Genomic DNA, 133,077 nt, shown 5'->3' with positions numbered 1-133,077 from the left:
TCAGAGAGATGCTAGAAAATGAACATGTAAAAATGGATTGAGAGTGTTTTTGGTACATGACACCACACAAACGGCTTTTAATAGACCTCAAGACATAAAATAAAACACTGGAAAGTGTAGAATATGGGACCTTTAAGGCAGTGAGCACAAGAAAACCATCTCACATTACTACTTTACTAATTGAATTCTCTCTGCTGACTACACCGGATTAATATTTAGGTCATGATATTCATCTATATCATGATGGCAGGAAGCTGACATTTTTTCACTAGGCGCAGTGGCTGATGGATTCAAAAAGTAATCAACCACTTGTAACATTTCCCCAGCAAAATATGATTTTTAGAATAGAAGACCTCTGAATGATGGTTGGTCACCTTTAAGAGGGTGGCTGGTACAGTGAATAGATTTATCAGCTACAGACAAAATTTATCAGCATTTGACTTTTATCTTCCACCTTATTAATAGACCTAAAAATACTGTTGACTAAGTTTTATCTATTAGAATTACTCACTTTGGTCTCAGTGGTTTCTTAAGTATTCTAAAAGGTAAATCCTAGCTTGAAATCTTTACTGCTATTACAACATTCGCAAGTAAAGTAATGCTTTGTGGTTACAGGCTCTTAAATTGATCTATCTATTGTTCCATAAGGGAATATGTACATAATAAAAGCATTCATCCATCTTTTATTATGGACAAATGAAAATAATTTTGCAATTGAGCATTTTTGTACAGCATTTCAGCAGAAGCATGCCTTAACTGAAAAAGTTTCTCATCTATTAACTGTGGACAATGGTATACTGGGATAAAAAAAAACAACGGCTCTGGAAATTAGACCCAAACTGGCCCACCATACTGAACTGACCCACAGATCCTCGACCCATTGCCCTGCTTCTCACAAAAGTGACACATGTAAAATAAAGTATCATTAGAGAAGAGAAACATCCCTTTTACATCCCTTCTGTTGTTCACAAGGTTTCCATGGTCTCTGCCTATAAACATCACATCTCAGCAACTTGTGGATCATAGAAAATCCCGACTTTCCCTGTCATATTTACCCTTTGTTTATATTTTTCATGTGCACTCCACAAAGTGAGCATAATGTTCATTTGTTAGGTCAGCAGCAAATTTATACACAGCACAGTCTGTCACTGTCAGCTCAGCCTATGAAAGGTAGAATGTACCAAAGTAAAGTTGGAGGGGAGAGAATGATGGACGATGAACTTAAGATCCCCCCCACACACACATCCCTATGGAGCCAGCGGGCCAGTCTCCAGCAAGACTACCAAACAGCATTGGACTTCTTTTATTTTTTCGTATCAGTGTTGCTGGACTCATTCCTGACCCAGAGGTTGGCCGACCCACCAGGAAAACCCCGGACTACTACTCCAGATGCCCAGATTGTTCTTTACAAAGAGATCCAGGAGGCATCACTTATTAATAATAGTGTTGCTGCTGAAGTGATGATCATTGTGGTTCCAGGCTCTTAAATGGATCTGTCTGTTGTCCCATAATGTAATAAGACCACAATGTACATAATAAAAGCATTCATCCATCTTTTATTATGAACGTGAAAATAATTTTACAACTGAGTATTTTTGTACATGTTATTTCAGCAGAAGCATGCCTTAACTGCGAAAAGCTTCTCGCCTATTATCTGTGGCTTAAAATCAATCTATTCGTTAGAAAGAGATCCAGGAAGCATCACTTATAAATAACAGTGTTGGTTTGGAAATGATCGTCCGATGCTGCAAATGTCTTACTAAAAAGAATAATAAATTACACTAAATTGTATTTGTCAATCAAATACAGTCACTATTATTAAACGGGAGAAAAATAATTGTTTATAGTTAAGTCCATCGTCTTACAAATTGTCAGGAAACTGGAGTTTACATTAGACCTAGGCAAAATGGTAGCTGAATGTGTAAAAAATAAATAAATAAATAACAGTGCCGAGTGCTTGGTTTAGCTTAAGTATTAAAATAATTTTCTACTTTTTCCCAGAATTGCTCATAAATATAATACATAATACGCCAAAAGTATTTTTGGCATATTGCAACAATAATGCAGCATTGCCAGATGCTTTTGTAACTAATAACAACAATACATAGATATGTTTGTGAAAATAGTTGACTTGAGGCAACCATATTATGTTACAATATATAGGAATAATGAATAGAGACAGACACTCGGTGTCCTTGTCTGTCCAGCCGCTGGTCATATGCCATTTGGTGGACACTTTATCCAATGTGCCTTACAGTACCATGGGTGGCCTCAGAAGGAAGAGTCCCTAACCTTGGCAGAGTTAGTGCAAAACTCTACTGATTGAGCTATGCAGCATTACATGCTGGAGTAATACTGCCAAATTCACTTTGTTGTCATTGTCCTTCTCCACATCAGAGATCATCCACTCTAAGGGTTCGGACCTGGTTCTCCATATTGGAGAGCCGTTGCTTGAGCTTCCGTTGGTAGGATTCATACTGTTCTGTCAGCTTATGAAATTTGACCGTCATGACTTCCAAGCTACCGTCCAACTGACTGACTTTGTTCTCCAAGTCTTTGGCGTCAGCACCAGCTTTGGCAGCTGACTCGTCTATTAGGTTGTCTTTCATCAGGATGGCCCTCCCCTTCTCTTCTAGGGCATTTTTTGCATCAGGGTACTCAATGAGTGCATCCATTAGATCATCCTTGGACAGGGCAAAGAGATCAGAGTAGCCAACACTTCGGATGTTGGCCGTTCTTCGGTTGCCCGCCTTACTGCCCTTGATACCGAGGATGCTGATTTCCCCAAAGTATGCTCCATCACTTAGGACCACGAACTGGGTGACTCCATCATCTGCTACCACAGCCAGCTTGCCTTCTTTGATTATGTACATTTCCCTGCCAATATCGCCCTTCTTACAGATGTAGTCGCCAGGACTGAAGACTTGCGGCTGAAGCTTGAGGACCAACTCCACAAGCAAACCTGCTTCACAGTCCTGAAAGATGCGCACTTTCCTCAGTGTCTCCAAATGTACATTGATGGCAATCTCAGCCTTCAGCTTGTCTGGAAGGTTCCTCAGCACCTGTTTCTCATCACAGGTTTTCTGCTCTGTCCAGAGGTAGTCAAACCACTTCACCACCCTTGTCTCCAGGTCTTTGGTGACTTTACGAAACTGCATGTACTGCTTGATGGAGTCAATCTTAGCCTGGAACTCTGCACGCGCAGCATTCATGTTGGAGATCATGGCACCAACATTACCTACAATTGTAGCAAAGATCAGGACACCAGTGAGGAAGTCAGCAACCACAAATAGGTACTCAATATCTTGAACAGGGGGCGGCGTCTCTCCAATAGTGGTCAGGGTGAGCGTGGACCAGTAAAGGCAATAGACATACTGCCTGGCCAGGCGTGCATTGTTAGGGTTGTTAATGTCTGGATACACCCAGGTGTCTGAGCCAAAGCCGAGGGTTTTGGAGATGGCAAAGAAGAGGCAAGCATTCCAGTGGATAATGATGATGATGTAAAGCACAAGGTTTCCAATTCGGAAGATGTTGGGGAAGTTGGTCCGAGTTTCAGTCCGGTCAAAGAACTCGAAGAGGCGACCTAGCCTGAAGAGACGGTTGAACCTCCATTCCGGGTTGTCGATGCCAATTTTGAGGAATACAAAATCAGTGGGAATCAATGATATTATGTCCAATTTGAACTGTAGTGTCTTTGTGTAGTTTTCTTTCAGTATCTTTGCATCTTTAACAAGCAGTCCCTGCTCCAGAAAACCTGTTGACACATTATATGATTTGCATTATCATTTTTACAAGAGATCTGTGGTCCAAAATCATTAGTTTTCTGTAATTTCACAAAATTATTTTAACTGACCTGTCCTGGCTCTCACAAAGGTGTCTATATAATAGAGGGCATCTGAGGTGTAGTCTAAAACCATCCATAGTGTTGTGTTTGTGTACTGCAGTTCATTGAAACAAGCCCTAGGGGAAAGCAGAAACATGAGAAGATTGATCATCAAAAACCTCTCAAGTCATAAAGGAAACATAAAATCACAGGTATTAAGACCTTGCCACCAGAAGCATCAGGTTGTAGAACACCGGGATGGAAATTGTGCACAGCCAATTGTAGTACAGGTCTGTGGCAGGGTCCATGATCCACACCTCCTTTCTGAATGAGAAATGGAAGAATTTATTCCAAAATGAGATGCCCACCATTTGAGAAAAAAACAAAAACAAAACACCATTACTATTGCTAGTGGTACTGGTAACTACTAAAACATTTACTGGATTGTCTATATATTATAGAAATATTGAATGATTAACTTAAGGGTTAGTCAAGTGTTTTTCCAAATTGCTGGCATTAAAAAAAGCGATGGTTATGGGTTACTCTTATAGAGTTGAGATGTCTTGAGAGATTTGCTCCCAAAACTGTTATATTTTTGCATATGGAATCATCTTTGTGTTTGAAATATACACTAATGAACTTCAGGTAGCAAGATTTGTCCAAAATGTATATATGATGGAATCAGATGCATTTATTCTATTGGCTGTTCATAATGAAAGATCAACATCAGTGACCAACATGTTTTTGCCCCATGGCTTTTATTGGGGTAAGAAGCACAACCCATAGAATAAAGGCTTTTAACTGAAAACTGTTAGCCTTCTCCCATCCATATTCGCATATACTATATTTTCTCATGTCTGATATATAGGAAGCTCTTGACATGGTTTCAGCTTAAAAAACTAGATGACACTCCTCTGTAGAGAGCATACCTCTGCCAACACTATGCAATTGTCAAGATATGCCTGTTCCACGTCAGATTTTCACCAAAAGTAAATTTCATGTCCTTTACTACCTGGTTTCACATCAGGAGATGCACACATTTTTTAAGTTTGTGTAAAGAGTTTGGGCAGACTTCTTTATAGGTAGAGGTAGAGAAATACATCAGCAAACCAGGATAAACTGACGTAACATCACTGAAAATAACTGTTTAATTTGCCCAGGAAATTTCATTCAAAATTAAAAAGAAAGTATTCCTGTGAGCCATAAATGACCATTTCCAGGTGAAAAAGAAATATTCAAGGTTGTTCATGGTTTCCAGGATTATTTTGTGGTCCAGAAATATAAAATTGAATGAATATTGAATAAGTCCTATTCCCATGCTTAAAGCACTTCGTATGTGTTATCATACTCACGGAGGCTCTTGCTTTTTGTCGTCCTTTTTGTCATCCTTCTTGTCGTCCTTCTTCTCAGTTTTCTTCTCATCTTTCTTCTCATCCTTTTTCTCATCTTTCTTGTCCTTCTCATCCTTCTTCTCATCCTTTTTCTCGTCTTTCTTCTCATCTTTCTTTATTTCTCCCTTCTTGTCATCTTTTTTGCTGTAAAATAAATAAATCTGTCTGATTGGTTGGAAATTCATGAACTTGGTGTCATGCAGCAGACCCAGGAAGCCAGAGGGGGGCAGCATGATACAGTTAAATCAGTGTTGTGCTACAGTCTTGCCACTATTCCTACATGATGAAAAAAGTATTCCACCTGTTCTACCTTCATATCTATTTTTCCTTACAGCAATAATAAATGAGATAGGGGATGCAATGGCTTGGAAATAAATCTCACAGAGCGGACGTTCCATTATTCCTATTCCAGTTGTATCAGATTGCATGACAAAAGGTGTTAGAAATGTTAGAAAATTCAAATATGTAAACCTATGTAACACACATAATGTACTGCACTTACTCATCAGTGTTGTTGCAATTGTTCATATTTAGTGCAGCCAAGGGCCATTGAGGATCACTAGAAGAGGAAAAAGACTTGTAAATAAGGTCAGTAGCAACTCTCACATCAGCATCAAGCTTTACATTCTGGAGAACTGGAATTAGCATACCAACTGCATACACTATGACTATGTATGTGTGCGTGCGTGCATGTATGTATGACCAGATCTATCTGAATTATATGGCGCTACTGGCGAATATGTTACCAAATGTTTGTGAATTTACACATAATATTTCCAAATAATTTTCAGGATTTGTTTTAATGTGCTTCATGCACAAGGTGAGAGGGTTTTTTATTCCATCAGGAAAATTCAGTTAATGTCAGTTAAGTTGTACGTCACAGAAAAATAGACTAAATTGACTTTCAAATACTTCCCTGAGTGGTGAGTATCCCTACTCACCACACTGACACAGTTAGCAAAACCAGGACTTGTAGTGTTTCAGATTAATGCTGTCAGTTTTGACCACAAAACTGTAAGGGCTCCATCTCTGTACATCGCGTGCTGCCAATAGTAATAATGTAATTTATATTCCTTGTTTATCAGCACGTCAAACTGCTACCCTTAATAGTCCTGTCAGCTTTGGATTACTGAACACAAGGTGTCTGAGGGAAGTCTTTTATCTGCCATGACTTCATCACATCCAATTCAATATACTTTTTTTTAACTGAAACCTGGGAGTGAGGGAGACTTCCCCAAATTTCCCCAACGTTATCTGCTAGCAATTATCCACAGGACTAATTTTCAATATTTGCATATTTCCTTTGATAGCTTCTTCTCTTTTGAGTCATAGGAGCTGGTTCCCAGGTCTAGAGCTGACCTCCTCGTGCAGTTCTGGTTGTTCCTAGGGGGGGCGCTGCTCTCGGCCCTCCAGGCTCGTCTGAACTCGGCGTGGCTGCTGAGACTGGAGTCCGTGGGGCCAACGCTTCCATCCCTCCCCAAGTGCATGAAGCGGGACAGCCTTGGAGAAGACGTCAGATAGACCACATTAGTTTATCCACAGCAAAACGTGCTTATGGACATCTTAACACCTCTAAATCGTGCACTAAGGATTTTTTGACTGCATATGAATCTCATTTTGCAGAAGGTAGGCTATACCAGGGTTGGGCTCAATTTAACTTCCTGAAGATGTAAAAACTTGAAATCTTTTGCAATGAAAAGATTCTCATATTTAAACTATAATAGAAATGATGGAGAATAAAGACTTTATTGTTTCATGTGAATTGCTGTTTCATGTACAACAGTATGGCATGACAGAAAGGTCTGTATTCTATGGAAGCCCATTCCCGCCACTGAATAAAATAAAAAACGACTCAATTCTGACTTTATATCTCACAATTCTGACTTTTTATCTCACAATTCTGACTTTATTTCTCACAATTCTGACTTTATTTCTCACAATTCTGACTTTATATCTCACAATTCTGACTTTTTATCTCACAATTCTGACTTTATATCTCACAATTCTGACTTTTTTTTTGCGCGAGAAAAAACAAAAGTTAGAATTCCGAGATATAAACTCAGAATCATGAAAAAAAAAGACAGAATTCTGAGAAATAAAGTCAGAATTGTGAGGAAAAAAAGTCAGAATACTGAGAAATAAAGACACAATTGCGAGAAAAAAACTCACAGTTGAGTCATTTTTTTATTTTATTGAGTGGCACGAATGGGCTTCCATAGGTTCCTCCTGTGTCCAGTAGAGCTAGTGGTATAGGGAGTGACACTCACCTGGACAGCAGTCCTGTCCCTGTTAATGACGCCTGATCCTCAGTATCCATTGGCCTGGAAACACAATGGAGGACAGTTGGACAAACTCAGCAAATGATAACTAAATAAATTTGCTCTAACATTATTCAAAAACTCTTTCTCCACACTGTGGTGAATATATTGTTCCATGTGTAAATGTTGCAGAAAGAGTTGATATTACAACTGCAAACTGAGATGGTGTAACTAATGAAAACTTTTCCATCATAGACAAGGCTCCTTGAATCCAGGATACCGTTTACTTGAGCAGTGAAGCTGTTTTCCCCGCTCTGAACTGACCTACTGTCTCTGCTCGTCTGGTCGTGGCGGGCGGTGTGTTTGGTTGGCTGGCGCGGCGTGGCGTACGATGACTCCACACACACCTCAGCACAACATCAGGATGATGATACACTGCTGTGAGAGGAGAGACCAACGGAACGATACACACTGAGCGCATCCCAGATTCAACAGCCACACACACACACACACACACAGTTTTTATTTTTTGTCTCATATATGTTTAAAAATTTGTTATGATGAGCATGAAGCCTCACATTAGATAACATTAGAGCTCTAATTGTTGATTTGGGTTTGCCGCAGCAGAACCTGCAAAACAGTTTTATTTGTTTAGTTTTGTTGTGGTTCACTGTTACTGTTCACTGTTAAATGTATCATTTATTTGTCTCGCTTAATTATGACCCAGCATATATAAATGTGTTGAGGTAAAATAGAAAGTGCTATAGAAAATGCTAAAAATGAGGTGTCATGGATGACATGAAAGGTCAGATTTCACCAAGAAGTTGTTTAAAATAACTTGTTTCCTTCCAGTAAAAGAACAATATCTTGCTGAATTTAGATTAAAGGTCCCATATTGTGAAAAACACATTTTGATAAAATAAATGGTGTTTGTAGTTTGTGAATTGAAAGGGGTTTTAGAGGTTTTTTTAGTTTTTTTTTTACATGTTCTGAGGGTGTATTTAGCCCCTCTTGATATTATATTTTATCTATATGATAATATAGTTTATCTGTGCATGAATAAGGGCTGTGAGGAGGGAACATTGTAGCTGCTGTTACTCTGCTGTAAATGAGTGAAGCTCTGAAAGCTCTTTGATGAATACTGATTGTCATCTGCACTCTCTTTATTGCTTTATTCTCAACGCTTTCTCCATTTCAAATATGTACTTTACAGATAAATGTCTCTGAGAAATGAAATGAAATTAAAATTGTAAGTTTAACATGTATGTTTGCCATACAAGTTATATCTATGTTTTACGAGTGTTGATATAATTAATCAGTAAGCATTATTATTAGGATTCTTATAGCATGGTCAAAAGGCATTATGAGTTTATTATATAAGTGCTGCAGAGACATGATAGCCTTAGAATGTGTCACCATGATGAGTATTCCCATATTTCAATAAATCATCAATAAATTGATGCACCCAAGATTGCTTTATTGTCTTAAAAGCAGGATCTGTTGTTGAATCTGTTCACAAACGTGTTAAATGTCAGTTTTCAGGCTATTTTCGTGGCCTCATTCAAATGAATACAGTATCATTAATGTATATATTTCTCCTGTGGGTTTGACCCCCAGTGATATTAGTGCCTTGCTCCATCAAGCTACACAGGTCCTACAATGACATGGCGAGCCCTTCTGGTTCTATCCAGAACCTTCTTCTGCGTCCTCATATGGCACTGTACAGCACAGTCCCAACTAAAGGATTCTTTAATCCTGTTCACTGAAAGACACTCAGATACCCTGGCTAGCCTTGTTGTAAAGACAAATTCTAATGAACACTGTTTTTACAGTTTGTTAAGAACTATCACAGTGAAACAGAGAGTTAGCAATGGTTCTATGTATAACTACAGAGCCATGTAATCATACAGTTCAAGCAGGTTCAAGCAGTATGATAGATAGATAGATAGATAGATAGATAGATAGATAGATAGACACATTCCAGAAATCAAAAATAAGATGCAATAGTACTGATTTTATGCAGACCATGATCGAGTGACAGCTAAGTGACAACAGTGAATTCATCAGTGGCAAAACAGTTCAAAACTGTTCAAATAATTTTAGTCCCATTAGCTCGGCCTTCTGCTTCTTCAACGCTATTAACTCAAATCCTTCTCTCTCAGATTACGTTGGCTAAAATTAGACTTTCAAGTCGGTGTGACTTGTTGAGCTCTAGGCTTACAGAAGTTTTGCTTCTCGCCGTCACACTGAAACACAATAAACAAGCACTATCTACTGTTTAATTAGGTTTACCTGAATGTGGGTGATGAGACCATGCAGTCCAGACAACTAGAAGAAGTTACGGTGAGCTCTGAGTTAATCCCATACTGCTTATTCCCTCCTGTTCCTCTTTCACATCAAAGAAAATCCTCACAGGAGAAAAGAACACTCATGCTTGTGTGTGTGGACAAGACCTTCTCCTGCTGTGGAGGAGTTAATATCTGTGTTTCAGCAGCCGGTCTGCTCTACCGCTCTGCACTGCTTCCCAACACATAATGAAGGAGGAGGAGAGGAAGAGAGGGAGAGGAGGAGGGAGGAAGGGAGGGAGGGAGGGAAGAGGAGGAGGAGGGTGTTGTGAGGTGAGTGGAGGGAGCAAAGAGGAAAGAGTTTACTGTGGTTTAAACTGAACCATAAGTCATGGTCTACATGCTTTCCAGATGGCAGATCAGTGTGAGAGTAACTACAAATGTCTACAAAATGTTTGGGGAGACGATATGATAACAATGGCTTTGTGATTATGTTAGTTAGCCATTTCGTTTGTTATAACATTTTCTTAAATGCTACAATACGTAATGGTTAATGATTAACAATTGATTTTAAAAACATTTTTGGGGTTGCTGTTATAAAGTTGCAATGATGTTTACTGTAAGTAAATGCTTAATAAGTGGCTTGTAAAGCATCAATAAACATCTATTTTATTTCTATTATAAAGTTGAAACTGATGCTAGTAGTAGTAGTAGTAGTAGTAGTAGCAGTAGTAGTAGTAGTAGCAGTAGTAGTAGCAGTAGTAGTAGTAGTACTAGTAGTAGCAGTAGCAGTAGTAGCAGTAGTAGTAGTAGTAGCAGTAGTAGTAGCAGTAGTAGTAGTAGTACTAGTAGTAGCAGTAGCAGTAGTAGCAGTAGTAGTAGTAGTAGTAGCAGTAGAAGTATCAGTATCAGTAGTAGTAGTAGTAGTAGTAGTAGTAGTAACAGTAATAGTAGTACCATATTCAGACTTTATCAAGGCCCCTGTATCCTGCTGTCGGGGCCCTGAGGGACTCTGGCCCCACATTACAACAAGGATTTTGCAGGGGAAAGATGTTAATGCAGTCAAACTTCATTTTTCTGAACTTTAGAAATCTGAACACATTGTTCTTCTGAACAGATATAATAAAAAAAAACATATATTTTATTAATTGTGGACCATCCTTTGATGCACTTAATTATTTATCAGATAAAAAATATGTGGTGCACCCAGTGTAGACCAAGGCTATTTTACCATAGTAGATTACCAATCTGTTCAACACTGTTACACATGGAGGATGGCCAATGTGAATTCCCACAAACTTTATGGCCTTTTTAAATGTCCTGGGACTAACGTACGGTACGGCTGAACCTATGAGTCAGTGTGCCAACAAGGTCCTGTTGGTTTTTGGCAACCACAAGAGACACAAAAATAGTCTTCATATGAAAGCAGGTGATTCTGCTCCTACTAATTCTTTAAGAGAGAGGACAGTCTGCCCTCTGTGTTTTTTGTCCCCGTTTAGACCGTCCTAAGAGAAACATGGAGGGATTGCAGCCTGTAGAGGTGTCATATGCACACTCACTTCATGTGATGAAAGCAGAGACTTCTCCAAAACTGACTGAATTCAGTTTACAGTTTTAGACTGTAAAACTCAACTACATTAGAAGAATTTGGCAAAATATTTCTTTTTGGCAAAACAGCAGACAAAGATTTCCAAGATTTCAAGAATAGTTTACTAGCTCTTAAGATAGAGGAAAATGCAATTCTTTTACATGACTGACTTGGTTGAAGGATCATTTTATGGACAGTCTTATTCCTATACTTATATTAACCATCTATATATGTTTCATAATTCCATCTGGTTCCAGAGGCAGAGTATCCCTCCCAGCCTCACCAAAGCCTCTTAGCTGGTGGATGGCTAAAGTGAGACATCAGACTCCACCTCCATGACCAGAAAAGAGCAGGGAAATCCTCCCAGCAGCCTGCAGCACAATCAACTAATCTTAGCTAAGGTTCCAGTGTTTCCCTGAGCTCCTAATGCTGCTGCCGGACCAAAAGTGAAATGTTTGCCAGTGTAGGAGCTCAGGCGATCTCAGATGCTGTGAAAGTGACAGGCAATCAATCAATGGTTTACGACAACTATAGTCGATGCCAGAGGCAATTTAAATCTGGTTTTAAAGTCTTGTTTATTTTATTTATTGATTTTTCATGTAGTCTTCCATTTTTATTTCAAATTCAGTTTATTTTCAGTTACATTTCAGTGTGGGTTTGGAAGTTTTAGTTTAGTTTAGTTTAATTTTTTTTTTCCACATTTTATTTTTTTTAATTTTATTTTATTTAAGTATATTGGTTAACTAAAAATCTATGCGTTTGTGTGTTTAACAAACAAATTAGGTTTATTTTCAGTTACATTTCAGTGTGGGTTTGGAAGTTTTAGTTTAGTTAATTTTTTGTTTTTGTTTTTTTTGTTTTTTGTTAGTTTTAGTTAAAAAAAATTTCCACATTTTATTTTTTATTTTTTTATTTTATTTAAGTATATCGGTTAACTAAAAATCTATGCGTTTGTGTGTTTAACAAACAACTTGACTCCACCTTTAGTGAGTGCTGCTAAGGCCATCCTGCAGCCAGACAGCATGGGGAGATTAGTCGCTACAAATGAGATTATAGTTAATCTGCTGATGCTGTTTGGTGAGCGGACAGAACAGCCATGACGGATCATAATACACTCTCCAGCTGGAGAGAAATACACAGATTTGAATACTTCTTGATCTGGTGGGTTTGGAGGGACAACTTTTACAGCCCAGACAGTAAATAGACTTATTTATTTCAAATGAAACTTCAAGTGTGTGTGAAAAATCTAGGTGTGAAGTGGATTTGGGGCTGATTTACCTTTAACACTGGCCATAAAACTGACAGCCACTTCTGAATAATTAAAAAGAAATCCCATCTACTGAGGTTATAACATCACAGGAAACATTTCTCTCCTGTCTAAATAGTCAGGAATAAGATTCATATTTCCAGTATTTATAGTTGATTTCAAGTAATGCCAGTTTGGGCGAGTCTGGTGTCAATAGTGGCCCTGAACAGAGAGTAGAATGATAGGAAAACATTTAGGATTATAGATTATGTCACACTTTTTAACTTTTTCTAATAGTATCATTATGCCTTTTGCAACCTCATCCCGTCATAACTCAAAGTGCAGTGTTTTTGTCAAGTTTTTTTGTTAGTTTTAGTTTCTTTTTATCTAGTTTCAGTTCAGTTCTAGTTTTAGTATTTGCAACAGGTATTGTGCAATACAAACATTACATCTAAATTCCTTTTAACATACTTAAATAAATTATTCCTTGCCAATAAACAAAAAGACTAAAACTAAAAACATTTGATGTATGTTTTTTATTCTATTTTAGTTTCAGATGTAGACAAGATAGCTTTAGTTCAGTTTTTCTCACAGCTTTTCTCGTCCTGATTTTTTATTTCAGTTTACCACCGTGTTTTTTAACACCTGGTTTTCATCTTAGCATCTTTAGTTTACAATAAGAACTTTGTTGTGAGCTAATGTTTAGAACCTCAAATGATTTTCCAACTTGTGTTTAGCTGTTACACATAATGTGAATTTGTGAAAATCTCTCTGCCGATGGTCAGGCCTGATCATCTCCAGCCTCTGTGTGAGTCACTCCTGGTGGGAACAGACCTGCTGGTCCCAGGCTGGAACACATAGGTAAGCCTTGGCAAATTGTTGGCCCCATGTGCATTTATAATTGGTAACCTCCTCTGGATTCAAGCTGTTGACACCAGTGGCTGCCAGGCTGCGTACTGTACTGCTCAGCCTATGAATCACACAGCAGCCAGGCAGAGGAAATACTATTATCAGTGGGCAAATTCATTTCAGCCAAATGGCTCCTTAATTAATGTGACCCAGATATGTTCTTATCACCAGACATGGGTCAAATGGTTTCTCCAAAAATCTCTTAGTGTTTGATTTAACCTGCAGATGCATTGGCTTTACCACAATAGGACAATTTAGATTACAGTCGATTACGGCAAACTATTCTCAGTTGACTTGTTAATATGAACCAGGGTTATTATAGTTTTTGATTTTTCATCATTTTTGTTTTCATGTAGTCTTCCATTTTTATTTCAAATTCAGTTTATTTTCAGTTACATTTCAGTGTGGGTTTGGAAGTTTTAGTTTAGTTAATCCTTTTTTTTTTTTTTAGTTTTTTGTTAGTTTTAGTTGATTTTTTTTTTTGTAGTGTTTTTGTTAGTTTTAGTTTAGTTTAGTTTTTATCTAGTTTGAGTTCTAGTTTTAACTTTCAAATAATGTCTACATTTTTTACACTCATTGTATTTTCCTATATGTGGCAAACCGTACCCAATAAAATAAATGTTATGGACTATTTGTAAATACTATTTAACCCAGTGTTGTGGTTGATATATTTTTTAATTCATGTGTACATTAAACCAACAAGTTCCAAAACATTTGAATGATAAACTGTGCACAGTTCTTTGCCTATAATAATTTGTGTTCATGGTAGTTATAACACATTTGAATCCCAAAAAAATAAAGAAGCATTGCCAGTCTGATCTGAATGTGACTAGACTCTGTCCTGAGCACAAGCCCCTACTGATTACAAGCATCACAACATGTTCCGCTAGTCTGGCTTCATTCTGCTGACTGAAGCCTAAACTGAAGACCTTGTACCAGCTCTGGCTTTTCTCACGTGGAATAGCAGGAAAATGACAGTCATACAAAGGTGAATCCTGGCTTTAAGTTTGAAAGAGAACAACTTTATTGTTAGACCAACGCGGCCACAAGCCGAAACGCGTTGGTCTAACAATAAAGTTGTTCTTTATACTACAAGTGTTGCTGGAGGTTTGACCTTTTTAGACCTTTTTCCCTTCTCCATGCACCTTGGAAGTAGGTGAAGTTGTGCCAGAAACCCCCTACTCTGATTTTAAGTTTGAAAGACACAGCAACTCCATGAATCATGCAATGGCTTGGAATCAACGTTAATAAGGTTCGCTGGCACTGACACTGAAACTGAAACTGCTCAAAAAAATACATCTTAGTAAACTGGAATGAAAAGTTAAAATAAAGTGTGTGGAAAAAAATTGAAACTAAACCGAATCTAAATCGAATAATATTTGCCTCCAAAAACAACTGAAATAAAATCAAAATTAATTATTTTCAGTTTTAAACATTGCTATAGTGTGAGTGGATAGAGAATACTGCAGTGATAAATGTACCTAGATAATCTATGAATGTCTCATCTAAAGGCAAGTTTCTGTCAATTTTCTCTAGAAAACACATTAGGAACCAATAACACTTTGCTCACTAGCTGAACTGTTGAAATACTAAAAATAAAACTGAATCAAAACTACAACTAAACATTTCTGGAAACGGACACTAAACTAAAACTGGGAAACTAAGTGAAACTAAACTGAAATGCTTGGGAATCAAAGGAGGTAGCAGGATGTGTGAGGCTCAGTCTCAGTAGATTTGACATCACTGTTGTCAATTCCCAGTGCTGCTGATGCGTTAACAAGCTGCTGTCACCCAGCAGTGATCTGGCACGCCAATTAAATTCATTACAGCCTTTGTACTGGACGTGCCTGGGCTTCGGTCCCCATAGGAACATTGTCAATGTCCTCTTACCTGTTCTGTTTCACCAGTATTGACTGCCTGACTTTTCATCTAAACATCTTTGATTCCACTGGTTCAAACAGACTTTTCTACAGGGCAAAGACCCGGAGTAAAGTCAAATAGTATGTGCGAATACTTCTTAGTGTTTGCCTTAAGTTTCTGATGGGTGAGGTTTATTGCAGCGGGGCTGTTGGTGGATGCAAATGAGGTGACTGTCTGAATTTTGAGGACTTCATTACAGGACTTCATTACCTAGAAATCCCGTAAGGTGACGTCAGTAAACGGCACACAGCCCCAGCTGGTCTGTGATGCTTTATGCCAAAGACTATCAAGACAAGAGGGACAAGAGAGGCAAAAGGTCTAACGTTGGTGAGTCCAGCTTGCTCACTCCTGTTTAGGAGACACTTTTGGATTTCACTCTTAAGTTTGGATTTATCACTTCCTGTGCTGAGAAGATTTCCTACCAGTGACCATGCCGACACCAGAATTTCATTTGGACAAATGTGTCTCAATTAGTGGGGATGGGGCGGTCTCCACTTTGTGATTTAGGTGATAAGACTGGATTTCTACATGAAAATCTTGCATAGTGCAGTTTTAAACTAGTGATCATTATATTGTCCTGTTTAGAGAACCCCAATCACCTGACATCTCAGTAGGGTAAAACATCCCACAAAAGTATTAGTAAATCCTATATGACTGATGTCTGGTAATGCCACCGCTCACTGTCTCACTGTTATCTGGTTATATCTGCGGAAAAAACATTTTAACATTACATTAGATTGGATGAAACTTTATTGATGCCTGTGGGGAAACTGGGTCGTTGCAGCATCAAGTCATAATGGGATACACCACAAGAAAATAGATTCGAAATATAGCAAATAGTCATAATAAACATAACACAAACAACAATTACAACACTAGTTAAGTAGAAATGTAGGAATGAAACTGAATGAAAAAATGTATTACAGCATTATCAGTATGTGCAACAGTAGCACTATCGAGATAAAAGGAAAATGAATACAAAATATAGGAAAATATACCAAAAATATGAAATGTATGCATTATAAAAAAACAAAATCAAGACAAATGCAATAGCCTATATAACAAATTAGAATATGAAAAAAAACAATGTGTGAACTAGATATGTACTTTACTAGCCATCACCCTATCAAATACTCCAGATAGATCCATATGTACAGAAAAGTTGATAATGTGCAAGGACACGTGGATTTTTGTCTATTCTCATGATCACTATCATTATTAGAACATATTTATAGAGATGGAGGTAGAATAGAACTTGATCAAGAGGCTAACATGAAGGATGTTGAGTATTCTCAGCATATTCAGACAGGGGGCCCAGACTGGATCATTACATCTTAAGATGGTGCACTGCTGCCCTCTGGAGTTCACTACTACTAGATCAGAATGATTCCACATTACCTGTACTTATGCACAAGACTGATCTGTCCAAAATCTTGCTAAGTGTGGTTGCATGCCAAATCTGTTAAAACTCCATCCCAGAACCCCTGGACGCCACACCATTAAGATAACATGTTTTTTAGGGTGAGTTAGGACACACTATTTTGACAAAGGAGAGAACAGCTATCAATGTATGATGCGCAGTATTCCGGACGATAGATTGTTTGGTTAAGGTCTGATTTGATTTGCAATTATACCCCATTCACCAACAGCCGTACACCAACTCAATCAACAATATATTCTTAAAAAAAAGTCTGTAAAATATGTAGCCTTTGTTTAATACCAAACAGTTAGGCAAGATGACAAAAACAAATCAAGTGGAAGTCACATAATCATATAAACCACCACAGCAAAAGCATTAAGTAGAACGCTGGCAGCTGATGGTCTGAGAAAGGACACCGAATGCACGGCCGTGTGTGAGCCGACACCTCATCTGCTGATGTTTACGCGACTTCTGGCTGTGGGCTCGTCCATAGCAATGCGCTGTCAGGGTGGTTCAGTTGTTCCGCTACAGCTGCCCGTCACTGTTCTGTCATGTTGAACACGCCGCTCCGCACAGTGAGATGAAGAATGGCGCAGCCACACACATTACCGAGTTTCCCAAAGTTTGCAAGAGCGAAATGGAGATGTTTCCTATTGTCTCGGATTTTTTGTGTTGCACTATTTCAAGCGGCTCAGGCAAACAAACAAGGTTTGTGTTTACACAGCGCTGATTTCAACCACAGTATGTGCCGCACAACTTCAGTTGTGTGTTGTGTAGCTGGCTGTTAGCGCTTGCTTGGAAGTTAGCCTAGCTTGATAGTGCTTAGTTTGGAAATTGATAGCTAGCTTCTACTTTAGGGACGAAGACAGTTAACGTTACTTCAGAGCGATTTGATAATGGTTCTCCTATTGTCGAACATGGCTGTGGTCAAGTGGTGAGCTTTGCATGTTGGTATTCTCTTATTTACTCGGGCTGTTAGCTTAGTAGTCACTCTTGTTGTGAGTGGCTAGCTAGTGAGCAAGAATTAGTTGAGTTGAAGTCCAACCAGGACAGTTAGCTTAGCTACCTAGCTCCTCCACTTATACTGCTGCTTGTAAAACATGTTCAGCTGTCAAGTCCACCTGTTAAACGAGGATTTGGCTAGCTAGTATTGCTAGCTATTTGGTTTGTTTGGTAAATGACAAAATTGCACGTTTTTATGGTGACTAACGTTAATGTTATGATAACTGCAATCAATTCAGGTAACGTTAGCTGACTTGGGACACTAGCAATACATTGACTTGTCGTCATGTGCTTACAGAGAAGGTTGTAGTATTTGTAATGACAAGTCTAAGTCTACTGTGATTGTGAGACAAATTATTTCTGGGAACGTAGTGAAGTACAGCAGTGGAATGAGGAGCAACAGTTCCTTTTGTGAACAGCGCAGTTTGCATTGGCATCACGTTCATCGAAGCCTGTTAGTCATTCTTCCTGTTAGTAGTGCAGGAAATACGACTTTGACCCGACTTTGCCTCTCCAAGCTATGTTGTTGGACAAGTCTAATGTTAAAATATGCAATAATGAATGTTCATTATGAATATATTGGTTTACACTTATGTGGTCAGATCAAGGGGGTGTTTTCTGTTACAAGGGCTGAAGCAGTTGTAATGTATGTAGCCTATGCCATCCATGTTTTTTTTCACTGGACTTGACTGTTGATAACCCTTTGTCCACAGCTTTCATTCAGACAGACACAATTTTAGAGGTGTTTCACTTTGGCGATGAAGGCCTCCTCCAGGTAAGATGAGACCTCTGCCTTCTTGTTTATCTTCAATAAACCACACATGAATGATAATCTATCAGGTCTGTGTCAGTGGGAGTGAAGTTCAGATCAACATCCTCTGTACATCTACCTCTCTTTTCCTCTGCTAGACTCTTATCATTAGCTGGTTGTTGACAGCAAGACTATTGCGTGCCAAGGGCATTCCAGTGGCATTAAAACCTCTGTATCCACTGTCACACTGGCCATGGTGTTAAGCCCGTTTTCAACAGTGCCCTCTATTTCTTTTGAAATTCTGGTGGTAACCTGTAGCTAGAGGGATTGTGTACATGTTGTACATTTTACTTGTAATTTCTAAATTTTGAAAGAAGCTTTTATTACCATTAGGTCTGCTTTATTTGTGTGTCTTTATGTTGAATAAAACTTGCTTTCTTAGCATCTTACTGTGCTCCATTTCATAGGAACTACTTTCAGGCAGAAAAATTCTTTCTTAGCTGAGAGGCTTGAAATGAGGAGAGATGTAACCACAGGCGACTGTAGTGATTGGTGAGAAGTGCTGTCTAAGGCAGGACTTACGGTATAAACAAAAAAAGTCTAAGCAAAGTTTGTGGTGAGAGTTTTGGGTAAAACTGGCCCAGCTAGTCACATTAGCATTTGGAGAGGTATTTTTGCAATCACTTTGATTCAGCTGTGCTGCTATGGTGTTTTGCCTCCTTGTTCCATTGTTTTCTTCTTTGCCTAATGTCACAGATATTCTTGCCTCGTTTGTCCAAGAGGACAGAGACCCACATGGTCAGGTGTCTCAGTGCAATTATTTGGTGCCACCAAATAATTTCAAATAATTTCAAGTGGCATTGTTATCACAGTGAGCTAAAAGAGTAAACGCTCCAGAGTTTGAATTAACCGGAGCGGTTAATCTTGCATGCTTGGTGTGAACTCAACGCATCCTAAAACATGCTCCAGGCCTCTTTTAGCTTAACAGAGGAGGAGTAAAACGAAGTGAGAAGCCTGAAGTGTGAACACTACAAAAGCGCAAAGTAAAGCTGGGTGAAGTTTGGTGCATGGACAACCAGTAATTACTGGCTTGCCTCTTGTCAGAAAAGCTGTCAGGAAGCACATATTGATTTCAAATAATCATCAGCCTGGCACACTTGACATCTGAGATGAGCCTTTTTAGCATAGCGACAGTAGGCGGTCATACAATACTGTTGCTAGTGGTGCTGAAAGTCAGTCTTCCCCCTCCTCAGTTCTTGTTGAACCTGAGTCTATAGTGTGAATTGACTTCAGCTGACCTGCTGAAGGCATCATTCAACAGACCCTGTCTTTCCATTATTAACGGATGGCTCTCAAATCCTAAACCAGCTCCTGACAAGCTGTGGATCCTTGTATGAGTGGGGAGATAGCTGTGCACTAAATGAAAGGAATATGGATGTTCCCCCCGACCGGCTTGGTTGCTTTACACTGTGTATCGACACTAGTAACCTCAGTTACAGGCCCAAGTGGATACATATGCATGTACACCTCCATAACAGCATCAGTGAGACAGTTTACACGTGCATTTACTTTACATGCCTTTAATTCTTGTTGTCACTATTCATTGTTTGTGTCTCATGATGTCTCTTATTTGTTTTACAGACAGAGGCTGACATAAATTCATATCACCACAAAAGGTAAGACTTTAGAATATTCCCTTTTGGATGTAGGTGTTAGATCTTGATCAAATAGAATTTACAAATCATTCTTACCTTTTTTTTAACCCTCCTGGCAATTGATGGAGTTTAATTCATTCTTTTGCTGCAACTTCAGCTGAATCTGAGTCTCTGTGTTGCTCTAGTTTCACCCTCTGCTCAGAAAAAGATATGCTTTTTTCCGCCAAACAGCCAAGCGGCGCAGTGTTCAGGCGTTTCCCATAATGGACACATATATATTCGCCACCATGAATGGTGCGCAGCCTTGGTTATGTGTGGAATAAAAGTGGATGAAACCAACTCCTCTTATGTGATTGACACTTTACCAAACTGTAAAATCTCACAGGAGTGGCAGTAAAAATCTTGTAGCTGCTGAATTGAATGCTACTGAATGAATGTAGCAGGAACACTGGAAAAGTACACCAGATTTTTGAAAATGTTTCCTATGATTATTATGCTGTCTGATGTATTGTAATGTGTGCATTGTCCTGTCCTGAACAACAGTAGCCTGTCCAGGCTAATGTTATTCCTGAAAATTATGTTGAATTCCCACCATCACCTGCCACTGTTTAGGCCAGCTGTGATTTGCTTTGTAAAGGCTTTATGCCAGTGGAATATGCCCTAATAGTGCCACACCTTGTCTTATTTCCAACGTGGCCATGGCTGACTGGATGCCTTTTTTCCTTGAAGAGGGAAGAACACTAGAATTTCTTTGAGCCGTGTTGTGATTGGTTCATTGAATTAAAAGTGCATCTGTGTCAAGACCGTTTCAGAGGGGGAATGAGTTCTGTTGAAAAAGTAATTTCTGCAAAAAAAACAAAAACAAAATTAAGGTAGCATGAGGACACTTGAAGTGACTGACACGACCTCTCCTGGTGTTAACCTAGCCATTATTGCAAATAGTAAGTTGTTGACATGGAGGTGTGTGAGGGTGTCAGTGTAAGTAAGCATTTGCTTCCTCGTGCTTTAGATTCCTAGAGCCAGTTAGTCTGCCTGCTGTGCTCTGGGTTTCATCCAGTCAGTCTTCCAGATTATAGTCTGTGCTATCCTATTGCAAACAGCATGGCTAAGGGATCAAATCACCGTGGCCGTGGCCTGAAAGAAAGCTTGGGGACTCCCATCGTAAAACAAGTTAAAGTACGCAAGCCTAGTTTAGCCAGACTGCGAATGCAGCCTGTGGGGAACATTGTCTGTCAGGAACTGAAACATTTGACCCATGACTTTCTGTCCATAAATGAGACTGAGACGTAGGGCAACAATTTCAGGCTCTTGGGCAATGCCCTGTGCCCTATTGGAGTGCTCTGAATCTACACATATAGTAGACTCAGTGCATTTCATTTCAATAGGATTAATTACTTGTCTTTAACTACCGTGACAGCTGTGTGTCAAGTAGAATCCAAAACATTTTTTAATTTAGACAAATTGTGCTCTAAAATGCAAATAATTATTTATAGAAGTAATGTTTTTTTTTTATATCATAAAATATTTAGAAATCCAACCTGCATTACATACATAACCGTGACTGAAACAGGGATGATTTAATAACCAAAAGTACCTGCACCACTGCTACTTCACATTTCAGAGAAAATAAAAGCTGTGTTTTGTGAGTACTGGCAAAACTTTGCGACTGAAACGATGAGTATAACACAAGGTTTAACTCAGCATCAGTATGTTTTAGGTTTCTCTGCTTTCTATACCAGCAGTTGAGTGTCAACAATGACATAAAATTCACATATGATACCATTCATGTTATTGGTTGTTTTCAGAATGAATTAGGCTACCTCATATTCCTCATTTCTTTTCACTGGAAAATTCAATGCAGTTACTTCACTCAGTAAATGCCTGATGTATTTAGATGTATTTTTAGTAAAGCTATCTAGCAACACTGTTAGCTGTTATGTGATAATAAGGGTTAATGTCCAGTGACTGGCCTGCAGATGATTATTAGTTGCTCTGGTAAGCATATTACTGCTTTAGTTTTGTGGGCTAATAGATTCCCCTCCGCCACCTGAATAGCCTAATTTGCATAGGGTGTGTCTCTTGTTATCAACTAAATGGTGGACAGTCTATTTTTCCGTGTTTGCCTGAAGCTTTTGTTATCATTGGTAAATTTCATGTCAGTCATAATTCAAAGATGATTAACAAAGCCTCCAAGATGTCATTCACACAATCTCAACTCACTTTACCTCCAACACAAAATGGTACTACTACTTTCATTCTACGATAAGATAATCATATTAGGCACTTAACTAATAGATGTAGTCTTAAACCAAGATATATTCTTGGAATATTACGGACTGCACATTGTGGGATTAGGATTTCCAGATGTGTTTTGAAGTTGAAATTTTTTTTTTTTTTCCTCTGTTTGACCAGAAATGTTTGGCTGTATGCCACATTTTTTTTTGTAGGTTTGTCTTCATGTTAATTCATTCATTACTTCATAATTTGTAGTTTTGTCTTCATGTTAATTCATTCATTACTTCATAATTTGTAGTTTTGTCTTCATGTTAATTGTGTCTCCATGTGTTGGCACTGGTCAACAGAAATTCTCCCTCAGGGACAATAAAGATCAATTTGACTTTGACTTAATTGACTTGTTTGTTTAATAGTTAACACATCCCACTAACGGCTTGAAGTGCAGCAGATATCTATTAACCCCAGATTTGATCTTCGATGGTAGAAGTCCCCTGGCTACCATTGCTCCGTATGCAGAACTGAGTGTTTTTGTGCGTCTAGAACAGGAAATGGCTTGTGGTTGGTTGTTGCTTGGTTGCAACACTGATCAAGCCCTCATTTCCTCCAGATAGAAGGTTAGGCTACTTCACACCTCCCCGCCCTCTGCTACAACCTCCAGACTGTCTTCACAAAATACTGTGACTTGGCTTTAGCTGATGCCTAATAATAGTATAATGCATAATAATATGCCTAATGAATGTGTCTTCTTGTAGTCTGATCAGAAAAGTAAGGTCTACCTTTGAAGAAATTTCTGTGACTTCCAGTCAACCTGCATTTTCTGAGGAACTGCTCTAGAAATGGATTCACTTCATACAATTGAATGAGGTGTCCCATATATATTCCAATAAAGTCCTGTCATTTGAACCCCCTTGACTTTTTCCACATTTTGTGGTGTTACAGACTGAATACCTAACGGATTCAAATGACATTTTTTGTCAACAATCTACACAAAATATCTCTGAAGTGATGACATTTTTAAAAACAAGCTTATAAGGACGAGGTCAAACATCTCTTGACAAAGCATCGTCTGATCACACCACTTGCCTAAAGAGCAAACGACATGGTATGTCCGTCCACTAAATCAATCCGGGAGACAAGACGCAGAGTTGACCACAAGATGTTAGAAAATGTAAACAAGGCCAGTGAACCGGGAGAGGAAGGAGAAGCTTTTCCACAAGGCAACACAAGCAAGCATGTGATATTTTAGATCTGTCACAGACGCTCATGCAGTGGGGGCTGGTGTGTGAAGAATGTGACCATTCAGGCCAACAAGCCCGTTCATGCTGCGGAGTTGGTCCGTGGCGCTCAGTTTGATTGGACTACAAGCTCTAGGAAGAACCTGGCTAGTTCCAAATGTTTTTTTTGCATTTCTTAATTATGGAGCCTACTGTGCTCTTTAGAAATTGAATTCTATGGACTGTTCCTTAGACTTTATGGTGGAGTTTCTGCTCTGAGATGCATCTGGAACCTTATATAGACATATGCGTTAACTTTTAAATCATTTCCGGTCAATTAATTTAGCCACAGGTGGACTCTAACAAGTTGTTGAGACATCTCGAGGACATTCAGAGCAGTTAAGATGTACTCAATTCTAGTCACTGCAAAGGGGTCAAATATTTATTGACTCTGATTTTTAATTAATTTGTAAAAAGTTGTCAAATTAAAAATCTACTCTGACAATATGGGTTATTTTGTATAGGACGGTAATGAAAAATCCTAATTGAATCTGTTTTGAATGCAGACTGCCAGAAAATGTGTAAAAATATCAAGGGTGTTCAACACTTTCTGAAGGCATTATCTAATTATAAAGCAAGGAATCTCTGTCTGTGAGTGAGTGTGTGTGTCCTTTGCATATCTCGAGAACCGTTCGTCCGATCGACTTCACACTTGGCAGGTGTATTGCTGGGGACCCAAGGACGTGCAGTGTCGGATTTGGTGCAATTTGGACACGCGACACATTCAAATTTTACTAAACTTTGAATAAACAAGCAGACAGCACTCTGTGCAGCAGCGGGGCTCAAGTGGTACGGGCACACGCGGTTCTCAAGAAAGCTGCACTACGGGCACGAGCGGTACGGGCACGCGCGGTTCTTGAGAAAGCTGCACTACGGGCACGAGCGGTACGGGCACGCGCGGTTCTTGAGAAAGCTGCACTACGGGCACGCGCGGTTCTTGAGAAAGCTTCAAGCAGCAATTGGCCCATTCCGGACAGGCACGTTTTGAACGGGCACTGCACTAGTATTGTATTGATTGTGCATAATTGTTTAAATTGCAGGTAAAACAATCAAAGGTTCAATTGATTGATTACATAGTATTTCAGAATGCATTTGCATGCGCCTTTCATGTTGTAAATCCATGACTTGCAGTGATGCCAGTGTTTTGTAGACGCTGCCATATTGACTCCCAAATTTACTCCAAAACGGCATTCCTTCATAAACACAGACTATACAGCAAGTGACCATGAACAAGTAAACGTCTCACATGACTTAGGAAGAAAAGGATGGAGGAAGATGGAGGAGATTTAATGAAGTCCTTGGAGGATATGACCCTTCCTTACTACCACCAACATTGCTGACACCACTAAAACCTGCAGATACACTCCCCAATCTGTCATTTGCTCATGTATACATAGCCCACTACATCTTATTCACACCCCGTCTCAGTATTTGGTGAAACTCTTAAGGTGTACAAAACTGCTGATGGATTTTGGTATTTCTCTTCACAATGGAAAAATTATCCAAAAGTAAGAGAAAATGCTATTCCTGATTACTGGGCATATAAGATAACCTTGCATTTATAAATTGTTGCTACTATGTCACATCTGTCTTTATTAGTGGGCAAACGATAATATTTCTCCCCTTCCATCCTAACGCGATTATTCCAACCGGCAGCACAACATGACAGGCATTTTAATTGGTACTCGGTGAGGAAAGTGCGTTATTAATAAAATTCTATTACTGTGAATGTTTGTTTAGGGAATCAATTTTGGAGTCAATATACAGAGTAGTGATGCCACTACAAATCATGGATAAGCTTTGGTGTGAACTCTGAAGCCGTTTCAGTGTTGAGAAGCGCAGGGATCATGACACATCTCATATTTGTCAAGATCCTTTGTCCCAAATGTTCTCCATTCCGCCTAACGGCACTCTTATGTTCACCCAGTCTTGTTTTAAGTGGTTTTATGCTTTTTCCAATAATCTCCATTCCACATAAACATTTTAAATAAAAAATTGTATCCGTGGTGGTGCAGCTGATTCTGTCTCTAATGAAAAATCTCTTACCCGTCCGTGGGTGTGTGAAACTGTTTCCCCCTATAATGTTCTTGCAATGGGTGCAATTCTGGCACCTATAGCAGCCTGTCTTAGGTTGAAAATAAGGCTTAGGACGGACGTAGACCTCTTATAGGAGAAAAGAGGAGGATCTTGCAAGACTGGGTATAATTTCGGGTCTAGTACAAAAGAACAACTTGCAGGACAATTCCAGCTCCTTTTTTCCATAGTTTTTAATGTTAATTCTGAACCTGTATAGAAGATAAAAGATCTGATGTTTATGGGATGCAGACTTTGAGAAGTCATTGCATAAAATTCTTTGACCGCATGAGGAAAAATTACCTTTTTCTCAATGTATCAAATATTTTGTGTCATTGTACACAGCAAATAAAGAGCAAATTGTTATTACAGATATAGGCTATAGCTATAGCTGTCATTGCTACTCACTACAGTGTACTGCTATGCTTAACCTTGAAAGCAGTTCTGCAGACTAGTTGTTTGGTCCAGTTGGACTGTTCCACCAAATAAATGGATACTGTTGTCAGAACTGATCAGATAATGAAAATAATTTATAGAACATAACGTTTTATTAAATATAGTTAAAATGTAGATACTCATTTCATCATGAAAAGGGAGAAGAGAGTGAAAAGTATTGGGGAAAAGAGCACCAAATAAAGTTTACAGCCACTGAAAGATGATTTGTTCCCGTTTTGTGTCTTGGGGACACTGTTTGGATACTGTCAGGATGCTGTCGGATATTTATCAAAGCTGTACACTGTAATTTACATATTTATGAAGTTGTTAATTCGACTAAAAATAAAGAAATCAGATATGTATTTGAGGTCAGTTGTCTTATTGCCCTTGAAACAGTTGTGCACAATTTTGAGGCTTTCTAGTGATAGACTGATCATGATTATCAATGTGTTTGTTCAATACCAGCCTTAGTTTTTATAATCTATTAGAATGATAGCTTACAGACTTTCTGTCTACCTAAACTGGGATTTTCATTTTGTTTCTCAGTCATGGTTCATGGAGGTCCAACAGTGTGCAGGATTTCATTTAAACCAAACACTGCTGCAGCTCATAACAAATCTTAAGTAGTCCACCGCACTCAAGGAGAAGCCAGGCCAGAAATAATCAGAGAAATGAGCTGCTGTAGTGACTGGTTGGAATTAAAACCTGCAGACTTGTGGTTCGAAACCTCTGGTCTATAACACACTCTTTAATGTGACTGATTAGGCAATAGTAAAAGTGCACATTAAAGATATGAATGCAATGTATGCAATGGACGCTTTACCTGTTGTTGCCCAGAGCAGGTTTAACAGGTTTCCTGTTGCTGTGGCATGCACCTACAGTACACACGCACACACACCCACCCCCACCCACACCCACACCTACACACACTCACTCCTATGTTCCAAGCTTTTCTGAGTGATGTGTATTGTGACAGTGTGAGTGCTGTAGCAGTAACATGGACTGTAGTCAGTCCTCTGTTGTGTTGCTGACGTTACTCTGTCTGTCGCCCTCTAGTTTGCCTCTCCAGCGGGGGAACAGCAGGCCCATCCGCTTCGAGCCACCAATGCTCGACTTCCATGAACAGTGAGTAAACGTCTGTCAATTTGCATACCGCTTGCATGGACTTGGATTTCCCCATGATCATATTTCACCACTGGTGCTGCTCCATGCAGTAACCAATGTTACTGCAGATATTCATTATTCACCCTATGCTTTTATCTTATTTGTAAGTGACTTGAAGCCACCATGTGCATTTCAGAGATGTTTACTTGGAACTGATCTCTGGGTTGAGATTGGTCAACTGTACTGACCTATGCGGCGTGCCTCATGTACTTGACATGCAAACTTCTGCATCTAATACTCAGCCATACTTACATTTGCATCATGGCAGCAGTCAGCATGTGATACATGAGTGATTGTTCCCTTTCTCATGAGGCGACGAACCCAGCAAAGATCAGTGTGCAGCATTTGCAGAGGGTGTGCGTCGCTATAGGCATTATCAGTCTAGCATAGATTATATTTATCTGCTGGGTTTTTCCCATCGTAAAAAAAACCCTGTAAAAGAGCTTTGCCTTTATCAAGATTTTACAATCTCAGACCTACTAAGTAAGTAGGAAAAGCAAAGAAACATTATATATACAGTATATATTGGGATTTTTGCCTTTGTTATGACAGTTTTACAGTAGAGATAGACAGGAAAGATTAGGAGAGGGAGAGAGAGAGAGAGAGAGAGAGAGGGATGACATGTGACAAAGGTCCCGGGCCGGAATTCGAAGTTTGCATTAAATGCAAAGCACCGTTTTCCAGTAGCTCAAATCCATTTCAGAAAGATCAGGCAGAAAATGTTCTTGGTAGCCTGTAGAGTTCCACATTAAATAAAATCAGCAATTGCACATAAGAAAACATCAGTGCATTTATCTGAATTATAATGCTGTAGTTTATTCGATTGCATAAAATGTGATATTGGTATGAATTTGTGTTGATAAATTTCAGTCATCAATAGTGTCTGAGATTGTGGTTAAATGTTGGACTTGTTGGCACTGTCCTGGGGCAGATATGATTGCAATTCCTAATCAATAACGTCATCCTCAATTCCCTCTCTTCATCATTATACTTCTAGGAAACCGAAAATGTCATATGTCCCTAGTCTGTTAGTCTATGTTTCAGTGGTCCTGTGAACTTTTGGTTGTGATTCAGCGCTGTGTTCTAGCCTACTGTGGCCTTATCTACTATTATATACTGTTGTTTCTGGCATCAGTGTTTGTCTCTCTCTCTCTGTCCCCAGGCCTGTTGGCATGCCAAAAATGGAAAAAGTTTATTTGCACAACCCCAGCTCAGAAGAAATAAGCTTAATATCCATATCAGCCACAACTGCACATTTCCATGCATCTTTCTTTCAAAACAGGGTAGGTATTTTTTGCTCTATTCTTCCCCTCCCATACATTTAGCCCCCTGCCTGCTCTGACTGTTGTTAAATGTTAAAAACATTCGTCATCATGTTTAAGGTCAATTCACTTAAGCTGAATTAAAAATGTGGGTTTTATTCAGCATTAGAGAACTAAATCTTTTGCCATAAATATATAGATGTAGCCTCTATATATATATATATTTTTTTTTTTAACGTTTCTCTTATAATGCATTTTTGCGTGTAAGGATGTCCTAGTGTTTGGTGACGTCATCAAGCAACTGGAGGGCCTGGGTTCAATCCCACATGTGGCCATACATGCCGAAGTGTTAAGCAAGATAGCAAGTCTCAAGCAGAATACTACCTGCTCCATAGCTGGCTGACCCTGCACCCAACCAGAGGAAAGACAGCTATACCCTTCGGGGATTAATAAAGTAAAAATCAAACCAAAATGATTGAGAATGAAGGCTGTATGCAAAATGAATTCCATTGAATGAAGCATTGTATATTAGGGTTGTCGTGGTGGGCGGTGTTACCGGTGGCATACGGTCTTGGAGTCCACATCGGTGTTATTAGCCCCACACCGGGAATACCGTTATTTTGTATTTTGTAAAATAAAAGCACATATTCAGAGCTTCCATGTTCAAGTTAGGCTACTAAATGATAAATGGACATACTAACAACATACTGATAACTAATATCAGATCACTAATATGACAGATTGGGATGAATAGGATTAATTATTTGTCCTTACCTAGTGACAGTAATGTGTCCAGTACAATCCAATGGGAGCCTAAAGAAGGGCAATATGCCAGAATCTGCACTGCACTCACATTAACTCTCTGAGTGTTGAGCAGTGTTATAAACCTCTGATTAAAAAGTGTTACCGTTTACAAATGCTGTTAACACACGTGAGTTTGGAGAGGAATTTGAAGTTTCACTGTCATTGTAGTGAAGCTGACTTTGATAGCGCTTAGACCCTCTAGTGGCGACAGGCGGTATAACCGGTGTTGAGGAGGGAAACAACGCCGGTGTCAAAATGGCACCACCGTGACAACTCTGTTGTATATGAGGTTCTGTGTGTCAAACCATACAGGTGATCTACAAGTTGTCAATATGTTTTGCATGAATGTCACCAAGACAGTACCTGTAGATTTGTTTTCCTTGGTGATTAAAGTAACTGGACTAGTGGTGATGTTTTTAATCTTACCAACTGCTGCTTTGCTGTCTGGACACGTGACCTGACCTCCCAGTTAAGTGCTAGTTTGGCTTTGTCGGACAGAAGCCACAAGACCAAAAATTGCCAGGATGCCACTGTCTGGAGGAAACTGTCTTTTCACAGGACAGTGAAACTATTTGCCGTGCTGAACCCAGCACACTTAGTAGAGTTATCTTGTCGTATAGCCCTCCACTTGTCGGAACAGTGTTGGAGTCTTTTAGATGAAGTAAGGCTGTAAACTTAATTTTGAATCATTCAAAAGTATCTTATGACATGATTAAATGTGCACTCAAATTCGAACGAGCAGATTCAGGCTCAGTGGTGATTTCATCACTTTACATGGGATCCTCATTTTCAAATTATGGAAAAGCGTCTCAAATCCACCCATGATTTGACGAAATCCTGAAATAATTTCAGATTTATTCAGTTTTGTCTCCAAGAGCTGTATTGTCATAATGATACTCAGCATCTTCAGATACCTTTTTGTGCTTGTTCACTGATAATTGTTCTTTGTTCTTCCTCACAGATAATCCAGCCAGGAGGGAATACGTCATTTGATGTGGTCTTCTTGGCACGAGTAGTAGGGAACGTAGAGAATACTTTATTTATTAATACCTCACATCATGGAGTGTTTACATATCAGGTTGGTCTGAACATATTTTACATATTTGAACATATTTTTCCATGAATGTTAAATTTGAGCACTGTATAGCATATTAAGCTTAGAGTGAAGCGTAGAGTGATCAGTCAGTGCTGTTTTCCATTTGCGTTACTGGATGCAGGTTTTTGGCGTTGGCATCCCCAACCCATACAGACTACGGCCCTTCATTGGCGCCCGGGTGCCGGTTAACAGCAGCTTCTCACCGCTCATCAACATCCACAACCCACACAGTGAACCACTGCAGGTAACACTGCCACAGAACAAGCTGCTCATACACAAGACTTGGCTGGCCAAAGTTGGGATTTGTCAAAAATCCCAATGCCAAAGTCAGCCAATTAGAGTCTGTGGTTACAATCTTTTGACTTTCTACTATTGATTGCTTGTAATATTTCTCTTCTGGATACTTAAGCTTATTTCACTGTTGCACTCATTGTTAGGGATGCACCGATGCCACTTTTTCAATGCCGATACCGATTACGAGTATGAAAGTTTAAGTATCGGCCGATACTGAGTACTGATCCGATCCATTACTTTTACTGAACAGTGCAGGCTTACTTCCTTAGTTTGGGGTCAATGGACAAAATTATTGAGATAAAATCCTTGTTTTTCCCTCTGTTTGAGAAATACAGGCTTCTATGTGCCACAAATGCATAAAATCAAGACAGTTTGCTTTTATTTCTTACATGCTACTCATGGCTTTCAGTATCAGATTTTAGTCTTGGGTAAAATCTCCGATACCGATATTCCATTTTAGCCTGGTATCGGCACCGATACCGATTCTGGTATCGGTATCGGTGCATCCCTACTCATTGTAAGTTATTCCGGATAAGAATGACAGTCAAATTACAAGAATGTAAAGTATAATGTATGAATGCCATAGATATGATTTTTGTTTTTTTCTTTTCACATTGTTTGAAATGTTATGATGGATCATTTTAATAGTTTATGCCCCTGCCATCATCCCTTGATATCCATCTAATTCCTCCTATCATATGTGTTTTCCCATTCTTGAAAGGTTTCTTTCAGTGGCGAAACTTAATTGCACAAATGTTCTTTTATGAATTGGCAATATAATCCCATGTATCAAACCACTGAAATCAGTCATTATAAAAGAGTTAATGACTTGACTTTTTTTTTTACGTCATCCTTGACTCCACTGTATGATCACTTCAAAGAATAGGATAAAAAAAAAACGAAAAATGTTGTGTATGGCATTCACGTCATAATTAATGGTAGAAATTTGTTTTGGCTTTTGATATAAACAGAATATTTGAGAGAATCTTTGTAGTGCACTGATTTTTGGCATCAATATCAACTTTTCATAAATCACATTTGGCTTGGATTTGCTTATAAGCATATGATTAGTGTGTAAGGAGCTTGTTCTAAGTAAATAGTGTTTTGAGATGCTGTGTGCTGTCTGATGCTCTCCCAGGTAGTGGAAATGTACTCAAGTGGAGGCGACCTGCATCTGGAGCTGCCTACAGGACAGCAGGGAGGAACCCGCCAGCTATGGGTCTGTACAATCACAGTAGGACTTCTCATGGTATTTCACAATCATAGTACAGCTTGGAATCTGACGTGGGGATGGCCATTTTCTATTTCACAAATAGAGTAGTAACAAGAATTTTGGTGTCAAATTGCTCACTTGTAAACAGGAGAATGTCATAATGCATAATGCCCAAATTTCGGATTGGAACTGTGATAATATTGTGGTAATGATATGCATCCGTGCCGTTTTCATCAATGTAAAGAATAGGCATGTGTCTGTTTAACACAATGTCCTCTCTAAAAGATAGATCTATATGTGTAGCCCACCTTTCAAAACTGCCTGACCTGTCAGTGATGTGCCCAGTATTCTAAAGTGTTTTCCGTGGCAATGGTGTTATGACAGTATTCCACTATGCAAAACTGTCAAGAACGGCAAGTTGAAAATATTAATTCAGAATTGTTGAAAGAGCAGTTTTTCATGTTTTTGCCGAGAATAATGCCTAATGACACAATGTAATATGATTGTGAAGTACTAAAACCTATTTTCATACAGTGTTTGAATTCAACATTTAACATACTGTCTGGTTAGATGAGGCGGTATTTTTTGCGCGATGGTGTGCCGTTATGAATCACTTAAGGGACATGCAAATGATCTGCAAAGGTTCTGTCTGGTTTTAGCGCAGCACTCCTCATCAAAAATGGTGTTTTCTCTGACGATTTGATGTGGGGTTCTCAATCATTCAATACAGCTTCCTCTGGTTCAAACACAGTGGAACACCAACAAAGACCGTCATGCAAATCAGTTTCTGCCATCTTCACCTTCCAAAATTATTTTAAAAAGGGACCATTCACCATTATGTATTTTGGGCAGGACTTGCTTTTTATTTGAATAGTATTCAGTAATTATTGTGCAATATCCATTTAAAAGAAAAAAAAAATCATATGTCAAAAGTTAATTTCACAAATCCATTTTGGATAGTAATTTGACTATTTGTGCCCTTCCCTAATTCGTGCCTTCTCTAGTTGTATCATGTATCATGTTGTCTAATTCAGACTGTAATGTCTGTCAGTAATGCGTTGAATTGGTTTGGATTATCTAACGTACCAGTTTGACTTGACTTTTCCTTTGATTATATCATGAATTTTTACATTGTCTCTGTCTCAGGAAATTCCCCCATTCGAGACCAAGGGGGTGATGCGGGCCAGTTTTTCTTCGCGAGAAGCTGACAACCACACAGCTTTCATCAGGATCAAAACCAACGCCTCGGACCCAGACCAGTTTATAATCCTCCCTGTGGAGGTGGAAGTCACCTCAGGTATACATACTGGCTTCATGTTGCCTAGTGGGAGCTGCCCAGTACAACCACAGTCTTCTACTGTTGGCCACTGGGAGCTGCCCAATACAACCACATTCTGCTACTGCTGGCCACTGCGACTTGCCCAGTATAACCACAGTCTTCTACTGTTGGCCACTGGGAGCTGCACAGTACAACCACAGTATTCTACTGTTGGCCACTGAGAACTGCCTAGTACAGCCAGTCTTCTACTGTTGGCCACTGGGAGCGGCCCAGTCAAACCACAGCCTTCTACTTTTGGCCACTGGTAGCTACCCAGTGCAACCAGTCTTCTACTGTTGGCTACTGGAAACTGGAACAACCAGTCTTCTACTGTTGGTCACTACGGTTGGGAATCTTTGGGAATCTCAGTTTGATTAAATTTTGATTCTTGGGTTCATGATTGGATTTATACTTGATTCTCAGTGCATCATGATTATCTACACTATGCAGTTCCATACATAGATGCTAGATTGCCATTTTGAATTATTGTCTACTTGACTGCAGTAGATGGTTGAGTACATTCCAGTGAAAAAATAATTATATGTGATTAAAAAAATGTAAACCTTAAGTAACAAATTTACTTAAACTTCACATTTACTAATTAGCGTATGCAGGTGCATGTACTGCACAGTGGAACACCTCTTCCCAGGTTTTTAAAAGCATTTGTGTTGAAATTATTAAATGAAAACAGAAAAACACACGCAGTGTGCTTTGAAAAAAATGAAAGCTAGCTTATTCCTAGTTTTAAGCTCGCCACCTGTTTAGTCTGTGAAAGCTGACCTATATAACAGCTTAAAGTATCAAACCCTAGTATAATTCCCATTAGAAAGGAATAGAAGCAAGCAAACAAGGGATGGAGACACCGACAGAAAGTAGGCGAGAGAGATATTTTCATATTGAACTTACACTACTCAACCAAAGCCATCATTCCATTTGCAAATGTATTCCTACTGCACATTGAGCATGGATCACTATGTTGCAACACTGGCTCTATGGCTACCATCATGGATCACTATCTTGTTACACTGGTGCCAGGATGACTGGCGTCGTGGATCACAATCTTGCCTCACTATCTTGCTACACTGGTTCTGTGGCTACTGTCATGGATCACTATCTTTCTATGCTGCAACAACATCAATTACACATCAAAACGGCACGCTACTGTGCAGATTTGCACTTGTCTATGTTTGAAAAGCAAGTTTAAAGTAGTAATTCTAACAAAATGAACACGACTAAGATGTATCTTATTTGTGTACAATGTAGCCTACTATAAAGAGTTTATATAGTGTTATAGTTGATTCACGCATCACGTACGTAGTCAGCCACATTGCATCAATGTCTGTCTAAGTAAAAACCTAGACAGTTGTCAGACTTGACAACTGTAATAGCAATGCTCATAATATGTACTGTCTAAGAATTTGAGTAAATTTAGGTGGGAATGTGTCCCTCCTACTGTTCTGACAACCTTAAATTGTCCCCAGCACCAATTTATTGTGATATTAATTCCATATGAGTTCATTTGAACTAGCTTCATCCGCTCCACAAAGGGGAGATGTAAGTGTTAACAGTAAACGCAAATGTCCCTAACCCTTAACCCTAACCCTAATTAATATGTCTCAGTCTCTCTTCTCTACAACCAGTTCATGAGGCTGATAGTGGTAACGGCCAAAGGTCAGTGCATTGTGTTGTGTTGATGGCAGCCAGCGAACTAACGTTGACTCCAACAAAGATAGACATAGACCGGATCCCGGTGGTGATTTCACACAGATTGATTTATTGCTCATTCGTCAACACTTCGGGTCCCTGGGTGACACAAGCCCGGTCTCAAATAAATTAATAAATTATGATAAATTAACCATTTTTAATACTGGACATATACTTGTTTGTGTTTTTTGATGGATGTTGACCTGCAGTATAATTTTTTGTTAATTTCATATTTTCTCTAGTCATGATAGTACAAGTTTTGCTTCTAATGACTTACCTCTCTGTCCATAGCACCAGGGATATACTCCTCCATAGAAATGCTTGACTTCGGCACCCTACGCTCACAAGGTAACTTGCTATCACAGCTTGATATTTTCCTTCACTTAAATTTTATGCATTTTTGTTGTATCATTTTTTGTTACTACTCTTGAATTCATGATTGAATGAACCTTAAAATGCTTTTTAAGGATGACAATACAAACTACTGATCTACATGGGTACCATTTTCCTTATGTTCACAGATAAACCAAAACAATTGAATTTACATCTCCTAAATTCAGGGACAAAAGACGTACAGATTACTGTGAGTATATTGAATAAATGTGTAGAGATCGTGCAAGACGTGATATACCAGTAGACTACACACGCCACTCTACACACTGTATTTCCATTATGTATCCCTTAACATTTTATAGTGTAGTTGCAGCAGTAGAAGGCAGTGTACTGAGTGTCTAGTGTAAAATGAGCTATTTATACTGAATAGAGTGAATTTCTAATTTGTGTATTATTTTTTCAGAGCATTCGAACAAGTCCATCAAATGATGCTGTGACAATAGATTTTAAAGCAATCACGCTGAAAGCTGGAGAGAATAAATATACCAAAGTTGCAAGTATTAGTTTTGATGGTAAGTTGGAAGGAAATTCTGTGAATTTTGGGATTGGTAGATGGCATACTGCGCTATTCACCGTACAGTCCTCATTCTCTGCCTTATTCCTTTGAAATTATTTGTTTTTCACTTTTTTTCACTCAAAATTGTGAATAACCTGCATAGGAATGTAATAGCAAGCTGTCTTTTACATTGTGGTTTCTGTTTCCAGCTTCAAAAGTTCAAAAACCCTCCCAATCATCGGGTAAAATTACTGTGAAAGCAAAAGAGAAAAGCTACTCTAAACTTGAAATCCCTTACCAAGCTGAAGTTTTAGATGGGTATGTGTTCTTGCTTTTTCTTTTGTGTACAGAAATGTGTCGATTTGTTTTTTATACTTTGGAATCCATACACAATAGTTATACCCTATACAAGTAGTAAACATTGATTTGGGCTGATAAATACAGGGTTTGGGTTAGATTTGAGAAAAATAAAATAAGGCCTTAAAAGTTTGGGGAAATGAATGAAAACCCTGTGATGGATTTTTGTGTTTATATAGCAACAGTTTTAAAATGAATTTTACCATGATTTCTTGGCTTGACAAAATCATGAGTATAAAATGAGGCCTCTGTGATGTCTAATTTTGACCAGTAACATGTCTTAACCCAAAACATGCAAATTTTGAGTCCTTGAATTTCAACTATTGGACCTTGAAAGTGATTGAGAAGCCCTGGAATTTGATGTCCAAGTGAGTGAGGGAACCCTGAAAATTGTTTATAGAAAACCCGTGACAGTGCAATGAAGGCTTCCTGACAGTCCCTTAGCTGGAAGACCCTTACTGTGGCAGGTTTACATGCTTTTGGTAGTTCATCATCTTCCATCAGGACTGCCTCTTCTGCTGTAGCAATACATCTCTTGATGACTGAAAAGTCCAATTCATGATCTATTGCCACAGAAAAGCTGGCTTTGGTGGTGTTGGATTCAGCTCTGTAAGGTATTTTTTATCTTTTCTGATATTTTTCAGTTAACTGTGTAATTCTGATGACAGGTATTTGGGTTTTGACCATACGGTCACCCTATTCCACATCCGGGACAGTGTAACGGATCCCATGGTGAAGCCTATCCACCTCACCAACACCTTCCACTTTGCTATCTGCATCCACGACGTGGCCCTGCCCGATGAGGCCAATACCATGTTTAAGGTCCAAACTGTACTACATGACATTCAATTCATGTTTTTTTTTCTTTGAATAGTGGTTGACTGATTAGATTTCTTTGATTCCTTTAGATTGCAGTAATATAATCTGGTAGATATACAAGTCTACAAACCCTTTAAAATTTTCTAGTACGTATTGCGAATTGAGAATATTTGGGATGCTCTGGATTGGCGTGGATGGCGGCATGTTCCATTTTTCAACAATATCCAGCAAAATCACACAGCCTTGGAGGAGTAGTGGGACAGAAAATCGCAGGCCACAATCAACAACCCTATTTCAACGACGTGTCATGCTGTATGGGGCAAATGCTGGTTATACCAGATACTGACAGCTACCTTCATTTTCTGATTTAATGGGTTTTCATTTTAGGCTTCAAGGCAATAAAATCTCACATTTAAGCGGGTTTGTAGAGTTTTGATATCCACTGTATTTTCAAAACCCAGATTATGATTTATGAAGCTCATTTTCCAGAGGACGTGTTCCCAAACTGGCAAAAGATTTAGGAGCGTGATTCATGGTACCTGAAAATCCCTATCTGAACTTTGAGATAAAAGCACCTGTGTGACTTGAGATTCAGGTTTCCAGATAGCATGAATTCATTTTTAGCAGCATTTGCTATTAGAATACCAGTTTAGGATCCTGCATTGGCAAATCAGATCTGCCCATGCTTGTATGGATTAGATGTATTGGAAACTGATGTTTTTGTTGGTTGCCTAGGTGCTGAACTTCAGCCAGCCAGTGCTCGTCCCTCCCCAGGCATCACAGTACATCTTCTCCCTGGAGTTCAGGCCTCTGCGGCCGTCCACCCACATCGATAGCAACATGCTGCTGGTCACCAATGCCTCCAAGTTCCATCTACCCATCAGAGCCTACACTGGCTTTCTGGAGGTAACTGCAGTCACAAAGAAGAAAATTGTGTCCTCTATTCTGCAGATTGTCTTTCTCCAGATTTTTCAATTCAGAGCTTTGTTTGTCGTTTTGTCCTCTCCCAGTCCTTGGCTCTGCCTCCTAGTCTGAATGACCGCTTCCTGGACTTCGGTGTCCTCAGCGGCACTGACACCAGCAGTGTCCTGTTTGCAGTTTTCAACAGCAACCCCATCGAGGTATACATGGTATACACACTACATGACAAACTGTGGTTCTATATACAGTGGGGTCCAAAAGTCTGCGTTTTTGATAAATTATGAAAACAAACTCATTGCCACTGGGTGGGTTGTGGTGCTATGGGGATTAATCTTACTGTTTTTCTTCAGACTTACCTACCACAGCTTTAGGTTTTAGAAGTATTATGACTTACCACTCTCCCTCCCTCTCTGCTTTCTTAACTACCCAACTACGGTATCCAACACAACATGAAGTAGGGCTGCACGATATATTGTTTCAGCATCGTCATCGCGATGTGCGCATGCGCAATAGTCACATCGCAGGACGTGCGATGTCAAATAAGGCAAATTAACTCAAACACGTCATGCTACAACCTTTTTGCTGCTTGATACAAAAGGAAAACTCGCACGGTTCTCATTTTCCATTACTAATTTAAGTTATAATTAGTTATAGTTAGTTATAATTTAATTTAAGTTTAACATGATTTACTCCGATTTAAGGGTTTGTTATAAGAGTAGCGTATGTTACCTTTCCAGCTTTCGCGGCTCCGAACCGTAGTTGGGAAGCCTCTGGTGTTGTGCTAGCCTACTTTAGCTTAGCCTGGCTCGTAGCTGGTAACAAGCTTTTTACTAAGAGTCCGGACCAACTCTGCAGTGGAGAACTGGCACTTTATTTCGGTACAGCAACGAACATAATGCACGGCCTCTCGGTGACGTTCTAAGCTCTTTTCCCACTAACTATGGTAACTTTACTCACTTAGCATCCTGCAACTCACACTGCGGCTAAAAACAAAAACACACTCACTTCCTACTATGTCACCCGCGCAGGTGACCCACAAGGCCACCTTCTTAAAGGGGCAAGGCTTGATAGAGCTATTCAAGTCATTTTGTGAAAATTCCTGGATCTTTTCATATCGCAATATATATCGCAGAAAAAAAAAAAATTGCAATGTCAGTTTTTTCCAATATCGTGCAGCCCTAACATGAAGGCATTCTCTCTGTCTCTTTCATTGAAACCTATTGTTAGCTGGTGTTGCGGCCATGGCAGATAACGGGAGAGAATATTATCATGGATCTGGTGAAGACTGAGCGAGGCAACAGGACCAGCATTTTGACCAGAATCAGAGAGCTGCACAACACCACCGCCTCCACACACAAGACGGTACAACCACACTTTCATTTCATTTTGTGTAATTTCAGTTCATCATATTCTCTAACCGTGCTCATATTGTCTGTGTGTTCCTGTAATAACGCTTTTGTGGTCGATTTGCTTAAAACGTAAACCTTCTGTATTGTTTAGTTTACACAAGTGCTTACAACAGAAAAATGTATATCCCAAAAATGTAGTCTAAACAATTCAAATATTCAACAGATTCAAACATATAATGTAAACTAAAACGTGGTTCTGTGTGACTCTGACCATGAGACAAACCGGAAATAAACCAAACTAAACACCAAACCCAAATCTGATCTTTGGTGCCAGGTGATGTCACACACATCACCTGGCACCAAAGATCAGCCAATAGCAGATGGCAATTTCAGTAGCACGCCTTTAACTTTAGAAGTCAGGCTTTACACAGATCTGGGTTTGGTGTTTGTGTTTTATTTCTTGAAGTTAGTGAACGCTCAATACGTCAGCCAGAGACTCCAGACACATGCATTACAGGGAAAGTGTATGGAAATGAGTCAGGTTTTGTTCCTCCAGGTGATTGTGGCATCGGGCTACTACGCTGTCTTCCGTGTTACATTGTCTGCCAAAGACCTGGAGGGGCCCCATGATGCAGCCATACACATCCACACAGACTATGAGGTATCTGCTATATCAATATGCCACATAGCACTACTTTACTGCTCTGTCAAGGATGGCAGTTGTCTAAGATTTTTGTTTCCTCTCAGGATCTCAGTGTTTTTTGACACATGGCTCCCACTCATTTCTAACAGAACTTCAACACTCAATGTTCTACCCCTCTACAGTACAGTACAGTTTTTGCTGCAACATGTACATGTCAATTCTAATTTAAATGAAATGAAAGACAGTGTGATTTTGTTAACAGATACTGACCATACCAGTGAAAGCGGTTATTGCAGTGGGTACACTGACCAGCTACCCAAAGCACATTATACTACCTCCATCTTTTCCGGTAAGGGCTCCGTCACTACCGCCAATTTAACAACCAAATGTCTTGAATTCTTAATCACTCTCTACTCTCTAGGTCTCTGTATAGCTTTTGTCCATTGTGAACATACACAGGGAACATGTTAGAAAAGCATTAGAAGCAGAAAGGATAGCATATTTATATATATTTGAGCCTTGACAAAAAACAGTCAGCCACTAGAGTAAAGTCATGGTTATCATCTACAGTCTCCATTTAGTGAAACCATTTGTTCCATTTTGCCAATAAATTAAAATTGAACAGTATGCAGGGCTTAAATCGGGATTTGTAGGGTGAGGGAGCTCTTTTTTTTGTTGTTTTTTTCAATGATCAGTTGAGTAGTGTTGATTAATACATATGCACTGATGTAAAATATAAAAGCAAGAGATGCACTGTGGAATGAAGAACATCTTATTTGCTTTTGAAATATTGCATGCCAAATGGTCTTAGGGTCTGCTATTGAATTATCGCTAAAATAAATAAGGTTAGATGTTTAGTAAATATCTGGGCTACACAGAGATAGAGAAAGAGTGTAATCCTAAACAAATCCATGTGATTGTTTTGAAGTGTGAGAGAGTCTATATAGAAAGTTAATCACCAAAGTGGAAAAATACAGAAAGCTACATGACTGTCAGCATCATTTCTGTAAAGACAACATTAAAAAACATGAGCAGCCTTCCCACTCTCCTGGAAAACCTGGAAAAGTCATGGAATTTTAAAATTGTATTTTCCCAGGCCTGGATAAGTTATGAAACATGATAAAAGGGAGGAAAGTTTTGGAAAAGTCATGGAATCTTTTTGTTTTGTGAAGTTAATGATGTTTTTTTCTTAAATACTGTCAAATGTCAAAAAGGCTGTGGCTGGCTCTGTAACAGTCTAGACCTCCTGCTTTTCTACTTACTTATTGTGTAGCCATCGTTGAAATTGTTTGCCACACATATTGAGATGGAGAAAAAAATGAGAGGCTTAAAGGAATACAAAAATAAAAACAACTAGAGTGAATGGAGACCGTTTTAGGGTCCAAAAATCCAGTTTTTATTTGAATATTTAATTATTACCTATTTATAAGATGTGACATTATAACTCTTTGTTTAACTTTTAGGCCCCCTGCATAACAACTTTTATGCAATAAAATGAATAAAATTTAGGCAATAAAATGAATAAAATTTACGAAACTAATGCAAATATTCTCCTCATCGCGGCACAAAGTAGCTCTGTACCATTTGGTTTCTAATTGTGTTAGGCTTTGTGAAGCACTTTGTAATTTATTATGAAAAGTTTTATATAAATAGTTATCATCATCATCATCTAGGAGAACGAGGTTCATATGGGACTTTTGGACCCACACTGCAATCACTTGGCTTTAGAACACTTACTATGGTGTTTAGAGTAATTTTATGGCTATACAAATAAACTTTACTTACTTACTTACTTACTAACTCGCTGTGTGTTATATTGACATATAAACTTTGCCACTGTTTCAACTGACATGAGGGTGAGAAAATATTGATTAAATTGTAAAAATTTTGGGTGAACTACACCTTTTTAAGAAGGGTGTTTCGGTGAGAAATATGGAAGGCTTATGAACAGGGTGGAAAATGACCGGCAGCCACTAGCCAGATGTTAAGTTTTGGCTCTGGCCAGTAAGTTGGTTCCTCTTCCACTGTGCATATTTGACTTGTAAAATGCTGAAAGTAGCTGGTGAATTTATGAATCAAACATTGTGGCCGGTTAACGTAACGTTTATGAATGATGTCAACTGCAGGAAAGTATGGTCGGCTTGTCCATGTTAAGCCTGGTGTGTTCTCTCTCCCAGGGTAAAATTGTTCAACAGAGTTTTAGTATCATCAGTTCGTTTTCCCAGAGAGTGAGACTCCTACACATTCACTCTCTGACTGACGACAAGCGCTTCTACTACCGCCGACTCAAGACCAGCCGCGATGAGCTGGAGCCCAAGCGCAAGTCCAAGGTACCACCATATGCTAAACACCATAGCTGGTTTCCTGTTGTTGGGAGTCAAGTAGCCACTATATTAGGTAAAGGTCCCTGGCAAATGATAAAGGTGTTTTTGGTAAATCTTCATATGCAGTGCAGGCTGCTTGTTACCTCCCATCCAAGACTTTTTTTTTTCTATTTCTCAATGGATTTTGTTTGGAAAAAACATTGTGTATGTGTGTTTATTTTTATCATAGGTGGCGAAAATATATTTTGATGCCAGCCTCCAGTGTGGCGACTACTGTTATGTTGGCTTACCGTTTGTTCTAAAATGTAAGTATTTTGTTTCCAGAGAAAAAACAACTAGGCTACAAAAAAATCATATAACACTCATTTACTCTATCCTCATTCATATTTTTGCTGTATCCTATTGCTATTTGCTGCAACAACCTGATATCCCCACAGAGATTGTTAGAGTGTGATCTCATCTCATTAAAATATTTATGATTGTAATATGGCTGGACAGCCATTGGAGTGTGAATGATATGAAAAGGATGTATTTCATCTTTTTCTGCATTGCCACTAGCCCATCAAGGAAAATTCATTTCACAATTGAGGCTATAGGTTTTTTTTTAATAAATTATATTGACAGGCTAACTTGATGTTAGGTTTGAGTGGAGGATTACAACAACATCGCCTGGCATGTCTGTGTTTAAGTATGGAGGACATTATATTTCATGGTGTTTGGAAATCCTAAAAATATCAAATGTGTACATGAAATTAGAATTCAGTGGGATTTTAATGATTAGGAATCATTAGAATTGGCTTATTCATATCCAGATCTCAATTTAGATTAGGGCCTGGTATTGAGTATCAAAGAAAAGTAGTGTGCAAAATACAGCCATGTTTGAGTTATTCCACCCCCACTCAACAATGCCCTGTAAATCACAGACCAGGTATAAACACACACACACAAACACACACAAACACATCCCATCTCTAATTAAAATCTGATGGATGTTCTGTCTTGTTTACAGTATGCGTGTTGTTGTGTAAAACTTTTGTGATGAAGCTGTTTTGTTAAAAGCTTTTTCTAACTAGAACTGACTGGACTGACCTGCATTTCTGTTGTTGTTCCAGCGGAGGCCCGGCCGTCTGGGCTGGTCATGCAAGAGGACATGTGGGATGCTGATCTATGTTTATATCAGATGCTGAGCAAGAGATGGAGGCAGATGAGAGACAATTCAGAGCACATGTACGTTTAAAATCATAAAAAATCATTATGGAATACATTCACACTCACAGTATTTTACGAGGGTACAACCTGTGGTAACTTGCAATCTGGTATTCTGTAAAATGTGGGGGATCCAGTCCTTACAAGTGTTAGCACATTATAGTCAGTATTATCAACCAGGGACTTGAGTTATTTATTATACTTAAATATCATTACTTTTATAAAATAGCTATTAGTCATTTTGTAGGTGTAGGTGGCACTTTTTTCAAATCATGGATATCTGATTTTTGTGCAACATTCTTCAGATAACCCAAGAGATGTGCAGTAACTTAAACTCTGTATCTCTGGTACTCCATACATGCCAGTATTGCCAGTTCGACACATCTGTATTTCATCCCAGTTTGCCTTCCTTCAATTAGGGCTGAAGCTGTGTTCGAGGCCAATGCAGACCTCCAGAATACTGTGCAGACCAGAGTTTCAACTCAGCTCAAGTGGCCTTCCATCATCAACTCCTCTCGCCACGTCGTCTTCCCTCTCACAATTGTAAACAGCTCCTCGGTCAGTACCCGGCCATTGTTGTAGGTTTGGATGGAGCTTGGTACTGTCTGTAGAATTTTACAGTTAAAAAAATGTTCCTGGTGTGGTTATGGGGAAAATGAAAACTTGGTACAGTGTCTTTTTGTGTGCATCTAATGTGTATGTCTGTGTGTCTGTATCTCCTGGTGCTAGGAGGTTGATTTGGTGTTGGAGAACCCAGCCGACAGCCTCCTCTACCTCCAGATCCTCCCACTGGCAATCTACCCCAACCTCTCCACTGTTACTGACAAACTGGCACAGATGTGAGTGGCAGCAGAGGGGCCAGAGATGATAACAACTGATCCCAGTTTATTTCCATTATAGCCATCTTTCCACAGCTGACCCAGCTAAAAATGTGTAGTAGAGCCGGGAAAGAATTAATCATGAGCAATTTCCACAAGCGTTCATTATTCACCTTTACCTAGTATGTCCATCTTCACACTGTCGGAGGGGGATATGCGGGAACCACTCTGCATCTCATGCAACAACAAGTAAACAGTAAACATGTTGTCCCCCACAGATGATGCAGAGGGGCAGTCAGCCTTCTTACTTTGCTTTCTGTTCCCAGGATTTTGAGTTTTGTTGAGTTCTCAAGATCAAAGAAGATTCAACCTTCTTATCCTGTCAAACTGCATAGCCTTATATGACTGAAAGATAATTATGTCGAGCTTTGTTAAAGTATGTTTATTCTATTTCTTCATGCGTTGTTTTTTGGTCCATTGCTCTGGTCTTCATGCTCAGGTTCCCCTTGGAGCGATTTCCTCATTTCAGCCCCAGCACACTGGAGTTCCAGATCTACACGAACCAGGTCTGTCTATACCAGTGGTCTCCAATCATATGTCATGGAGGTCCAACAGTCTGCAGGTTTTCATTCCAATGAAACAGTACAGCAGGGGGCGCTTGTGCAGCAGAAAAACGCTAGCTCACCACCACAGAGACCATTTGTATCCCGGTAGCTGTGTCTCTGGCTTGTCATCCTTATAAACACAATCGACAGTGTATGCTATAAAATGCTATAGCTGCTCATTTCACTGATCAACACACCTTCAACCAGAGAGGAGAAACTAATCAGTGAAATGAGCTGCTGTAGTGTTCGGTTAGAATGAAAACCTGTTGGACGTCTGTGACATATGACGGGAAAGCGTGCTACTGAAATTGCCATTTGCTCTTGGTTGATCTTTGGTGCCAAGTGATTCCACTGCCTGTTGTACTCTATAGAAGGTGACATCACCTGGCACCAAAGATCAGCCAATAGCAGATGGCAATTTCAGTAGCACACTTTTTACCATTAGATGTCACGCTTTGCACAGATTTGGGTTTGGTGTTTAGTTACTCTTTAAGTAAACCGGAGAACAGGACATTGCAGTAACCAAGTCTCAGTGATACAAATGCATGTACTAAGGTTTCTGTGTTCGCTGTTGTTAATATAGGTTGAATTTTAGCGATATTACAGAGGTGGTAAAACGCACCTTTTAGTAATATCCTTGATGTGCAACTCTAACGAGGATTGAATGTAACAGCAAAGTTTTTGAAAATTTAGAGTAGTGTTTTCAAACTGATACGTGTGTCTAGCTGGTCCAGTAACCAACTTCTCTGATTGTCAGCATTGAGGAGCAGGATGTTTAGGGACAGCCATTGTTTGACTTAAGATAAGCACACTTTCGGAACTGTACTATACAAGTATACTATACTATACTATACTAAACTGAACTACACCACACCACATACTAGACTAAAAACACTAAATTAAACTACACTATCCTATTACAACACTACAAGGGATGGGCATTTAACAGGGCATAATGTTAATTATGTTAACTTTATAATACACTTTAACAATGTTTAATATTGGCTGATCAAAAATAACCAAAAAAAAAACATAAGTGCAATTTGAGAACTTTGAGAAATTTGATTTATTGCTAACTTATTTCAAGCCACAGAGATCTAGTAACATCTGGGACACTAAGCTGACACAGAATGCAGAATTAAATAAATATTCAGCAACTGCTACCTAAGACATTTAGGCATGATTATTACTGGATAATGTTAACATAAATGCATTATCTGTAAATAAAATATCTGGATTTTTCGTCCCCTGTAGATTGTGTGTCCATTTCAGAGTTTTTATTATACGTTTTTATTCTCCCCCAGAAGAGTATTGATTGCCACAGACTTTGTGAAAATCATCATTCATGCCATCTGGATGTTATTTGAAGCTGTCCTGGTGTCCACTGGTTTGGCAACTGCATATTACAGCTCTGACAATCTTTGGCAGATGCCAAGACGTATTGCTGGCTCCATGAAGTAGAGATGCTCGTCCATAGGGTCCTGTTTTATTAACAAACGACACAGTCGACAAAGCTAGCTCACTGTCAGTCTTGAACCCCTTCAGCTCGCAAAGCTCTCGCCAACCAGTGAGCGCCTGGCCGAGGTTGACTCTGGTCTTCCCCTGGGCTCTGTCACTTTCCTTCTTCGCTCTTTTTGCCTCCGCCGTCAAAGGCTTCTTTTTGTGTTTTATTGAAGAGGGTGCAACTGCTGGCAGTGGTGTTCTTTCACTAGTTCCACCATCTGCCATTTTAAGTAACCTTCACGCTGTTCATTCAAGGCAGTCCTCTTCCTGTTCTGGTTGAATCACTTCCTTTGTGCCAATCCTGCACAATTCGCAGGAAATCGTACCCAGGGACACACAGAATAAACGCATAGAAAGCAATACATAGAATAAACCAATTTTCTCTGTGATGGTCTCATTTTTCTAACAGCATCGTCCTATGCTATATCCAGCTATATCCATACAGCTGTGTCCTATGATATATTTAGGTAAATATTTTAAGCGTAACACGTAATAGCTTTAAGTGGTAAGTTGACCAGCGTGACAATCTCCTTTAAAACTTTGTTCCTTAAATAAATGTAATGCTAACCACCATAAAGAGCAGACTGTTATCACTCGCAAGTTAGCTGTACATGCAAGTACAGGGACGGCCTGTGTGTATCTATGGTTGGCAGGATGAGTTGAGAAGCCAGTAATCCAGTATCACTGTGTAAATCAGACAACATTTTGTCTTCAAAGAATGGGGACACATTATGAAAGCCTCATGATTTGACCAGCGTTCTCTTCCTCCTCAGACAACTGTGCTGAAAAGCAAGGCAGGCTTTGTTGAGGGGTCAACACAGCCCTATGTTTATAACCTGCCACTGCAGCCAGAGGAGGTCAAGACCCTGAAGCTCAAGTTCTCCCCCATCAGCAACCACACAATCACTTCACTGCTAATACTCAGGTACACAGTCTGGTAGCCTTTTGCTTAACATTTCTTGAACAAGTTGAGTTTCTGCATTCTAAAAGAAATGATTATATTGTAGTCCAAAGAACATAAAAAGTAGTAGTCAGATTGAATCCTGTATCTGTAGAAAGCTAAAGCTCAAATGTTTGAAATTGATCAGCATAGAACAAGACAATGTTGCTGTGAAATGAGTGAACAGTGTGTTTGAACTGAAGGTATTTAACATGAAAGGCAGTCTGTAAGCAGTAATCATGTTAAAGTCTTCCACCAGTCGCAGTGTTTTTGTGGCATGTGTGCACAGGAACAACCTGACAGGGCTGGAGTTTGTGGTTGCCCAGGGCCAGGGCTGCTACGAGGGGATAAAGGTCGGTGGCAAGTTTCCTGGCCCAGGGGGTTTCCTCAGGTTCAAGATGGTCGAGTCTCACCTAAAAGAATGCACCGACCGTAAGTAGCTCCATCGTGATGAGCAAAGTGATGTTCTGTGTAAACTTTAGACAAGTAATGTTATGATATCTATGAAAAAATCCACTCTTAAACACAGTTAAAAAAAAACAACTGTGATGTACATTACATTTCTTGGCTCATTTTATTGTTTGGTGGAGTATTTTTTAACTGGCCAAACATAGGCACCACGCCAAGTGAAGCAGGGTCAGAAGCACATTATCGACTCCTCTGTTCTGTTGGTAGGCGAACTGTAGAGGGTCTGTTATGCTCTGCACACTCTGCTGGATCTGGGAAAGCACCAGGCAAAGCACTTACAGCAGTTACAGTACTTCATCACAAAATAATTTGCGGAATGCATTGAACTAATTATATGTTATGTTATATATTGTTGTATATTATGGATTCACCGCCGCCGCGTCCACTGCAGATCCTCCATGTGAACGCAATAACTGTTTTGATAAGAACCTTTTCAAATTTGGTATGGACACTGATGACCCCTAGAGGAAGCACTCTATTGATTTTGATGCGTTTATGATTATTATAACTATTATTAATTAACTGATTAAATTCATGTCCATGCTATTTGGACCCATATCTCACCAATGGTGCATTATATTGTACTGAAATTTCTCAAGAGAATTGTTCAGGCAATTATGGAGATTTGTATGAAGTTTGCACTTTCTGTGATTATTAGTAATAAAATAGTTAATTAGTTACATTTATTATTGAGTGTTAAAAAAATAGTTAAGGTACATACCCTTTATTTTTGGGGAGATAATCCCTAGAGGATTATATCCATTCATTTTGTGTTTAGGAGTAATAATGATAACATACTTAACTGGTTAACTTTATTAATTTGTGATATAACAATAGTTACATGCTGTAACTATTGTTATATCACAAATTAATACAGTTAATGGGCTAGGAAATGTTTTTTTATTTGACGAAATACAAATAGTTGGGACATACAACCAATATATTTGGGCATTTGACTTAATGGGGCTAGGATTGGGGAATTTCGGGATATACCCTTGCTGTTGGCCCCCGACAGCGTCCTTGTTGATGATATTTAACAGTGTAAGAGGATCTGAGGGTGGGTTTTTCCTTTAAACAAACGAGCTGAAACATACGTATATATTAACCTGCAGTGCAAAGTCATATTGCTTTGTTTGCTTTGTTCGAATTTGTTTCCACAAATTCTTAAGTCAATTAATATATTTTGAAATAATCAAGTTACTTTAAAGTTCATAGTTGATTCAGTGATTTGTTTTTCTTCAGAAAATAAGCCAAAAGAACCCAACTTTACTCTCAGAAGATCATTCAAGATTGAGAACACCGGTCAACTGCCAGTCAAAATTCAGTCCATTGAAATCAATGGCCGTTCCTGTGAAGGGTTTGGTTTCAAAGTCCTTAATTGCCAAGAATTTACACTAAAACCAAACACTTCAAGAGACATTGTCATTCTGTAAGTAACTCAGTTGCTGTTGTTTTCACATATAGTTATGACCTCTTCAGTGTGAGTTTTTGAATATGTACTATAAATATTATGAAGTTGAACTGATATCAATTTCCCACCCTTGTGCCCCTTCAGCTTCACGCCAGACTTTACGGCGTCGCGGGTGATTAGGGAGCTGAAGCTGACCTCAGTGGGAGGATCCAAGTTTGTGTTTTCCCTCAACGCCTCGCTGCCATACCACATGCTGGCATCATGCTCCTCAGTCCTGCCTCGGCCCAGCTGGGAGCTGGAGCTCTACATCATCATTTCCATCATCATGAGGTTTGGACACACAAGCAGGTTTTATCCTCTGGAAAGCAGAAAACAAATGATAGCATCTAAGGTTCTTAAACATGTCTGGAAAGCCTGGAAATGGCAAAAGGAAGTTTTGAAAAATTGGGTAATGGCACACAAAAGTATGGAGATGTTTTCTTCACTCTCAAAATGCACATAACTGCACATTTTATGTAGTTTGGTCACATACACAGTTGATATTGACTGCTGTCATTTCACATATTGTGAAATTTGTTCTCCCAGTTGATAGTCATTTTATCCAAGCACCATCAGCATACATGTTATGAATGTTCAAAACCACTCCAGAAATTACGGTCTGGAAGTTATGTGGCGTTTTAAAATGGAAAATGGGTTGATGTGTGTTGTATTCCTTGCAGCTCCATGTTCTTGCTGGTGGTGGTGACAGCCTATCTGGAGGCCCTGGGCATCTGGGAGATGTTCAAGAAGAGAATGTGCTATGAGACATCCAGTAATTCCATGGAGCCAGGAAAACCTTTTGACCTCAAGGAAATAGGACAGCTTCAGAACAGCACTTCACAGTGGGTTCTCGGGTCTTTTGTGGATAAGGATCTCCAATCTCCAGAATAAAATGCCATTCTTCAGATAATAGGCTGTTTGACCCATTGAGGGTCTGTAGGACTCTTTGTAAAATGTTAATCAAAATGGGGGCACTTGGCACAGCTGGAGGCATCCTCAACATCCGTCCATCAATGAGTGATCACTCCAAAATGAGTGTAGAGTTATGCGGTTGATGTATTGACTTTCACTGCATATTGTTCAAATCTATCAGTGTATTTTGCCACAGTCTGAATGGTTATGCAGACCTTCAACATCAGCTCACTGCCATCTCTGTCTTGGTCCACCCTCCAGGGCAGCCAGCAGGAACACGAGAGGAGGCCACAGCCGATCTCCACCCCAACCGCCTGTAGCCCCCTACCAGCCGGGGGCCAAAACCTCCGACAGCAGTGCATCACCCAGCCGCAAGTCTCGCACCACAGGCTGCAAGCAGCAGCAGAGCCCTGCCTCAGCAGCCAGCCAGCAGGGCCTGTCCTCCCCAGCCAGAGTAGCCAGCCCTGGGCACGATGAGCACAACTACGCCAACTTAGTGGAGGCCATGGACAAGGATCTGGAGAGACCAGAGTTCATGTCTGAAGAACTGGAGTTGCCTCCTGGTGCTCAGGGCAAAGGTACTGAGATTGTGGACTTAACCTTGGATAAAACACTTAACTTATATAGGTGCACTTCATTTGAGTTATGACAATTTCACCGTTGAGATATAGGATTTCATCTCAGATGTCAGGATCATGGGTGTAGTTTAGTGTACGGTATATTTTTCCTGTAGCTACTCTTTGCCCTAGGAGCTGTTTATTTAAATTGAATTCAACATATGTGTGGATGGATTCAGATATATCTTAATTCAACTTAACCACTTCACCCCTCCAGCAGCTAAAGGGAAGGTCCAGCGCAAAGCCAAGTTCCAGAAGAAGATGGAGGAGGGCGAAGCAAGGGCAAAGGGAAAGCCTCAGGGTGAGGAGGTGCTGAGGGAAGACAATGACGACAGCTCGTCCACCACCACAGAGACCTCCAACACCGACACAGAGGTACCGCCTAAATCTATGCCTGTAGCAAACAGAATGACAAATTTAGACTTATTTTATTCATATATCTATAGCAACTGCATTTTTTTTCACTCAGGCAAAATTATTGAAGCTGCACTAGGCAACTTTTCACTTTCATGGCCCCAAGTGACACTGGGAGATAAGTGTTTGAATTTTTGAAAGTTTAAAGGACTTCATGACCCAGAAATACTGGAAGATGATGTCAGTAAACTACATTTCTTCGTCTTAGTGTCTATTGGGGGTGGAGGTTATGTCTATTTTACCAATCCTCTTAACAAGCCTGGCAAGTTTAGATGCGTGTTATGAAAATGAACTAACCATCCAGCCTTAGAGCTGCTACAACCTTTAATTTTCTCACTTTTAAGACAATGCTAGGGGCCTATAATTACTTAACATACTGTATGCTAAAATGTTAGCATGCACACTGGACAGAGCCATCTGCTGAGATGATTTTGGTGCCAATCTTTTTGTCACATTGGGTAAGGTGACAAATGGGCCAAACTTAAAGTATAGTGCTTTAAGTTTTGATTCATCACTTCCTGTGTGGAGACTATTTCCCACCAGTGACAATACTGACACCAGTATTTAAAGAGGTATCTGTGTAAAGCCTGTTTGATGGTCATGTCTGGCTCGAATCTGGAACAAATCTGTGTAAAACCTGCCATCTAATGGTAAAAAGCATGCTGCTCTTTGGTGCCAGCATGCTTTTTACCATTATCAGCGAGTAGCAGATGGCAATTTCAGTAGTATGCTTTTTACCATTAGATGTCAGGCTTTACACAGATTTGGGTTTGGGGTTAAGTTACTTAAGTTACAAATAAGGTGAATCTACGGTGTCCCAGTTGGTGGGATGGAATGTTCTTCTCTGTTGCAGTCTCACTTCTGATTTAGGCTGATAAGACAGCTGGATACATAAGTGATTTCAGGCAGTGTTTCCTTTGACATCCTTTGTTTGCCCTTGGCATACACTATCCTACAGTAAAACTGGGGACCCATGTGTCTTTTGTTTTGTAGGAGCTGGCTAACAAAAAAAACAGACCACTGATAATGGAAAAGGACAAAGAAGAAATGACAGAACCTAGTTTAAAGTCCAAGAACAAAAAGCCAGCCAACACAAAAGAGAAGAGCCAAACGTCAAGGTCAGCTTCTTTTCCCTGGCTTAATTACATCTTTGATACATTTAAAATGCTGCCACAGACGTGTCTTGTTCTGTTTCCTGAGACATGTTTCTATTTTTAATGATTTTTTTTTCTTCTAATTTTTCTCATTGCTCCCCAGTTCACTGGAGTTGCCATATATCACCCCACTAGAAAACAAACGAAAAGCCTTTAACTCCAAGAGCGTTATAAATCAAGCACTAGGCAGCACATCACCAGCCGCAACCAAAGTTTTACCTTCAAAACCAAGAGGTCAGTCCTTTATATTTTCATTCTCCTTAAAGCTGGGGTAGGCAACTTTGGAGAAATGAACAAGAATTTGAAAGTATACAAAAAATATACAGAAAGTATACTCCCTCTCTGCTCCCTCTCTCCCTCCTGTAACTCCTCCCTCCAAGTAGCTGGTTGACTGACTGACTGAAAAAATTGTTTGGCCCCAGCTTTAAGCCATCAGTTGGAGAAGAGACTCAAAGGCAGAAGGCAGAAGTTGTCCTTGTAGTATAAATAGGATACATTTAGAAGAGTTGACAACTTGTCAAGAAATATGATTTTCGTCATTGATGTCTTATATTTTGGTTTCATGGCTGACATGACATAAAAATTAAGTATAGCTCATACCGATCTGGGCGCTCGTCCCCAGTTTTGAATAGTTAAGGCAAGACCAGTAGACTGATGTTGTTGAAATAGGTATAGTTTAAGGCCCACCTGCTATATAGGTGAGGCCTTTTGCAGATATATTTGTATTGACATACTGTTTGTTCCAAAGATTAGGCAGCAATAAGATAAGCAAAAAAACAGTTTGAATAATGTTTAGTGAGATTTAGTTTACAGTAGAGCTTTTAGAAAGGGTTCAAAACAAAGCCCTAGTACATACATCTGTTGTTGAATCAAATTTGGTCTAGACAATGGTGAAATGGTTTAAGCTAAGGAACACCCTATGCCACTACAACAGTAACACAGTATCAGTATATCGAGAATTGTGAAATTAGCAATTATCTTATTGAACCCACAAAATGAAGGCAGCTGTCCTAGAGTGCCGTGTGAAGTTGTGTTTATGTTGGTGCTGCTATGCCCCAGTGCCTCGTGGGAAGCTGGAAGAGCTGCGCCCCCCGCCCCTGACGAGGCTGCAGCCCAGCGGCAGCAGCAGCGGTTCAGAAGGAGAAAACAGCATCTCTCCTCCTCCAGAGTGGGACTGTGTGCCGCTCTGCAAAACCAACAACTGTAAGAAAACACCAAGTGGCTTCAACATGTTGCTTGATACCAACTCTTTACTCTATATACTCAGGGATGTGAGGTTGTTTTTTTTTCAGGATTTCTGTGTTTTGGCATACAATATCCATTTATTTACATAAGTCACATCCCTGCATACTATATACTTAAAATGTTGTAATGTTTTTAGCTTTTTAAACATTCGTGAGACAGTAGGGATGTAACAATACATTCAGCTATTGATACTGGGTTCCGGTTTGATGTTGTCACAACATTTTGAGCAAAATACTGTATGAATGAACACAATTATGACCAAAGAAAAAATGTTTTATTTCTAAGGGAAAACAAAAATATGCAAACCAAAAACGGGGTCACTACAGGTTTCTGTAAGCCAAATGTAACATTTTTAAAGATCATTTTAATGCCAGTTTAAATCAAATTTGAAGACCAATTTCCCTCCAAATGAGCCTTAAGAGTAAAACAAACAAAAAAAAAAAATAAGAGTAATGTGTACATCTGCGCAACCAAGGAAATTTCTCACTAGAAAAGTAGTGCAAAGAGAAACAGCTTCATTTTTAAGACCTCTAGGCCATATTAACCAGTGTTGCTGTGTCTGCTGGGCATGGTGAGGGAGCCAAATGGGAGCCTTGCATTTTTTTCTGCCGTTCATTCTTTTTACACTTCTTGTCTGTTTTTGCTGGAGCCACTTGCGTCTATAAAGCGTGGAAATACTCTATTTTGACTTGTGGGTGTATCTGTACACAGTAAAGAAATAGAAAATCAATATATTTCTTTATTTATTGCACCAAAATGTAGTGTCATGATTGAAACCAATGAATCAATGATGATACTCACTCACTGTAAACTTAAAGAGCACCATAGAAACACTAAGTCTCTATTGTAATACTACTGTATTACTCCTGTAATACTATATATTATAGTTATTTTTCTTTCTGTATTTTTAGCATTTTAGGCTACCTTTTTTTCCCTCTGGCTTAGATTGCTCTGTAGCCTAGTTGGTTGTCTGTCTTGTCAGCTATGCCTATAAATGAATATAGCCTAACCTTTTTATTGTGCCAGGAGTTTGGTTTCCTGATTGAAGCCACAGACTGAAACGAAAAAAAGTGACGTGACTGCCATGACCTCTCAAAGCGCCAAGCTGGTCGCAGATTATCACAAATGATGTGCTTGTTTGAGTTGTACAACAAAGCTAGTCATATTGAACAGTGAAGTCACTGTTCTGTTGATGGCGCCATACTGACTCCTAGTTTGACTCCCAAAAACGTTCATAGTAAGAGAATGTGTATACTGTCGCTGTTCTATTAAATGCTGCAGTTTACTTGGCGAGTACCAGTTAAAATGGCTGTTGTTGTAATAGTTGTGTCAGGGAGAGGGTGACATTTCATCGGTTGGCCACTGACGTGACATAGTAGTAACAATTTATAGAAGTGATGTTATCTGCCTGGTAATCAGGAACAGTACTTTTGGAGAGTTCACCTACCTGAAGTGAAATACTGAAATGCATCGGTACCTTTGTCTGCCTTAAAGCTGAAATCTGGGATTTCTCTGATTTCTCCACTTTGTCTCCCCCTCTGTAGGCGAATAGTATTTAAAATGATGTTTGGACTACAACCAAACAAGCACAGAAGTATTATATTATCAATTATATTATCAAACTTGCTGTAGCAGCCAGTGTCGCTCGTGTGCCGTCAGCTCACCAGTAAAATAAAATGGCATCCCTGGACCGGGTAATTTGACTTTTAATGATTGTAATTTTTGTTATGAAATGAGTTTGTCTGCAGACTTTAGTGGTGTCAGAGAGGAAGGGTCACATTCTCCAAAGACTTTTTAAAATACATTTTCTTCCCAAATCTGGTGAGGCATTTGCTTATTCGTGGCACTGGTTGTACAGTCTGTGGTTATAATAAAACGCTGTTCGGGAGTCAATATAGTGTCGTTAACAAAACACTGACATCACTGCAAGTCATCGCCTTGGCCAGCCAAAAGCAGGGAGAAGGGTCCTGCATGTAAGATCATTTTATGTGGGAAAAAAATGTCAAAAGGCAAATAATTAAAACCTAAAAATGTTAACATGTTTTTTTTTATTTTAAAATGATATCAATAATAATGAATTAGGACCAGATCAATAAAGGGGAGCTGCCGCACTCCCCACACTCTTACTGTGCGCTCACACCAAAACGTCATGAGCTACAAAAGCGGCCGGCAGTCATTCATTTTCAATGGGAGCCGGCGACGAGAGGCGTCCGACGCCGTGGCAGCAGCGAGCGGCGCGATGCCAGCGACCAGAGCGACGAGTTGAAGTTGAGCTGAGGTGAACTTTATGCAAATTAGCAGCAACCAATTGCAGATCGGGATTTGATTTTCTTCCCGCTGTAAACGTCTCCCTATGTAGGCTACTGAAGTTCCTAGCAAGTATTTGTTCCATACTGACAATGGAGGAGAAACTGATTGTTGTGGTCTCCGGTTTCCCGGAGCTGTATGACCCGTCCTTGTTGTTTGTTTATAGAGACATAAACAAAAAAAAATGATGCATGGAAGAAGGTGTCAGAGATAGTAGGGATTTCTGGTAAGCGTGATTAGGCCTACTGTACAGTGTAGAAGTAGTAAAATTAAATTTACTGTGCTACTAGCTTAAATACAAATGCCAGAAGCATTATTTTATGAAATACAGACTAGGTATATTTTGCAGGAAAACGTGGAAGTTTGTTTATTTGATCATGCTTGTCACAGTTCACGGCAGGCCTGCCGAATAGCTCTACTACAAACTTGATATATTGGCCACAACCGAACTTGATGTCTGCAGCGCTGCTTGAACGCCCCGCCCCCTAGCGACGACTGCTGAGGGCTAGCAGCGAGCAGCCAGCGCCCAGAGCGCCCAGCGGCGCTCATGACGCTTCCTGTGTGAGCGCACAGTTACTTCCACCGTTCCTGGTCCCCGATTTAGATGGCTAGACTAAAAACCAGCGGGGATCTGGGTTCCAAGGACCAGGAATGAGAACCACTGATATACAGAGTATTGAGTTCAGCTGGGCTCACCAGAAGTGTGATGGCCCAAGCTAAAGCTTGCTAGCCTTGTGCTCTCTAGTGTTCAAACAATACCAAAGAGAAAAGACCATTCTGAATGTAATTTCTTAAATATTAGACCGCAGCTTATATTGTTTTAACGTAAGTTCATTATGTGATTTAATGTTGTCTGCTGACGTCTCCCCAGCTGTGGACAGTCTCCAGCAGATCTCCATACAAACTATGAATGCAGAGCCATTCCTGAAGAGACCCATCGGGACTCCACCACCCTCCTCTGGCAGCTTCTCTAGCTGTGGTTCCTGCAGCTCCAGGTAAAGCCACAGCATCACTATAAGCTGACTGATAGGCCCATTTCAGAGAAGCATGTCATGCTCAAAGCCAAGCAAAGCCAATGATTGGTCGATAGGGGGCGATCGGCATCCAACTCTTCAAGCTCCAACTGCTCCAACACATCCCATTCCTCCAGCTGCATTGCTATAGTCACGTCCATGTTTGTTTTTACCGGTAATTGTCGTCCCGTCTGCTTCCTGTTCCTGTTTCTTTTTGGTGCGATATGATTTTTTTAAATACTGCCACCCTGTGTTCGGGATTTCAACAACAGTGCACTACACGCACATTAATGCAAAAGCATAAACACTTAAAGGTCCCATATTGTGTAAAACAGGATTTCCCTTGCCTCTTTGATTATAAAGGAGTTGGATGTGCTATCTAAGCATTGTGAAAGTATCAAAACGCACGGTCGCCAACTAAATCTACACAATCCATATTAGAAAACCAAGCCACTAAACCTATGAGCCTTAAAGGCACCGCAACAGAAACAGCCTCAGAGAGATGCTGGAAAATGAACATGTAAAAATGGATTGAGAGTGGTACATGACACCACACAAACGGCTTTGAATGGACTTCAAGACATATAAAACACTGGAAAGTGTAGAATATGGGACCTTTAAATGTAAGTGCCACCGCATCGACTATAAAATGCGCTTTATACTCAATACTCAATACTCAGTACTCTCAATCTTAGTAGAGGTCAGTACTCATCATGCATAAACATTTTGGGGAGGTTGTTTATATTTATATCATTGCATTTTTATGATGTTTCCTTGTGCTTTTTCAGTGAAATGGGGTTAAAGGCTGCTCCTTGCAGTAAAAGCAAACTCATCAAGTCGATCTCTCTTCCCGGTCAAAATGGGAACCCCACTTTTGCTGCCGTGGCTGCAGGTTATGACAGAAGCCCAGGTAAGAGCCACGCTGCTCATTGCATTTGTTAGCTTTCACCCAACTAATGATTAGGATTGAATAGTTACGACGTTACGAATAGTTACGAATAGTAACGTTGCGCCCCACTGCCAGAAATCTCATTTTGAATTTTCTCTTATTGCCCTTCAAAGAACATATAGAGAGGGACAATGTTTGAAATCAGTGCTTATTTCATAATAAAAGCATCTAAATAGGGGTTCCAGACTAACTTGCTTCACTGGTGTCACCAGCAGATAATGTGGTGACTGCTTCACATGCACTAACACACACGTCGCCTATTGAAATTGTTGTTGTGCCTAGAATGTCATTGTGCTGTATCGATTTGATAAACATGGATCATGTGCTACAATAGGTAATGAACCAAGCTATTGTGCTGTTTATACCAGAATTATATTTGCTATATTTACTGCTCCACACTGACCCGAGTTCATTTTTGGGTGAACTATTCCCTTAAGACAGTCCTGAAGTCCAGAAGTAGGCTTAGTGTAGGGCTATTCTAAATTGATATAATTTTATCATTTTGGTTTGCTTGGGTTGGCGTCATCGATCAGTTCTCATGATCCGCCTTTAGAGAGAAATACGGGAATTCTCAGATCTCATATTTAGATTGAATGTCGGTCGATTTTGATCACAGGCCGATCGATTGGTGCATCCCTAATGGTAATATCTACACTATATCAAACATGTTTAGTTACATTATTACTGCATATTTATTACAATCAATAGCCACAAGCAAACTAGATATGATAGAGCTACCCCACTTTGGTGTCATCAAAAACTTTATCACTAGATCAACTACATTAGATGCATGGTAATTAGGGGTCCAAGCACGAAGTGCTGGAACCCTATTGTTTTTGGTCGCATTATTATTATTCCGATTCTTCTGCCCTAAAAGTATCTGGATCTCAGAAACAGCTACAGCAACCAGACTTGGCAGATAGGTCCAATATTTCAGCCGCTACTCAGGCAACAAAATCCACACAAATTGGCCGTATGGTGGCGCTATAACAAGCAACTTTACGTCTTGGCCTATAACTAACTAACCCAAAATTCACATTCCGCATCCATCCATATAGGCCATGCCCATTTCTGTCCGATTTTCCACCAATTTGAATTTTGTCAAAAGATTTATCATATTCCATACCGCTTTAATATAATTGGCTTCCAAAGTTTGGTCAGCTGTTGTGGGTGGAGACTATTTCACGAAAATTGCCATAACTCAGGAACACATTGTGCTCTCTCAACCAAATGTGGTACACACCTGTAGGTATCAACTCTGAGCCAATATGCAAAAATTGGTGTAATTTCGCCTATAGGGGACGCTATAGCAGCATTTCAAATTTTAAATGGCCATAACTCGGTGACTGTAGATCATAGAAACAAAATTGATTGCTGGATTCCTTGGATCAAGCCACATCTATCCATATAGGCCACTCCCATTTCAGCACACAAGGTCTTCCGCCATTTTTAATTTTGTCTAATACTGTTTTTTCGCTTCTTCTCCTACAAATTTTGTCCCATCTTTACTAAATTTGGATCACAGCATGGGCTGTGCTGCACAAAAGTTGTCAAAAGATTTTTGATATTCCATACAGTTTTGCTACAATTGGCTTTCAAAATTTGTAGGCGAGACCTAATATACAAAAATTGCCAGAAGTCAGTTAGTTGTTGGCCTACCTTAAACAAATTTGGTGGTATTGTACCTATAGTTGACGCTATTATTATAGCAATATTCCAACTTTAAATGACCACAACACACAGGCTTAGTCTCATTCAGTTGAATTTCAACATTGGTGTCCCTTTGTTTTGTTTCCCCACCGTACAATACCAACACCAGTGGCCTAGTGGCCTATCTTTGAAACTATAGGCTATTTTTGCAAAACTCTACACACTAACCACAAAACCTTACACCAAACCAGCAAAACATTATACATCTCTTGCAAAAGTAAACAATTCTTGCAAAACTCTTCAAACTCTTTTAAAACATTGTGTTTTTGCGTCAATACAGTACACACAAACCATCATTTGAATAAGCACACGAAGCACCAACTACGCACTGATAGTATAAATGAAAAACACTTGTGGCTTTTGCTTTTTCTGTGTGCAGGGCATAGCAGTTTGCAATACTGTAAAGTTTTGTCATACATGTAGTAAACACACATACAGACAGGTATCCAAATGTGTAAAGTATGGATGTGTATTCTGAACATAACACACTATCAATACAAATAAGGGGGAAAAGTTTTTTGTTTTTTTCTTACTGTAAACTTTTTCCCCTTCTTTGTATGTGTGTTTACTACATGTATGACAAAACTTTACAGTATTGCAAACTGCTATGCCCTGCACACAGAAAAAGCAAAAGCCACAAGTGTTTTTCATTTAGACTATCAGTGCGTAGTTGGTGCTTCGTGTGCTTATTCAAATGATGGTTTGTGTGTACTGTATTGACGCAAAAACACAATGTTTTAAAAGAGTTTGAAGAGTTTTGCAAGAATTGTTTACTTTTGCAAGAGATGTATAATGTTTTGCTGGTTTGGTGTAAGGTTTTGTGGTTAGTGTGTAGAGTTTTGCAAAAATAGCCTATAGTTTCAAAGATAGTGCCTAAGCAATCAGAAAAAACTGTAAGTCCTCTCACGCTGACAAGGTTCTGGGTTGGACTCTCTGCCCTACCCCTTTCTCTGTAGAACCTGCATTTTCTCCCTATGTTTGAAGATGCAAATGAGTTGGTAGTAAATGATATTGCAAGCTACTATTTTGACAAAATTAGTTCAATTTAATTGTAAAGTTTTTCCACTGCCTCCTTTGTTCAAGCAGATTTCATGATAACGGGGGCAAAATATATTCTTGGACATTAAGACAGGGTTCCTATGCAGTATGGAAGAGTATGGAATTTGATTTTAGTAATTTCCAGGTCTGGATAAGTATGGAAAAAAGAAAAGAGAGTATGGAAAAATATTTGTGTTTCCAGACTATTGCCCCTATTCTGTTTTCTAAAATATAAAATTCAGAATTTCTAAAAATTAATTGATCATACAAGCAGAGTGTTTTTCATGGCATTTGGAGCAGGCAGCCAGCACAGCCAAAATGTTTACCCCTGTGTGAGAGAGCGCGGGCCAGAGCGAGCTTGATGTCGTCGAAAGCAAGGCAGGAAGTATGGCGTGCGACTGAACACACATTCCTACGCAGAGCTGCCTGTACGCCTGTACGTCACAGCCTGCAAAACAGCTCTGCCCCAAGTGCCTTACAACTGTACCAAATCCGGACATCCGCGACCAAATTAGTTTGAAAGAAAATGCGGCAATATATTTGAATTGCATATATACATAGCATCACAAATAACCAAATATTAAGCTTGTCTGAACATTTATGAGTTATGCAGTGATGTAGTTATCAGAAAAGTAAACGGACGGATTGAATAAAATGCTGTGCATTGAACTTGTCTGGGTTTGGTGTTAATTGATTTGTATGAGCTACAGTACCTAGCTACAATCTTCTGGCAATTATTTGGCAACATAATAGCATACATAGTCAGAATGTAACATACATGTTAATAGTTGGATTTTAAAACCATTTATTTACATAATTAACATCTAGCTATTTGTACTCAGATGTCAAATATGGTCTGAAAAATCTACCGAGAAGTCTGGAAATTTGAGTCTGGAAAAGTACAGAATTTTTAAATGGAAAATGTGTAGGAACCCTGTATTTTGATATACCAACATGTGAGCTGAATCAGAGCTGACCAGCAGGTGTGTTGCTGTCGTTTGTCCTCCAGGAGGCAGTAGTTCGGGTCGAGGATCCATGAGTCGGATGGGCGTGGCCCACATGGCCTCTGTGGATAGTGACTGTTCTGACAGGTGAGGCCTTCCGCTTCTTATAGACTGGAGGCAAAATGCATTTCATCATTTCTAGCTGTTTGGGAACTATACCAAACATCTGGGAAGTATTAATGTACATACTTTTTTTTCATTTCACAGTGCGATATTAGATGTAGAGTAGAATAGCACTCAGCTTTATAGTGATATGGGCTAGTTCACATTCATATTAGGGTATTAGCTGTACTGTAGAATAGAGACTTTGTTGTTTCACATCAGGTGATATTAGTTGTAGTGTAAAATGGTGTTCAGCTATAGAGTGATATGGTCCAGTTGACAGTCATTGTGATATTAGTTGTAGTGTAGAATCGAGGCTTTGTCATTTCACATAATGTGGTACTAGTTTCAGTGTAGAATAATGTTCAGCTATAGAGTGATATGGTGTTGTTGAGTCATATTGTGATATTAGCTGTAGTGTAGAATAGAGGCTGTATATTTTGAAAGTTAAAAAAAAAAAAAAGTTTAAAGTGAACAAAAATAATAAATAATACATTTTGGATTTTTCATTCAAATCTTTTTTTCATTTATTCAAAGCTGTTTTTTTAATTCGTTCAAATCTCTTTCATCCATGCAATTTATTTATTTTTTTTTAAATTGATTCAAATATTTTTGGCCCTGTTTCGATGTGAGAGGGCATGGTGAGGGTGTGCTATGACAGGTGAATGACGTGTGAATGACAGGTCGATCACATGGCTGAACGTGTTGCTGAGTCATGAAAGCATAAAGTGCAAAGTTCAAATCCTTTAGGGTTTAGGTAATGTTACTATAGCTAGCAAGGAAACTGCATGAATAAATAAATAAATGAGTGAATTAATAAATAAGCATTACTGATTTGCCACATGTCAAAAATTATTTTAATTCATGAAAACAAGGACATTGTAAGTGAAAGGAGAATCCAAAACTGCATTTCTTTCACTTTCAAAACCTGTTTTCACTTTCAAAATAAAACCACATAGATTTGCGGTTCCGTTACAAGTCACAAGTCTCACAGCAACCACAGCTCATGGAGGTCCTCTGGAAAATTGGCTGTGCTCAAATAATGTCTAAATATATAACAACCAGACTAGAAAAAGAGAGACACACAAACAGTGTTGTGGTTGTAGATCCATTCTGTAATGTAATGAGTAGTCTGGTAAGGTAGATCAGATAGATTCTCAGTCAAAAACATTTAGAAACACAATCAGCTGTTGCCTAACAGCTGAGGACCTCCAATATGGCCACTGTTACGTCACCTGAAAGCCCTGTATAATGTTCATCATATTGCCCAGCCACTATCAGCATACAACATTAAAAATGGAACACAACAGAAAATTTCAAAATTCACTCAAGAATAAAGGTCTGGCAAAAATATAGGTATTTGAAAAGGAAATTGTTTCGGAAGCCTGTTTGAATTATTTTTTTATTTTTTTTTTTTAAATTAAAAATCTACTGGTCATTTTTTTGTAGTATTTGCTCTGATCTTTATTATTTTTTACAATAGTCCGCAGCTATCCATTTTTTTTATTTGATGTGAAGCTTCTTCAATTATTTTGAAAAGCTGTATGAAAAAATCTGCGTTAGAATCATTACTCTTGGACTACCTGACTGCCATCAATATAGTGTTATTAATGTAATGATGTATGTTTCCCCAGCCCTGGACTGCTGAGCCCTATTGGTAACGGCAGAGCCCCTGGTCTGAGTAATGCCTTCTCAGCGTTTGGGACCAATAACCTGTTTAACCTGTCAGGAGGTAACCACGTTCACTAAAGGCTTCCAGATGAGACCAGCACAGTTTGGTGCACATTTAACATAATGTGACTCTTGCTGATGTCCTTTTATTAGCCTCATGTTAGCTGATGTACAGGGTGTTGTTTCGAGGTGGCTGGATGCTGCCCATCCAGAGAGAAGATCTAAATGCTGCTTTGCGTTGACAGTGTTGGGTGGCATGGCCTCTGGTGGAAACGGCGAGCCTCAGCAGAGCTGGCCAGACTTCAGCCACATCACCTCCACCGCCTCCTCTGGGTCAGGTTGGCCCAGTGAACCACTGGAGCCTTGGAGCACCGCCAGTCCCCCCAATGTAAGACACACACATCAGCCACAAATACTCAGCCTGCCTTCTAGCAGTCATGGTTTAATCTCGTGAGGTTCAGTAGAATTGTGTTTGAACCCAAATTCATTTAAAGTGTGCAGTAAGTGCTAATAGTGTATTTACCCCTACTTCCTCCTGTGGTTCCAGTCCATGCTGGGCAGCAGCAGCCTGTGGTTGTCCAGCCCTCCCTTCAGCCCTTCCATTTGGTCCACCAGTGCCGACTCCTCCCCCCTGCACTCCTTCTCCCCGCCCGCCTCGCACCTGGCCCACCTGATTGGCAGCTCAGACAGCGGGAGCTCCACCCCCTCCCAGCCACGCCCCTCACCCAGCGAGCTGAGCCCCACCTACAACCCCTGGAGTGTTTGGAGGCCAACCTTCAGCAGGCGGAGCTCTGAACCCTGGCCAAGCCCCCCCAACGACACCAATTAAACCTTTTTCCTCTGTCTGTGTGTGTGCGCGTGTGTGTGTGTCTGTATGCATGTGTGTATCCCTATGCTCCATGTGTTGTGTGTGAGATGTGGTCGGATGGCTGCCAGCCCTGCAGCATTGAGACATAGAGACATTGGGTGTGTGTCGAGGAGGAAGGAGCATGTGGTCACATGACCAGTTGTCAGCAGGGCTTCCTCTCCTCAATGACCCAGGTTCACATATTTTTCTACCTCTGTAATGGTTGTGGTTTGGGTACGCTGTTCCTGGATCTGTAATGGAGAGCCAGTTCTATAATAAAGCAGGAAGACTGATGGGTAGATGGGTATATGCTCTTTTTTAATCTCACAAGATTCCCATTGTTTAATTTATTGATTTGATGTCACCACCATATTCCTTATTTGACTGCCTTAAATGTGTGGCCTGGGCCAATTCTATAAGGGATTTGCAATGGAATTTTTAAGTTGAAAAAGTCATCTTATTTGAGTATTGTTTCCCTGTTCTGAGAGAATTGGAGTTTGAAAGTGTAAAAAGAGATTAAATTGAATCTAACTCTTGTTCAAGTGGTGCAGGGCCTTTTTTCCAATAAACATTCTCTATTGGTGTTGTTGTTGGCAGCAAACCGTAAGTGCAATCATTTAAAAATCTTGAAACTTCAAATAGAGTAAAAGTAAAAATTGCTTTCATCATTTTGCACTTCAGTTTTGAGAGTTCAGAGTATGGTCATGCACCTTGTTTATTGTTGCTCAATTGAAGAAGAGAAATATCTGTTTGATTATCAGTTAACAATGCACTTCAGGTTGAACATCTTTGCTGAAATGGGGAAAACTTGAATTTTGAATGCAGTAATTTTTTTGTCAGTCTCCTTGCTTTTGGTCTCAATCATTCAGAATCCATTAAGCCCAAATGCTTTTTACATTTTGAACTCCACTTTCCAGGCCCAAATTGGTGTGAGATTTTTAAGTTGTTTTAAAGTTGTGATTTTCAAAAAAAAAATGTTCTCAAATTATTTTACATTTTGATGGAATTTTGTCAAATCCCTCTCTTTTGGATGAATTATTGTCCAGTGCCAGCCCTGTGGCATGGTGGAAAATATGAAAAGGTCTCAAAGTTGAAATAAAACGCATCAGAAAAGCAAATGTTGTGTACATCTTATTTGTATGTTGAGATCAAGAGTTGTATTTCAAAATACTATATATCCAATTTGGAAAGAAATCATGTGACATTTATCATTCAGTATCTCTAAAATATAAGGCTTGAATTAGCTGTGGAGAGACATTCAAGGGGAGCGCTGAGGGTGTGTGTGTGAGACGGAGAGAGTGAGTTTGTTGATGCTTTTTTTTAGGGGGCAAGGTGTGCAGTGTGGATGTCATGCACTTCAAGTTTCAGCCCTTCTGAGACTAAAATCATTTATAGGCCTAAGCAGGTTGCCTTGGGTCTTCTTGATTTTTCTGTCGTGATATCATTGCTGCAGTCGTCTTCACTTCTGCTGCTGAACATGTTAGTTCCAGTCCAGGCCACAAGATGGCAGCAGATGTCAGACAGGCAATCTATTTGAATCGGATACCAGGAGTCATGTTGCACTTGGGAAGTAATGCATATGTCCAAGGGTGTGTGTGGAATTTCAGTTATCATGTATAAAATGATTGCACAATAAGCTATGTGCAATCATCAGTGAACAACATGTAAAGCTTTCCCTGCCATGGTCTTCAGCACACCAATTCTCTGGGGTCTGCCATTTCTTACCACGTTAAGCATATTTAATCATAAATCTTTGTTTGCCTTGAGGTATCTGTGGTCCACTTAATGAAAACTTTGAAAGACATTACAGGGATGTTGTAATGCATAATGTGTCATGCAGCTCTTTGACATACTGTAGGGTCTTTGTGAATAAAAGGGTGAATTTCTTATGAAGTCCCAGGAGGGGAACGCTTTCATTGTGGCACTGAAAAACTAGTCACAACTGACAAAAATTCAATACAAATTACACTTTGCCATTATAGTGCCAATCACAGATGGTGTGAGATACATTACTACATACAATAAACGTCAGTAATTCAAAGTAACCTAGCTTATGACAGTTTATGGCATTACATAGACCACTCTATTGTAGCTCTAACACTACTGAATGCCTGGAGGCAGTTTGTTTCCAGTGACATCACCAACGCCACACTGAATAATCACTTAAAAGGGGCTATATTCAATTAGGTGTCTTCAGAGCAATGTGTTGTCAGACTGTGCCCGTTTGAAATGGGATTAGACAGCTCATCCTTGCGGGGCGTAAATGAGCTTCCATCTGATAGACCAGTATAATAGGATCTCCCCCTCATCTCATTAAACTGCATCAAGCCTCCGCCACCACCGATGGATGCTGGCAGTTGATCAGCTGTGAGAATGATGCCTCGCCTTCAGATTAATTCGAATCATGTCTGCTCTCATGCTTGGGATTTTAGGCATGCAAGGCATAGGGATATAGTCATTCATGTTTGGACTCCTAACTCCCATTCATTTCTAATGGGAAATTACTGCTTGCCCGTATTTCTATTAATAACATCCCTGAATGGTGTCATTGGTGGTGATACTGTGCACACCACACTGTTCTGGGTTATTCAATTCCATCCTTCTAGTTGTAACAATTTATTAAAACATGGATATAGACATTATAGAATTCCAGTAATAACTTTTTGAACTTTCCTTCAGGGAGGCAAGTTGACCAGTGGAAGCTCAACAGACCTCCAGCGTCTGCAAATCCCCACATTATTCTACAGAACCTTCAATTCATTATGTTCATTAGTCATTCTGATAAGCTCAAATGATGTTTTTCATTGAGCCAATCCAGAGGAGGATAATGTTCTAAAAGTTTTTGGTCAGAAACGTAGTAGTGATGTTTGTATTTGTAGAGCTGTCTGGAATGTATTTTGACTGTCATACTAGTAAGTAGCCTACATGATAGAGAAGTTGCCCCTGGTCAAATTCCAGGAAACTCTAGTGAATGAGTAACACTCTTCCCTCCCTCAGTAACTACTGCTAAAGTGCCTTTGAGCAGGGTGCTGAAGACCTGCTCCAGTGGAGCTGCTTAGAAGTCACTGGTAGAAGACACTAGCTGTCCTGTGCAGTAGGGATTCATGTTTTTCCTGAAAATACAACATTTTCCATCCCGGGAATAGCAGCATGCTGACAAAGGAATCCTGGGAAACTGGACTTGTTTTTAAGGCTTAAGCTACCAGTCAAGACAAATTGGTCATTTTCAATAGGCAGGACTAAATAAAACACCGAGAAATATGCAGTAAACCTATGGGTTCCCAATGTTCATACCCTGACACCTTTAGTGTATTTGGTGTTATTATTATGACAAAAGAACTCCTTAATTATTCAGTATTAGAATGCACCTATGAACTTGGGATGTGTGGGATCTGTGAGGACATGAGGTTTCACTTGTTTTAATCAAATTTAAATGCCCATATTTTCTAAAATAACAGCACGGGCGTAAGCCATTTTCTCGTTATTTTATTTCAAGGAAAACGGGAAATAGTTTGGGTGGGAATTCCCAGGAACCCGTTTCCCGACGTTAAACCCTACTGCGCAGCTCCCAGGTGTAAGTGTATGAATGTCAAGCAGGGTGCATGATGGGTAAGCCTTCCTGGAGAAATAAAGGTTCAAAAGGATTCTCATATCATCTTTCCTACTTTGAGAAGCTGATGAGTTTAGCATTTTGTGCTCCTGTTTACCTTCATTCAAACACTTTAATCCAAAAGTCCTGACAGCAGCATGAGTACATAGATATTCAGCATCAATAGCACCAGGAGGAATCAAGCTTACAAAATCAGCCAGTTTTTTTATTATTATTATTATTATTAATGACATCTTTTCTCATAATTCTGAGAAAAGATCTCATAATTCTGAGATAATCATAATGTTCCTTCATTCTAATTTCCATACTTCCTTTCTTATTACTTTCCTTCCTCCCTCTTCAATTTTTGGCTATGAAATGATTTTAAATTGAAATTATTTGGGTTTTTTTTGTCTGAGACCTATACAATGTTTTCTATTACACTAAAGTAATAAGGAAAATTCTACATATCTTTTTGAAGTTACAAAAATTAGGGTGTGCAAAGGTAAGTGCACTGACAATATTTGATCAACATTTTATATCTTATGATGCTCAGATAACATATTCAGGTTGTAGCTATAGGTTTTGAACATTATTTACCATTCAAAATTGTAATTATTCTGCCTTTTTAGCCAACAGAAGCTGGTAGCAGTTCTCAATGGAATCTCAATGGATTTCAGGATGTGGGATGGATTCAATCTCAGAAAACATATTATTGTGTGGAATGTGAGGTTCACTTATGGATGGCATTGGGGTCCAGGTCTTCATGTTTCAAAGAAAAAATAAATTATCATCACTTCATTATCATCATTTCATCATTTGTAGCCCAACAAATTGTGCAAAAACTCAAGGGGTGTGCAAACTTTTTCACGCCACTGTAGTTATATGTTTTCTCAACTAATTAGTATACTCGTCTCAAATCAGAGACATCATTTACATAATTAAATATTATTAAAAATAGACTCTATGGCATTCATTGCATTAATATTGATACAAATTATTTTCAGTGTTTGATATACCACAGAAAATCAATGTAGCCACTGATTTTAGCATCGAGATCATATTTTGTAAATCACAGAAACAGAATTGGTATAAAAGTGTTTTTTTTTAGGGTACCATAGCTCTCACAGATCATTCTGTATAGTGTGGCTGTGTACTGTAACCTGCTGAAGGTCAGTGGACTTCCAGTGATGATAGAAGTTTTTCTGAGCTAAAGGACTGCTGTGAACTTGCCCTCTGTTAAACTAAGGCTTTGGCCGTGTGGTGAGACCGGAACACACACTGAGGAAACAGCGTTTAATAAGGTTTCAGCATGAACAGAATGCTTCATTCAACCTCCCAGGGGTAAATGCTCTGGGTTTAAATTTCCATGTTCAGCAAATAACTCTATATCCCCAACGATTTTTTTTGCCTTATATGCAAACACTCTACTCGAACATTTACTTTTGATAGCATAAAGTTAGCATTAGATAAGGAATAATTAGATACTCTAATCAGTAAATTGTGTTATCATTATTAAACATTTACTACATGAGGAGGTGAAGCTTATAGGTGGCTAAAGATAGCTCTCCCTCTGTCATCTCATTTTACTCGATTACTGCCCAGCCACTCTTATATATATTTTTTATATTATATAGACATTATAGACACTAAAGCCACTAGAGGCACTATTGCTACTGTAGCAGCTTTGAAGCAGGCAACAGTGAATGCTCTCTCCCTGCGATGGACAGACTAATTATGGACCGATTGCTTACACCTGTGACTGATTGCAAGCACGGTGGAGTCCTATGGGGGATCGGGGGCCAGTTGAGTATTCGTTTTTACAATTTATGTTCACTACATGTATGGTCCCGTCATATTTCTCTAGCTCTAGGAAGCATGCCTTGCGGAACTTTGCATTAATCAGCATGGCTCATTTGTGTCCAACAAAAAAAACAAGTACACTAACACCATCAAAGACGATCAAAGACAAAAACACTTTGTGAGATGGCCTCTAGAGGGCGTCTTGGCTGCGAGATGCAGTGTTTCCCATACATAGGCTCATCTGTAACGCAGCACCACAAAGTAAAAAGTTGGTCATGTATAGAAATTGATCTAAATCGATCTCTAATGTAGTAGCATTGTACTCAAACGATAGTGTCCCGAAAGTGAAACTTAAAATTTGACAATTTGCTCCAAACTCATATGTGTTAGTAACGGTATTTGTAAACAGCAACACGTCTGCCCTACTAACTTTAACGGTAGGTAACGTTAAAGTTTGTGGTATTTAAGTAACATTGTAGAATTTGGTAATTTAACCAATAACCGTGTCACAATGCTTCAATGAATTGAATTGAATTGAATTGAATTGAATTGAATTGAATTGAATTGAACACACGCACCATGGGCCCCTATGGGATCTGTGCTTGTTAAAATCCTCCTTACTTAGCTCCATTTCGACTATTCACTGCAACAATAGCGGAAATATAGGAGCATTTACTTTCTAATACCTCCCCTTAGCCTCACTTAGAGATACTATAGACACTACAGGCACTATAGACACTAGAGTTACTATAGACACTAGAGACACGAGAGACACTACACTATAGACACTAGAGACACACACGATTTGACTGAGTGTGCAGGTTAAGTTGGAATCTAACTATAGATCCCCACCCTAACAATAAATACATCATACAACATTAATGACATACAATTCCAAGGCAGCAACAATAGTCATTGAATTGTAATAAGATTGAAAGTATAAAGTGACCATATGCTGTAGATGCTGTTAGGGTCTTCAGCCTATGTTTGATGAGTTGGCCATCAACACCAGGAACAGTCATTTCCCCTTGACTGTGTTCAGCTGAGATCAATGCTGTGTCAACTACAACACAGACAGAATCGGATCTCCCACAACTTTGGATATACACATTGCTTCCATTTCTGTCAGACTATGCGGTGGCCTGTTGCATATTTGAGCCATATAAAGATCGAGCTGACCACTGAGCAAAGACCTGCTCAGCAGATGTGGTGACTGCTTCTAGCTGTTGGTGATCATCTGGATCAGCATTGAATGGCTGACGGACCTGGAAACCTCCACCCTTGAAGTCCTGGGGATCAAGGATTTCTAAGAGTGATGCAAGATAGCTGCATTGTCAAGTGACTGAATGTCTGGTTGACAGGTTGACTGACTGACCGACTGACTGGCTGGCTTGTTGGCTGACTGACTCGCTGGTTGACTGACTGACTGACTGTCTGACTGACTGACTGACTGACTGACTGACTCTCTGGCTGGCTGGCTAGCTGGTTAACTTAGTGGCTGACTGGCTGGCTGGTTGGCTGACTGGCTGGCTGGCTGTCTCTCTCCGTTATCACCAGTGTTTCCAGTGACATTGCAGTGACTTTGCAGTGGTTTTCACACAGGGCAGATGCAGAGGAAACTGCTGCTCCGAGACTTTCAGCTGAAACCAGGGAGAAGACAAATGGCCAGAAGACAAAAATGCTGAGTCAGGACCATTTGAGACCCTTTCTGATGTGTGTGTATATGTGTGTGTGTGTGTGTGTGTGTGGGTGTGTGTGCGTGTACTGTGTGTATGTGTGTGTGTACTGTATGTATGTGTGCCTGTCTGTGGAGATTGTATGTTTGTTTTCATGTGCCCATGCCTATCTGTCTGTCTGGGTTTATGTGTGTCTAGATGTGTGTGTTTGCGTGCGTGTGTGTGTTTATGTGTGTGTGTGTGTGTCACATGCTCCGACCACAGTAGTGTTTGTGATCTGCCGGTATTGTTCCAAATCCCCAGGCCGGGCTGATCCTGCCAGAGAATACCAGAGAGTCAGCGACCTGTGAAATCCCCGCAGCTCAAACACACTGCAGACTGAAGTGTGTGTGTATGTGTGTGTGTGATGGAGCGGTGAGGCGTAAGGTCCATGCCGGCTGGTTCAGGTCATGCGGGTCAGAAGCCAGAGGGCGGCCATGTTAACTACCTCTTTACCACCACAGAGGAGCAGAGGAGGAAAAACTTAGTTCTGGTGATGTTGCATTATAACTCAATAGAGGGCTTTGTGTAGGGCTGGGTATTCTTTGAAAAATGAATATGTAATAATAATAGCCTAAATTATAGCAAAGTTTTTTTGACTATCATAAAGAAAAAGAAATAACATTTGAGCTCACGCAAGTGTGACATTTTTATTATTAATTCATCTTCTTCACTTATTTTCTTTTCTTTATCTTTTTTTCATTTCAAGTCCTTCACTTAACAAGTCCTCATGAACAAAGTATTTATTTGTTCAAAATGCAATTTTACAATATAAAAGAAATCAAGACCTTCAAGATTCAAGACCTTATAACTATTAAAACTATTTAATAGCTTAAATTTCAAATAGTTAGAACTATGTCAGCAGTAATTTAGCTTTAGATGTACAAGAATATCTATGAATTTATGAAAAATGCAGTTTAAAATGATTTTAAAAATTCGCGTGTTTGCCTCAAGTTAACATTGTGCGCTTTTAAGTGCTTCATGAGGTTCAAGGTGTTTTTTTCTTGTCACAAATATTGCACTGCACACTATGACCATCAATGGAATAGTTCAAGTTGAGGAAGAAGCTCAGCTGTCAAAAAAATGAAAATGAATTACGTGTTTGAATCCTTACTGCTTGTATTTTTCTTTTATTCAACCTTTATTTAACCCAGGTTCAAAGTAGAAAAACGTATGTTTTACAATGACAACTCCTCTATTAGAAGAAATCTGTCCAAATATTGACTGTTCTTATGCCATTCTTCAACAGGGGCTCAATCAGCAAAGAGATTCAATGAAGTGTTCAAATTGAAAAGCCTTTAAACCACTGGCTAGGATTAGGATCTGTTGTTCTGATCTGACATGTTGCTTACACATGCAGCACACTGGGATCTACTGGTTCAGCACACTGGGATCTAGTGGTTCAACACATTGGGATCTAGTGGTTCAGCACACTGGGATCTACTGGTTCAACACATTGAGATCTAGTGGTTCAGCACACTGGGATCTACTGGTTCAGCACACTGGGATCTAGTGGTTCAGCACACTGGGATCTAGTGGTTCAGCACATTGGGATCTACTGGTTCAGCACACTGGGATCTAATGGTTCAGCACATTGGGATCTACTGGTTCAACACACTGGGATCTAGTGGTTCAGCACAGTGGGATCTAGTGGTTCAGCACACTGGGATCTAGAGGTTCAACACGCTGGGATCTACTGGTTCAGCACATTGGAATCTACTAGTTCAACACACTGGGATCTACTGGTTCACCACATTGAGATCTACTGGCTCAGCATTGTGATCTACTGGTTCAGTGTACCGAGATCTAGTGGTTCAGCAGTGGGATCAACTGGTTCAGCATACTAGGATCTACTGGTTCAGCACTTGGATTTACTGGTTCAGCACTGTGATCTACTGGTTCAGCACTGGGATGTACTGGTTTAGCACTGGGGTCTACTGGTTCAGCACTGGGATCTACTGGTTCAGCACTGGGATCTACTGGTTTAGCACTGGGATCTACTGGTTGTGAGCTGTGTGTGTGTGTGTGTGTGTGTGTGTGTGTGTGTGTGTGTGTGTGTGTGTACTGAAATATTCTGTGCAGTGTGTTTGAAGTGGGGTTTATCTATCTACTCATGGTAACTCAAATCTCTCTCTCACTCTCTCTCTCTCTCTTTCTCTCTCTCTCTCTCTCTCTCTCTCTCTCTAGCATATCCAGTCATCTATACACAGGCCATGTTAGAGAAACCTTTCTTCTGTAAAACCAGGTAAGGACAGCAGACCTGCACTTCTACCTGATGGAGAGTAATACAGTTGTTGCCTGGCAACCACAGGGACAGAATCTCCTAGCAACCAGCATTACCTGCAGTCACCGGGCATCATGTCGCTGGGGGAGGTGTGTGCTGGGCTGTGACGGGTTTGACGTCATCACCAAGGGGAACCTGGGAAATAAGACAGAGGACGTATGAAGGTGTTGATCTCTCTCTCTCTCTCTCTCTCTCTCTCTCTCTCTCTCTCTCTCTCTCTCTCTCTCTCTCCTGCAGCCTCTGGTCTAGTGATGTTGAGATGCAGAGAAAAATAGCAGCATCGTCTCAGGAGGAAGAGATACTATATATAGTTTTCCTGTGTGATGATGATTAGTTCAGCCTCCTGGATCCAGATTTTCACCAGGCTGTGTATCTATAATTGGTAACTGTCTAACAAGATGATAAAGTATATTGCAGTATTTTTTGCCTGTTAGCATCACAGTGACACATTTTTTCATCATTTTTCTACTGTCAGCAAAATAAATATGTACAAGTCAACATGGCTAACATGGCGAGAGGCTAGATAGTCTGGGAATCTGGACTATGGTGTAACTGGTCTACACTTCCATCATTTGTCTTTAAGATGGCATCTTACCTGGACGGACGCCATTCAGTTCTTGACTTATACACAACAGCATCCTGAAAGGCATTCGGTTGCCATTTATGTCTAATGGTAATGGCAACCAAACAACTGCAAATTATGGTAGTGGAAATACATGCTATCCATAATGTGTATAGAAGCAATCTCTAAGGCATGTGTGAATTAAAGGGCAACTTCGCCGATTTTCAACCAGCATTGTATCATTACAATATGGGTAGCATATGCAAATGAACAATGTTTAACTTCCCTCCATGTTGCCTGCACCCAGAGCTTCCCGCTCATTTGCTGGCAAAAGTCCGCCTGGTGACGCAAAACGCGTCATCCGGTGGACTTTGGAGATCGGCCTTAGACTACAAACTACGTTTCCGCATTTTCTGTAGTGGTGCCTTCAAGGACGGTAAAATGTGGGTCACCCAAAACACTCCCGTCCCATGCTACGCTAGCGATAGGGAAAAGCAGACACTAAAATATCATACTACTAAATACTTTAAAATATCAGTATATTTGGAAGAAAACTAGTTTCATGATACAAGGCCGAATATCGCGCTGTTGAATCAGACACAACAGAGTCTGGAAGAGGAAGCGACCACCGGACTGGAGTGACGTTTCAGCCGCAGCTAAGCTAAGCTGCTAAGGTTCTCCGTGATTCATCCAGAAGAGCTGAATCTAACACAAAAAACAACTAGCTTTACAATATAATGTCGGAGCAGAGATGTGGCACCACTATTACAACTTATGAGGCCAAATATAGTGCTGTGGAATCAGACAAAACAGAGTGTGGAGGACAGGGCGACCACAGGAACTGTAACAGCGTCAGCCGAGAGAGCCGGGGGAGGCTGAACACCTGTGCCCGGTGATGATCGTCAGGGGGACAGACAGAAAACTCCGCACTGCAACAAACTTCACGGTGCTTTGGTGAACCTCACTTTGTTTTCTGACAGAATATTATATTGGACTTTGCCAACTCTGAATACAGAACAACAGCGAACAGCGACTGTGTTAACTTTACCTGTAACTTGCGGCTACATCCAGCGGCACCGTTCAGCACTCGGTAAGTTGATCCACATAACGTAACTGACTCCAGCGCGCTGGTTTGTTTTATGATCCTTTGAAAACGGGTGCGATTTATCCAGCCTCGATGAGGAAAAACCTTTTGTAAATGAAAATAAGCCTCAGTAAACAGATATAATGCTACTTTGTCTCTGCTAACTTTGTCTTTGGTGCTACACTGGCCGTGAACACACCATCAGAGTCAGTGACGCGCGCAATGCATTCTGGTTGTTGTAGGATTCCCCCTTAAGAGCGATATGGGGAATCTACAGCCGTTTTCTCAGTTTTCTCTGGTCATAGGGCTCCAATTTCAAAAATAATTGCACATTTCTACTACATGGGTGACCTAGTTTTAATAAATCATCATATTTACAGCAGTGAAGTAGGCCTTTAAGGACAGCTACACACACACACACACACACACACACACACACACACACACACACACACACACAGAGTTCTAAAAATAGACGAGAGAGGGATCAATGCAGGGCAGGCTGGCGTTCAGATGTTTTGACAGGAGCTCCAGATTTCACTGTTCTCCACACATTAGTTAAGATATAATAGTACTTTACCATCTGATTCCTCTAAAAGCAGCTCCACATAAATAACATGGCATCACATGCAACACATACACATATAGGAATGTTAATGAACCAACACAAATCACTTAGATGTGGTTTGTAGCCAAGCGGTGCATTTGAGGTATCTGGTTATAGAAGCTGTTCAACTGGCCCACAGCATGTCATAATACCATCTAAATCGGTGATTCTCAACCTTTTTCATATCAAGGACCCCTAATGTAGTCCACATTAGGCCCACGGACCCCCATTTGACCCAAATCTGAGAATATTTATATTGTTAGATATGATTTTGTTTTCCATGACTATCTGTATTGTAGGTAGAGAGATAACAGTGAAACTATGATCAAAATAGTCATTCTTCTACATACTCTAATTGTGTTAACTTCTTGTAAATTGAATAATGGTGAAGTTTAACAATTCATCATTTTCCTGGGGACCTCCTGGAACCTCCTCAAGGACCCCTGGTGGTCCCCGGACCCCACGTTGAGAACCATTGATCTAAATCATGGATTAGATTATATTAAGGATCCCACTTGCATAGGACTGATTCACCACCAATAGGGCAGGACAAAATCTTAATCCCATTCAATTTAAGAATTCCTATGTTCTAGTAGTCCAGTCATTAACTGTGAACATGAACAGCTGTCTGTCAGAGTCAGAAACCAGAGAAATAAGATGAACGTGTGATGTCACCAAGTTGTGAAACCTGGAGTTGGATGAATGTGTATGAGAATTCTCTTTTAAGTTGGGTTGTTGTAAAAGAAGTAAGACCTGTAGGCCTTGCATGATGGATTCCTGACCAGTCTGAAACTGGCTCTGTCGCCTAATCCCAGCCAAAGAATGGCTGCCACTTTCCCTCCATTTCATAACAAGATTGGAGTGTGACTGATCTGCCCTCCCTACTGAGCTGCTAAGTGGATTGAGGACAGATTAATGTCTGATAGCAAGCTAAACCTGTTTAGTTTTGGTCCCCCCTCACGTGAGACCAGTACATATCCCATTTGCAATACTGTATTTGCAAATGCAATGAAATTGAAGTCATATTTTAAGGTTGTTTATCAGTGATCTGTGATAAATGTCACTTCCATGTAATAATATTAATTGAATTGATGATACTTGTATGAGATATTTCAAATTAAACTGGAAAAACATGCAGCAGATGCTCTTTGCAGAATGTATTTTTGTCTCAGCCAGACCACTGGAATGTCATGAGGCGTCCAGAGAAATGTCTCATAGAGGCGTGTAATGACAAGTATTACACTGAGACCCTACGAGCTCCAGAAGGCACTGTTCTGACCTCTGACCTCCCTGTGGAGGGGGGCCCAGAAAAAAGACTATAGAGAGCGATAGAGGAGCACAAAAGTAATCCATATTCAGATAAATCTTTAACCTTATATATCCCTTCAACCTTTATTTATCCCTACTCATTCAGTTACATACATTCACACTGGGAGCTGCCCAGTCATCTACTGTTGCCCACTGGGAACTGGGCCCAGTCTTATACTGGTGGCCAGTAGCTCCACTGGGCAGTTGGGGGTTAAATGCCTTGCCAAGGGCACCTTAGATTCTCCTACCTTATGAGAATTCACACTGCCAACCAGGGCCGGATTAACCAACCACAGGGCCCCTGGACACACAGGTCCTCCTTGTTTCTAAAAATGTATCTTTGTTTTCTCTAAATTCACCAGTTGTTCCTTGTGTCCTATTTGTCTCTGTAGTGAGCTTCAAGCACTTCAAGCTAACTCAATGGCAACATTGAGCATACAATGATTTACTGGGTCTGTTATCCTGGGGCGCTCATGAGTCCATAACTTATGATTGTGTCAAGCTGCTTTAACCACTGTAAAATTATAAAAACTGAATATACCATTGGCGTTTCATTTGCAATAAAAAAAACTACTGTGCAGATAAATGTGAGGCTGTTTCACTCAAGCTATGATCACTTGCATGAAAAAATTGTGTGCCATTGTGATTTCAGGTTTTCTGGCCACAAACTTCCTAATCATTTCTAATGGGTAGTAACTGTTTTCTTGCTTTTTGTGTGAGTGTGCATACTGATCTACAGTATGTTATTACAGAAGGGTTCATCAGACTAGGTGGACATATTGGCTTACACTTCACAGCCCCTTAACCTCAAACACTGACATTATATTCCATTAGAAAGCAACCCCCACCAGCCGCCCCTGCTCTATAGGCCCTGCTGCCCTGGGGTAACTTCCTAATCCCAGCCTTTATACCAGAGAATGGACGCCTATGGGGGAATGTTCCCTCTGCTGCTCCTTGAACACAGCTTTAAACACACCACCACATGCTATACTTTGCACCTTAAACTTTGTACTTTATACTTACAAAACTTTTGTTTTTCATATACTGTATCTTATCATAGCTGATAGCCCTGCTGTTCTTTATATCTATGTGTTGTGTTATGATTGATTATGCTTTTTGTACAAGGCAATTCCCCTTAGAGCACACCCACACACACACACACACACACACACACACACACACATACACACACCCACACACATACTAGGTTTGTGGTGGTGAAGGTCAATTCACTTACAATATAATTAATTGAATATTCAGTATAATCAATTCACTGCAAAATGATAATAATGCTAAATATTTCATTCTCAATCTTTTCCTTATAAACTGGGTATGAGATGGTATCTTTGTATTTGAAATCAACTATATGAATTGAATGAATTGAAAATGAATTGATGCAAACTCTGCCACCCACCCACACACACACACACACACACACAAGGGCTGGGCTCCCCTCCTCCAGTCCAATCATAACACATACCACCATGCATGGAGGGCTTATGGGCGTAAAACCAGATGAAAACACTCCCAGAGAGACTCAATGAATGGTTAACCCACAAGAATTCAAAACGGTCCGCTTTAGTGGGAGGATAATACAAGGGGAGTAAAATATCTCATGCAGTGGTGGAAGTGGGTTGAACATTATCACGAGTATTCGTAACTGTCCAAGATTTAACCTTACACAGGCTCAACTACAGTTTCTCAATGAACGTCACACTGAGCTCACTCTGATATACTGTTACTATCAGTTACAGTCTGAGATGTTAGATATTGCTCAAAATGTTGTGTCCAGCGTGGATCCGAACTGGTACAAGTCATATAATGTGCAGTTGATATTCATGCCATCAAAAACAACACGAAAGCGCAAAAAGAGTTGTTAAAGCCAAGGTCAAAGATCAGTTGTTTATTTGGATGTGAATGTTTTTTGCCACAGTGTTGTAGGAATGGGATGTGGACTGCTGCTTTATCTATGGACAGAATGCTAATTGTCACTCAGCACATTGGCATGAACATATCTGAGGGGAATATGCACTATGACAAACTTTTTAGAGCTGGTTTTAAACTTTTTGGGTGCCAGATAGATGTGATTTGCCACATAGGGCAATCCAATGAGTGCCAAAGATTTTAGACAATCACAGTAAAGTATCTGAAAGTCAATTTAGTATACCTGACTGATAACTTACCCCACATTATCTGAATAGTCCTTCCCCACCGATCTGGTAAACCAAGCAGATTAAAGAAAACCATAAGAATTATTTTCTGCTAGTATTTGACCCATATTTAAAGGGAAGATGACACATTTTCACCAAACTACTGTAACCTCTAGGTAGAAGTACGTTAGACAAATTCTCTTTGATTCAGAACATAACCATACAGGGTTCCAGTGCTAAGAGCTGCTCCGTGGTTAAGTTGTCTTTTAAAACAAACCCAGCAGGGTGTAGGGCATGACGCTGACCTCTACTGTTTTAAATTAAAGGAGAATTCTGTTATTTTTCATGTGACTGTTTGTTGTCCGAATTTTCATCTTTGGTCTAGCTGGTTTGGTTCTATAGGAAACAATAAAATTCTGCCACCTCTAATGTTTAATTATTATTATAGGGGCATCTGCAAAGTCTGTCTACTTTTGGGCAAAATTATGACAATAAAACATAAAACAAAGTATTGCTGATTTATCATTTGGGTTTTGAAACATGCTGCAGCTCTCTTCTGTTTTTGACTCCCATCCATTCCTCATTAGCAGTAGCCAATTTTTGCTGATGCTCCCATTATTACCATAGAAGAAGAAATCTGGGTTACAAAGGGCAAAATAATCAGATGGGTTTTTTTTTCCATTCCTGAGTAAATCCACCTCTGGGGCAGTGCTAGGAACCCCAGTGGCTTGTAGGGAAGAAGAAAAAACAAAGATGTGTTTCAGTGGAGATGAAAATCATCCTCCATTATTTTATGACCATCCTGTGACTGGCTCAAGGTCCATGCTATTGATTTCCTTTAGCTGATCCACAATGCAATGCTTGAATAATGCTCCAATCTAGTCAACCCAAATGTTTATTCCTTGTCAAATATTACAGCAGAACACAAAGGCTTCTGAAACAGCTGAAAGGAGCAACCAGTGGTGAAAAGAAAAGACACCAGCTGGGATTCCAAAGTATGTCCTTTCTCAAGACCGGAGTTATATTTCATATAGTAGCACAACTATGGTAACAGAAGTTGATAGCCACACACTGCTCTTAGCTCAGTGTTTTACATTACTTATTAATGTAATTAGGGCCCGAGCACCGACCGGTGCGAGGACCTATTGTAATGCAAGGAATTATTATTATTATTAGGGCCCGAGCACCGACCGGTGCGAGGACCTATTGTATTGCAAGGAATTATTATTATTTTTCTTTGTAAAAAAGAATCACATTTTTGAGGGGCTAAAGGTGCTGGAAAAGTTGCGAAAATTTGCACATACGTCAGAAGTGCTGAAAAATTATATATTTTATGGGTCTTGCGCATGGGTGTGGCAAAATGGCTCAATAGCGCCCCCTACAAAATTTCAAAAAAATACTCATCGCTCTACGTTTCACCTACATGTACCAAATTTGGTAGGCACATGTATCAAGTCCACACCTACAAAAAACGTCAATAGCTGCCATGACCTAAACCCAACAGGAAGTCAGCCATTTTGAATTGATTGTGGCATTTTTGTGCGTTTTTGCCCATTTACAGGGGTCATACTTTAACGAACTCCTCCTAGACGGTTAATCGGATCCACCTCAAACTTGCCCAGCGTATATAACACACCTTGACGATGAAAAGTTATTAAAAGCTTGAGTTTTCCTCGAACGGCGTGGGCGTGGCGAGGCGTCGAATTTCCATGTTTCGCCACGAAACAGGAAGTGCTATGTAACTCGACTGTACATGGTCAAATCTGGCCCAAACTTCACATGTTTGATAAGTGTCATGGCCTCAAGACATCGACATGGCAATATTCAGTTATAGTCATAGCGCCACCTACTGGCAAACAGGAAGTGCTTTGTAACTCGGCTGTACGTGGTCACATCTGCCCCAAACTTCACATGTTTGATGAGACTCCCGGCCTCAACATTTCTACATGCCAATTTTCAATCACAGTCATAGCGCCACCTACTGGCAACACAGGAAGTGGTTTGTAACTCAGCTGTACTTGGTCACATCTGCCCGAAACTTCACACGTTTGATGACAGTCCCGGCCTGAAGACATCTACATGCCAATATTCAGTTATAGCCATAGCGCCACCTACTGGCAACACAGGAAGTGGTTTGTAACTCCACTGCACATGGTTACATCTGCCCCAAACTTCACATGTTTGATAAGTGTCATGGTCTCAAGACATCGACATGGCAATATTCAGTTATAGTCATAGCGCCACCTACTGGCAAAACAGGAAGTGGTTTGTAGCTCGGCTGTACGTGGTCAAATCTGCCCCAAACTTCACATGTTTGATGCCAGTCCCGGCATGAACACATCTACAGGCAAATATTTACTTATGGTCATAGCGCCACCTACTGGCAACACAGGAAGTGCTTTGTAACTCCACTGTACATGGTCACATCTGCCCCAAACTTCACATGTTTGATGAGTGTCCCAGCCTCAACACATCCACAGGCCAATATTCAGTTATAGTCATAGCGCCACCTACTGGCAACACAGGAAGTGGTTTGTAACTCGGCTGTACGTGGTCAAATCTGCACCAAACTTCACATATGTGATGAGAGTCCCGGGCTGAAGACATCGACATGCCAATATTCAGTTATAGTCATAGCGCCACCTACTGGCAACACAGGAAATGACACGTTCTATACTGAAAATTCTGAGCCGCGTCGATCGGTCAGTGTCCAGTAACGATGCGGCGGCTGCGGCACACCCCGACGTGCGCGAAGTGCGAGGGCCCGATCATCGCTGCTTGCAGCTTTAATTAGGGCCCGAGCACCGACCGGTGCGAGGACCTATTGAAATGCAAGGAATTATTATTATTTTTCTCGGGCCAAATAAATCGCATTTTTGAGGGCCTAAAGCTGCTCGAAAAGTTGCGAAACTTTGCACATGCGTCAGAAGTGCTGAAAATTTACGTATTTTATGGGTCTCGCGCATGGGTGTGGCAAAATGGCTCAATAGCGCCCCCTACAAAATTCAAAAAAATACTCATCGCTCTACGTTTCACCTACATGTACCAAATTTGGTAGGCACATGTATCATGTCCAGACCTACAAAAAACATCAATAGGTGCCATGACCTAAACCCAACAGGAAGTCAGCCATTTTGAATTGATTGTGCGTTTTTGCCCGTTTACAGGGGTCATACTTTAACGAACTCCTCCTAGACGGTTCATCGGATCCATCTCAAACTTGCTCAGCGTACATAACAGACCTTGACGATCAAAAGTAATTAAAAGCTTGAGTTTTCCTCCAACGGTGTGGGCGTGGCCTGGCGTCGAATTTCCATGTTTCGCCATGAAACAGGAAGTGCCTGTAACTCCACCGTACATGCTCACATCTGCCCCAAACTTCACATGTTTGATAAGTGTCCCGGCCTCAACATTTCTACATGCCGATTTTCAATCACTGTCATAGCGCCACCTACTGGCAACACAGGAAGTGCTTTGTAACTCGGCTGTACGTGGTTACATCTGCCCCAAACTTCACATGTTTGATGCCAGTCCTGGCGTGAACACATCTACAGGCCAATATTTACTTATGGTCATAGCGCCACCTACTGGCAACACAGGAAGTGCTTTGTAATTCCACTGTACATGGTCACATCTGCCCCAAACTTCACATGTTTGATGAGTGTCCCGGCCTCAACACATCCACAAGCCAATATTCAGTTATAGTCATAGCGCCACCTACTGGCAATACAGGAAGTAGTTTGTAACTCCACTGTACATGGCCAAATCTGCCCCAAACTTCACATCTTTGATAAGAGTCCCAGGCTGAAGACATCGACATGCCAATATTCAGTTATAGTCATAGCGCCACCTACTGGCAACACAGGAAGTGGTTTGTAACTCCACTGTACGTGGTCAAATCTGCCCCAAACTTCACATGTTTGATAAGTGTCCTGACCTCAACATTTCTACATGCGAATTTTCAATCACAGTCATAGCGCCACCTACTGGCAACACAGGAAGTGGTTTGTAACTCGACTGTACATGGTCACATCTGCCCCAAACTTCACATGTTTGATGAGTGTCCCAGCCTGAACACATCCACAGGCCAATATTCAGTTATAGTCATAGCGCCACCTACTGGCAACACAGGAAATGCCACGTTCTATACTGAAAATTCTGAGCCGCATCGATCGGTCGGTGTCCAGTAATGATGCGGCGGCTGCGGCACACCCCGATATGCGTGAAGTGCGAGGGCCCGATCATCGCTGCTTGCAGCTTTAATTAGGGCCCGAGCACCGACCGGTGCGAGGACCTATTGAAATGCAAGGAATTATTATTATTTTTCTCGGGCCAAATAAATCGCATTTTTGAGGGCCTAAAGCTGCTCGAAAAGTTGCGAAACTTTGCACATGCGTCAGAAGTGCTGAAAATTTACGTATTTTATGGGTCTCGCGCATGGGTGTGGCAAAATGGCTCAATAGCGCCCCCTACAAAATTCAAAAAAATACTCATCGCTCTACGTTTCACCTACATGTACCAAATTTGGTAGGCACATGTATCATGTCCAGACCTACAAAAAACATCAATAGGTGCCATGACCTAAACCCAACAGGAAGTCAGCCATTTTGAATTGATTGTGCGTTTTTGCCCGTTTACAGGGGTCATACTTTAACGAACTCCTCCTAGACGGTTCATCGGATCCATCTCAAACTTGCTCAGCGTACATAACAGACCTTGATGATCAAAAGTAATTAAAAGCTTGAGTTTTCCTCCAACGGTGTGGGCGTGGCCTGGCGTCGAATTTCCATGTTTCGCCATGAAACAGGAAGTGCCTGTAACTCCACCGTACATGCTCACATCTGCCCCAAACTTCACATGTTTGATAAGTGTCCCGGCCTCAACATTTCTACATGCCGATTTTCAATCACTGTCATAGCGCCACCTACTGGCAACACAGGAAGTGCTTTGTAACTCGGCTGTACGTGGTCACATCTGCCCCAAACTTCACATGTTTGATGCCAGTCCTGGCGTGAACACATCTACAGGCCAATATTTACTTATGGTCATAGCGCCACCTACTGGCAACACAGGAAGTGCTTTGTAACTCCACTGTACATGGTCACATCTGCCCCAAACTTCACATGTTTGATGAGTGTCCCGGCCTCAACACATCCACAAGCCAATATTCAGTTATAGTCATAGCGCCACCTACTGGCAATACAGGAAGTAGTTTGTAACTCCACTGTACATGGCCAAATCTGCCCCAAACTTCACATCTTTGATAAGAGTCCCAGGCTGAAGACATCGACATGCCAATATTCAGTTATAGTCATAGCGCCACCTACTGGCAACACAGGAAGTGGTTTGTAACTCCACTGTACGTGGTCAAATCTGCCCCAAACTTCACATGTTTGCTAAGTGTCCCAGCCTGAACACATCCACAGGCCAATATTCAGTTATAGACATAGCGCCACCTACTGGCAACACAGGAAATGACACGTTATATACAGAAAATCAGAGCCGCGTCTACAGGTCGGTGTCCAGCAACGATGCCGCGGCTGCGGCACACCCCGACATGCGCGAAGTGCGAGGGCCCGATCATCGCTGCTTGCAGCTTTAATTATTATTATTATTTTTCTTTGTAAAAAAAAAACGCATTTTTGAGGGGCTAAACGTGCTCGGAAAGTTGCGAAACTTTGCCCATGCGTCAGAAGTGCTGAGAAATTACGGATTTTATGGGTCTCGCGCATGGGTGTGGCAAAATGCCTCAATAGCGCCCCCTACAAAATTCAAAAAAATACTCATCGCTCTACGTTTGACCTACATGTACGAAATTTGGTAGGCACATGTATCATGTCCAGACCTACAAAAAACATCTATACCTGCCATGACCTAAACCCAACAGGAAGTCAGCCATTTTGAATTGATTGTGGCATTTCTCTGCGTTTTTGGCCATTTACAGGGGTCATATTTTAACTAACTCCTCCTAGGCGGTTAATCGGATCCACCTCAAACTTGCTCAGCGTATATAACAGACCTTGACGATTACAAGTTATTAAAAGCTTGAGTTTTCCTCGAACGGTGTGGGCGTGGCCTGGCGTCGAATTTCCATGTTTCGCCATGAAACAGGAAGTGCCTGTAACTCCACCGTACGTGGTCACATCTGCCCCAAACTTCACATGTTTGATAAGTGTCATGGCCTCAAGACATCGACATGGCAATATTCAGTTATAGTCATAGCGCCACCTACTGCCAAAACAGGAAGTGCTTTGTAACTCGGCTGTACGTGGTCACATCTGCCCCAAACTTCACATGTTTGATGAGAGTCCCGGGCTGAAGACATCGACATGCCAATATTCTGTTATAGTCATAGCACCACCTACTGGCAACACAGGAAATGGCTTGTAACCCGGCTGTACGTGGTCTAATCTGACCCAAACTTCACATGTTTGATGACAGTCCCAGCCTGAACAAATCTACATGGCAATATTTAGTCATAGTCATAGCGCCACCTACTGGCAAAACAGGAAGTGGTTTGTAACTCGGCTGTACGTGGTCAAATCTGCCCCAAACTTCACATGTTTGCTAAGTGTCCCAGCCTGAACACATCCACAGGCCAATATTCAGTTATAGACATAGCGCCACCTACTGGCAACACAGGAAATGACACGTTATATACAGAAAATCAGAGCCGCGTCTACAGGTCGGTGTCCAGCAACGATGCCGCGGCTGCGGCACACCCCGACATGCGCGAAGTGCGAGGGCCCGATCATCGCTGCTTGCAGCTTTAATTATTATTATTCTTTGTCCAAAAGAATCGCATTTTTGAGGGGCTAAAGGTGCTGGAAAAGTTGCGAAAATTTGCACATACGTCAGAAGTGCTGAAAAATTACGTATTTTATGGGTCTCGCGCATGGGTGTGGCAAAATGGCTCAATAGCGCCCCCTACAAAATTTCAAAAAAATACTCATCGCTCTACGTTTGACCTACATGTACGAAATTTGGTAGGCACATGTATCATGTCCAGACCTACAAAAAACATCAATAGGTGCCATGACCTAAACCCAACAGGAAGTCAGCCATTTTGAATTGATTGTGGCATTTTTGGCCATTTTTGCCCATTTACAGGGGTCATACTTTAACGAACTCCTCCTAGACGGTTCATCGGATCCACCTCAAACTTGCTCAACGTATATAACACACCTTGACGATTAAAAATCATTAAAAGCTTGAGTTTTCCTCGAACGGCGTGGGCGTGGCGAGGCGTCGAATTTCCATGTTTCGCCACGAAACAGGAAGTGCTTTGTAACTCGGCCGTGCATGGTCAAATCTGGCCCAAACTTCACGTTTGATAAGTGTCATGGCCTCAAGACATCGACATGGCAATATTCAGTTATAGTCATAGTGCCACCTACTGGCAAAACAGGAAGTGGTTTGTAACTCCACTGTACATGGTCACATCTGCCCCAAACTTCACGTTTGATAAGTGTACCGGCCTCAACATTTCTACATGGCAATATTCAGTTATAGTCATAGCGCCACCTACTGGCAACACAGGAAGTGGTTTGTAACTCAGCTGTACATGGTCACATCTGCCCGAAACTTCACACGTTTGATGAGTGTCCCAGCCTGAAGACATCGACATGGCAATATTCAGTTATAGTCATAGCGCCACCTACTGGCAAAACAGGAAGTGGTTTGTAACTCGGCTGTACGTGGTCAAATCTGCCCCAAACTTCACATGTTTGATGAGACTCCCGGCCTCAAGACATCTACAGGCCAATATTCAGTTATAGTCATAGCGCCACCTACTGGCAACACAGGAAATGACACGTTCTATACTGAAAATTCTGAGCCTCGTCGACCGGTCCGTGTCCAGTAACGATGCGGCAGCTGCGGCACACCCCGACGTGCACGAAGTGCGAGGGCCCGATCATCGCTGCTTGCAGCTTTAATTATTATTATTATTATTATTATTATTATTATTATTATTATATTTCCCTCCAATGAATCGCATTTTTGAGGGGCTAAAGCTGCTTGAAAGCTCACCAAACTTTGCACATGCCTCACAGGAAGTGCTATGTAACTCGACCGTACATGGTCAAATCTGCCCCAAACTTCACGTTTGATAAGGGTCATGGCCTCAAGACATCGACATGGCAATATTCAGTTATAGTCATAGCGCCACCTACTGGCAAAACAGGAAGTGGTTTGTAACTCCACTGTACATGGTCAAATCTGCCCCAAACTTCACATGTTTGATAAGTGTCATGGCTTCAAGACATCGACATGGCAATATTCAGTTGTAGTCATAGCGCCACCTACTGGCAAAACAGGAAGTGGTTTGTAACTCCACTGTACATGGTCAAATCTGCCCCAAACTTCACATGTTTGATAAGAGTCCCGGCCTGAGCACATCTACAGGCCAATATTCCGTTACAGTCATAGCGCCACCTACTGGCAAAACAGGAAGTGGTTTGTAACTCCACTGTACATGGTCAAATCTGCCCCAAACTTCACATGTTTGATAAGAGTCCCGGCCTGAGCACATCTACAGGCCAATATTCCGTTACAGTCATAGCGCCACCTACTGGCAACACAGGAAGTGGTTTGGAACTCGGCTGTACATGGTCACATCTGCCCCAAACTTCACATGTTTGATAAGTGTCCCGGCCTGAGCACATCTACAGGCCAATATTCCGTTACAGTCATAGCGCCACCTACTGGCAAAACAGGAAGTGGTTTGGAACTCGGCTGTACATGGTCACATCTGCCCCAAACTTCACATGTTTGATGCCTGTCCCGGCCTGAACACAACTACAGGCCAATATTTACTTATGGTCATAGCGCCACCTACTGGCAACACAGGAAGTGGTTTGTAACTCAGCTGTACGTGGTCAAATCTGCCCCAAACTTCACACCTTTGATGAGAGTCCCGGCCTGAACACATCTACAGGCCAATTTTCAATCATAGTCATAGCGCCACCTACTGCCAACACAGGAAGTGTTTTGTAACTCCACTGTACGTGGTCACATCTGCCCCAAACTTCACACGTTTGATGACAGTCCCGGCCTGAAGACACCTATATGCCAATATTCAGTTATAGTCATAGCGCCACCTACTGGCAACACAGGAAATGACACGTTCTATACTGAAAATTCTGAGCTGCGTCTATCGGTCAGTGTCCAGTAATGATGCGGCGGCTGCAGCACACCCCAACGTGCGCAAAGTGCGAGGGCCCGATCATCGCTGCTTGCAGCTTTAATTATTATTATTATTATTATTAGGGCCCGAGCACCGACCGGTGTGAAGCCCTATTGAAATGCAAGGAATTATTATTATTATTATTATTATTATTATTATTATTATTATTATATTTCCCTCCAATGAATCGCATTTTTGAGGGGCTAAAGCTGCTCGAAAGCTCACCAAACTTTGCACATGCCTCACAAGTGCTGAAAAATTTAATATTTTATGGGTCTTGCACATGGGTGTGGCAAAATGGCTCAATAGCGCCCCCTACAAAATTTCAAATAAATACCCGTCGCGCTACGTTTCACCTACATGTACCAAATTTGCCAGGCACATGTATCATGTCCAGACTTAAAAAAAGGTCAATGGGTGCCATGACCTAAACCCAACAGGAAGTCAGCCATTTTGCATTTATTGTGGCATTTTTGGCCATTTACAGGGGTCATACTTTAACGAACTCCTCCTAGGAGGTTAATCGGATCCACCTCAAACTTGCTCAGCGTACATAACAGACCTTGACGATGAAAAATCATTAAAAGCTTGAGTTTTCCTCGAACGGCGTGGGCGTGGCGAGGCGTCGAATTTCCATGTTTCGCCACGAAACAGGAAGTGCTTTGTAACTCGGCCGTACATGGTCAAATCTGGCCCAAACTTCACGTTTGATAAGTGTCATGGCCTCAAGACATCGACATGGCAATATTCAGTTATAGTCATAGCGCCACCTACTGGCAAAACAGGAAGTGGTTTGTAACTCCACTGTACATGGTCACATCTGCCCCAAACTTCACATGTTTGATAAGTGTCCCGGCCTCAACATTTCTACATGCCAATTTTCAATCACAGTCATAGCGCCACCTACTGGCAACACAGGAAGTGCTCTGTAACTCCACCGTATATGGTCAAATCTGCATCAAACTTCGCATGTTTGATGACACTCCCGGCATGAAGACATCGACATGCCAATATTCAGTTATGGTCATAGCGCCACCTACTGGTAACACAGGAAGTGGTTTGTAACTCGGCTGTACGTGGTCAAATCTGCCCCAAACTTCACACGTTTGATGAGACTCCCGGCCTCAACACATCTACAGGCCAATTTTCAATCATAGTCATAGCGCCACCTACTGGCAAAAGGAAATGACATGTTTTATAATGAAAATTCAGAGTCACGTCGACCGGTCGGTGTCCAGTAACGACGCTGCGGCTGCGGCACACCCCGACGTGCGCGAAGTGCGAGGGCCTGATCATCGCTGCTTGCAGCTTTAATTATTATTATTTTTCTTAGGCCGAATGAATCGCATTTTTAAGGGGCTAAAGGTGCTCGGATAGTTGCGAAACTTTGCACACGCCTCAGAACTGGTGTAAATTAGATATTTTATGGCTCTTGCGCATGGGTGTGGCAAAATGGCTCAATAGCGCCCCCTACAAAATTCAAAAAAATACTCATCGCTCTACGTTTCAGCTACATGTACCAACTTTGGTAGGCACATGTATCATGTCCAGACTTACAAAAAACGTCAATAGGTGCCATGACCTAAACCCAACAGGAAGTCAGCCATTTTGCATTTATTGTGGCATTTTTGTGCATTTTTGGACATTTACAGGGGTCATACCTTAACTAACTCCTCCTAGGAGGTTACTCGGATCCACCTCAAACTTGCTCAGCGTATATAACAGACCTTGACGATTAAAAGTTAGTATAAGCTTGAGTTTTCGTCCAACGGCGTGGGCGTGGCGAGGCGTCGCATTTCCATGTTTCGCCACGAAACAGGAAGTGCTATGTAACTCGACTGTACATGGTCAAATCTGCCCCAAACTTCACATGTTTGATAAGTGTCATGGCCTCAAGACATCGACATGCCAATATTCAGTTATAGTCATAGCGCCACCTACTGGAAACAGGAAATGACATGTTTTATACTTTGATGTACTCCTCCTAGCGGGTTGACCAGATCCACCTCAAATGTGGTCAGAAAAGCCTTAAGACCTTGATGATGCTTCATTGTGAAGATTGGGAGTTTTCATCGAACGGCCTTGCCCTGGCGGGGCGGCGCATTTCGATGTTTCGCCATGAAACAGGAAGTTGTGTTAACTTGAGTGTACATTGTCCAATCTGCACCAAACTTCACATGTTTGATGAGAGTCCCGGGCTGAAGACATCGACATGCCAATATTCAGTTATAGTCATAGCGCCACCTACTGGCAACACATGTAGTGGTTTGTAACTCGACTCTAGATGGTCAAATCTGCCCCAAACTTCACACGTTTGATAAGAGTCCCGGCCTGAAGACATCTACATGCCAATATTCATTTATAGTCATAGCACCACCTACTGGCAACACAGGAAGTGGTTTGTAACTCGACTGTACGTGCTCAAATCTGCCCCAAACTTCACATGTTTGATGAGAGTCCCAGCCTGAAGACATCTACAGGCCAATTTTGAATCATAGTCATAGTGCCACCTACTGGCAACACAGGAAGTGGCTTGTAACTCGACTGTACATGGTCAAATCTGCCCCAATCTTCACATGTTTGATGAGAGTCCCGGCCTGCAGACATCTACAAGCCAATTTTGAATCATAGTCATAGCGCCACCTACTGGCAAAAGGAAATGACAAAATTCAGAGCCGCGTCGACCGGTTGGTGTCCAGTAACGACGCCACGGCTGCAGCACACCCCGACGTGCGCAAAGTGCAAGGGCCCGATCATCGCTGCTTGCAGCTTTAATTATTATTATAACTAAAGTTCGGGAACAAGACCACGCCTCAAGCACACATTCAATTTCCTGCTCCACCCTATTTAAAATGCGCCTAACCATGACCTTTTCTCTCTCTCGTATGTCTCAGTTCTCTCATCCCTCCCCCCCAACCTCTTGCTCTTCTCTCTCAGTACAGGAACCACAGGGGGATATGATGGAGCCAAGAAGACTCCCCATCAGCGAGACAGTGCCCCCACCCTGAGTCTCAATTCCCTGGTTCCTCGAGCTAACCATCGACCCCAACTCATTCGACCCCCTCGATTCATCCCTTCATCTCGACCCTTGTTTCATCCCTCCATTCTCGACCCCTCTTTCCCTCAATAAACCATCTAAATACATCTCATAGTGGCGTGGTCTTTGTTAGTGAACTTCCTGTTGGTCCTTCTGGAGGTGTCACAACTTCCATTGGCCCTTCTGGAGGTGTGAGAACTTTCTGTTGGTCCTTCTAAATGGGTCAGTACTTCCTGTTGGTCCTTCTGAAGGTGTCAGAACTTCATTTGGCCCTTCTGGAGGTGTCAGAATTTCCTTTGGTCCTTCTGGAGGTGTCAGAACTTCCTGTTTCTAATTAAAAAATTTATCAGTGTTGAAAGGAGACCTTTTTCCTCTGGAGTCTCAGCTAGGTTTCTACATAGGTGCATCCCAAAATAGCACAAAAGATCCTGTGTACTGGAAAATGTTAAAAAAAAAAATCTGCATTGGGGCAACAAAGAACAATCTAAGTGAGAAATTCATGACACCATGAAAACTCAGTTGCGACTGACCCCAATAAACGCAGGCAATATCTGATGGCATTTATAAAACAATTGCACAACCTAAAATACCTGCAAAAAAATTATGTCACCAGTCTAATTAAACAGTGACTGCTCCCTAAGCTTCTCACAATAGCAGAGATAGGCATCTGTACATTTATAGAATGCTGAATGTAGAATTTGTAGAGTGATATATATGCAGTCTGCTGTCCATAGTTGTGAACGTCCACTGTTCCTCTGTACTGCATGTGAGGTCCTGTTGTCCTGTACAGAGTTTCAATATGTACTGTGAGCGTACATTGTCAAAAGTGTCTCCACTGAGACAAAGTCTTGCACGTTTTTTAAATGTGGTGATTAATCTGATTCTGATTCTGTGGGTGTTAACCGGCTAACCAGGCAGCCTGCCCTTCCCAAGGTTCACATCTTACACATCTGGCTTGTTTCTAGTCAATATTTCTCCGACTATTAAACAGGGATGCTCAATAATGTACCTTTCCCAGGAATAGCAATGCATACCCAGTTCACACTGGAGGTATCCAGTAAGACTAATCAAACACACTACCCACATTTTAAATGCTGTGTATTGAAAATGCTATTTTGATTCCCTATTCACTTCCTATATGTAGAGTGATATTCATCGTCTACCTTCCATAGTACGCCCTGATACAGGGCGTACTATGGAACATCCTTTTATGTAGTGGTGAAGTGATTAGTAATTGTGTTGCAGTGCTACTAATCTGGGTAATATGGGTAAAAATGTTGGAAGTAACAAGAGATGTCACACAAGATGTGAGATGCCAGTGAGTTTGTGATTTAGAGTTGTGCACTTTGTATGACTGTAAGCGTTTTTGAATCAAGGTAAGATTTTGGCACGTGTTTGGCTCTTTGCATTAGATTTGCACACTGAAACTCAAAGCAGTCCCATAAAACTGTATATGTGAGCATGTAGGTCAGTGTGAACTGGCAGACTCTGTAAGTTTTCAGTGTGTCTCTGCACCAATATCACTAAGACAAAGTCCTGTCTGTTCTTTGTACTTGGTGATTATAGCGCCTCTGATTGTGATTTAGCAGTATGACATTCCACTGACCACCAACCAGTCATATACATTATATAATTCAGAATCGAATTTATCAGGTCTTGGATGACAGAAGGCCATCTCCAGTCCATCTTGTGGTGTAATGCCCATCCCCTCCTCCAACTGGCAAACCACAAACGCTCTGCTTGTCACATGATAACCCCTAATCAGTAGAGATGACCTTGTAGTGGTTGGCAGCGCATGAATGAGATAGGGGTCAGACTACTCCCTTCCTCCATGTCCTTAGATAATGAAGCCTCAGTGTAGCTTTTCAGAGATTACCTCCATACTTCGTGGAGTCTTTCCCATAACATTACGCTGTGGCTGAAAACAGAGATATGTCTCAATGGACAACATACTGATGTGTGTGGAGATCTGTTTGTGTATTGACATGTTCTATATAATTCTAATTTAAATGAATGGTTTCAAATAAAATATTTAAAATGTGTACACACATTCATGCGTGTATGCACAATTTGGTTTTTGTGGTTTGTGGTTTGTGAAATCTGCATCATCTCCTTCAGATCCATTCTCATCTGAGGAGTATCCTAAAACAGTGATGTCCACCAACATGGTGTTATTACCACACATGAACCTTCACAGTGTGTGTTTGTATGTGTGTGTGCAGAGTGATGAGTGACGCACTGGGGGACCCAGCCTATGACGGCCTGAATACTGATAGTGCGGAGGCGCTCGAGTGCGCGTGTGTGAGTAGGGTTGGTGAAGGGGGTGGGGGTGTGGGGGGGGGTGAGTTACTTGTGTGACGTATGTAGCCAACCTGGCCTGTTGCCATGGCGCCTGTTTATGGAAATCTGATAGGTCAGCCCTGAGGGTGGGTGGGTGGGGTAGAGTTTTGAGGGGGGGCACTTTTCATCCTGTCACACTTACAGCCACACAAATTATAGGAAGAGGCAGGTATCCATTCATTCTCTCTACTACCCTTAATCCTTAATCCCAGCTATCCCAGCATGCATTGGCTGGAAGGCAGGACGACACCCTGGACAGGTCTCTAGTCCAGTCCAGGACTAACGCAGATAGACAGACAGAAGGGAGAGGACAGGAGACAACATGCAACCTCCACACAGAATGGAACCCATAACTGTCTGACTGTAAGGACATATATAGGTATATAGGTCAGTGGTTAATGAAGACAATCAAAAGTGGATTTAATTTAAACCATTAGATGTAAGGTTACTGCATTTAAGAAATAACATTATCAATAACATACCCATACATTATCAGTATATATTATATACTGATAATGTATGGGTATCAATATTAGTATCCTTCATTTTTCATCCATGATAGGAGACAGCAGACATGATCTGCAGACTAGACTCAGATTATAAGAACACTTTCCCATTTCCAACTCTACAGAAATCTTTGACTTCCATCTTCACTGCATATGAGCTATGGGCATCTATCATGTTGAAGAGGGTCTGTGCTGTGGTTGTATGTTATGTAAGTAGAGATGGGCCTTAGTGATCCAGGAATACAGATGACACTCTGGTGTTAAGGTACTCTTCTCCAAGGTCCTAAAACTCACATCTCGCAGCCAACCAGCTTTGGTGTGTTTGTGTGTAGGTGAACTGGTTAGGTTTAGACTAATATGTGGGTTTGCTGGTGTTGGCCTCTTATGAAATATCAGATAGTGTCATCCATCTCTGATATGAAGTAGGCTTCTCCCTGAACACAGCTACAGAAAAACTCTCTGGAAAAGCTGACATGAAAATGTATTTTCTTTGCATTTTTTTTTCTCACTGAATATTTCAATAACTTTGTTTATAAATTAATTCTTCACTTAAAGGCAGCAATATATTCCAGAGTTTCCCTACCACTGAATGGTGGGTCACCCTGCCTTTAAGATCTGCTAGCCCTAAAAGAATTCCATTAGTGTGGGTTTCAACAAGTACAATTCTAGGATAAACACTAAATATTTTAAAAATGAAAAAAAAAAAAAAAAATGGAAAAAATGGAAAGGCTGAATATAGACACACAATATTGTCTATCAGTACCTTTAAAACCCCATATCAGTCCAACCCTAGACTGGATTTGTGTGAATATACTGTACGTATATGTGTGTTTATGTGTAGCCATTGTTAACTCTTCCACAGCTTACCTACCTTAGCTTCAGTCCAGTCTGTATAATGGTGGGTTTGTCAGGCTCTGCTGACATGCAATGAAGCTCTCATGTTATTAGTAGAGCATGTTAGATTCTAACATGCACTACATTCCCTTGTTCTCTCTCTATTTATATCACTGTCATTGATCTTGTGGCTGACTTAATTGGTCATTGTATAATAGATAACTGTCTTCCTCGTTTTCTGTTTGGCTGAAATAGAATGTCTGATTATTTGAAAATAATCATATTTTTACTATCTCTACTACATTTAAGCTTGTTTGTTAATCACCTTGAGTCACAAGCTTGAAAGTCACAAGCTGCTTTATAAAGATAGGCAGATGCTGCAGATCCTTTTCCTCTCTTTTTCCCACTCAGTCTGTCTCTCACTCGCTCTCCAGCTCTTAGTCTCTATTCAACAACACAAAGCTGACTGTCTACAGCTTTCCTCTAAGGTAGCAGTGACTTGTGTCGTTCATACGGACACAATGAAGCTCTGTCTGCTGGACAGGCAACAGGAAATGAGAAACGGATCGTCTGATGATGTCAAGACCCATGTTAGTATTTGTGTCCTCACTCTTTTTTGATTTCTCCTAAGACATTCTTTCTATGTGTGTGAGAACATAAGCCCACAGTTGCTCTTCATTCTCCTGCATTTCTACACTCGGCAGTGTGAAGGAAAACTCACTACCACTTTGAGAGCTGGGAGAAACTCACCACTGCTGGCATCCTAAATGCTGTCATTTGTCACTTGCTTAAAAATAATCTGGTAGAAATTACGTTGTTTTTTTTTCAGTTGCATCTGCCTCTCACAAAAAAGGAAAGGTGAGGTTTTAACTATTTGTCAGCAATACAATGCTACGTCTATGATGACAGAGTGTCTACATGGTTCTTTTGCAGTGTGTAAATTGTTTCTCATAATACAAGATGACACACCAATGTCCAGCTCCATAGAGAATGACTTGGAAAATAATATAAAATATGAAGTTCATTTGAATGTGAAAGTTCAGAAAAAATGTTTTATTATATATTTTATTTTCACAAAGTCAGTTGATCATTCTCTGCCACTGCTAGTTTTTACATCTCCATGATGCAACAGACTGAAGTCTGAGTCCGTTGGCCTCTTTTCTATCAATCTCGTTTTATCATTGTATGCCATTTTGCTTTATTAGATAGTGTACAGTGACAGGAGATACAGAGTGGTTGACAGACAACGAAGGTCATGAGCTGGATTTGAACCCAGGTCTTTTGCAGGTACATAGAATGTGTCTCAGTGTGCTTAGCCACCAGGTTTCTTGGTAGTTTTGGTTTCTAGCTTTGGGAGAACTAGTGCAGTGCCCGTTCAAAACGTGCCTGTCCGGAACAGGCCGATTGCTGCTTGCAGCTTTCTCGAGAACCGTGCGTGCCAGTACCGCTCGTGCCTATAGTGCAGCTTTCTCGAGAACTGCGCGTGCCCGTACCGCTCGTGCCCGTAGTGCAGCTTTCTCGAGTACCGCTTGAGCCCCGCTGCTGCACAGAGCGCTGTCCGCTTGTTTAGTCAAAGTTTAGTAATATTGAACGTGTCGCGTGTCCAAATTGCACCAAATCCAACACTGCGTGTCCTTGGGTCCCCAGCAATACACCCGCCAAGTGTGAAGTCGATCGGACGAACAGTTCTCGAGATATGCGACAGACACACACACACAAACACTCACTCACTCACTCACTTAGACAGAGATTCCTCGCTTTATAGTTAGATGTTGTGTATGTTCACAGATGCTCACTGGACTGGAATATACACACATTCTTAACCTGAATGGCGTTCCTCTTAAAGTTTCTGCTTCAGTTTAATTCCATCTGAGTTGCCTTTGACCTGTCATATGATGTGTACCTTACACTACATGCATTGCTTTGGTACTGACCTAAATAACCATTAAATCAATAAAGTGCATGTTCGAGCATCCCATTTGCTGTGTGAAAAGGGATTATAGGGATGAATTATCCACAACCTCTCTCCCACATCAAAGACACAACAGCAGATTGAGTTGAGTGCCAGCAGGTTCACGGGGGATGAAGGGATGTTGTGGTGGAATGAAGTTGTTCCTAATGTCCTCCTTAACTCTGTTCCTCAGTGTTCAGAGATGCCAACAGTGGAGAACACTCTGTCCTGACAATGTGATACTATCTCAGTGCTAAATTACTGTTATCTGAGGCCCTGTGGGAAGACACTCACAGTCTCTCTCTGGGTCTATCTCTCTCTTTCCCTCTCCATTTCTGACTCTTTTTTTGTACCCATACATCTGTCTTTGCCTTTTTGCCTGTCCCCTGTCTCTTTGTTTTAGATTCCACAGAAACATTAGTGTACTTATGTTGTTAATGTGGCTGTTAGTGTTTTGTTTAAGTTATAATCTATTTAATAGATGCATTTACTACTTAATAGTAGTTGGCTAAAAGATGGACTTTATATCGTCATTTATATAACAATCTAAGGTTGTATTATTTAATAGTAAGATGTTGGCTTACAGACAAACACATGAATGTGTAAACATAACGTTCAGAGTTCCATGCAATCCTGTTACTTTTTTGTGCCAAAAGCACCTTAGGCTTAATACGGAAGCTGAGGGCAGCCATGGTTGCTAATTTTTATTTTACACCATTATCTCAAGACTTAATTATCTTGTTATCTTGCAAAATCAAACTTTGTTTTCTCTAGATCATAACTTGATTAGGTGATAAGTGGTTGGATTGTGGTTGCAATATCTGCCTGTGTCGTACCATGACTAAAGCAAAATCTGATGTGTTGATCAATCGTGATCCTCTCCTCTCCTCTCCTTCTCACATTTTAAATTCCCCTTTAATCTCTCTACACTTTGGCTACACTATCAGACTTACTAGGCTCTCTCATTAAGGCAACAGCAGTGGGACAAAAGTTGTGATCTTGCCAAAACCATTAATTTATTATCTTGAGATAATGAAAGAATCAAGTTATGATCTCAAGATAATGGGAGTAAAAAATATGAGCAACCATGGCCACGCACAGGGCTAGTAAAGTCACAGATAGTACCTTTGCCAACTGAAACCATACTTCATTGACTGCCAATTGTGAGTTTAACCATCAACTTACTTTTCAAGTGGGTGAACATCCTCTGATGAAGAGCTTGATCTTGAAGTGTCACATCATCACAACATAACCAAAATCATTTACCTTATTAAGTTGTGATCTCGAAATAATGGGGTTAAAAAAAACTATGAGCAACCATGGCTGCTTCCGTAGTTTAGGCCTCAAACAGATTATGACCAGCTGGTTGGCTGGCTCTGTTGGCCCCTTGTGGCTCCTGGTGACTTAATACCTGCTCTCTGGTGATGGGATCCTGATACAGCAAGGCCCGAAACAAAACCCCACTGTTACTATGCACTGGCTAGCTCCTGTAATTACAGAGCCATGTCTCTGCAACCTATCCACTAGCCTCCTCTTGGCCTGGAGACTTAGAGCAGCTGAATGGTGACGGAAAATGTCAAGTCACTCTGCTCCTCCTCCAAAACCAACCTGCAGCGAACAACACAGCGTGGCCATTCATGAGATCTCTGATGGAAAATGAGAACAGGGTTGGGGGTTAAAGTTGATGTCACACAGAACCCATGAAACGTTTCAAAGAGATGCGTGGAAAGCTCTGAAATGTCTCCCCTTGTCACTCGATCATGCGTGGCTAGTTTTTAGCTGTGACTATCGGTTGGTCAATAGGGTTGGTCTGTAAAACCATAAAACCCCACTGTACATATAACCGTGAGATACAGAGACCCTGGTGCTATTCTTATTAGTGACTGCACAATCTAAACAAGTATAGGCCGACTTTAGGCTACCACTTGTCACAACAGCCCCAATGAGGTGAGTACTTAGAACCTACCTGCTACAGGGGTGTAAGCTCCTGTTTTGCTCTGGCCCATGGAATGAAAGTCATGCAGCACATGATGTCTCAGAGTACATAGTGGTTAGTAAGGCCATGCAGGCTAACCTTTTCATACTGAAGTATTGACAACAACATTTTTCTCAGGCATATGAATGATCCCCTCTGGAGCTGTCATAGTAAAATGGACATTTACAGAGTCAGTGGTGTTATTGTGGTATGGTTGATCATCTCATTCCTCAGTTTTTGTCTTCCCAGCAGGAAAATGTCTCAGCAGTTTACATTTCCAAACATTTAATATATTCAAAAAACCTTGAATGACATCATTTTACATATTGTCATAGATGTATAGGCTTGTTTCTGTTTAATGAAATGTTCTAACATCCCTAGAGGGAACATGAGCTGGTCTTCTGATTCTGTACGATCATATTCTTCACAGCAAGTTGACATTGCTGTCTCTGCACCTACAGTATGTCTGCCCCAATGTCCTGGACTTTTACTGTACTTGGCAATCAAAATTATATTAAAGTGAAAATATTTTCTTTAGTCTACAACCCTTTTACCCCTTTTCTCTGGACAAAACTCAAACAAAAACACAGAAAGGGTCCATTGTAATTTTATTTGTTTCTTTCTGATTAAATGACAGAGGTGGATTAATTCATGGTAAGGTGGCTGATGTTCGACATTGACTTGAGTGTTAAACATTGACAAGAGATCCTCTTGAATATTACTGACATCATTAGCTACCTTTAACCATTTTTTTTTAAAATGTTGAGCATCAACATCAACAATTAATGTGGATATGTGGCATTGTGGAATTAGACCTACCATTACTTGTTAATTCTACAACACTTAACTACATTCATGGCCAAAACAGAAACAGAGTGAAACAGGTTTGTTGTTTTCTTTATTTTATTTGTTTATTTCTTACTCTGATTAAATAAATGACAAGAGCGGATTAACTCCTGAAAACTTGACTGATGTTAGACATTGACTTTAGCACTTAACATCGATGAGAGATCCTAAAAACACGGAGTACTGCATTGCTTCTGACAAAGATTCTCCTCAACTTGTGACTTTGGTATTGTATTTATACATTACACTTTTCTGCAAAGAAAAAAAATGTACAACTGCATAAATATAAAATTCTTCCACCATGTTAAATGGCTAAAAACATTCATCAGCAAGTTACACCACAATGCCGTGATGTATCCAGCTAGAAACGACAATCATTTTTTAAAAGTTGAGTTAGCACCGTTGCCCTTAAAGAGGACTAGTGTCTAACGGGCTGGACACACAACTCTACATTCAAGGAAAATCAAAAGTAAAAGCATGAAACCAAGTGTAATAAAACCCTTATCCCCCATTTAAGTGATTTCAAAGAAAAGCGACAAAAAAATGAAAAAATGAAGTAAAAATATTCTCCCATGATCAGATGTAGAAGACACAAAAAGGAGGAAAAAAAAGTTCCCTGGAGTGCAGCCTTTTTCTCACACAGATCAGAAGAGATCAGAGCGTACCGTGTCAAAACATTTTCAATCATTAAGTATACATTTATATATATATATATGTATATACACATCTTGGACTGCTAAAGCTTGCTCACATAAGAAAACAGGTTACGACATGGCTTGGAAAGGACCAAAATATGCGACTACTGCACTGTACACTCCAAAAATATATATCGAAAACACACAAGGCAGCAATATACGGAGGGGACAAACACACTGCTTGCTACACATTAGTGGTGGAATTACAATTTACAGTCATAAATGAACAATGTCCCATGGCTCATGGAATACTCTCATTTATAGTAGAATAAATATTTTTATTAGGCTATAGCTACTCTTCCTGTAAATTACATTCTAACGCTAGACAGAAGCAGAGAAGCTAGTGTTGAAAGCAGACAGATTAAGTATCGGTCCCGTATGAGGTTTTTTTAAATTTATTCAAGACTAGTTGTGATTTAACTTAACAGCTATAGTCTACCCCCCACATTGTACATCTCCTAGATTATATTATGTTACCTCTTGAAATTGTGTTAAGGTTAAAGGGGCTGGGGGGGGTCAGAGAAAGTGCTATGGTCCTGATGGTGGTCATAAACTGGTAATGGTGATCTTGATGTCAAAACGTCCTTGGTAGCGGTCCTTCTCGCTGTACTCAATGTTGTCTCCAAACACTTTGCACTCGATGCGCAGTTCAGTGTTCATGGTGAGGTTGGTAAATTGGAGCGCTACCAGGGGCTGCAGGTACTGGGGGTGCAGAAGCTTGCCATAATAGGGATAATACTGCAGCGGGAAGCCTTCGCCGATGCCGTGGTACTTGATTTCCCCGATTTTCCCAGCATCCTCCTCCCTCTGTGAGTATCAAAACAAGACAGGAATGCTTGAATTTCAATCCAAACACACGAAGGAAAGCATGCACGCATAAAAAAGACATGTAATATGCACTGAACTGAAATGGATTTCCATGTACCTTGTTGGTGCAGTAGATGGGGATGACATTGGGCTGCACCTTGGGCTGGGCCTCTTCAGGGATGCTCTCATTAGATGTAGGGGGCTGAACAAAGATGAATACAGAGTTAGAGCTTTGGTATAAGACTTCACTGGAATATCAAGAAGGTGCTATGTGTAATATTTGTGTAACACTTGTCTTTGTCAAACTAATTGTGATACCATGGTATAATTACCATAAACAAATGAGACAACGGTAGAGACAATTGGTAACCTCCGTCTCATGCCGGTGGAATTGTTAGTTTCTTTTACCAAATTAAAACCACATTTCCCATAACCATTTCTAATAACCCTGTTGCTTCCTGTCTTCCTTCCCTCCCTGCTGTCTTTGGCTTTACTGAAGAGGATAAACACCTTGGAAGTGATTTTTCCCCATCGGCTTTTCACTCCTTCCACCATCTGCCATTACCAGAAACTCTAAAAGCATTAGCTCAGTTTGCGGTGGAAAAGCAGCACCACAACAGCCAAAATAACTTCAACTGTAATTAGCTCAGCAACTTAGGCCTCATCTGAACAATAACACCACTGTATACAACCAAAATAGTCTACTTTTAGAAAATCAAACCAATTTTTCCCTTTTGTAGGAGCCATGAATTTATGTATCGTCTTTTCTATCACTATATATTTATCTTTCCATAGCCCATATCTCTATATTTATCTTTCCATAGTTCCAAAGACGTACCAACCACAGTGGTGGTTGATACATCATGTGGGTTCACACAGTATTGGTTCACCTGTATGCTGTACAGAAAGGGGGCGGGTAGAGAAACATATTGTCTCCGCAAACCGCAGAGCTCTTTTTGAACTAAAAAAAATGATCAAATGGATTTCTCGGTCTGGAACTGAATTTCAATACAATAGCCATTGCCCATCTTAGTCTCTGGGACCTTTTGTTTGTCCCCAGTGGCTGCTATACCTTTTACCTGAAAGATGACTCCATGTGCAAACAGACTGATATTTAAGAACTTACCCGTGGCCGGAAGTTGACGATCCTGTTTAGCTTGACGATAAAGCAGGGCTTGCCATCCTTGAAACCGAAGTCGTTGTCCTGGATGCCGGAGCAGGGTCCCAGTTTTTCCCTGGAGAAGCGGCAGGCCTTTCTGATGCCCACATCACTCTCCAAGTCACCCCTGTTCTTGTAATCTCCAGGCTCATCTGAAGGGAAAGTTTTAAGTGCATGTGAACTTGGGTTAGATATTATCATTAATAGTGTTTGAAATTCCAACCTGTCAACCTGCAAGGTCCTTTTAATACTTGTGGTGGCTTCAAGAAGGCCAGTAACCTTGTGTTCATGGACATTGCTAGGCTTGATGATGCAACAGCATTACATCTATCCAACATTACCATTTAGATTAGGGCTTAGCCAAGGTAATACATAGTATTATAGTATGCTTGCTTGGAGCTGTGGAGGAGGTCAATTTGAAAACTTTAAAACTGACAAGTCTTTGGCCACTTCAGCTTTAAAAAAAAAAACAATGTGAAAAAGTGAATCATGTCCAAAATATATATATATTTTTTTCCTTTGAGAGAATTTCGCAAGGGAAAAAGCACAAGGGGAAGCAACTTGACGTCATCATGGCTGAAGCTCTACTTTCTCACCACATTTCTATAGTCAGCCGTTCAGCTCCGGAACTTTCCAAAGACAAAGCAGAGTTGGGAAGCAGGAGGAGCAAACTGGAACAGAGTTCAAAGGAAACCTACTTCCACAGTCCTCGAACTTCATCTGGTCCCGCTGATTGTCGTCATTGTACTTGGCCAGGAACTCCTTCAAGGCCTTGGTGTAAGGCAGGTAGGTCTCCACGTCATTCAGGTTAAAGGACACTTCAGCTTTCTCTGAGCGCGGGGTGTGCGAAAGGCCTGCAGGAACAATCTTTACATTAGTTTCAGTCTGTTGTTCCCAACAGTTTCAACGTCTGGATAATGGTTCCATTGATGGGGAATTCAAGTTTTTGGATGGAGCGAGTCTTCTTCCAACTAACATGACAATGACTATCTTAAAGATCCTTAATTGAGCCCTTTATACAGTCCAGAATCCCACCCATTCATAGTCATAAGAGGCGTTAAAGAATGAGGTGATGACTCTCAATTGTTCTTCTACAGGATATAGGAGATCACAACACTCCTGCTTCCTTATCTACCTACAGCCAGCTAACTGACCCCGCCCTGCTAAAGGTCACCCAGAGTTCAGAACAATCATTTACCACTTAGGAAAATAAAACGCAGCCAGTAGAGAGGGCTTTAAAGACACTTTCAAATGGCTTAAGAGCAAGGGGCGCCAACTTTGTTTCACCTTTGGGTAAAAATGTTGATGGTCCTTTGATTGATTGGGAGCGAAGCAGAAGTTGCACATGATAGTAATGTTGGCTTGGGCAATAGTTTTTAACTTTTGCCCTGGCTTTAGCATGGTGCTTTAAGTCCTACACTGAAGGAAACCTATAAAAAACTGAAGGGATTAAGTACATATGTATGCGGACTGTTGTTTACATATGTTAACTGCTCATCCTACCAAAGAAGTGCAAGACTTTGAGAAAGAACATAATGAAGGGCCCGTGATCAGCATGTTTCTGTCTACTGCTACTCAAAGCCATGTGATCACAACCTCATAAGGGGAAGTTAAAATATGTGGGGTGTTGGCCAAGAGTCAATCGGTGGTGGAGTGAAGGTTGTGTTTTGCAACAAACTAATATGACAACTCCCAGAAAATTTCCATGCGTGCAGAGTTTTTATGATGGAAAGAATTCTGAAGGGAAATCTGAATTGTCCTTAATTCAATTGCTCAATCAATTCTAAGAATTAAATCAATTACATTCATAATTATGGCATTGATATCTAGGTGAAAGTTAAGAACATTGTGTCAACTAGGTAATGAGCTGACCACTGAAAACAGATAGCTAACATTAGATTTCCTTGTGAGAGGATTCCATGAAGACCACACTCAGGCGAATTCCACTTCAACTGTTATGCCTCCTATTTAGCCTAAACTGTCTTAGTGTGAAATTCAGTAAGAGTGTGTTTGACCAACCCCTCCCTTTACTCCCCCTCCCCGTTGCAGGTAAACATACTTGCAGACATTAACCAAGTTTGGCCTACAAAAACCAGCCAGCACTTTATTATTGCTGCCAAACCATTTCCTCTAGAGCTAGATGACTGCACCAGCCTTCATATCATGTTGACTCCATTGGTGATTTGTCAGGTTGGAGTCATGACAGTTGCTCTGACTCTGTATTACAGACATGCTCACTCTGGTCTGGCAAACCCCAGTTGGCCTTCCCTGCCATGGAAACCAGGCAACTGTGTGTACACAGGGGAGGTAGCTGTGAACACAGGCACTGCATTGGGAGCATGACCCATACATATATGAAGAGGTCATTTCCAAAACGCTATACATCCATTTTGTAAAACAAAAGCATTACCTGAAGTTCATCATTCAAAATCTATAAAATACAGAGGATCCAATCTGTGAAGTGTTATTTTATCAGCCAAGGACATAACATATCAATTCATCTCTAAAAATGTAATTACACGCAATCAATCATTTTGTAAGACTAGGGGGTCACTCTTCTTAGGTGCTGGATTTCTCATTTTCAAATCCTGCAAGACAGGAGGGGGTTGTCTTTTCTTACCTGGGGGTGCGACTCGGTCCTGCCAGGTGGGTTTGTAGTTGCTCAGGGTGAGCAGCATTGCTTGGATGGTGCCGATGAAAATTCCAGCCAGGCAGCCATAGAAAATCACGTAGAATATTAGAATTTTGACTATGGAGAAAAAAAAAGAGGGGAGGAATGTGTCAATAGCATTCTACAGTGAGTGGGGGAAGGTAAGGATGGCGACATACACTTGATCACATGACTGCCGCTATTACGAGACTGTATTTCTACAATGTATATTGTATGGATCTTTTCTCTCCATTGTTAGGCTAGTGAAATGGTATTGGAAAGGGACAAATGAGATATTCACACTGTAACAGTTAAAATTTTACAAGGCCTGCATTCCTGTGGAGCAATACCAGGACAACTGATAAAAACACCTGTATTACACAACTGTGGAGTGGCATATCTGGTTTGACAAACACTGAACATGCACTAACCCCACTGAAACAAAATACCGTACAAATTCCCTGGATTCACCTGTAGAAAAGTTGCAATAAGCAATTCTCTCTGCATATAACAGTTACTGAAATCTCACTCCTCTACATCTTTGGAAGAAGGGGCTTGACGCTCCTCATTAACAACTGGTTAATGGCCATCTTGTTAAAAGTCTAGCTACCAGTCTTAAGTGGGAGCAATGAATTCCTTTTCAAGCAGCATACCACAGTCTTTTCCTCAAAGAGCAATATACAGTTACCTGAACACGAGCAGGCAACTTAAGGCATATTGGCCATATCCACCAAGTAATCCATGCTGACTCGACTCCTTCTGAAGTCTCCTTGACATGAAGCAGCCTTTCAACTAGCCACTCCTGCTCCAAGGATCATTTACAAATAAAATTCATGCAACAACAGTGGGGTCTGTGTCTCCCCTATGGAGGGAGGTAACTACAAAGCCACCATTCATATTCAAATAATCCCAACAGTGGCAGCCATCTTTCCAGCTGTACTGGGATGCGATGGTGAGGAGTCGAGGACTGTGCACCAAAAGTAGTTATTCCACATTAGAATAACTGTAGGCTCTTTGTTCTAAATCACTCTAGACTGAAGAGACTGCAAAGTCAGGAATATTACCATTCCATCATTTGCATTCATATTCCAGAGCAATAAATAAAGCAGACCTTAAGTTACCCTTTGAGCTAGCATGATGTAAACTAACAGGTAGGCTAGGCCTTTTGCTGCATAAGGCAATGTCAAAGGGTCACATCAGATGCACAATAGCTTGAACTTTGTAAAAGATCTATTACTAGATATCTTTAAAAAAAAAACTTTAGCTCAGCAATACCTGTGTCATTGCAAAATAACAATTTATATTCCAGACATGTAATCTGTTGTCATTTTAATAGAAAATGGTTTGGGAATGAGTCTAAATAACTTGGTATGGTAGTCTAGTGCCGGCCTGGCTGTCCTTCCATCACAACCTTCAACACAGCATTGCGCATGGCACACTTTCCAAATGCATCAGCAGTTTTAGGATGACCTCAGAAGGACAAATATGATCCCAGCAGTTCCACACATCAGTACTGACTTCAGTTTAAGCTCCTAGCTAGAATACCTGGTGTGTCTCATTGTGTTCTGATCATTGCTCTAATGTGAGTAAAAAGACAATTTAACAGCAACATTGCCTATAACTGAAATGTTACTGTCTGGACAGTGTTGAAATGGTGTGTGACATTGAAGGGCGGTAGAAGGACATGAGCACTGCTGTTGGTGGAGGAAACCAGAGAAAGGTATAACAAGTTAATCAATTCTATTGTTCATTTGACTACAGTGACATCTGATCAGAGAAACCCAACACGGGTAGATAGTCCTCTCTCCATTTCCAAGCAGGCCCTATCACCTTGACTCACCTTGGACTATGATGCATTTTTAACCCTTTGACTGCCTCATTCAAAATGGGAAAAGACAACTTGGTGTTTCCCACCGACTAACTGTGGGTCTGGATGTGACGGTAGGCCAGTCTACATCAGACCAGTGTCCTTCCGCCGTTTGCACCGCAGCGTCTATGCACTTTGAATTTACAATTAGAGCCTGAAATTGGGAGAATTAAACTCGCAAAGCCGCACATCAATAATGACCTTGGCTTTTACCTCGAGACAGTTTTAATCAAATCTAAATTCAGCCTGACCTCGCTTGGAAGACGATGCGCTTCCGAGGACAGGTAAAAAGCAGGGATATATAAGTTAGGTGAAACTGCTTAGTCAGAAGACATTATGTACTCGTGCAATAGTGAGTCGTGCTGTCTGAATGCAGCAAAGTCAAATCAAACAGGTGGCAAGACACACGAGGCGACGGGGGCGCGCGCTCCTACAACGACGAGCGCGCTTCGCATTTTACCAGGAACTCCAGAGCAGATAGCGACCATACTTACACCAACTCCCCCCGGTACGGCCGAGCAGCTCTCCTTTCTCTGAATCCCACAGAAACTTCTTCCATCCGCCATCGTCTTTATTTGAGGGCATTTTATTGACTTTTATTTCCTTCAGAGGTGTTCCTTCTTTGTTCCTTTCTTGCTCGGCGGATCCCTCTCTGGAGTACCCAAATCCAAACCCGTCGCAGATGCACCCAGCTCGGTCCGGTGGAACGCTCTCCAATATAAGCTGTTCCTCCTCGACTCCGCCCGAAACTCTCAATAAGTTACCTAGTAGGAGGGCGGAGCAACGCTGGCCAATCACAGAGTGGAGAAGCTGTGCGTTGCGGTGACGTCAGGAAGACGGACAGACTGCCTATAGAGGCAGACATTTACACTATAAACATGATGTCTAGGCTGTGCATTGCAGATATCGTGTAGATAGTTATTCATTGCTACGGAGCCCCGTAAGTCCCGAAAAGTGATATTTTTTTATCTTGTGCGCACAAGTTAATTATCTTGTGGGAACAAGTTATTATCTTGTGCGCACAAGATAATAACTTGTGCGCACAAGATAAAAAAAATATCGCACAAGGTGATCTTTTTTTATCTTGTGCGCACAAGTTAATTATCTTGTGGGAATAAGTTATTTTGTGCGCACAAGATAATAACTTGTTCCCACAAGATAATTAACTTGTGCGCACAAGATAAAAAAAATATCACCTTTCGGGACTTTAGGGGCTCCGTACATTGCCCTTAGGTGTTACACTATAGTCCAAGCTTCTGTCCCCCTTGAACTGCAGATTTTTAATAGAATAATCACTCGTGACCAATAGTAGTCACTTTCGCAGCTATCATATATTCTTTTATATAAATAGCATCATGTAGCCTAAGGCAAACGGGTGAACATGAAATATCATGAATACTTAACCATCTTTGTCTACACCACCATATAGCCTACTATAGCCTTCAAAATATAACAGAAATTCAGTTTAGGTTGTCTTAATGATCCAAGGGCAATCCAGAGTTTCCAAAAACATCTATCTATCTATCTATCTATCTATCTATCTATCTATCTATCTGTCTATCTATCTATAGATCACCATCAGTCATAAATGTAATGAATACTGTGCATAGATGAGTATAATGACACTACCCTGAGATATTCCAGAAAACAGAAGTAAAAGGAGTAGGTTTCAGATACAACTCCATAACCAGATTACACACAGATTAGGCCACATTTTGCACTGAAATGCCATCTCAGTAGAAATTTGTTATTGTGTTTTTGTCCTTCAGTCCAGAGTCATCCTTATCTAACAACCTGCAATATTCAGTAGGATGTGGGAGAGATTGCACATTAGCTTGCCGTGATGCCACTGATGATTCCTTGCAGCAAAACAATAGGAGTAATGTGATTTATTTCATGATTTATTGAGAAAATTGAATGGATGTACACTTCTTTCCAATGTGAAAGAGAGAGGAAGAGTCAAACGTAAGATTTCAAAAATATGAGCACTTTTGTAGGTTCATGTGTATGTCAAGCTAGATAAGGAGTTGTAATTCAGCATGGCTGCTAAGGCTAAGTCATTGCATGCCAGTGATTACAATGGTGACGGCAGAAACGCCAGATTACAGCGAGAACCTACAATTCAGATTGAAGACGTTTCCTCTAAAACAGTCATTATGGCACAAACAGTAATCATTTCATTCCCTTTCAGTGACAGAATGTATTTGCTTTAGCTGGAGCCAGCATGGTTCCGTCCGCTATCTACCTGTTCTCATTTTAGCTTGGTGGGTGTCCTATATGTTGTTGAGTGCAACAGACCCTTTAGCTTTGCTGTTCCTGCTTCTCACCACAGGGATAATAAGCTCTAGTTACACAGCACTGCCAAGTATACACACAGTTTAGACCTGTACCCCCCCTTCCACAGCCCATAACACCCTTCTATAAAGTGGGATCAAGGGCTACCCTGCTTCTAGTGCCATAAGGGTTTTCATTTATTTTCTATTACCTTGTAGTGAATGAGTGTACCTCTGTTCATCCCCAGGACCACACAAAGTACGAAGTAGTACCTTTGAAATGCATGTCATTTTTGAGCCTTTTCACTTGCTGTAGTGTACTCACTGTGCAGATTCATCATCATTAGCGTTGAGGAAATGATCCCTTTCGATTTACCAATGTTAGCAAGTGAAGTACTTCTCACAAAGAATCTAGCTAACTGAGTGTTAGTTAAAATTAATTATTTGTCGGTTGCTTGGAGAGAAAGAAGGTCTTGTTTACTTTTAGTTTGTGACCGTGATTTTTAGAAGAATGGATTTGAAATGTCATTTTGTACTTTGAATGAGCTTTTCTTCTTATCTGTATTCACTTCTCTTAGGTGGTTGTGTAATGACTGGAATAGCTCCAACAAGTGCAGAAGATGACCATTAAGTATGTCGATAAAAACAAAGAGGTATGCATCCAAGTATTTCACGTTTCCATGTTGAAATTATGAAAAATACCACATTGAATAAAATAATATTTTGTCTAAACTATTGTTTTCTGCCTGGCAATTTTCTGTTATTGAACACAACAGCCTCTAGGGCTGTGTTGTACATTTATATGATCAGGACACACAAAGCATAGAATCCTTTACAGCTATAATGTGGAGTCCTAAACACTCATAACAGGGTATGAAAAACTTATTTGGGTTTGAATAGAGCTATGAGTGTGAGAGACACTGATACAGATACAGATATAGATATCTCTCTCTCTCTCACTCTCTCTCTCTTTCTCTCTCTCTCTCTCTCTCTCTCTCACACACACACACACACACACACACCTAGTGGTGACTTCAGCAATGGCTGGTTGACAGGGCCAGCTGAAGCTCTGCTCCCACTCGACCCACCGACCACACAGGCTATTTTGGGGGGAATTTGGGGGGAATTTTCTATTTAGAGACACACACAGGCACACACACACACACACACACACACACACACACACACACACACACACACAATGCTGAGAATGTTAACTGTCCCCTATAAGTTCTTACCAAAAAAAACCCAAAACAGTGCTGTCATCAGGATGTCTTGAGCTGTGTGCATGTGTATGAATGTAAAGGCATGTGTGTGTGTCTGTGTGTGTGCATGTGTATGTGTGAGCGCGTGTGTGATTTGTCAGTTGTGATTTGTTACACTGTCCCTCTGGGTGTGTGTGGTGTGTTTGGTAAAATGGCACACCACCCTTCTAGCTGCAGAACACACAGGGGCTTTTGACCTTTAAATATCACCTCAATGTCGAGAGGAATCCAATCACTGTTGCTGTCCTGCTGTTGTATTAACACTGATGAGTATGGAACTCCACTTTGAAGGAAACATCCGCCTGTCCTACTGATCACTAACAAAGCCCAATCTTTGGAAGTACATGAAGTTTTTTATTTCTGCCAAATCAGCGCTAACAGGAGACTGGCGCTAATATCTAGATAAGTAAGTAAGTAAATCTTTACTACAAAGTGCTGTACAAGAGAGAAAACTTAGAATAAAAGCTAAATAAAAGAGTAAAATATACACAAATAACTATAAGTATACATGCACATATACAAACGTATATATATATATACATACACAGATATACATACATACATGGATATAAACATATACATGCACACAGATATACATACATGCATATAAACATATCCATGCATACATACCCATACACAAATATATGTATATATGTACACACACACATACATACACATACTGTACACACCCATATACACACACACACATAAACTGCATATATGCACATACATGCCCACATACACACGTACAGTGTACATAAACACATATGCACAAACATATACACAAAATGCACATCTGTATATATACATGCAAACACGAGTCAAGGAAGTTTGGGTAAGGCATGTAAATAAGGAATTGCAGTAGTCGAGGCGAGTAGAAATAAATGCGTGTCTTTCCATGTCTTGGGAGGAAAGAACCGGGGGAATTTTGTTGATGTTGAAAGTAACACGCCCGGACCAGGGAGTTGAGATGTCAAAAATGTCAAAATTCAATTGTGAATCAAAAGCTACTCCCAGGTTTCTGGAATATGACATGACATTACTGGCTAAAGGACCAAGGTGCTGACTGATTGAGCTGGATTTCTCTGTTTTATCAGAGTTCAGCTGGAGGAAGTTGTGAGCCATACAGGCTATTATAGCAGTTAGGCAATCTTGCAATGAAATAAGGTTATTGCGGTAATTAGGCTTAACGGATATGTACAACTGTGTGTTGTTGGCGTAACAATGGTAGGAAATATGGTGAAAGCTGCAAATAACCAGATAAAGAAACTCTCATGTGAAACCATCTTGACTGTCAAAAGAGAGAGCTTCATTACTGCTGAATTACATGAGCTTTTGAAAACCTGAGTCTTGTCTTAAAGTCTAAAATTTCAGATTGGACAAAAAAAAATTGGACAGGATGGTATAGGTCTTTAGGGTGAATACGGTATCAGATTGTATTTCTAAGTAGTTCAATTACATCAGATAACGTACTGTATGTGAAAAAACATAGTACCATGACGTACAGCAGGTATGAATTAAAAGATTTAATTAAATACAAAATAAAACTTTTCAAAACTTTTCAAGTGTGCTGTTTATGTTACTCTAGTTGGCACATTTTCATGGAGAAGTAGCTTCTTAGGGATTAGATTTATGGATTTAAAGGGGTTAATTAATCTGTTGCAAGTCATATTAATGGTTTTCATCTTATTTTCTTTATACAGCATTATCAGGGGTACCATGAGAGCGTGGCAATGCCCTCAAATCACTACGGACAACTATCTACTGGCACTGCGCTGTTAATACACATGCAGTCTTATATGATAACACTTTGCTCCCTAGAAAAGGCATGATCAATAACTGTACCAGGCTGCGACAGTTTTCTGTTGCCTGTCATATTATGGAAGGTGGGTAGAGGGGGTGGCGGGGGGGGGGAGGGGTTTGGTTGTTTTGATCAGAATAGACATTCCTTACCAAGCTCCTCGAGGGACACAGGAATATTTGTTCCATCTACTGCCTGAGTTGCTGCAGCCTGTGGCTACTGTACTCCTTATGACTGGTTGCTTATAATCGGGGCAGTCTAGGAATTTAACCTTATTCTAATGTTGCATTCATTGTAAGTTGCTAACATAAGGGCTAAGTGTAAATGGAGGAAAACTATTTTTGTGGAGCACCTTATTTAGTCTAATCTTACCACTGAATGTCGTTTGGCCAATAGGAAAAAGCAATCTGACTCCAGCTCTGCTTTATGGGAACCACTAAAGACTTTGAGCCATAAGGCTCTGTTCATGTTTGCTTCTCATGAAATATGTGCCAGCCCTGCTTCTGAAACACTTATGAAGCCAGTTGTTGCAGCAACACATCAAGACTAACAATATACTGTTCAGCTACAGCAGTAATCACAGAATTGCATATGGGTCAAACAGTAGCTGCAAATCATTCTTAGCATTTGTTTTAATCTGCTTAGAGTGCCAGATGGGTGGGGTTTACCACAACAGGACTAATCAGATAGTGTCAGGTGTCAATCATAAAAATACTTTCTTTTAGTCTACACTGACTTTAAAATACTTCCTGTGATTATTTTATGGCAGTCATAGTATTGACCAGTGTGGTGAAACACGCCTGTAGCTATAGCCTATCTGGTACTCCATGCAGGGTGAGACAGAATTATTAAGAATCTTTTTTTTTTTTTGCTGTGCAGTGAGATGACACACTATGGTAAAGCCTGACATTTGTCTAATGATACAGGTTGGGTGTCTGACACTGACCACGCCCTGACAACTGCTGCCTTTTGTCAGCTTGTGTACACAATACACACTCATTGTGTCAGGGTGTGTGTGGGGGAGGGTGGACTCAAGGTGAAAGTAAGTCTTCCTGTTTGAGCCCTGCCTAAGTTAGTGTAAACTCCCTGTTTACACGAATGGGATCACATTCAACCAAGAAAAGAGTTTTGAATATTTGATTTGCACTCACCAAGGACATTATGTTTTTATCCTTCTGGCCTTCATGAGTATAAATCACTGATAAATAAAATGAAATGAAATCAAATAGACATTCTGTATACGGACAACACAACAACCAGCCTGAAAGAAGTGGCCATACAAATGTAATGTAAACTCTCAAAAGCCATTCTGCAATTGCATCTAGGGAGAAGACACAGAAGAATTTTCCATAGAAGATACTCAACAAAATAGAAGCGTATAGTTTGAGTCAAGTCAAGACAATCTTCTTTAGCTGAAGTTGTACAGCTTTGATAAGCACACCCAACCAGTTGCAAATGCACATATTTAATTAGTTAATGACTAATTAAGTCAAGAGCTGCAGATTATCATATTCCACTGACTGCTGCTTTCTTCTCATCTTAAAAGGCAAATGAAAGAGTTTGCCACAGCTGATGTTGCAGTAATGCAGCTACTAATTTGGTCTGTGCACCCTGATGGTAGTATGGAGCTTTCACAATGGGGTGCTGTTTTATGTTTCTTGTTGCCCAGTCTGGAGCAGTTATACACTATAGGTTTATAAAAATATGTAGCTCTATCTGTATGTCTGTGTCTATATGTCCGTCCATATGACCTTGACCATATCATGCACTCGGATGGCAGAGCAAAGTCTGCTGTGCAGCTGTTTACAGGTAAAACAGGGAGTAGAATGCCACAGTAAATTTTGATGCATGATAATACGTGCCATGTCAGGAGCAGTGTACAGTCCATGGGTAGAACTGGAGTCAGTGGCACTTTTGTCAGCAAAAAATGGATTTAACAAGGGCATGCTGAATTACTGGCGACAACATCTAAAGTCAGTAATAGTATGTTAGATTATTTTAGACAACAAAGCTCACACTTACTAGGAATATGTACCATTTTTGTGCCCGCAAATTACTATGACAGTACATCGTAATACATACATCACAGAACTATCTTAAAATAACAGACGATTCACAGTAAGGGTCAGGCTAAAATGATTTTTCCATAGTGCCAAGCTCCAAACTGCCCTGTAATCTCCTTGCCATTTTACAATCTTGTACTAATTGAATTTGAATGTAACTGTGAATGTTGTTCTGTAAATACTCTCTTTACTATACTCAGTCACCTCACATGTTTTATCATTCAACATCATCTGCTGTGAGGAGAGGCAGCCGGTGGCACCAAACACTGATTTGGATCTGAATGTGTGTGTGTGTGTGTGTGTGTGTGTGTGCGTGTGTGTTCATGTGCGCATGTGTGTGCATGTGGTGGATGAGGGGGGTGATGGTGCATGTTTATGTGTGTGCATGGACCAGATGGGGGAGGGAATGTAAAAGTTAATGTTTGACAGAAAAGTCAGTATTCTGTCAATGAGAGATAGTTTCTTTCTTTTCTGTTATGGGTGGTGTGTGTGGGATACTTTGGGTTGAGGGTAAAGGGGACATTTAAGTATATGACCAATGAGCACACTGCAATCTAAAATCTAAAAATAATCTAAAAAGTAATCTCAAGTAAATTTGAAAGTTTGCTGTGGCTGTTTAAACTTTTTAATACTCATTGTATCCTGTGTGGCAAATTCCACTCATCTGGTACTCCACGTTAAAATAAACTCAAACAAATTATTTGCAAATACTATTTCACACAGGTCTGTGGCTAAAGAAAAGTTTTGCACAAGTTAAATATCATTAATTTGTGATGAATATGTGGACCAGTAAAGCCTTACACTGACTTTGCGCTTCCCCTTAACTCTGCCGTAGAACTGTCTGAAGTCCCTTTGTCTGCCTCAACCCAAGGCCAAACCATAATGCCCCAGAGGTCAATAATTGACAGAGGATCATTATGGAAAGTTTAAATGTCCTCTATCAATGGCGCTGGTTAATGTGTAGAGTTTTGTGAAAAGAATGTGTGGATATATTTATGTTGCCAGACCAGGATCACAAAGTTATAAAGGTCTCAATCAGGATCATGGACAATCTCTTAACTGAGTTCCCTTAGACTTCCCAAGGAAGCAAGATGTGTTGCAACCTTGCAATTCAAAAGTGAACTGAACAAAATGAAAAATTCAGCTATACTTTGGTGAACAATAAATGAAATATGAACAATTCATTTCAGGCCTGATTCAGACCTTGACTTAAGCGTTGAGCAGTGGTGTTAAAGGTTTGTACGCTTGCCACTATGCTCATTCCAACCCTTTAGTTCAATGCGGGGATGAATTCCTTGTGCGAGATAAGGCCTTTAGGTGAAGAATATGTAAATGGCGTGTCCTCCTTCACATTGTAATATGCAGATTCTGACTCTAAGCTAAGTCCATTTGTATGCTCTTTTCCTCACATCCCTGAAACTGCAATATGTTTCATGCTCCCATCAGTTTCCTGATGTAAAACAAGAAATCTGTACACTAAAGGTCTTTACACACCAAAAGCGATTTCTTCATGACATTTATTCACCCGTCAATAATACATTTTGAACTTATATCCAGTCAATGCAACCTTGCATATGAAATTTCACTGAGCGAATTTTCGCTGAGCAACATGAACGTATCTCATCAATTAAGATGAAGTTTGTTGACAACGTCACACAGACAACGTATGGAAAAGGATAGCAGATAAGTTTAATGTGTAATCATGTATTAAAACATCAAACATCTACACCTCCAAGAAAATTTAGAGAGAAGGCCTATCTATGTTTCCTAGGTATGAATAACCTAGTCTATGTTTCCGTCCGTCCATCCAGCATCAGCAATTTATCTCTCTGGCTAATGCTCAAGGCCATTTTTGTCTTTATAAGTATGTAGCCGAGTTCAGTGTTTCTCAACCCAGTCCTCAAGGACCTCCTGTCCTGCAACTTTTAGCTACAACTCTACTCCTGCACATCTGATGGGCCATACATTCTCATGACACCTTAGCCCATTTCACACATGCAGCCCACCGTATTTTCAAACTGCAGTGACTCCGGTGGTTAAACGTAATTTCTGGGAAATGACAACAGTGGAATTTCATGGCATTGCCAGTATTGTGTGAATGGTAGCATTATGTTAAAAAGTGGAAAGGCATGTCTTGTGTGAACAACAGAAACTGCTACCTTTGGTGTGAAAGGGGCTCTTCATTGAATCAGGTGTTGAAGAGTAGAATTGGAGCTAAATATTGCAGGACAGGGGGTCCTTGAGGACTGGATTGAGAAACACTGGCCTAGTTGAAATAAAGACAAAACAACAAAAAGTAGGAAACGATACCGTAGTGGAGTGATGACTAGATAGGCAGTTACATTTGTCTCTGCGTATTGGCAACCATAGGACCTAGGACGCAAGTAATGTTGCTCCTACAAACTTGATCAGAAGGAAATCAATAATATCTGAATTATGAAATTAGACAAAATGATTCACTTTTCAGTTATATGTTAAGCTCCATTATCCCACTTCTGTCACAGATTTTGAATGAACCGAGAAGGTACTCAGCTGGCACTGAATGCGCTCAGCTTGCAGCAAATGCCCACAGCTGGCACTGTGTGCAAACACACTGGATTTCCTTAAATGATTACTTCTGACATTATTTTATCTCAGACACATGGCTAGCCTCTGCTCTAGGTCAATCGGCTCTCTGAAATTGTTCCTCCTCACATTTTTGTGTTGTTTATTCGCATCGTGTATTCATGTAAAGACATTAATAATCACTAAAGACATCAAATAAGATGTAAATTGTTGATTCACAAAGCTTGAAGTGAAGGACTGTGCAACACAGCCCCTCACTTGGTGTGAATGGTATTTAAAGTACTTTGATGACTCTACAACTAAGCAATCAAAATGTGTCCTGCCATTTATGTTCTTGAGTTTAAGAATCGTAGTATATGTATCGATAGTAGACGACACTACCAGGATGACAAGAAATAATTCATATGTGCTGAGTTTAACAGACACCCTGTTCATCGTTTCCTCATTGATATGGACTCCATGACTGAGCTAACATGTTACTCCAGTCAACATGTTACTATGGTACTCCAGGTAACATGTTACTCCAGCCAACATCCCTCCATGTTGCTCTGGTGTGGCAACTCTGGCTACGAGAAGCACTTTTGTGTTCAAAAATTAAGCACCAGACACATGAGGTTGCAGGTAAAAGAAAGAGTAGTAGTATTAAACAACCAGTGGGGTACAGAGAGTGAGGACGAACAAACACCTGAGGTTCCTCGTGGACCGGGGTATCTGTAAAGCGGGGTCACACACCGGCTGCCGCCTGGGGAAGAACACATGAGAGGTCCATTCATCCACTATCCAGTTCTCTTATCCTTGTCACACTCGTAATTCAATCCACCCAGGATTGTCAATATTCAGTCAAAAATTCAAGCCACAGAATTCTTCAAAGATAAAGTTTGTCGGGCCATTGGCCACTTACCACTCTAGGGGGATTTGGTACACTATAAGAATGACACTATCTTCCTCTCCAAGCCTAGAGGAGAACTGAGTTGGTTTTATGCAGGCAGGGGCTGATTGGTAACTGCCAGCAGCAGTACTATCTCCAGGACTGCAGCAATTAAGTGTGGTAGTATTGGTTGTTCATTACCTTGCCTAGCAGCCGCCTGCCTACAAATGGGCACTGCGTGGTCCTGCATTCCTCCTCTATCCTTTGTGGAGTGCTATGTGGAGCTCCACATACAGGACATAGGGACACTGGACAGGCTGGCCTGTCTCAGGGCTTCCAATGTGGCTCTCAGCTGCATCAGGTGGCTTGTCCAATCCAAGCTGAGTACCCCAATGTCGTCTAGGTAAGCTGGGGTGGAGAATGCTGTCTTCTATTTGGCCCGGTCTGTGCGGGGGATTTGCCAATACCCTTTAGTGAGGTCCAGGGTGCTGATGAAACGGGACGGGTTCCAAGTGTTAAATTGGCTAGGCATCGAATCTGGAGTTTGTTTCCAGAAGTCATTAAAGAACTGAGGGGTCCCATCTGTCTTAGGCACCAGCAAATGGGGCTTGACCAGACGCTGTAGGATTCCTCGATTACTCCCATATCTAGCACCCTCTCTCTTCTCTAACTGCTGTGAGCCTCCGTGCTGTGGGTTGGATGCTGTCTGGTTCTGTCATGATTGATGATCTGAGAACACATCCCAATATTGGGCAGTTCTTGCTCCCGTAGTTCTTACTGCTGCTGCGGGGTGAGCTGTTCTCCCCGACTGGAGTGGGGTCTTGTGGGAGAACATGGGCCACCAATGCGACCACTGCAACAGGCTCAGCATCATAACATATCATAACATTTCTTGTTGACATGACATGATTTGGTGGCTTTCCTGCTGGCCAGGCTGTCTTATCTTGTAGTTGACAGGGCTGGTCATCACTTCGTAGGGTCCATGCCATTTGGCCAGGAACTTGCATTCATTGATATGGATGAGGATGTGAACCTTCTTGCCTGGCTGAATTTGCGGACCCGGGCCTTGGCCTTGGCTTCTTGGACCTTCCTCATGTTTTCCCTCACCATTGGCTAGACCTGCATCATTTGGTGGTGCATATGTTCCACATGCTTAATGATGGAGCGGTGGGTAGAGGGCTGCTGTTCCCAGGCTTCCTTGGCTAAGTCCAGTAGTCCCCGGGGACTCCGGCCATAAAGAAGCTCAAAGGATGAGAAGCTGGTGCCACATGCCTGGTTTCCCAGGTGGTGGCAGTAGCTTCCCTTGTTGGGGTCGTGGGGAGTGGTTCTCCTGGTCACTGATTCTGCGGGTCTCTTGTTTGGGGGTCCGCATCATGTTGAGAGTTTGGCCATTGGCTGCTTACCACACCGGGGAGATAGGGTACACCACTGGAACACTTTCCTCTCGAAAGCAAGAGGAGAACTGAGTTGCTTTTATGCAGCAATTGCGTGTGGTGTTCAATATCTTGCTGAGGAGCTGCGTGCCTACAAATGGGCACTGTCCATGGTCCTCCATTCCTTGTGGAGTGCTCCAGCATCCCCGGGTTCCACACCACATAACATGTTAATCCAGCCAACATCCCTCCATGTTACTCGAGGTAACATCCTGGCGACAGGATGTTCAGGGATGTAGTGGAAATATCTCAGTCCTCTGCCTGCTGCGGTTATTAACAAACAGACACACCAAAAAATATATAGACTCTAATGCTGAAAAACACATTAAGGACAGATTTAATCTTGTTGCTTTTCAAACGTCATCAGTGCATCAACTGTACGTATGAGCATCAGGATGCCAAGTGCACTAGAACAAATTTTTAATGTTTAAAACATGGTGAATGGACAGAACAATAGGGTCCTACACACTTTTGACATGCCAAGTAGATTAGTCTAGGCTAAAATTTTAAGTTGTGGTGAATGACAACAGTTTGTATATAACTTATAAACAAGAACACAAACAGCCTATGTCTCTTACTTAAAATCGTCCATCACAGCACTTCAGCTGCACGTAGGCTACCGTAATGATAATGTAACTAATATCCATCCATCCAGCCATTTTCTAGCCGCTTATCCAGGCCAAGATCACGGTGGCAACAGGGCAAGAGCAGCCCAGATGTCCTTTTCCCCAGCAACATTCCCCAGCTCCTCCAGGGGGATCCCCAGTACATCTCCAAATGGATTGGATCCCAATTATGTCACAGCGCCAGGCTAGACCCTGCTCTGTGAGTGCATGGGTGTGTGTTTGTGTGGGTGTGTTGGTCTGGTTGCTCTCTCTCTCTCTCTCTCTCTCTCTCTCTCTCTCACCACTTAATTGCAGGCCAGTGGCACAGGGAGGCGGCAGCTGCAATCAATTACCAATCAACCCTCCAGTATATAAGCCATGCTCATTCTACCAGTTTCTGCCAGATCGTTGACTTCAGTCCTCACTTCCAGCCGTCTTGCTAGTTTCTCCATGCCTGTTCATCGCCTGCTTTGCTTCAGCACTCAAACCGGTACCTGCAATATTTATCTGCCATACTTTGCCTTGCCTGCTCCACACTGCTCTGTATCTGCCGAATCTGCCTGTTTACCTGAACCTGCTTCCACCTTAATCCCATCTAACTCCGCTCTCCTGTCTATAGAGTGAGGACCAGTTACCGGCTACCCCATACTTACCTGCTGTTCACTTTACCTGCCCGGCCTGTTACCTGCCACTCAGCTCCCTCAGCCGTCTCCTCCATTGGGCCTCACCAATCGCCAACTCATCACCTCACCTGTCAGCCAGACCACTGCCTTGTCTTGTAGCTTTTGAGATTCAGTAAAGACCTTTAAACTTACCTGTGCATGTCTGAGCCTGCTTTGGGGTTTTTTTCCATTGTGTGACAGAACGATCTGGCCACAGTATGGACCCCGCAGACTCAGAGTCTATCTGCAGGCTTTGTCAAACCAAGGAGCCCTCATCGGCCAGCATGACCAGGTTCTCCGGGATGTCCTGAATCACATCTGCGACCTCTCTGTGAACATTAACAGCCTCCGGGATCAACTCAACCCTCCAGCTGGCCAGCCCTCTGCAGCTGCACAAGACTCACTGGCTTCCAGAGCTCCAACCCCAGTTTCCCCGCTCACCTCGGTCCAAGAGCCCCATGTTCCTACCCCTGAATGGTACTAAGGAGATCCAGGTCTGTGTAAATCATTTCTGACACAGTGCTCTCTGGTATTCGAGCAGCAGCCAATTTCGTATTCCACTGACCACTCTAAAATAGCTTTTCTTATGGGCTTGTTGAAGGGGAGTGCATTAGCTTGGGCAACCGCCATTTGGGACAGACAGACTGCCATTTGTTCATCTTATGATCTGTTCACGGGAGAAATGAGGAAAGTGTTTGATCATCCTGTGCAAGGAGAAGAGGCTGCCAAGCGTTTGCTCTCTCTGCCAAGGTACTCGCAGTGTGGCTGAATTCTCTCCAGAGTTCCACACTCTGGAACAGACTCGCTACAGACTGTGTTCACCCATGGCTTAGGTGAGTCTATTAAGGACGAGCTTGTTTCTGGAGAAGAACCCACTGATCTTGACTCTCTTATTGCCTTAGCCATTCGCATTGACAACCGCTTAAGAGAGAGGAGGAGAGAGAAGACCAGCTGTCCATTTTGGCCCTCTCCTTCAGTGTCTCTTGTGGCCACCGCTTCCTCCTCTTGGCCTGCTCCAGCTCCTTCTTTGTCCAGAGCTCGAGTAGTCACCGGGGATGCGCCAGTCCCCCATGAAGCCCCCAAGGGATCTTCGCCAGCAGAGCCTGAGCCTATGCAGGTGGGGAGATGCAAATGCAAAGTAATTGCAATTTGTATTGTGGTCACAGGCCATTATCTTGTTTCCTGTCCCCAGCGTCCAGCAAAAGGGAGGGTTTGTCAGTAGAAGGGGAATACTGATGAGCCGAACCACCAACTCCTTAACCCCTCGTCCACGCACTCGACTTCAGGCTACCCTTGTGTGGAAGGGTCAGTCTTACCCTCTATGTGCTTTGCTTGATTCAGGTGCTGATGAAAGCTTCATTGACGTGGAGGTGGCGTGCCAGGTCGGCCTCACTCTCAGATCATTGGTCCACCCTCTGGATGCCAATGCCCTGGATGGCAGCCTGTTACCGAGGTCACCAAACCATTAACCCTGCACCTCTCGGGTAACCACCGAGAGGAGATTGTCTTCCACGTCATCCGTTCACCTGGTATTCCTCTGGTCCTGGGACATCCCTGGCTCTGCCTCCACAACCCTCAGATTAACTGGTCATCTGGCACCATCACCAGCTGGAGTGTCCATTGCCACCAGAAGTGCTTGCAGTCCACCCTGGTAGCTGCCTCCCCTGCACCTGAACCCTGCAGTTCAGCCACTGACCTCCAACGTCCCTGAAGTATACCATGACCTCCATGAAGTGTTCAGCAAGCAGCGGGCTACAACTCTGCCTCCTCATCGCCCTTACCTGCCAGCCGCCTCTACAACCTCTCTCATCTGGAACGTGAAGCTATGGAGAAATACATCCAGGAGTCGTTGGCCGCCGGCCTCATCCGTCCCTCGTCCTCTCCCCTCAGAGCTGGGTTCTTTTTCGTTGGGAAGAAGGACAAGACCCGGCGGTCCTGCATTGATTTCCGGGGCCTCAACAACATAACTGTGAAGAACAAGTATCCACTATCACTTATCAGTTCTGCCTTCAAGCCTCTCCATGGTGCTACCATCTTCTCCAAATTGGACCTCCGGAACGCATACCACCTGGTGAGCATCCGCGAGGGGGATGAGTGGAAGACAGCCTTCAACACACCACTAGGACACTTTAAATATCTGGTCATGTCCTTTGGACTCACCAACGCCCCAGCCGTCTTCCAAGCCCTCGTCAATGACGTTCTGTGGGACATGCTCAATCAGTTTGTGTTTGTCTATCTTGATGATATCCTGATCTTCATCAAAACCCTGCAAGAACACCAGCAACATGTCCGTATGGTTCTCCAAAGGTTACATCATAGCGGAGGGACAAATCAAGATGGACCCAGCAAAGGTACAGGCAGTAGCAGACTGGCCCACTCCTGATTCCCGTAAGCAACTGCAGAGGTTTTTTGCCAACTTCTACCGGCGCTTCATCCGCAACTGTGGCCGGGTAGTGGCACCTCATGGCCCTTAAATCCACTGCCACCCCCTGCCAGTGGACGTCGGAGGCCAAACTACCTTTTCAGGCCCTCAAGGACCGGTTCACCTCAGCTCCCATCCTGATTCAACTTGATCCCTCCAGATAGTTTGTTGTGGAGGTTGATGCTTCCGACATGGGGGTGGGGGCCGTACTCTCTCAGTGTTTGGATGGCGACCAGAAACCGCACCCCTGTGCCTTCTTCTCTGACCGGTTATCACCCACCGAAAGGAATTACGACATTGGCAACCCGGGAGTGCCTGGCAGTTAAATTGGAAGACTGGAGGCACTGGCTAGAGGGCACCGAACATCCATTTGTGGTCTGGACCAATCATAAGAACCTGGCATATATCCAAACAGCCAAAAGACTCAACTCTCGATAGGCAAGGTGGGCTTTATTCTTTGGCAGATTCAGTTTTACACTTACCTACAGGCCTGGTTCAAAGAATGGCAAACCTGACGCTATCTCTAGACAGTTCTGTTCTGACGAGAAGCCTCTGGATACCCCAAGCAGACCCCGGTACCGGCCCCCCAGGCAGACAATTCGTACACGACTCTGTAAGAGTTCAGGTACTCCAGTGGGGTCATGCCTCTCGGCTGACCTGCCACCCAGGGGTAGATCGGACACTAGCCTTCTTGAAGAAGAGCTTCTGGTGGTCAACTATGGCGGAAGAGATCCGTTCATATATCACTGCTTGCCCAGTCTGTGCTCGAAATAAGGTGTCCAATCAGCCCAGCTCCGGCCTGCTTCGCCCTCTCCTGGTTCCGCATCACCCATGGTCTCATATTGCCCTGGATTTCATCACAGGCCTACCGCCCTCTGAATGTAACACAGCCATACTCACCGTTGTTGCTCGATTCTCTAAGGCTGCTCACTTTGTTCCTCTGCCAAGGAAACCGCTGACATCATCACCCTTGATGTATTCAAGAACCATGGCATCCCGGCAGACATTGTCTCTGACCGAGGCCCTCAATTCATCTCCCAGGTTTGGAAGGTTTTCTGTCAAGCTCTCGGTGCCACTGTCAGCTTATCTTCTGGTTTCCATCCTCAGACTAATGGGCAGGCGTAGCGGGCCAACCAGAAACTTGAGACCATGCTGCGCTGTTTGGCTTCCCACAACCCCTCTACATGGAGCTCCCAGTTGGTATGGGCTGAATACGCCCATAATTCCCTCACCACCTCAGTGACAGGTATGACCCCCTTTGAAGCCTCCATGGGTTATCAACCTCCGTTGTTTCCCTCGCAAGAGGAGGATGTCGCTGTCCCCTCTGTACAGGCTCACCTTCGACGCTGCCGGAGAACCTGGAAAAAGACCCGTTCTGCATTGCTTCGAGCTCGCAACCATTACTGGAGGACTGCTAACCGCCATCGCACTGCGGCTCCCAAGTATCAACCTGGCCAGAAGGTATGGCTATCCACTAAGGATCTCCCTCTAAAGACTGACTCCAAAAAGCTCTCTCCCAGGTTTATCAGTCCATTTGAAATCATCTCCGTCATCAACCCAGCAGCTGTGAAACTCAAGATCCCCAGGATCCACCCTACTTTCCATGTGTCCAAGATCAAACCAGTTGTCACCAGTCATCTGGCCTCCCCGCCCTCCTTTCCTCCTCCTCTGATTATTGACGACCACCCCGCTTACACCCCGTTGCTCTCTCACCACTTAATTGCAGGCCAGTGGCACAGGGAGGCGGCAGCTGCAATCAATTACCAATCAACCCTTCAGTATATAAGCCGCCATGCTCATTCTACCAGTCTCTGCCAGATCGTTGACTTCAGTCCTCACTTCCAGCTGTCTTGCTAGTTTCTCCATGCCTGTTAATCGCCTGTTTTGCTTCAGCACTCAAACCGGTACCTGCAATATTTATCTGCCATACTTTGCTTTGCCTGCTCCACACTGCTCTGTATCTGCCGAATCTGCCTGCTTACCTGAAACTGCTTCCACCTTAATCCCATCTAACTCCGCTCTGTAGACTGAAGACCACTTACCAGCTACCCCATACTTACCTGCTGTTCACTTTACCTGCCCGGCCTGTTACCTGCCACTCAGCTCCCTCAGCCGCCTCCTCCGTTGGGCCTCACCAATCGCCAACTCATCACCTCATCTGTCAGCCAGACCATTGCCTTGTCTTGTAGCTTTTGAGATTCAGTAAAGACCTTTAAACTTACCTGTGCTTGTCTGAGTCTGCTTTGGGGTTTTTTCCTGCTTGTATGACAAATTATATTGGTTGTATGTCCCAACTATTTTTATTTTGCCAAATAAAATTTTTCCTTCTAGGCTAATCTTCATAATAAAGCTTGCATGCTGTAACTATTGTTATATCACAAATTAATAAAGTTAACCAGTTAATATTATCCAATATTATTTTTACTCCTAAACACTCCAAAATGAATGGATATAATCCTCTAGGGATTGTCTCCCCAATAATAAAGGGTATGTACCTTAACACTCAATAACAAATTTTATTGTTATTAAACTATTATTAATTATCATCAAACTTCATACTAGTCTCCCCAGTGGCCTGAACAATTCTCTTGACACATTTCAATACAATATAATGCACCATTGGTGAGATATGGGTCCAAATAGCATGACATGAATTTAATCAGTTAATTAATAATAGCTATAATAATCACAAACACATCAAAATCAATAGAGTTCTTCCTCTAGGGGTCATCAATGTCCATACCAAATTTGAAAAGATTCTTCTAAAAACTGTTCAAGTTATCGCGTTCACATGAAGGATCTGCGGCGGACGCGACGCTGGACGAGACAGCAGACGTGGACGCGGGTGGGGTGAATCCATAATATCCCCGAAACTCATTTCGGGGATATAATAACTATATGAGTGATCTGTAGGCGGTGTCAAACCACTTCTATAATACAATTCACAATTAGAATCACTTTAATTTCCAAGTAGTCTCCAATAAATGCACAGGAAATTGTCTTGGTGACATTTGTGCAGAGACACATTGACTGTGGGGTCAATACACAAACCACAGCTTGGGCCAAGGGCAACAGGACCTCACATACAGTGCAAAGGGGCAGTGCAATAATCTAGATTATACAAATTATTTTACCTATATACTAGGGATGCCGCGATCGATCGGCCAGCAATCGGAATCGGCCGATATTCAGTATAAATATGAGATTGGAGAATTCCGATAATGCTTTATAGTCGCCGATTGCAAAAACCGATCGATGACGCAAAACACGTGAGCCATGTGCGTTTGTTTACATAATGGTCTGCATTCCTTGGGCTGGGCTGGGCCTCTCTCAGAGATATAGCCTAACGTCTTTTTTTTTTTTTTATAATTGGGGTGGGGAATAAGCTATTTGGTGTGATAATCAGAATGTTATATGTATTATAACATTGTAACCTTAAACCTTATGTATCAATCACTGTGATCGATACATATTCACATCTCAGTCAGCAGCGGCACAGCGTCTCCTCCTCTCCTCTGGCGCCGTGCGCACGCAGGCAGGTTGATAACCATGGATCCATGGAACCCGTGCGTAATTCTCAACAGATTTCTGTCATTCAAATTTCTCTGTAATCCGCAAAGTCTGATTGTTAATTCCTTGTGTCAATTATGTTTTTATCACCAGTCAATCAAAGGTTACGATTTGAAATGTAAGTGTCGGGTTTTCGCTGCCTACGGCACCACCCTCGCTTTGCGAGTCCTTTGTGAGAGGAAGTAGGCTATTCAGTAAGATCCCGCAAGTAATTCTGAACAGATTTTTGTCATTCAAACAACTCGGAATTAGTTTACTTATAAACAGCCAATTTACTAAGAAAATTTCGGTTTTAAACCGGGCTCGAGCCCATAAATGCAGCCAATGGGACGGGCCGTGCCGGGCTCAGACAGAACGTGCACGGGCTCGGGTAGGGTCGAGCTTGTTTTTTTGGGCCCGATCTAAGGTCTGGTCGAGACCCTAACAGCGGAGAGGCAACTGAAAAGTCTCATTTCTCTCCCTCTTAAGAACATTCACTTAGGCTATACAAAAACAAAGACTGAAACGGATATATATCTTCGGAGGGTGTCTCCATTTATTTAACTCGACTCAACAACAGGCAAGTGGCAACAGTCTGAGTCTTGTGCTTCGGTTATCTCACTAAATCATGTTGCGCTACCTAGAACGCACATGGTTTTGTTTACATAATGATCAAGTAAATATTGAGGTAGAAAAAAAGAAAATGTGGATACTTTTTAACCAGGACTCAATTTGATGGATGAAATGTATGTAAAATGGAAACTGTTAGACCTATAATACTGCTATACCAGCTGCTATAACAAAACAAAAAAAATATCGGTATGGCCGATCGGTATCGGCAGATATGGCTCATAGACGATCGGCGATCGGCGGCAAAAAACGTTATCGGGGCATCCCTACTATATACATTCAAATACAACACAAAAACAACTACAGCATCTGAGGAGAAAAACTTATAAAGGTTCACACTTTACAGCATGATAGTCTAAAGCTGAAGGTACAGATGACCAGATGCTGGTGTCCAAAGTGTAATACACACCATCCCTATTATAGTTTCATTGTTTTTTCCTGTCTGAACCGTTGCCTTAAACCTATAAGACGCAGATCAAACATCACCACTACCCACTCTCCTGATGCTGTGGTGAAATATATGTTCTTGCGACACTTTGTACTGGTTACAAATTAATCCACATCTCACTCACATTTAGCTGCCGCTCACCCCAGTACAAAGTTTAGTACTCATTCCTTCCAATAATTCATTCACCAGTTAATATTTGCCAGATAGATAACAGGATCCACAGAATTAGACTCAGGCTATTTTAAGTATGGAAGGTATTAGCACTAGACAGTCATACAATAGAGGTTATGAATGTATGATGGTGTCAGTTGAATCAGAGTCATTTAGCTACTGTTTTTGGTGGTAAGGCCCAGACCAGTGCTGAATCTCAGTTTACTGTCGCAGAAAGGAAAAGAAAATCTAACAAGAGTTGACAGCCCACTCTTTTAAGCCATGTTCCTCATAATTCACTGTCACATTGTAGTAGAAGCTCAGCTTTTATCTTCAAAAAGGTCATGTGATCCCCACAGATCGTCGACCCAGTCCATAAAAATGCAGACAATAGCGTTTTTTCCTGAGTACTAATTTTATCTCATCTTCTGAAAACATGAATGGATGATATTGTTCAGTGTCACTGTGGACATAATTGCTGTAAGAATGAATAAAAATTATGCTCTAGGATTACAAACTTAAATTTTTTAAACTTTGGTCTCTTGGGCAAAGTACTTCAAAGCTTTACATGCTGGGGATTTCTTTTTCTTCAATCCTACAAGATATGCCATTGCTGAATGTTACTTATTTTACTTAGAAAAACAAAAATGCATCATGTTATTCACATCATTAGGACCTTATTATCCAAATGCTAATGCTTCAGATTCTGATATCCCTACAATGTAGGACATACATGGAAATTATAATAATGCATTTAAGAGTTAATTTCCAAAACATTACATATCCATTTTAGAAAAAAATGTACCTTAACTGTGATTGTCTAAACTTTTTGACTGACTGCATTGTCCCATCCATCTGACACCAAGTAGGCTAAAACAAACCATAAACAGTATAATAACAGTAAATAAAATTCTGCAAATACTACTTCATCCAGGTCTACAGATAATTATGAACATATCCCTCTGACAGCAGGACTGGTGGAAGGTGCCTTCACCAACAGCAGACTGGCTATTGTACTGCTGGTGGCTTTGGTTGCATATGCCCTCACACCCAGGAGATGTGAAACACTGGCCTCATTATGGAAGGAGGTGCAAATTGAAATTTGAACCCAGCTCATACTGCTAAATAGCCGTTTCAGTTTCTCAGCTATCTCCTTGCCTTTTAACATTTATCAGGATGATGTCTGCAAGGGGCAAGACTGACTTTAATCCTCTCCTTGTCTCCTTTATATAACGGACATTCTGTTGTTTATTAGGTGCTTGGGAGGAGCACCTCTATAAGAGCCAGGCTCTGTGTGCATTTGTTTGTGCGTTCATTTTTTGGTTTGTTCATATTTAACACGTTTTTGCCAAACCCAATGCTTAGGTGAATTACAGTCTGCACTCTTTAGGTCACGCAGAACCCCAGGAGCCCTGGATATGGGAAATACAGTGCGCTTATACGCCAGTCAGTACGGTAGAAGTCAAACAAGTATCACCCAACTGGAGTTTGGTGCACTGTCATCCACATACCAGGAAGTAGCTCAGTGATTTCCTAATTAAATATTTTGTTAAGCAATTTTCTTAGTTACAACACTGTGCTACCATAACCCACCCCACCCTTCCACCTGAGCACCATTGACAATAGGTACAATTTTGTGGATTTTTCATCATGGCTTAATGCACACAGTACCTGTTGGTATCGATCATCCTTAGAAGAGCTGCCTCCAGTGGGGTGCATGGGCCAAATCTAGCCCATCACACATTATATCATTATCTGAAACCAAAGGGTTTCAGATAATGATATCATATTGGGCGTATTACATGTTAAAATATATGATGTGTGTTTTGATACCTACCTTATTACAAAGAATATTACAAACATTTTGAATATTTAAGATCTAAAGGGATTATATTAACTAACATTTTTTGGCCCATCGCACACTAACAATGATACATTTCAGCCCTTTTTCCCATTTCACCAAAAGGCATTTATAGAATTTTGGTCTCACACATCAGGTTGTAGCTCTACAGCAGCGTAGTAGGTCAGATATGTGGATCCCTGGGGAAAGAGACTAGTTTGATCAGCCTGTTTATTTGTTTATGCACAGTTATACTTATTATATACTTATTACTGCTTTTACTACTGCTTTTATTTATTTGTTTTATTTTAACTACACCGAGAGAAGCCAGGCGAAATTTCATTGTACCTGAGTATAATGACAATAAAGACCATTCTATTCTATTCTATTCTAGTTAATAAGACAGGGGGAGGGTTTATTTAAGCCATATGCTGCCATTTTCGACAGGAGACTAAAGAGCAGAGCATGCTGGGTGAAGGGCAGGGCGGCTGGGAGATAAAAACAAAGTAAAAGTAAAAACAAAGTTTGTTGACAGTGTTTTAACTGACTTGTGATCCGTAAAGATCAGCCTGTTGTCGTCACAATAGAAGCCGAGGACGTCCACTCTGCTAGCTAGTTGCACAATCATCTGTGTTTCACCTACAACTCCTTGTGTTGATGAAATAGATAGAGCTCAGTTATCCTTCCTATTCACAATGTGATTACAGGATATTCTGTTTGAAATTCAGAATTTTATCCATGCAGAAGCTGATGATTTTGAATTGTGATTATCTAAAAAGCTTAATCATTTACGCTGTGTTTTAATAGTGATGAATAATACTGATATATTTTATGTGAGTACTGAAGGGCTGTGGGTGATCAGGATATAGTTTTACTGCTCTCTCATTTACAGCACAATATTCCCTTATCAGTGCAACAGAGAGTCTATGTTACTGGTTGTATGTTTTATATTACCACATGTACAGTAAGAGCAAGCAGCGTGTGTTGCGTTGCTTTCACCTTGTGCTTCAAGGGCATCATGGGTTCAGTTCCTTTCACACGGTTTCCTTCGTCCCTCATTTTCAGCCAAATACTGTCATACCTTTCAACAGCTGCTAATTCGAGCTCAGTCTGCTCTCCCACAGGGCTATTCTTCTTCTACAGAGCAACTCAGCAAGGGCTGAGAGCAGAACAGGTCACCTCTACATGCAACAGGTAGGAAGCATAGTGATCTCTGACAATATCATGATGTCAAGGTTAAGACTCATGCCATAAAGGTAAAGGGGGGGGGAAGAGCATGGAATAGAAATGTAGAGAGGATACAGCAAATCATTCATCCTATTGAAGTATAGGACATACTGTCCTATACTTTCAGCAATATATCATATTATAATCATTATATTACTGCTTAAAGGCACACACACACACATACACACACACGCACACACACACACACACAAACACCCACATGCATGTGTACTTATTTGCTGACCTAACCTGGTGATCTATAAATCCATAAACTCATACAGTCTGGATATTACAGCTTTCAATATGAATGGCCTAGCAAGAAGATTTGCAAAACCTCTTGTTGATTTTGGATCACTGCAAAGTTCTCCAGCCCTGTGGAAACTCCAGTTCAACCTGACATCATATAGAGTGAGCTTTAAGCACCATCTCCTTTGGTGGGCTGCCTTCTCTTTGTCAACAGAAAATGCCAACATGGACAAAAACAGGATAAATAGAAAAAAAGTCTCTTAAAGAATGTTGTCTCATTGGTTAACTGTGCCAACTTAAACAGGAAGTTCTGCCGTTCAGGAAACTGGCCGTATACTCAGCAGCTACAGTAGAGCAAACCACTCATGTGCACTAAGTCACTTTCTACAATCACAACCAGTGAAATAGACACTGAGCCAATAGATGTAAAACAAGGATTTGGCAGTTGAACAAATAAACACTGAGGTCAAATGCATCCATCTTAGCTGGATTCTGACCTCAGAGATCTTCCTGGTTTAATGACACAGTGCAGAGCTGAGGTCATCCACACTGAGCATAGGCTGGGCTGCTGACTCTGCACTCAAACACACTGCACACTACACACACACACATTAGCTGTAAGAAATTAGGACTTCGCCTTCATGGTACGCGCTCTACTGGTTGAGCCACCAGAGCACCCTAGTCAATGTTATTTAAAAGGCTAATGGACTGCTGCTGATCAACATGGAGGGCTCATCTCCCTCTTCCAGCTGTGGGATACATACTGTACATCTTAAATGCAATATATATAAATAGCATATTTTTCCTCAATTTAGGCTTTTTTATAGAGAGGAACATGGAGCCAATGTTTCACAGTGTTGATAAAGTCAAAATCACCTGCCGGTTGTGATGCAGTGACGGCAGAAAGGCATCCAGTCGGTCCAAGCCCCCACTGAGTATTTACTGTGGAACCAGGTAACTGAAAGCTGCCTTGCTGTTTTCTTTAGACAACGGTAGATTGTTATTTAAGGCTGTGTCCCAAACGTGACGATTAGTGATGATTTCTGTACATTAAGAGTGATGACATCAGCAGAAGACGCATTTTAAAGGCATGATTTTACGTGGGTAACGTGAAAGTACAACGCGTTACTTTTAATAAAGACTAACTTTAGTAACATAACTAGTTACTATTTAGGGCAAGTAACGAAGTAAAGTAACTAGTTAGTTTCAAAAGTAACTTTCCCCAACACTGGTAGTGTTACAGCCTTATACTGTATGTGTAACCCAGCGGTTACTTAGTCAGTTTGTTTGATTCAGTGTTAATAGACACACTGTCGCTTTAAGAGTCACGACCGTGACTACAGCTTTACGGCTGTAGAGTAGGGGCCACATAGAAATGCATTAGCAGGAGAGTTCGCGGGTTCACTTGACTAAATGGTAGAGAGGAGAAAAGACCTAGCCAAGTGTTGCCACTTGCCAGCCTCTAGCCTTCCTTGCTGTCAAGTCACCGCTCTCTGCGATGTTTTTCCTGCTAGGTGAGCACATGTATTGTACCTATGTGATTGTACTTGTTTTGTGAAAAGAGGTTATTTCTTGTGTATGAGTAAATGTTCATTTTAAGAAGTCAGAAGGCTAATCGTTAGCTTCATGGCTAATAGCTGATCATAAAACTTAAATGCAGCTACTCAATTGAAATTGAG

At 41.1% G+C, this 133,077-nt stretch overlaps 2 protein-coding genes and 1 pseudogene across 3 annotated transcripts; 1 reads left to right on the top strand and 2 right to left on the bottom strand.

Moving 5' to 3' along the window:
• Window positions 1-2,302: 2,302 nt before the first annotated feature.
• Window positions 2,303-7,531, bottom strand: LOC139914048 (cyclic nucleotide-gated channel alpha-3-like; annotated as a pseudogene).
• Window positions 7,532-17,385: 9,854 nt separating this feature from the next.
• On the top strand, window positions 17,386-65,513 carry LOC139914051 (transmembrane protein 131-like). Of its 2 annotated transcripts, none has more exons than XM_071902246.2 (41): window positions 17,386-17,548; window positions 18,556-18,617; window positions 20,235-20,269; window positions 27,322-27,390; window positions 28,592-28,712; window positions 30,457-30,573; window positions 30,713-30,835; window positions 32,024-32,104; window positions 33,245-33,395; window positions 35,412-35,468; window positions 35,642-35,703; window positions 35,917-36,025; window positions 36,219-36,327; window positions 37,035-37,188; window positions 37,921-38,091; window positions 38,196-38,306; window positions 39,334-39,468; window positions 40,012-40,116; window positions 40,361-40,447; window positions 42,276-42,428; window positions 42,652-42,727; window positions 43,535-43,649; window positions 44,048-44,186; window positions 44,358-44,467; window positions 44,946-45,012; window positions 47,328-47,479; window positions 47,784-47,926; window positions 49,205-49,391; window positions 49,518-49,703; window positions 50,093-50,254; window positions 50,586-50,902; window positions 51,162-51,316; window positions 52,349-52,473; window positions 52,613-52,743; window positions 53,569-53,712; window positions 56,933-57,056; window positions 57,863-57,984; window positions 61,781-61,862; window positions 63,512-63,609; window positions 63,794-63,936; window positions 64,096-65,513. In XM_071902246.2, exons 1-41 carry the CDS (start codon window positions 17,428-17,430, stop codon window positions 64,375-64,377), a joined length of 5,193 nt encoding a protein of 1,730 aa, XP_071758347.1. In that variant the 5' UTR covers window positions 17,386-17,427; the 3' UTR covers window positions 64,378-65,513. The 2 variants fall into 2 exon arrangements, with proteins under 2 accessions (XP_071758347.1, XP_071758346.1); XM_071902245.2 differs by having other exon boundaries at window positions 51,159-51,316.
• Window positions 65,514-100,203: 34,690 nt separating this feature from the next.
• LOC139931916 (sodium/potassium-transporting ATPase subunit beta-233-like) lies at window positions 100,204-108,065 on the bottom strand. The gene is made up of 6 exons (XM_071925558.2): window positions 107,846-108,065; window positions 105,455-105,583; window positions 103,533-103,688; window positions 102,802-102,986; window positions 101,794-101,877; window positions 100,204-101,675 (listed from the first exon to the last, which is right to left on the bottom strand). The coding sequence occupies exons 1-6, from the start codon at window positions 107,934-107,936 to the stop codon at window positions 101,415-101,417; spliced, it is 906 nt and encodes a 301-aa protein (XP_071781659.1). The 5' UTR covers window positions 107,937-108,065; the 3' UTR covers window positions 100,204-101,414.
• Between the last annotated feature and the right edge of the window lie 25,012 nt (window positions 108,066-133,077).

Source organism: Centroberyx gerrardi, chromosome 21 (genome assembly GCF_048128805.1).
Source record: "Centroberyx gerrardi isolate f3 chromosome 21, fCenGer3.hap1.cur.20231027, whole genome shotgun sequence".
Taxonomy (NCBI): Eukaryota; Metazoa; Chordata; class Actinopteri; order Beryciformes; family Berycidae; genus Centroberyx; species Centroberyx gerrardi.
Note: the sequence above shows the minus strand (reverse complement) of the source record. Positions and strands in the feature narration are given on the sequence as shown.

Bases quoted from the DNA above. Each gene is read 5' to 3' on its own strand.
- LOC139914051 (XM_071902245.2), top strand. From the start codon at position 17,428: ATGGCGCAGCCACACACATTACCGAGTTTCCCAAAGTTTGCAAGAGCG. The intron at 35,469-35,641 runs GTAACTTGCTAT...TTATGTTCACAG, and splicing joins CGGCACCCTACGCTCACAAG to ATAAACCAAAACAATTGAAT. The intron at 36,328-37,034 runs GTATGTGTTCTT...TTCTGATGACAG, and splicing joins CAAGCTGAAGTTTTAGATGG to GTATTTGGGTTTTGACCATA.
- LOC139931916 (XM_071925558.2), bottom strand. From the start codon at position 107,936: ATGCCCTCAAATAAAGACGATGGCGGATGGAAGAAGTTTCTGTGGGAT. The intron at 105,584-107,845 runs GTAAGTATGGTC...TTTTCTCCATAG, and splicing joins CCGTACCGGGGGGAGTTGGT to TCAAAATTCTAATATTCTAC. The intron at 102,987-103,532 runs GTAGGTTTCCTT...CTTTCCCTTCAG, and splicing joins GAAGTTCGAGGACTGTGGAA to ATGAGCCTGGAGATTACAAG.